The sequence below is a fragment of the Malaclemys terrapin genome, chromosome 3 (assembly GCF_027887155.1).
Source record: "Malaclemys terrapin pileata isolate rMalTer1 chromosome 3, rMalTer1.hap1, whole genome shotgun sequence".
Lineage (NCBI taxonomy): Eukaryota > Metazoa > Chordata > Testudines > Emydidae > Malaclemys > Malaclemys terrapin.
The window spans coordinates 118,598,166-118,740,992 of NC_071507.1; the positions used below are offsets into that span (position 1 = coordinate 118,598,166).

Genomic DNA, 142,827 nt, shown 5'->3' on the forward strand with positions numbered 1-142,827 from the left:
GCAGGGCATTCACAAAATCTGAGGGCATTTCTGAAAACCATGTTTCTTGTTTAAAGAATGGACCTTAAATATTCTTTTGATGATCTGACTGGCAGCCTCTCTGGGACTCCACATGTTGGCTGGTGAGAACATCTACTTCAAAAGTTCCAAACCTGCTAAAAGTGAAGGTTACTTACTGTCGGGGACAAATTTAAAACATTTCAAGCAGAACTGTTAAAATTCATTTAAAACAATATTAAAAAAAAAAAACACACATGTAATCCTGCTTCTTGCCCTCTATTCCTTTACCGAATATCATGATTGCCTCTGCTGGACATCTTGTTCTTCCTTCAATCCCTGACCCGGGTCTCCTCTTCTTATCCCAGCAGGACAGCTCAGATTATTTTTATTTCTGCAACTGTTCAGATTTAAAATTTTTATTTAAGTTAGTTTAAAATTGAATATACACAAGTTAAGAGGGAAGGTACTGTACATCTGGGGTCTGGCTTGAGTTATGAGGGATCAAAGGTATCGGTTGCAAAGATGAAGAGAGAGATACATATCACATAACCAGCACAGAGCAAGATTGGGATGCAAGAGTTTTTAAAGCATCAGTGGATAAGTTGGCTCCGGTACGCCACCCATGGAATGTATAAAGAGTCCAAGTCAATATCAGTGTAGCAAATAAGTACATGAGTGGGTGCTACTACTCTCCCTGCAATCCGAGGAGAGCCTGGCAGCCTGGCTCCTGGTGGTGGGGGAATTAACAGGGGTAAACGACACCGGCTTTAAGATTAGCAGGGGTACCGCGTGGTCACACAGACGGGGGTGGGCAGAGAGAAGCGATGTGCATCGGGGGCTCAGCACTAACTCATCTCGCGGCCCCAGGAAGAGCGCAGGGCCGCCCGAGAGGCCCAGCGCGGCTCCCCCTCCAGCTCCCGGGCTAGTAGCACAAACTGCTCCGTGGCAGAATTTCCTCTCTAGGTTGCAGCTTGTGCCGCTACCCCGACCCCTCACCGCAGCTCCGCGGGCCGCTCCCGGGCTCGCTCTGCTCCGCCTGCTGGGGGAGGCTCTGTCCTTCTCACGCTGCGCCCAGCCACGTTTCCGGCTCGCTGGGCCCCTCTCGCCGGCAGCCGGCCCCGGGCGCGGAGCGGAGGGGGCGGGACGGAGCGGCTTCTCCTGCCGGGTGAGGGTGGCCGCTCAGGGTCGCTGCCTCGGTGCAGCGCGGCGGCTGCTGCGAGAGCCCGGCTCGGGAGGCGGCGGCGGCAGGTAACCCCGGCGGGGTAGGAGAGCGCGGCGGGCGGCCCGCGGGGGCAGGCGCTGGAGCAGGGGCCCTGGGGCTCAGCCCCAGTGAGGGGCATTGCCCGCGCCCCTCCCCCGCCGCGGGAGCTCCGGGGAGAAACTTTGTGGCTGCGAGTTCCCCGTTCCCCTGGGGCTGGCCCGGCGCCACGTGCCCCGCTCCGCGGCCCCAGCCCCCTAGGGGCCAGCGGGATTGGCTGCCCTGGCTCAGGGAGGTGGGGCTGGAAGGTTCCCGCAGCAGCAGCCCTGTGCCCCCTGCCCCTGCCCGCGGCGGGGGAGACGCCTCTCAGGCCTCCCTGCTTCTTGGGCACCTCTCTCTCTCGCTCTCTCTCTCACGTCGAGGTGTGTGTGCCCGCTGGGCGCTGCGCAGACACAAAGGCAGGCCTGGCCCCCGGGAGGGGGGGTGTTGAGGCTGCCTCGCTTCTTCACCCCCTTCTTTTAGACTTCCCTGGTAAAGATAGTCACAACCGGACAGGCCTGAGTGGGCTGGGGCACCTGACTCCCTAGTGATGGAACTAGGGGGTTGCACACTTTGTAGCTTCTGCACATACCAGGGGTTCCGTGTGTCCCTTCATTTCCCCCCTACAAGCTTCATGTGTGCCACCCTTCCATCCCCTGCTATGTCATGGACTCCCTGCTCCACCGCTTCACCCCTCCCCCTTGGCTCTGTGTGGCCCCTATTTCATCTTCCCCATATCAGCATCCCCCATTTTTCTCCCACGCCAGGGTCTCTGTGTGCCCTCTATCCCCTCATTTGCCTCTTCCCCCATGTCAGTGGCTCTGTGTGCCCCCATTCCCTCTCATGCCAGGATGCTTCATTCCTCCTCCCATAGCAGGGGCTCTATGTGCACTCTCTGTTCCCCCATTCTGATTGGATATGGCATTCAAAACTTATCACTTTACACACTAACAGAAAGGCCATCATGCTGAATGGAGGACCTCACTACACTCAGCCAATCAAAGAACACATTTATGTTACATATGTTCTGTCCATTAGGAAGTTTAGAAATAGGAACATCACAGGAACCACAGAGCACCTGGTCTTCACCAAAAAAAGTTTTGATTAGTTGTTAGTTTGTTTGTTGCCCAAAAATCATTTATACTCAAGCAAACAAAAACTCACTGATATTTGTTCCATTCACACTGACTCAGAGGAAAACATTCCAAGCTCTAAACTTCATAGATGGTAAACTTGAGCAAGAGAAGGTTCCTGCTTCTTTGCAAGTTGCTGCTATAACAGGTTTATTATGTAATTATAGTTTATTACTATTTATATGTCAGTAGCACCCAGAATGTGTTAGGCATTATCTACAAATATAGGGAAGACAAATATAGTCGCAGCCCTGAAAAGCTCAATCCTGCAAATGTGCCCATGCTTGACTTTATGCATGTGAACAGTCCCGTTGCAGTTAAGTTTGTAAAAGGCCCAAGGCCTCGTGAGAGGCACTTAATAGCAATTGAAATAAATATCTTAAATGTTTATTGATGTCAATGAGAGTTTTCACTGAGTAAGGTGTGTGAACTAAGACCGTTAGCTAAAGATAATATGCATGCTTACCATATGGTACTTTTCATTCATAATTTTCAAAACACTTAGCAAACTATCTTTATCCCAGTTTAACAAATTTTTGTCAGGGCATATAATGTACTTTACTTTACATTGTTCACTTGTGACCCTAACAAAAATATTCTTTAAAAAAAAATGATTTTTAGTTTTTTGAGATCTTTAATTAAGTTTTTTCCCTTTTACAATTATAGGTTCAATATGCTATTAAATGCTGACCAAGTAAACCTAATCGGACAAGTGTTTGAATCCTATGTTTTGGAACATCACAGGAATGACATCTTGAATATCTTAAGGGAAAGAGATGATGAGGGACATTACCCAGTCATTGTTGATGCCCTCACCCTTTTTGAGACCAACATGGAAATTGGAGAATATTTCAATGCATTTCCAAATGAAGTGCTCCCTATTTTTGATAATGCATTGCGCAGGGCAGCCATGACAGCTCTGCAATCTGCTTCCCAGACTCACGATTTTAGCATTAAGCAGAATCTTCATGCCAGAATATCAGGTGAGTCATTGAGGTGTGTAATTCCATGAGATGTTGTGAATTAATGTTTTATTGACAAAGGGTAGTATTCACAAGAGAATTGGGTGCCGCCTAACCCTGTAGGCACCTAAAGTTCCTAAAGACTGAGCAATCCACTGGTTAGGGCACCTGGGAGGTCAGAGACCCAGGTTCCATTCTCCCTGCTTCCCATCAGGCAGAGCGGGGATTTGAACCTAGGTCCACACATCCTGGATGAGTGCCATAACCAATGGGCCAAAAGATCATAAGGGGGCACCAGCACTACTTGCTGTTCCTCAGTTTTTCACGAAAAAGGATATAGGTGCCTAACTCCAGGAGAGGGTTCCCAGCTCTGGATCCCAAACAAAGATCATGCCTCCCTCTGGCCAAGAGTTAGGCACCTTAATTCCCTTTGAGGGGTGCAACTTAGGCCACATCAATATAACTCTCCCCATATATTACATAAGGAGCCCTTGGCACCTAATTCAGGGTTTTGAATTCCACTGGGCAGCAGAGCAATGTAATGCTTGTACATCCCACCTTAATCTTCCTTGTACATCCCACCTTAAAAGTTCCAGTGTACTCTATTAACCAGGAACTAGTGCAGTGCCTGGTGGGAGAAATTACTGTCCTCTGTGTTTTTATTTTGGCAATTTCGATATGTAAGGAACAATAAGGAGTTTAAGTATATTAGAAACAAAAAAAATCCTAGCAATGAAATAAATCTATACTAGATGCAGATGGCAAAATTGTTAATGATGCAGAAAAGGCAGATATGTTCAATAAATATTTCTGTTCTGTATTTGAAAAGAAGCAGGATGATGTGCTTTGTTTAAAGGAAAATTATAAATACTTTCCAGACCACTGATAAGTATGGAGGATGTTAAACAACATCTTCTAGGGATAAACATTTTTAAAAGAGTAGACCTGGATAGCTTCCACCAAGAGACCTAAAAGATCTGGCTGAGGAGATCTCTTGCCTGCTGATGTTCATTTTTAATAATTCTTGGAATACCAGGGAAATTCCAAAAGACTGGAAGCATACTAATGTTGTGCCAATATTCAAAAAACTTAAGTGGGATGACCTGCAGAACTATAGGCTGGTTAGCCTGACAACAATCCGGGGGAAAATAATGGAAAAGCTGAAATGGGATATTACTAAAAAATTAAAAGCTAGGAATATAATTAATACCAGTTAACATGGTTTTACGGAAAATAGTCTGGTCAAACAAACCTGATTTCATTCTTGGATGAGATTACTAATTTGATTGATAAAGGTAACTACATAGTTGTAATATACTTTATATTTTTGTAAGGTGATTGACTATGCATCCAAAGAAGTGAGGTTTTTACCCACGAAAGCTTATGCCCAAATAAATCTGTTAGTCTTTAAGGTGCCACCAAACTCCTTGTTGTTTTTGTAGATACAGACTAACACGGCTACCCCCTGATACTTAGTATTTATGACATTCTGATTAAAAATTAGCACTATAAAATGTCAATAGAACACAAATTAAATGATTATGAACTGGCTAAGTGACAGATCTCAGTAGTTGTTAATAGGGAAACATCATCGAATGGGGGTGTTTCTAGTGAGCTTCTGTAGGGATCAGTATGAGGCTTGACATGGTTTGACATTTTCATCAATGATCTATAAATAAACATAAAATCATTGCTGATGAAATGTGCAGATGACAGGAAGATTGACAGGATGATGAATAATGGTGGGAACAGGCAGGGCCGGCTCCAGGCACCAGCCGACCAAGCACGTGCTTGTGGCGGCACCTTGGAAGGGGCAGCCAATCTTGGGGTGGTGGGGGGCACTTGGGGTTTTTTGTTTTTTTGGTTCGGTTGGGTGGCACTCAAGATTTTTTGTTTGTGTTTCAGCGATGCGGCACGGGGGGGGCGAGGGCTTCGGCAGCACAGCGCTGGGGGGGTGGAGGTTGGCACGGCACAGCGCTCGGGGTTTGGGCGGCGCGGCGCTCGGGGGGCGGGGGTTTGGTTGGCGTGGCGCGGCACTTGGGGTTTGGGCGGCACGGCGCGGCTTGGCGCTCAGGGAGGAGGGTGGGGGTTTGGTTGGTGCGGCGCTTGGGGGGAAAGGGGTTTGGGCGGCCCGGCGCAGCGCTCGAGGTTTGGGCAGCGCAGGGGGCAGGGGTTTGGGTGGCCTGGCCCAGCGGGGGCACTGGGGGGTTTGGGCGGTGCGGCGCTGGGGAGGGCGGGGGGTTCGGCAGCCCGGCCCGGCGCTCTGGGGAGGGGTGGGGGTTTCAGTGGCCCAGCGCTGCAACTCGGAGGGGGGGCAGGGGGTTCGGCGCTCGGGGGAGGGGGTCTTACGGGGGGGGCGGCACTCTCTTTTTTTGCCTGGGGCAGCAAAAAAGTTAGAGCCGGCCCTGAGAACAGGGCAGTGCAGAGTAATCCGTATGCTGAGCCCATTCAAACAAAATGCATTTTAATACTGCCAAAGGCAAAGTTACACATCTCAGAACAAGGAATACAGGCCATAACTACAGTGTGGGGGATTGTATCCTGGAAAGGAGTGACTCTGAAAAGGATTTAGTGGACTTCCTGAACATGAGCTCCCAGTGTGATGCTGTGGCGAAAAGGACTAATGCAATCCTTGGATGTGTAAACAGAGAAATAGCGAGTAGGAATCGGGAGGTGATTTTACCTCCATATACAAAAATGGTGCAACTGATATTGGAATGCTCTCTACAATTCTAGTGTCTACATTTTAAAAACGATGTTGAAAAACTGGAGAAGGGTGTAGAAAAGAGCCACAAAAATTACATGAGGGCTGGAGAAAATGCCTAGCAGTGAGTAACATAGAGTTCGGTCTGTTTAGTGTAGCTACAAGAAGCTTGAGAGATGGCTTAATTATGGTGTATAAGTTCCTTCACGAGGAGAAAACACTAGGTACTAAAGGGTTCTTTAACAGAGAAAGGAATAACAACAATCAGTAGCTGGAAGCTGAAGCCAGACAAATTCAAATTGGAAATAAATTTTTACCAGTGAGGGTAATTAACCATTGGAGCAAACTACCAATGGAATTGGTGAATTCTCCATCTCCTGATGTCTTCAGATCAAGAGTGGACACCTTTCTGGAAGATATGCCTTAGCCAAACACAAGTTATGCTTTAGTCAAACACAGGTTACACTGCTCTACAGCCAAAATGCTTCTGAAATAAATGTAGTCAAACTTTACTAATTCTGGGTCACTGAGAACGAAAATGATGCTTAAAATTGTTGATTGGCTCTAGTTTTCAAAATATGCTATTGGGTCAGTATATATGACCCTTGACTTGGGAATGGCGGAGGATAAGTGAGTTATAAAGGGAAGGGATCTCAATTTAAACCAGAAATGACTAAAATACGTCTTTGACTGGATCTATGAATAAATCTATGACTGGGTTCGGACAGTACTTGCTTTTTAGGCAAAACAATGAATGATGCAATCTGAAGCTGGTATTGCATCATACATGATATGAATTGCATCATGTTATTCCTAGAAGTCATGGATGATGCAATCAGAATGAAGCTTACATCACTCTGCTGAACAAATTGCCCTATATCAGCTCTAGAAATCATACAGTGTCGTGCTCTCTTATTTGTCAGTGTTTGATTTTGCAAAGGGACACATTTCTGTTTAGCCAAAGTGAGCAGAAATGCTTCGTACTTGTGTGAACAGTGCAGATAACTTCTGCTGTGTTTGTGGTGAAGTGACTTTTGCATCACAAAAGCGCAGTATAACCACTATGGTTAAGAAAGCCTATCACCTTTATTTTGGCTGCAAAATTGGAGATCCGGACAAGAGGTGGACCCCACACATATGCTGCAACACTTGTGCAACAAATCTTCGCCAGTGGTTGAACAGGAAAAGGAAATCTATACCTTTTGCAGTGCCAATGATTTGTAGAGAGCCAACAGATCATACCAGCAATTGTTACTTCTGCATGGTGCCTCCAGTTGGGAAAGGTGTGTCAAAGAAGAAAAAGTGGACTGTGCATTATCCAAACATTCCATCAGCTATACGCCCAGTACCCCACAGAGAAGGACTGCCGGTTCCTGATGCACCAGAATCATTCTCACTTGAGTCAGACGAGGAAGAGGATGAAACTTCTGGTCATGAACCATCAATGTCACAGGACCCACATTTTCTCCCATCCTCCTCCTCTGAACCACACCTCATAACACAAGGTGAACTGAATGACCTTGTCAGGGATTTGGAACTACCCAAGAGTAAGGCAGAGCTGTTGGGCTCCAGACTACAGCAGTGGAATCTACTGGCAGGTGATGTTAGGGTTTCCATGTTCCGTGACCGTCAAAAGGATCTTGTCCCATTCTTCTTCATGGAAGGTGATCTTGTAGCCTGCAACAACATCGATGGTGTGATGGCAGCCCTCAACACTGTTCACAATCCAGATGAGTGGAGACTATTCATTGATTCATCGAAGACGAGTCTTAAAGCTGTTTTACTGCACAATGGCAATGTTTTGCCATCAATTCCAGTTGGTCATGCAGTCCATAGGAAGGAAACCTATGACAACATGAAACAACTTTTGAGGTGCATAAACTGTGACCAACATCAGTGGCAGCTTTGTGGCGATTTGAAGGTTGTTGCTCTCTTGCTTGGTCTGCAGACTGGATACACAAAGTACTGCTGTTTTCTCTGTGAATGGGATAGTTGTGCAAGAGATTCCCACTACATCAAGAAAGATTGGCCACTCCGACAGTCATTGGAGCCTGGGAGGAAAAGTGTTCAGCATCCACCACTTGTTGAATCAAGGAAGATTTTGTTACCACCCTTACACATCAAGCTGGGTCTGATGAAGAACTTTGTCAAGGCCATTGACAAAACACAAGCAGCTTTCAAGTACCTCCGTGGAAAATTTCCAAGGTTAAGTGAAGCTAAGATAAAGGAAGGTGTCTTTGTTGGTCCTCAGATTCGTGAACTTCTTCGAGATGATGCATTTGACCATGCACTGCTTGGCAAGGAAAAGACGGCATGGAAAGCCTTCCAGTTAGTGGCAATAAATTTTCTCGGAAACAACAAGGCAGACAACTACAGGTTGTTGGTGGAAAACCTCCTCAAGGCATACAAAAGCCTTGGTTGTAACATGTCACTAAAGATACATGTTTTGCACTCTCATCTAGATTTTTTTCCACCGAACTGCGGAGCAGTGAGCGACGAGCACGGCGAGCGATTTCACCAGGACATTGCAACAATGGAGAAACACTATCAGGGCAAATGGAGCCCATCAATGCTTGCAGACTATTGCTGGACAGTGACAAGAGATGCTCCATTTAATGAATACAAGAGACAAGCCAAGAAGCGCCGAGTAGACACTGAATAGGACTAAACTATGTACAGAATAGTTTTTTGCCTTTTGTTTCATAATAAATTTTATTTATATAACCCTTTTGGTGATTTTTAAAGTGTTACATAAACAGGAAAGGTGAAATATTATTATGTAAAGCAACCATAAACACATGAAAAGACCTAGGTTTACAATTCATGATGAAAACTCTACTATCTACACAATATACATAGACATAAAATGTAAAAACTTAAATATCTTAGAAACAGTAGCCAATCAGTTGTTTTAATTATCATATTTGAATTCAGCACATCAAAATACATAATAAATATCACATTTTATCTCTGAAGCAGACAACTTCTCAGAAATTGTAGACCAGTGTTATTGGGCTCAATGCAGGGGTAATTGGAGGAAATGTAATGTCCTGTGATCTACAGGAGGTCAGACTAGATGATCTAATAATCCCTTCTGGCCTTAAACTCTGTGACTCTATGAGAGTCCACAGAGAACTGCTATTTGTCTAAGAAAAGCAGAAAATGTAGCCCTCATTAACAAAGCCAAAGAAACCCCCAACACAATTTGTAACAAATCAGTGCTGCCTCTATAAAGCCCTGCATGAGAGAATAGAAAACTTTCATGAGATAAAAGGCTTGGTTACAATTAAAGGAGCATTATTTGAAATTCTCAAGATCAGTTCAGAGAAAGAGTTGTTATAATTACTGTTTTTTATTTGTATTACAATTATAATATTAAATTTGATTTAGGTAAAATTAAAATAATATATATAAAAATATCTTAGAAAAAAATCACATTACTTGAACTACTGTATTGTAAAGACAAATGTACTGCATTAAATCCAATATTTTCTACAACAGCTAGTAAAATGGAGGTGGGGATGGAAACTGAGGAACAGATGAGGGTGTAATGATAATCTAAGGTCTTAATGTGTGAAGCTCATTGCAGGATCAGGGCTTAAACCAAAACGTGTGTATTTATTTGTAGTACTGGGACAGGTGAGTCTAGGCCAACCCATAATTAAAGTCCTGCCCCCTCAATTGAAAGTGAGGAAGCACTAAGTCCAGGCTGAAATTGATTGCTGGGAACAACAAAGGAGAAAACAGATCAAGAATGAGGATAAAGGTTGAAAATCAGAGAGGGACACCAAGCAGAGAACCCTGAACAGCACTCACAACTACTGCTCCGCGAAGGTGTCCGAGGAGTCAGTGGATGCTGCCCAGAGGAGCTGTGCCCAAAGGCATGAGCAGACAAGGGACTAGTAATATACCCTACAGTTGCAGAGCACTCTCCTGTCTAGTAACATCCTCCTGGTATGATGGATGGCCATCTTGGCCAGTGCCAGGAGGAAGTTGACAAGAAGGTCCCACAAGATTGTGGGACCACAGATGAGGTATGCAAACAGCAGGGAGGTGCAGGGGAAAGAGCAACCAAACCTCAGTAGGAGGTTCTGGAGGAGCCAGAAGAGGGGCTGCAACCTGATGCACTCTGTAGATGTGCCCCAGAGTCTCCCTCTTACCACAGAAGGGACAGATAGTTGGGGAGTTTGTGAACTGTGCCAGGTACATGCCCAGGGTCATGGCTCCATGGAAGAGCTTCCAACTAATATCCCCAGCGGGTCGTAGAACCAGAGTGGAGTACAGACTGGCTCGCCAGAGTTCCTCTCCCTCCACAGGCAGCAACAGGTCTTGTCATTTGGTGAGGAGGGAGACACAAGGGTGAGGAAGTGGCTGGTATGAAGAACGAGTGCGTATAGATGTTTTCTGGGCATGTCTTGGAGGCAAACTGACTAAATGTCATTCAGGCAACTCAGGTGGCCTCAGGGGTGACTGGGGAAGCTCGCAAGCCCGATGATGAGTTCTGAAGGGCCAGGAGCAAGGGGTGGGCAGGGAGCACCGTCCTGCAGGACCTTCTTGGGGAAAGTGAGAGAAGCAAGAGGCAAAGCTGTCCTCGCCTACTGCAACATATGACCGCGGACACACAGGGTGGGCAGCCCCACCTGCTGGCCAAGTACCGCAAGGTCCACCCAGTCCTTCAGATCATATTCCAGAAGGTCTCAGATTCTGGTGTTACCAACCAGGACTGTCCTCTGACACCAATCAAGACTCCATCCCCTGCACACTTAGATGGGGGTTATGTAGCAGGGGTTCTGTGAGCAGGTCCTCCACCTCAGTGGCCACTATGGACCTGGTTGCTGACCCTAGCTTCCAGGTCCTGAGGAGATCCTGGTAAAAGACTGGCAGCTCAGAGAGGTCTTAGGGGAGAAAGGTACATGCCAGGATAGAGCAGTGGACCCACACCCCACTAGATGACATGGTGCGTGGGTGAAAGGGAGACTGCCTGCCCCCTGTCCTCAACCATCAGACCAGAGCTCTTAACCCAGTTGTCTCAGGCAGAGGAGACTGCTGAATAGATAGGTTGACAAACCTCCACCCACAACAGGTCTCTCAGGTCCTAGGTCACAAGGAGCACGTTGTCAGCATACGCCAAAAGACCCACCCACAGGTCTGTCTCACAAAGCACCAACCCCGTCATCCTGTTGCAGAGGAGGTAGAGGAAGGGCTCAGTAATGATGGTATAGACCTGGTCAGACAGTGAGCAGCCCTGATGCACCCCTCAACCAAAGGTGACAGGTTCAGTGAAGGCCCAGTTGAGCTTACCCAGACACTCCACAGAGGCCTACAGCACCTGTAGAAACCCCATGAAGTGGGGTTGGAAGCCAAACGCCAGCAGAGTGCCTGTGAGATGTCTGTGATCCATCCTGTCAAACGCATTCTCCTGCTCCAGGGACAGGAGGGTGAGTGACAGACCATCTCTGTGTGCTAGCTGGACTAGGTCCCAGACCAGCTAGTTTGTCAAAAATAGTCCAGCCTGGGATGGTCTAGGTCTGGTAAGGATGGTTCATGTCCGCTAGCATGGACCCCAACTGCAGTGAGATGGCTTTCACTATGACTGTTGTCCGTGCTGAGGAGGGAAACGGGGAGCCAATTCCTGAGGTTGTGGAGGTCCCTTTTTTTAGGCAGCAGGTGAGCACGGCCTGCCTGCACTATAGGGAGAGCACCCCACTCTCCAAGGACTCAGCCCAGATAGTTGCGAGGTCTGGGCTGAGCACCTCCCAGAATGTGTGGTAGAACTCCAGAGTCAGCACATTGATGCCTGGAGATTTTTTGGTGGGTATCAAACAGAGGGCCTCCAAGAACTCAGCCAGAGTGAGAGGTTGCTCTAACCAGACCTAGTCCCCTGAGCTGACTGTAGAGAGTTCATCTCACAGGACTCTACAGGCATCAGCATCAGTTGGATCCAGGGAGAAGAGGCTGACATAAAAGGCCCTGGCTCTTCCCCACATCTCCATTGACTCTCTGAGAGGTGTGCCATCTTCTGCCCGGAGGCTCATGATATGCTTTTTGGGTCCTCTCTTTTTCTCCAGGGCATAGAAAAAGCAGGCGTCACAATCCATTTCCTGAAGGCACTGGATGCAGGATCAAATAAAGGCACGCAGAGCCCTGAGCTCGTCACATTTCTCCTGACGCACTTTGAAGAGGGATGGATTCCTGGGGCGAGAGGCCAGGTGCCTCTCACCTCCAAAACCTCCTGTTCGAACTACTCTATTGCCACATCCCACCTCTGGCTGGCCCCTTGGGTGTAGTCACGGCAGAAGAGCTGGTCACATATCTTCCCCACATCCCACCATTTCTGTGCTGAGAGAATGTCATGCCTCTGGCTCCTCCAGGCCAGCCGGAACTCCTGGAAGGATGCTGCAAAGCCCACGTTCTCCAACAGACTGTTAATTGCAATGCCAGTTAATTGCAATCCCAGCTGCACAGGTGTTAGTTAGGCCATTATGTCCACCAGGTGGTGGTCCAAGAATGGGTCCAGCCTGATGCTGGAGAAATGGGCCCAGCAAGATGTGAAATGAAGAAATGTAAATACGGTCCAACTGGGAGTGGCACAATTGAATGTCCTCCACCCAGACATAAGTGAAAGTGGTGGAGTTGTCTGGGTGGTAGTCTAACCAGGGAGTGATGGTTGACAATCTCCCTGAGAACATCCATGGTGGCCTGGCACTTCTCTATCCCGAGATGGTCCTGTGCTTCCAGGGTAGTGTTAAAATTCATGCCCAGGATCAGGCACTTATGAGGATCGAGAGTGCTGAGGAAGGCAGATGCCTGCTGATAGAACTGCACTGGCTCTGGGCCCATTATGGGGGATAGATGTTAACCAGGAATAACCTGTGTAGGGATCAGGAAATTCCATGAGTATACACTTAGTTCCAGATGCATTCTTTTATTGGTGTGAGGAATCATTGTTTGCACCTCAACCCTTTATGAAAGTAGCAGGGTGTACAGCAGAGAGTGGTTAGCTCTTCATCCCTCTCTAGCCCTTCAGCAGCATGACTGTTGCAGATGCTTTAGTACAATTCTGGGACTTGGTTAAAAGATGGTTGGAGCTAGTATACCCTACAAGACAGAGTTATATTTTAATCAATTTGGGGATAATTTATCTGCATTGTAACTCCTCTTACACTATTGATTTTTGTAGTGCAGGTGGGACCTTATCTAAACTGCTCGCTTTAAAAGCAGAATACATTGTTGGAAGAAATTATCAGTAATGAACATTTCATCCTCTTTGTCACACTGTACTGTCCTTTCTGTTGACACTAAATTTGTTGTCAAGATGTTGATATTGAAAGCAATGCCTTGCATGATTACTTGAAGTTGGTTACTCCTATAAGCCAGGAGTTAGTGGTTTCCTATGTTGGCCAAGTGTAATTGCAGCTTTTCCAAAAGTTACTGACATATTAGTATTGTGCTTGGAGAGAACTCCTGGCCTTTGAACTAAGGGGTTCAGTTTCCCATTACACAGAGTGATATCAGGCCTGAGATGCTTATGATAGTTTCCAAGAAGTTATCACTCTGATATAAATATATACTGTACTAAAATCCATCAATTTTGTAATATAAGATTTTGAATGTTGTCTTTATTTCTTTAGTCAATAAAAAAATTGCTGAAGCATTTATCAGATGTTAGTAGTATCAGACAGAGTTAATGTTTATTAATTAAAATGTTGTTATATAGACCTATGTCCCTGGATTTTGATAGTATATGTTTACTTAATCTTTCAGTAGTATCAAGTTAGAAGAATCAGTTATACAATACACAGTATCTGCTGTTTCACCCCACTAAACCTTGTTTCAAAAAGGTATCATCATTATACATACGTACATTCAGGAATATAATATGAATTGTGATTCTGTCTTTCACAATCCTATTTTGTGAGTTCTACTAGCAAAAAATAAAACAATTTGCCACCCATTTTATAATTTATGCAGACTTTATGCAACTATTAATTTTGTGATATAAAAGGGATGCATGACCTCTTCTTTCTTACCAGTTCAAAATCATGAAATATGATGTAGCTTCCTTTTTCTAAACCAATTTTCTGATTTCATTTGCACACCTCTTTGCTTTATAATGAGCATCTTTTTTTACTCATAATGTTATGGGGTTATAGATTAAGCTACCAAAGAAGTAGCAGAAGCTATAGGAGTCAAATACTTTTTTGATAGACTGTACCTACAGAAAGGCTGATTATTGCTGCAGGAATAAAAAGGATGGGCTACATGGATTAAAAGTTCTTTCAGCCTAATTTCCTAAGGGTGCTATCTTCCATTAAATGGGCATAAGGGACTAGAAACTTTTTGATTTGTGGAGTTTCTCATCATTCTTCCAAAGTGGGTCAGTAGGACATTGCCTTCCTCCCGCTATGGAAGGAGCAGGGGGAACAGTCCTGAACACTGTAGAGAATATAGTCTCTCATTTAACCAAAGAAAAAAATGTTCTTAAATAGGAAAAGGATGTCTAGGAATCCAAAACTGGGTGAAAGCCTCTTTATCCCTTGAGTGGGGGAGGGGGTGAGAGCAACCTTGGCATATGCACTGGTTAGGGTCAGGTGGGGTGAGAGAAGCTGCACTCAGCTGCACAGATCCCCTCTGCTTCAGGGGGAATTAAAAGATAAACTTGTCTACCTGAAGTTTTGTATTATGCAAATATGAATGCATAAGATTTCCTTTCACTGCAAATCTGTTCATGGATGAGGGAGTTTTTGCTTAATTACCATTAGCCTAAACACCAGTGTGTGCTCAGTAGCAAAGCATTTATGTAAAGCTCAACCTATAATGTTATTACTAATGTACTAAAACCTACTCAAGGACACATGTACACCTCAGGCAGAGAGTTTGGGAAACAAAGTAAAATGAGTGGACCGGAGTCTCTGTATTGCTCAAAATACATTAATTTCCGTCCAAATCTAGCCCCTCTCTCTCTCTCTCTCTGATGCTCACTCAGACATTCATGCCACAAAGATGTTCAGTAGCCAATTGAAGTGCTACAAGCTTTCTCCCTGGTGTCAGATGTGCTATGCTTTATGAAGGTCATAGAGTTCATGCCAGTTACAAGAAAAAATTATGCCAAAGGCAAAATTATAAAGGAAATACATTGCTCTCCAGTATCAGAGGGGTAGCCGTGTTAGTCTGGATTTGTAAAAGCAGCAAAGAGTCCTGTGGCACCTTATAGACTAACAGACGTATTGGAGCATGAGCTTTCGTGGGTGAATACCCACTTCGTCGGATGCATGACTCTTTGCTGCTTTTACATTGCACTCCAGTGTGCCAAGGGAGCAGGGAATGGAAATTTTGTCACAGTTGCACAGTTATTACTCACTTTACTATGTAATATTAAAGAAAATAGTAAGTGCCTGGCAGGCAGCTATTCATGTTATCACATATCAAGTATTATAAAGTGCATTTATTTTTGTAAAAGAGTTGTAGGCTGTTGAGGTACATTAATCTTCCTAGCTAAGGGCTTTGTCCTGCATGGTTCTGAATGCCTTATGGCCAATTGAATGGAGGGCTCAGCATTGACTCTTAGGGTAGAACTAGAGCAGGGCAAGTACTGCAAAAAATGTACTATGACTATTCACTTGAACTTATAAGTGAACATGCTTCAGTTGTGTTCATAACTCCTTTGTATTTGTTTTCCGTCAACTTTCCTGAAAGTGAGCTTTACTAGTATTGATCCTAGAGGAAAGAATTTTAAGGTCAGATGCTCATAGAATGTGAATTTTAAATTTGCTTATCTTGAGGATTCACACCAGATTATGAGTTATGCTTGTTTAACCAGGGAAACAATACCATATGATTTATATGGCTGATCACAGATAAACAGCTAATTTTATATTTCAAATAGCAAGTCATAGAAGGTGGTAAATGAAAGTCATAGAGTAAATGAAACTCACTAAAAAGTCATCAAATAATTTCAGTTAATAAATTCATTTGAGAAAAATCCATGAACAGGAGAAGGCAAAAACCCTCAAATCAGTCACAATAAATTACTGCTTAGCTTTTGGTCAGAATAGCATTGTAATGCTGTTATATTTTCTCTCCATGTTAATTCTCTTATATGTTTTGATATTTGTGACTAGTATGTCAGATTAATGAAATGGCCATGGATGCTCTTCACATCTGTCTTTCTCTCCTTTTCCAGTTGAGAAAACATCTTTGTACCATACACTGCTAGTGAAGATACATTTCATGTTTATAAACTTAGACTTGCGGTCTTAATAATGTATGTATTTTCATTTAACAGGTTTGCCTGTTTGCCCTGAGCTAACCAGAGAACGTATGCCTAAAACCAGAGATGTGGGTCACTTTTTGTCTGTTACTGGAACTGTTATTCGTACCAGTCTAGTGAAAGTCCTGGAGTTTGAACGGGATTACATGTGTAACAAGTGCAAGCACGTTTTTGTGGTCAAAGCTGATTTTGAGCAGTACTATGCTTTCTTCCGTCCATCAACCTGCCCTAATGAAGAAGGCTGCAATTCATCTAAATTCACTTGTCTCTCAGGAACATCCTCTGTTCCCACCAGCTGCAGAGACTATCAAGAAATCAAAATTCAGGAACAGGTAAAAAAAAAAAAATAGAGGGAAGAGGAGGAATAAAATAAATGAGTCACGTGGAAAAATAAATTACTCTAGTTAAAGTACTATAGCCTTCGTTGCTAGTATAAGCAAGTGCAACCCCAATAGAGCTATACCTGTTTATGCCAGTGATGAATTGTTCCCTTGTAACTAATAAAAGATTTGTTAACATGCTACTATAAGTGGAAAAGCTGTATAAACCCTTTACAGTTATTTAGAACAATTGCCCGGGTGAAAGGAAAGCTCCAGGATGCCTTTATCCTGCAATTCCAAAACTTCAAGCTAAAGAACTAGAAAAATGAATATCCACAGAAACACCCATGGAAGTTTATTCCATTTGCTATATTATTTGAAGTCATTTTTATGCATTATAAGAAATACTTGCAGCCAATGCATGGATTAAATTGGGGTGTTCATAAATTAAGTACTAAGTGTGTGTAGTCCATCAGTTCGACGATGACGTTTTCATGCTCTCTCTTGTTGTGAATTCTGGAGTGACTCTGAAGTCCAAAGCGTGACACACGTGCTCGTGAGCAGATCGGGCAAACAAAGTCATTGGTAAGCGTCTTGATAGTTGTAGCAGTAGTATGATGCTTTTCCCTTGCAGCTAACAATTGGTTATTTCTGTCCTCTTCAAAGGCTTGGAAAACTCTGAGTGTTGTGTGCTGCCAGGCTGATCTATTTAAAGCAGCCTTCTCAAGATCATCCGGTTTTATTGCACCAAAGTGTATGCTCTTCTTGGTGCTGTCCTTGTAGTGCTTTCTGGGGCAGCCGTGATTCCAATGTCCTTGTGCTGATTCTCCATAGAAAATGTTTCTGGGGAATCGATACTCAGGCATCCTAATGATGTGTCCAACCCAGCGTGTTGGGCTTTTATCAGCATGGCCTCAATGCTTATGGCATTTTACTTTTGTAGAACCTCCAGGTTGGTAATTTTGTCCTTCCAGCGGATCCCCATAATAGCACTCAAACACTGCATATGGAAGGCCTCTAGCTGTTTGATATGCCATTTGTATGGTGTCCAGGTCTCACAGCCGTAGAGGAGAGATGAGAGCACAAAAGCATTATAAAGTTTTATTTTTGTTGAGAGGGTTATGTTGTGGGATTTCAGGACTTTGTTACGTAACTTTCCTAATGACTGAGAAGCTTTCTGAATCCTGTTCATGATCTCTTTGTCAAGAGATCCATCATGGGAGATGTTGCTGCCAAGAGAGGTACAACTGTCAACTTGCTTTAGTTGCATTCCACTAATGGATATGCTAGGGGATATGGCACAGAATGGTGAAGATCATTGGTGCAATACCACATTTTTCTCCAGGTTGATTGCGAGGCCAAACAATTTTGATGCTTCAGCAAAGTAATCTACAATGCACTGGAGATTTCCCCCTGTGTGTGCTAGGAGGGCACAATCATCTGCAAAGCGTGCTTCTCTTATTAGTAGTTCTGTTACTTTTGTTTTTGCTTTAAGCCATGTAAGATTGAAGACTGAGCTGTTATGTTTGTATCTGATGTATATGCCTCTGTTGAGCCCATCTGTAGCATGGTTGAGAACTTGGGTGAAGAAGAGGTTGAACAATACAAGGGCAAGGATACAGTCTTGTTTGACTCCATATGTAATGGGAAAGGAGTCAGTGAGATCTCCATTAAAAAGTACCTGACCTTGCATCCCTTCAGGAAATAAACGAATGATCTGTACCAGTTTTGGTGGGCAACCAAGTTTGCTGAGGATAATACGTAATCCTTCTCTACAGACAGTACCAAATGCTTTTGTCAGATTGGTGAAAACACTGAGCAGATTCATGTTTTGTTCAATACATTTTTCTTGTGTTTGCCTGATACTGAAAATCATGTCTATGGTGCTATGACCAGGTCTGAATCTGCACTGAGTCTCAGGTAGTTTGGCTTCTGAGACAGATGAAATCAGTTAGTTCAGGAGGACATGAGCAAAGAATTTTCCAGCAACAGATAGGAGAGAGATCCCACGGTAGTTATCACAGACCACTTTGCTGCCTTTATTTTTAAATAAAGGAATAATTGTGGCATCTTTGAAGTCTTGTGGCATTTCTTCACTGTCCCAGATGTCAGTAAGGATCTTTTGGAGTGTTGTTACCACTTTGGACCCGCAGATTTATATATTTCTGCCGGTATTCCATCTCCGCCCGAGGACTTTCCTGAGCTCATCAAACTGATGGCCTTTTCTACTTCTTCAAGATGGTATTTGTAATTGTCAGGCTATGTTCTGCACACTTGCTTAGGAGTAGGAGACCATTTTAGTTCATTTTTCCAATGCCATTTTCCCCAATGACACCTTGCCAGTAGTTGTCATCATTACCTACTCTTGCATTGAAATCCCCTAGGATGATTAGCTTGTCACTTTGTGGTGTTGACTTGATGAGAGAGTCAAGATCAGAGTAGAACCATTCCTTAGCATCGTCAGGGCTTGTTAAGGTGGGCGCATACGCACTGATGATGGTAGCAAATCATGATTTATTTAGTGGTAACCGGAGTTTCATGAGTCTTTCGTTAATGCCTATTAGAAAGTCTTCAAGACATTGCAATAGTTTGGTCTTACTGGCAATTCCCACTCCATGGATTCTATCTTTGTTTGGTTCTTTTCCCTTCCAAAAGAAGGTGTAACCCCTAGCCGGTTCTGTAGTAATGCCCTCGTCTGCCAATCTAATTTCACTGAGCACTGCGATGTCAATGTCATACCAGGCTAGCTCTTTGGAAAGGAGAGCTGCTCTTTTTTTCAAACTGAGAGGTATCGTCTTTGTCTGTCACAGTCCTGATGTTCCAAGCAGCAATCCTTAGTGCTTTTTTAGTTATCTTTGGTTTTCGACTACATTGGGGAAGATCTGCCGTTGTGGTAAACTGGCCGGATTTAATTTGGGCAGGCAACTTTTGAGGCACCTTTTCTATTCCCTTCTCTTACAAAGGGAGAGCAGTGCAATCCTAAAAAGGGCTGCTCTGTCACCTGGGCTGTTGCCAAGCTCCCCTGCTGCCCTTGGGTCAGAGATGGACGACCAATGTCCCAGGCCGCCTGCATGCAGGCTTGTGGCTACGACTACCCAGTAATCATTTTCGCCTGTCACTTTGCCACTCCCCCGTCGCCACAGGACTTTTGAAGAGAGATGTGTGTGAATGATGTGTGCATGAAGTTGATTAAAATGGAAGAGTCATTGCACTGGGACAATCCCATTCTCTTGGCTGCTGAAGCTTGGCCCAGTGGCACAAAGACTGTTACAACTGGAGGCTTCTTTAGCTGCAGTGGATAGCCATGACTTCTGTAGTGCCCCATCATGCCTTTCGCCTTCCACAATATGTTGCTGCGTACTACAGTGCTAAGTATATGTTGTCTATTTAAGGGCTTTGCTACACAAGGAGTTATTTCAGAATAGTTAATCCCGATTAACTCTTCTTGATTAACTCAGTATGTGTACCCTCTTATTCTGAATGAGAGTACCTTATTCCAAATTAGCTTAATTCACATGGAGTTAATCTGAAATAGTTAATATACTTTAAATTCCTACCCTACCCTATAGTGGATTAATTTTCCTGTGTCAATAAACTCTAAACCAACTGTACATTTGTTTTATATGTGATCGTGATACTTGAGATGGCTCCCATGGAACCAGTTTAGCCCAGTTATGGAAAATGCCGTCTCTATGGGTGCTGCTGCTTCAAGAGCAAATCTGCAAATATCTACCCCTGCCAGTCTGCAGTCACCTACACAAATGGTCACTGAACATTTTGCTGCCCAAGGCAACATGAGGTCATTTGTATGATAGTCAGCCCTGAGGGAGTGCCCGTGATTGTTGCTTAACTGGGGAAGTTATAACAAAAACTCAGTATAATTGGGGACATACTTGGTCAGTGCCAAGTGGTTTAGAGGTGCTTAACCAAGTGAAAAATAGGTGAAAAATTCTAAGTTCTACAAAATTTGAAAAAAAAAAAAAAAAAAAGAAAGAAATGGTAGTTAATATTTCTATTGTATTTTTGTTGAGTACAGTAACGTATTCAGACTTCTTTTAAGCGGCCTCTTCTCTTAATTGGGATGATATGATGTCCAATTTAAGAGGGCTCCGAGATGTGTGTATGTGTACATCATATATACAAAAATAGAACTGTGTGGAGTGAGAAATGAAAAATATTTTAACAAATTAAGGATAACCAATGACTGAAGAAGATAAAATATTTCTGATAGCATGTTCCCTATGTTGCATATTTTCTTTATGCTTATTCCAGATTTTTAGTTTTTATTAGAACTTCAATTTTTTCTTTTACTGTGTCGGAAATATCTGATCTATGGGACAGTTTCATCAGTAGTATGAACCTATTAACATTAATGGAGTTATGTCATGGATTAATTTGACTCTGTATACGATCTGTCCTGTTCAGTGCTGCCAGTAACTAATGTATCTGCCACCAATACAGACAGAAATGTGAGTTGCCTGTAGAAATCAAGTAATAGACAAAAATGCAGAAACAGTTTCTAGGCACTAGAGAATAAATTAACCTAAAATTCTAATATGGATGAGCATTTGCTACAAAAGAAGAAGGTACTTCAGATTACTATCATGTCTGCAGAGTACAATTTAACAATTACGGCAGGTTTTTGTTAGTAACTAGAAAAAAAGTGCTTTAGATGGAAATCGCCTGTGACAAGATTGCATAGACTTTGCCTTGGAGGAAAAGAAATACAACAATTACTGATGTACGTGTCAATATGTATTCTCCTGGTTGTGTTTGATTTGTTTTTCCCCTGCTGTTGGTTTAGTCTTTGGGATTTAAGTGTAAGCTTCTTTCCATCCCTGTCAAATCTTGATTAAATACATGTAGTGCAGTGGCATCTTCGAATATGTACAGTTAAGAGGAACTGTTTAATTTTTAAGCAGGCATCAGTACCTACAGTAAACTTTGTTTATTGAAATCATGCTTAAAGTAATTCACAATTAATAACAAAGTTCATTTTTTTACAGTTACCTTATTTTTGTAAAGCTTTATCCAACAAGACATTGAAGTTGCTCAACATCTCCCAGAATACGGCCCCTAGAGATAATTTAAGGTCCAGTTCTGTTTCCCTTGATGTCAGTGTCAAGATTCCCCTGACTTAATGAGAGCAGCTGCATGCTCATTGTATGAGTTCTGTGAGAGAAATTAAGAAGAGCTACTACTCCTTTGCAGGGAAAGAAAGATAGGTCTTTAGTGTGCAGAATAATGGTTCTGTTGCAAACCAGACTGGCATGGTTTGGCCAGTTTGTAAACCAGAGCAACAGCATGTGGTTGTTGGATGGCACCTGCTTGTAATGAATGCATACTCTTTTTCTTGCTGTCTACTAGGTTCAAAGGCTATCTGTCGGAAGCATCCCTCGTTCTATGGTGGTTGTCCTGGAAGATGACTTAGTGGACAGTTGCAAGTCAGGTGAGGGCAATGGAGTGTTCCCATGTAAAGTTATATATAGTTTCAGTTACACACCTTTGTACCTTGGGTGTTTTCAAGTTTATATTTCATTTGAAAGAAGGCATCTCCAATAATGCTGTCAGTTTTAAGGGCTTGTCTGAACTGAAACGCTTATGTGTCACTTTGTTATTGTGCTAACTCAGTGTGTTAACATGGCAAATTAATTCTGTTGCAGAAAAGACCATCCCCTTATGTGACATCATAACATTTTGACAGAAAAACATTGCTATGCAATATTTCATGGGCTCCAGAAGTTATTTTGAGACCTGTGAATGTCAGGATACTGAATCCCCATTACCAAACTGGTACAGCCCCAAAGACCTTGAGACTGGTGACAGTACTAACTGTTTAGTGTCCCTTTGGTGGTTTGGGAAACCATGTATCATAGCTTCCTGTTGAAGACGGATTGCAGGTAGAAACATCAGCTTAGTGTGCAGTGACTGTCAAAAAAGCAAACAAACCATTAGAATGTACGAAGAATGAGATAGAAAATAATATTCAGAATATTATAAGTCCATTTTATAAATGGATAGTACCCCCTCCCCAGCAATACTGTGTTCACTACTGATCACCCACTCTCAAAATGATACAGAGGTCAAGGTTTATGTAAGCGGCACTGGCCGCTGTTGTAGAAAGGAAACAAGACTAGATGTTATAATCCAATATAGCAGCTTCTATGTAATTGGCCAAGACTGATCCAATATAGCAGCAAATAAGAATGATGTGGGGAAAGGGAGAGCGCACAGAGCCCCTGGTGTGGGAGAATGGGGAACCCTGGAATGAGGACAAAACACAGACTCCCTAGGATATAGGGAATAGGGCACAATTGTATGGGGGGAGAGGGACATGAGGAACACACGAGTCCCTTGGCATGTGGTGGATAGGAAATGGGAGGCACACAGAAACGCTGGCGGGGGGAAGAATGGAGGACCCTGGTATGGAGGGGAGGCACACAATGTGGCATGGAGGACAAGGGTATGGGAAAAGGAATGCACACACATTGCTGCTGGCATGGAGTAGGGGGTTGGAGGAAGTCCCTGAAATAGAAAGGGATGTGGGAGGGTGGCACACCTGGAGCTTATGTGGGGGAATGGAGGGAATGCATGGAGCCCCTGATGTGTCCAATGCATTCAACCTACAGAAACAGCAAAGTGTTGTATAGAGTTATGGCAACTTCTGAACAAAACAAATCGCATAATGCACAGAGTTCCACTTGTGATTTAGATATCTGTATCAAAACAAAAGAGCAAGTGGAAGTTTTAGTATTTACAACAATAGAGGTTTTTGACTAATTGTATATGCAAATCAAAAGGCATGACAAGAATACAAAAAAAATAGATATGGAATTATTTAGTAAAACTATCAGATGGTCCAGTTTTAGGTGTAATAAGCCCCAGTGAAAAGTTTCTATGAAATATTGCAGCATTTTTATAAATGCATGAAACCTGAAAGTGAAATTGACTATAAACAAACCTTAGACTCTATGTAGTCTTATTTTCATTGACTGAAGCAATAGAGATAAAACAAGTAAATAAAGAGCATTAATAGTAAAAGTAAATAATATACTTTTTAGATGTCTCTGTTGCTTGTTAAATAGTTAAGGAATTTTTAAAGTAAGTTTTTGAACCTGATAGTTTTGCTTTATAACTCTTAAGACAGGTTATATTCATTTCTTTTGTTTGTTTTGGATTCACAATTTAAAAAAAAATTACAAAATATTAGTCCCAGCTTTTATTCATAGATATAAAAAAGGCTACATGATGTTGCCTATTTTAGAGATGCAGTAATTAGAGTAAATTCTTTTTTCTAGCAATATCTGCTCTACAAAGGCCTAAACAGCCCTATTATGTTTAATTTAGCTGTTAATTTATGTATCTGCATATACTGAGCAGGATGTTACGGTGACTAATTTTGTACTTACTCACAGGTGATGACATCACAGTGTATGGAGTGGTAATGCAGAGATGGAAACCCTTCCACCAGGATGTGCGCTGTGACCTAGAGATTGTTTTGAAAGCCAATTACATTCAAGTGAACAATGAACAACTGACAGGGGTTATAGTTGATGAGGAGGTTCAGAAGGAATTTGAAGACTTCTGGGAAAAACATAAGCGTGATCCCGTAGCAGGTTTGTAGATGACAGTGAAAACAGGAACGACGCTAGGATTTTTGCTGGAGACAACACTGAAAATTATATTATTGACAACGTTTTTCCTTCATTCCTTTATCCCACACTCCTCCTTGGAAGCTATTGGCCCAGTTGTAGTGCACCTTCAGATCCCATTCACTTCAGGGATGTTGTGCTGCTCAGGCCATGTCTCAGTCTGTCAGAGCTTATCTCAGGCAAACAGGACAAACCTCCAAGAACTTCATTTTAAAACTGTGTATAGCATTTGTTTGTGTGCTTGTTTGTCCTGTCATGGCAGTTTACGGAATAATTTCTTGCTACACAAAATTTCCAACAAAGGAATATAAAATTCTTACTTGAAACTAACTTAAAAAATAGGACACACTTAGAATCCACACCAAAACTGTACTTTCATGATTTTTCTTTTGAGCCTTATGCAACTGTAGTTGCCAAAATGTTTTATATAGCACTTAACAGGAAGTGAGCCTGAGTCAGAAATGGTAAGAGTATTAGAAAAAACACAATGCTGTTATGTGCAACAAGAAAAAAAACACAATAGGTCAGTCGCAGCACTGTGAAGCAATCATTTGGGTCAGATCTGGTTTAGTCAGCATTGCTCTGTTGACTATGCTAATAGCTTAAAAATATGGCTCTGTGTCTCTGTACCTAATACTTCTGTGAATCAAGATTTATTTATGTATTTATAACAAGTCATACACCTGTGTAATGTTAAAACCAATCTGTTTCTATAACACTTTTACGTATTAAAAACAGCTTTAATACTTAAACTACAGTTCTTTATACAAGGTCTGTCCTGCTGGCATCTTCATAAGAGAAGCAAGATATAACTAGTCTTTGAGGGAAAATTTCATAGTCAAATAAATAAGCACACCAGGTGGCAAACACATTAGGCAATCGTGTGCTGTCTTCTTCATGGCCACACACACATTACCTCACAGGAATGCAAACTCTTTCATAAAATGTTATTTTTTTCTCCCTAGTATTGTGGAGTGGTTTTTGGTTGTTCATTTTTGTTTTAAATTTGAGCAGCTATGGTTAACTGATGTAGGGTTACCATACATCCGTTTTTTCCCGGACATGTCCGGCTTTTTGGCAATCAAACCCCCGTCCGGGGGGAATTGCCAAAAAGCCGAACATGTCCGGGAAAATGCCGGCCGGGCACTTCCCCTCCCGCAGCTGCTCTGCTCCTCCCCAACTCTTCGGCTCTGTTTAAGAGCCGAGGTGCCCGAGCGCTATGGGCTTCAGGCAGCCCCCATGCCTCTGGACCCCAGCCGCCGGCCGGGCACTTCCCCTCCCGGGCTCCGGCGGCGCAGGGTCCGGAGGCACAGGGGCTGCCCGAAGCCGGTAGCACTCGGGCATCTCAGCTATTAAACAGAGCCGAAGAGTGAGGGGAGGAGCAGAGCCTCTGGCCGCGGCGGCTCTGCTCCTCCCTTGATTCTTCGGCTCTGTTTAAGAGCCGAGCGCTACGGGCTTTGGGCAGCCCCCATACCTCCGGACCCTGCGCCGCCGGAGCCCGGGAGGGGAAGTGCCCGGCCGGGGGCGCAGGGTCCGGAGGCAAGGGGGCTGCCCGAAGCCCAAGCGCTACCGGCTTCACGGTTTGCCGGGCAGCCTCCAGACCCTGCGCCCCCGGCTGGGCGCTTCCCCTCCCGGGCTCCAGCTCCACTGGGGAAGCGCTGGCCGGGGGCGCAGGGTCTGGGGGCTGCCCGGCAAACCATGAAGCCGGTAGCACTCGGGCAGCCCTTTTTGCGTGGCTGGGAGTGGGAGGGAGGAGGGGGCGGAGTTGGGGTGGGGAAGGGGCGGAGTTGGGGCGGGGCTGGGGCTGGGAAATGGGCGGGGCCAGAGCCCCGTGGAGGGTCCTCTTTTTTTATTTGTTCAATATGGTAACCCTAACTGATGATCTGTATTGTATAAACTCTAACCAGCTACCAGATGTTTTATATATTCTTTGTTTACACAGAGAGCCTGGTTTGCCATTGTGTTACAGTAACTCCTCACTTAAAGTCATCCCGGTTAATATTGTTTCATTGTTATGTTGCTGATCAGTTAGGGAACATGCTTGTTTAAAGTTGTGTAATGCTCCCTTCTAACATTGTTTGGCAGCTGCCTGCTTTGTCTATTGCTTGCAGGAAGAGCAGCCCATTGCAGCTAGCTGGTGGGGGCTTGGAACCAGGGTGGATTGGCAGCCCCCTATCAGCTCCTCGCTCCCCTAAGTACCCTGTGCAGCAGCTGCCTGCAGTTCAGCTGTGTCCCTCCCCCCACTGCCATGTGCTGCTCCTGCCCTCTGCCTTGGAGCTGCTCCCCGAGACTCCTGCTTGCTGTGCGGGGGGAGGGAAGGAAGAGGGGGGATAATGTCAGGGTGCCCCCCTGCTCCTGCACCCCGCTTACCCCGTCTTCCATAGAGCAGTGGTGACGGACCAGGACTCAGGATGGAGGGAGCTTGCAGCAGCTGCCTATCAGCAAGCTGATCTAATTAACAAGGCAGTGTATTTAAGGGAAATGCACATATCTCCCTCCATTCCTGCTGCCTTGTGTAGAGAGAGAGTTAACCCTTGAGGGCTCAGCCAATTGCTAGTTCATCATTTAGCAGTAAGGGAAATATCCCACCCTCTGACTCCTCCACCTCAACCAAGCTTCACAATCATCATCGCTGTGTACCAGTATTAAATATTAAATTGTTTGTTTAAAACTTTGTGTGTGTGTATGTGTGTGTATATATATGTGTGTGTATATATATATATATATATAGTCTTTTGTCTGGTGAAAAAAAAATTCCCTGGAACCTAACCCCCTCATTTACATTAATTCTTATGGGGAAATTGGATTCGCTTAACATCGTTTCGCTTAAAGTAGCATTTTTCAGGAACGTAACTACAACGTTAAGTGAGGAGTTACTGTACTTTGGATTTACATTGGGGTAATGCTGGCATAAAATTGGAGTAATGCAGTGGTGAATCATGCCCTGCATCTTAACCATGCTGCACAACCCATAGGTATAGCACATCACATCTTACCCAAAGAAGGCCCCACCCCTAGCCTTAATATGCTTACCTTCTACCTTTGTAATGGTAAATCCATTAATCTAACGCACCATGTCTTCACACACTTACTTCCAAGTATAAAACATCCATTTTAGGGATTCACAGCACTTCCTTTTTTTTAAGGTTGGTTGCTCAGCTCTGTGTGCTAACAGTGAAGGGTAATATATAGTCCCAGAATCCTGATCTCTGATGTGCTGCTAGTGTCAGTGCTTCAGAGGGCAGAATTAATTATATTACATCTCTCTTCACTGCCAGCAAAATCAGCTGAACAGATTGGAACATTTCAGTTCTTGAGACATTATATGGATGGTGAGGGAGAGACTGCATAGAAAAGGGTGAGGAGATAGGGAGATTCAGTAAAATAAAAATAGAGGAGAGAGATGAGCCAATTTTCTGCATCATGTACAGTACAGTATATCTTGGCATTAAACACTGGGGTTTTTTTAAGTCAGTGGAGCTATGCCAAATTACACCAGCTGTGTATCTAGCTCTCTGGTTCCTATCTGCACACAATGTACTAGCATTCAAGAGGATAAAATGAGGGGCTATAAGAACTTGGCCTCTGTGGTTTCATCTGTGAACTAAAGTATTCAGTATCAGGGCTTCGTACTGGTGCCCAGCACCCAAGTATCCGAGTGCCTTCCACCTTAAACTGGCATAGCAAGGTCCTTATATTGATTTACATCAACTGAAGATCTGTTCTGATGGCGTTTAGTCTTTCAAGTGAAGGATGGGTCTAACAGCTGCTTTGGGGGTTTGCCTGAGGAGAGTGTGTTAACTTACATCAGATTTGACTTTAAAACAGTACTTAATGCTGCTTTTCACTTCTTTTCTAGGGAGGAATGAAATTTTGGCTAGCTTGTGTCCCCAGGTTTTTGGATTGTATCTGGTGAAGTTGGCTGTAGCCATGGTGCTTGCTGGGGGTGTGCAAAGGGCTGATGCTGCAGGAACTCGAGTGAGAGGTTAGTATTCTTGTTTCTAATAGTACATTTCTTCCCTCCATACATACAAACATTCAAAATGAATATTAGAGCAAATAAAGCTGCAGAAACATCATCGTTCTGAGTGAGAATGTTGTTTAATCAGCATTTGGATTTCCTATTTTTAGTTTTCCTTTTTATTTCATTTTTCCAAAATAACTTGAGTGATAGAAACCAGTTTTCAATGCCCCATTGAATAAAGTATTAAAAGCAATTGTTTTAGGTAAAACAGAGGCTCAGATAAAAAGTAGTTTTATAAATGACATTTTAAAATGATTTTGTAGTAGCACATCCCTAATGGTATTTGGCGTCAGAGTGGAATATTAATATTTCCATAGTGTGAATCTCTATCCTGCATTGAAGGGAAAAAAATAAGATTCACTCCACTTCCTAATGCCAGATTTTTCCATCTGTGATTGTCAGCATGTTTCTCTTAAAACTGTTACTGTAAGCTATTTGCCTGCTGAGTCTCCTTCTGTTGTTATTAGATGGCAAATGTGCCAGGTGGTATGTAGGTCATAGACTATGTAGTCTAAAATAATGTGTGTATATACAAGTATGGAATATATGTTTTTAAAAAATGCTATAGCAGCCAAATCAAGTCATATAGATCCTTAAAGTGAAGTCATTTTGTTTATATAAGATATTTAAATCATTTTAGAACTCTTTGATGAGGTACTTAATAACCAAAATATTTACTTTTGTAATTGCTTTGTATTTGGAAATTACTAAACTTCATGATTATTCGACTTATAACAAAATATTTTCAATTATTATCTAATAAGAAAAAAGGCTGACTTTATTTGTACAATAATTAAAGTACACTTCTACCCCGATATAACACAACCCGATATAACACGAATTTGGATATAACGCGGTAAAGCAGTGCTCCGGGGGCGGCGGGGCTGCGCACTCCGGCGGATCAAAGCAAATTCGATATAACACGGTTTCACCTATAATGCGGTAAGATTTTTTGGCTCCAGAGGACAGCGTTATATCGAGGTAGAGGTGTAGTTAAATATTGGGATCATAACTAAGCAGTGGTTCCGATTCCCTTCATTACTCAAGGTAGGAGTGAAAAATTTACCATAGCTGGCATCTGCAAAACAAATCTATTAAAATATGAAAATTAGTAACTGGATGACCCTATAAGGCTGGCTATGTGATTATTTTAAAGAATCTTTTATGATGGGAATTGAGTTTGAACGCTGCAATATGATTAGGTACTACTTTTGAATTATACAATTTTATCACGTCTGAGTGATGTTAGATATGACATTACACCTGAATTATTTATTGTATCATATGTTAAGAGGTAAATTTTATATGAAGAATTACATTTATTATTTTAGTTAAAAACTTCTCTGTCTTGTCTGTCTTTATAAATGTAGTAGTCAGTATGCCACTCAGGTAATCTCAAGCTCTGGGTATTTATTTTTTCCAAAGGTGAATCACATCTTCTGTTGGTTGGAGATCCTGGCACAGGGAAATCTCAGTTTCTCAAATATGCGGTAAAGATTACACCACGATCTGTGCTTACTGCAGGAATTGGATCTACAAGTGCAGGTATCTGATGTTCCAGGCTGGCCAAGTAGGGTGTGCTCTTAATTTTTATTACACTTTATCTGGGATTCTGCATCTAAGCAGAGAGGGGTTTTATGTGTGAGCAGTGATATAAGCTACTCTTGATTGTATTAATATAGTCCCTAGACTGGGAATACATCAGCCCTGTAGCCATTTCTCCTGTGGTGGGGACAAACTTGCTTTACCCCGGCCCCTCTAGTGGGATGGTGTGGTAGGATCTCTGTCGGGATCCTCATGGAGCCTCCCCCAAAGGATCCTACTGTTGTTGGTTTTTGGTTGTTGTTGTTTTTTCCCCTGCAGAAAATTGTTTGGGCCTATATTTTTTCTTTTTCTGGCTTTTTCGATTCTTCCAGAAGGAGTACACACTGTGTGGCTGTTACATGCAGAAGGATCATTCTCTTTCTGCTTAACAGAGACTCCTTTTTCTCTTCCTCTCCATGTTTTGGGTGGATGGCAGGTTGAGAGTCAGTTCCCTGCTGTAAGGCACTGCCTTGTGCTGCTGAAGCCTTATCTCGACTCTGGCCCATAAAGAAACATCTGAAGACCAAGTTTTTTTCACCTTAGTATGCCAGAGATGTACCAAATGCCAGGGGTTGTTAAGAACTCTTCCTGAGGGACAGTACAAAGCCTCAGGTCCTTCTCCCACCCTTGCAAATTACTCAGTTTGAACAAAGTGCTGTACAATCAATATATGCAGGAATCTGTATATACCTCAGGAGTAAATAGGGTTACCATAAGTCTGGATTTTCCCGGACATGTCCGACTTTTTGGGCCTCTAATCCTCGTCCGGGGGGAAATCCCAAAAAGCCGGACACGTCCGGGAAAATAGGGAGGGAGGGACCGGCGGTGCTTGGCTGGGGGCTGGAGCTGCTGGGGCCGGCGGTGCTCGGCCGGCGGTGCGGAGCCGGGGGCCGGGGCCGGCAGTGCTCGGCCCAGGGGCCGGGGCCGGCAGTGCTCGGCCGGGGGCCGGTGGTGCTGGGCCGGGCGGTTCTCGGCCCGGGGCTATGTGCTGGAGCCGGCGGTGCAGGGCTGGGGTTGGGGGCCGGCGGTGCTCGGCTGGGGGTTGGGGCGGGGGCCGGCGGTGCAGGGCTGGGGGCTGGAGCCAGCGGTGCGGGTCCGGCAGTGCAGGGCCGGGGTCGGGGGCCGGCAGTGCTCGGCCGGGGGGTGGCGGTGCTCGGCCCGGGGCTGCGGGCTGGAGCCAGCGGTGCGGGGCCGGCGGTGCAGGGCTGGGGTCAGGGGCTGGCGGTGCTCAGCTGGGGGGTGGCGGTGCTCGGCCCGGGGCCAGGGCCTGGAGGTGGCGGTGCGGGGCCAGCGGTGCAGGGCTGGGGTCGGGGGCCAGCGGTGCTCGGCCGGGGGTTGGGGCGGGGGCTGGCAGGGCGGGGCTGGTGCCCCATGGCCCGAGCCAAGCTGGGCGGGAGACGCTGGGGCCAGAGCCTCTTGGCCTGGGCCGGCTGGCCGCCGAAGGGAGCCGCTCGGCCGTGGGGGCCAGACTGGGCTGCGCCCCCCCGCCCCAGCTTGCCTGCTGCTTCAGGCTTCCCGCGTATCAAATGTTCGCGGGAAGCAGGGGCGGGGCCGGAGTTGGGGCGGGGCCGGGAAGGGGCGGGGCTGGTGCAGAGGGCAGGGGAGGAGTTGGGGCAGGGCCGGGGCCCGTGGAGTGTCCTCTTTTTGGACACTTAAAATATGGTAACCCTAGGAGTAAAGGACAAAGGATTTCAACTAGTGCATTTAATAGAAATGTGTTTCTCGGATAGTGTTGCTCTTCTTCCGTTTCTATGACTGGGAAACAGCACTGTGTTTAAATGGGAAGAACAAAAGAATATCTTTTCCTAGTCCCTTAGCCCTGTCCATCATGTGTATACAACCTATATACAGAGGATTTGTCATTAAATACTATTACTTCTGACTTTAAAATCAAAATGTTTGCAAGCCTGTCTGCAGAGGAGCCACAAGCATGTTCATGCTCAGGATAACCTTGAATACATCCATCAATATTAAGAACAGAACAAGCTGTACTTTGGGCTCATTCATGTTTCCTCAGGGGATTGGTGTCTCACGGATAGTGACCTGGACTAAAAACCTTGCAATAATTCTTACATTATTGCACCCACCTTCGGCAGTAATGATTAAGGCTGCAATTTAGTCACGGAGGTGACAGAATCCATGACTTCCAAAGACCTCTGTGACTTCAGCCAGCACCAGCTGGGAGCTGCAGGGTCCCTGCCAGGCAGACCCCCCACAGCTCCCGGCCTCCGCGGGTGGCAGGGGGAACCCCTGAAGCTCAGAGCTGCCAGTGGAGGGGGCCCCTGGAGCTCCCAGCCCGCCTGCAGCTGCCCAGGCTCCCCATTTTGCAATGGATGTTTTTAGTAAAAGTCAGGGACAGGTCCCGGGCTTCTGTGAATTTTTTTCTGTGACTTTTACTAAAAATATCTGTGACAAAATCTTAGCCTTAGTAATGATCTCCCTAAGCCAGCCAAGTTCTTGTACCTCTGCTTTGCCTTGATCTTCCAGAGCTCTCACTTTCATTTCCTGCTCCACGAGATGGCTTCCCAAAGGGTACTGAACACATGATCACCAAGGATGGCTGGAGCCGGGAGTCACTTTAGCATAAATGGGGAAACCACACTTGTGATGCAACACAACAAGCTGTCCTAGTGTGTAGCGATGGAGCTCTCTGTGGGTTTCCAGCTCATTCCTTGCAGGGGGGGTCTCCAAAATCCTAAAATTGCCTTTGGCTCTACATCAGTGGGGCTTTTAAAAAGAAAGGAAACCCCATGCCCCCCAAATTCCACTGCAGTTACATCACTTTTCCAACTTTAAACTCTTATGATAAGCCCCATTACCATAAGAGATAATCAGGCTCACATCTGGCTGGCTGTGCAAATTACATCTACATTCACTTCAAAATCCCTTTACACTGCCAGTGTGGTGTAAAGGCTCCTTAGTGTAATTGAGAATAAGACTCTTGTAACACTGCTAAATAATAGAATTACTGAATGAAGTTCCTTCAAACTTTCTTTGGATCTTAGAAGCAATTTACTTAGAAAAATATTATCCTAAAAGCAATTTAATTAAAAAAACCCCACACATTTATTGAGCTGTCCAAGTGTAACTTCCAAATGGAATGTATGAGGTAAAACTTCATTTTACTTTTGGAATTTTTTGTTCAAATAGCTCAACTGATTTTGCTGGAACTTGTCAGGAAAAAAATCACCTTTGTAATAAAATCAAGCATTAAAAATGCTGTTCCTAAAGGACATGTCTGAGAGATGTGTACGGTTAAACTGAGGGAGTATAAAATTGAAATTGGTACTTTCCTTAACCATAATATATGATATGATAATTAAGCAATGTGCAGCCAGTATTTTAAAAATGGATCTCCTCAAAAAAACTTGCCCTCTTTGCCTTGGGTAAACCCTGGGTATTAGAGAGAAAGGGGGGTAAAATGGGGATTCTATTAATTTAAATACAATGCAGATGCTTTCCAGAAGGCAAAGAGAAAGTATTGGAAGAGTGCTTCCTGAATCAGAAAGAGGGGCATGCACCTTTTGCTTTCTCTTGATTAATGGTGAATTCTACAGCGGGCTAAGCAAAATAAGGAAAGATGTTTGCTAAGTGGCTCCTTGGAGAAGGGGCCTCATCTGTGTTTTTCTGGCAGCATATCTATTAAGATATTTAGTGGGCTAACAATGATGTGAAGTCAAGCATGTCATTGAGACCTTCAGTTTGACTGGCTGAGGGCTTGGAATGGGTACTTCTTTTGGCCACAGTGTTTTCTTTTTTTAAGTTCATTGTTTTTAGACTATTTATACTTTTCTCCCTAAAACATTGACTTTATGAACTATTTTTTTATGCAGCCACTCAAACAGATGCTCAGAATGGTAACGTTTTGAGAGTTGTTAAATCATGTTGCTTTCCTTGTTAATTATTTTACATGTTTTAGATTATCCAGTTCCTGTTTTGTATGAAAAAATAATTTCTAATTTGCAGTTTTTTTCCCAAGGTAGAAAGACCTAATCTGTGAATCCTGTATTAAAAAGTAGTTGGTCACAATATCAAAAATGTGAGTCTCAATAAAAATGTATCAATTGCTGACTGTTCATTGTAGGATTGAGAAATACTGCAGGGCAGTTACATAGGTAGCTAAAGGGTTTTCTATATGGTTACCACCTATTGTTGTAGTATTCAAGAGCTGCCCGAGAAAATGGTGAGCTTGCTACTGGAGCAGTCAGTCTTCAGCTCTTTTCCACTCTCTGGGAGAGGATGCTTTGTTTTGGATATCCATGCATTTTGTTTGTTTGTGGTCTCTTCTTCCACCTTTAATCTGGTGGTTGTAGGAAAGCATTGTCATAGAATTGGTCTGACTTCTTCTGGAAACTCGTTCAACAGCTGTTGCCCCATGTGTCAGAATGATAGGTCCCCAGACTCTCTCAGGCTTTATGCAAAAAGAACAGGAGTACTTGTGGCACCTTAGAGACTAACAAATTTATTTGCTACTCTGAAACCTGTCGTCATGCTTTATGGGATTTTGAGGTGTGTTGTTCTAGAGAAGAGTGTTGTCTGAGTGGGTCATGAATGCAGATGTGGTAGCTAATGTAGCTGGTCTTGATCTATTGATGACCTTGAAGATCAGGATTAAGGTCTTGAATTATCAATGGGAAGTGGACTAGGTTGGATCACAACAGCCTGTCACAATGGGGGTGTGAGTAACCATATTACATATGATTTGGGGCCTCTACCTTCCTGCCACCTTCAGACCCAGATACAATGAGTTGCAGAAATTCAGTTCGGAGATGACAAATGTATGGCTCACTGTGACTATATCCTTACTTAGGAGAGAGGGACAAAGCTTCCTAGCAAACAGGAAGGTGAAAGAAGGCATTTTACATCAGTGATGCTACCTTGTCTTCTAAGACAACTCCTCTTAATACAATAATCTCTATCCGGGATATGACATCCTTGTAATGGAGATTTGCTTCATCTGGGAAAGGAAATGCACAGCAAGGTGTCATCAGTTTATTTTTGACAAAGGTCCCATGTGGATATTGAGAAGGGAGGGGATGTAGAATAAATCCCTCTGGGACTCCACAGATGAGCGGTAGTGGTGGGAAGAGTAGCTCATTCCCTTATCACTCTTTTGGTCCTGACATTGTAGTGCTGCATTGTCTACTCAAACTATGTCATGTACAGGCAGTCCTCAGACTTACGACACAACTGGTTCCTGAAAATTGCGTCGTAAGTCGAAATGTTGTAACTCGGAACCGCAATCCACTCCATTGCGCGACCAAGTGTCGTAAGTCGAATCAGGGTGTCAATTCAGAAACGTCGTAAGTCGAACATCATGAAGTCGAGGACTGCCTGTATCAGGTTAGCTGTAATGAAAGTTTCAGAGAGGTCAGGTAGTATGAGCACAGAGAGAGCCTCTATCCATTGCCATATTGTTTAGTGCCACTAGGGATGTCTCTGCACTGTGCCTTGGTCTTGAAAATCAGTTGTGAAGAATCCACGATGTTGGCAAGTGCTATGTGATGTTGGAGTTTGGGTTCTGAATGATTTTGCCTAAGAGTGTGAGGTTGGAGGGGTGACCTGTGTCACATGTTTGTGTCTGGATGATCAGGCAGTCTATTGTATTGTTCAGGAAGAAAGGAAAAGTTACTTCTCTGAAGGAGATTTTGAGAAGCTGTTAGTAGTGGACATAATTTCTCTTCTCTGACTTTCACCGTACATGAATTTGTTTTGCATATGGTGTTCCACTATTCGTAATGGATAGTAGTATGTGATGGGGCCAAATTCTGTCAGGGCAGCGGGGTGATTAGTGCCATCCAGTCCGTCTTCAAGTGTAAGGCCTCAGTGAGTTTCTCCTAAATACAGTTGATCTTTTCTGCAAGTTAGGATAGGAGCCTTTCAGAGCACTCAGTGCTTGGGTCCAGTCTCTGGATGATGCAATCTGGGATGATTAGCTAGGCGGAATAGTTCTGCTGTCACTATATTGTAGCTATGATGGTGGTAGATCCAATTATTTAGTTTGTTTAAAGGCACAAAATGCAGTTAGGCATTGAACTCTGACAGTCTTTCAGTTCAAATGGGGCACCTAATTGTCTGTTGTGCATTTGAAAACCTGAAGGGTTTTTGTTGTTGTTGTGTGTACACTGAGGAAATATTCACAAATTTGGATCAGTTTATTCATTCGATGCACTTTCTGCCCTAGGTGGAAATTTGATCAAAAGTGTTTGTGTTTAAAAATGAAGACAATCTCACAAATGCCCTGAAACAATAGAAATTCTTACTAGTTAGGGCACCTGCATCCTTACTAAACAATGTCAGAAGATAAGAGAAAATGCTCCCTATTTTCTTTTAATGATCAATCATCATGGGTTTTACCTTCCTTTAAGAGAAATAAGTTTTGGAACCTAATAGGTTCACAATGTCAATGGTTATTGCTAAATACTGAACTATGTTCTTACCAGACTGATGGCAAATGTTATATCAGCTATAGGTGTGCATAATCTATCTACCCCTTTGCCTTGACTCACATAAGATTAATGAGCAGATTTGGAAGAACAGCTAAATTGTTAGTCTTATCATTATTAACTGTCTCAAATCTGTGCAATTGCTGCTTGGTCATTATCTTCAAGGATGGTAACAGAATACTTTATGGTAAGATCTTCAGGTCAGGTATTGTGTGTGCGCGTGTGTACAGTGGTATCACAGTGGAGCCTCAATCTTAATTTGTGCTTGTGGGTACTACTACAATACAGAAATAATAAAATTATGTATTGAAATGTCTTAAACCCAAGGTATTTTATGAAGCTAAGGTAGGATGAAGCACTTCAACCTCTTATTAACTATCTAAACAGACTACATGAATAAAGAGGCTTTTTAAAAAGTAAGTGTACCAGGCCATGATACATCATAATCCTATAGGGAGCAATTTTTTTTCTTACTAAGTATTCATGCTATTCCTTTTGAAGTTTAAATTTTGTAACTGCTTGAAACCTTTCAACCAATTGTGCAAGCTATTAGCATGGTTGAAAGAGAGTTCTTTGCTGCGCCCACCTACTACAAATGAAACATTGTTCTTAACAGACTATATAACGTGACTTAATAGCAGCAGGAGATAAAAAAAAATCGAATCCTAAAATCCCAGATAGCAGATGGTAGATCTCAAATTGCATGCTTTAAGTAACAAGTATGTGCCTTGAAATGCATAGACGTTTGAACCTAAAATTATACTGTGCTGTCTGTTTTCACAGTAGAGGACATTTTAGGATTATTTTGTAGAGATCACTTTTTTTCCCCCTTTCTTTGCATTTTATCAAAAGACAGCTTTGTTCCTAAACTATTATTAAAGGGCAATGAAATTATATTCAGCATTATTAATATTAGAGATGAGCCCAAGTCATCACTATTCCATCTGTGCTTAAATATTTTTAACTTTCTGTTCTTTAGGTTTTTAATTATATTTACAGAGAAAGAGAAAAATAATACATATGCTTTAATCAGATTAAATTTAGAGCAAATAAAATAACACAGAGAAAAAACTACTTAAAAATAGTTGTATTTATATTCCACAATTTGCTCAAATACTGTTTTTTTCTTATAAACTTTCTACAGGATGTTTTAAAACAACTTCTTCACGTTGTTTGTTGACTATGTACTTAAGGAATTTCAGGCAAATAGTTCTGGTTGTTTTTACAGCTTAACACATGTACAGTATCAAAATGATGGTAGTCACATGCAGTCCATATGAGATTCTAACATGACATTTAATGAATTTTCTGATGTTGACCACCCCTTTGATGCTGAAGGTAATGCATCTGTAGAAAGAAGTGACTGTAGATTTGGGTTACTGCTCTCTGCATCTTCCAGTTTTTCAGTGTTGTCCTCCCAATTAATGTGGAATCTTGTGACTCTGGGGTTAGATGCCAAAATATTCCTTTGTAGCTGGAGAAGGAGAAAGTATATTAGTTGTGTGTGCATGCAAGATTACTGTATAAATTTATGTACAAACATAACTAATCTCTACAAATTTATGGCACTTGAACTTTAATCTACAGATGCTGCATATGTATCAGGAACAGATGTTTACCATACAGAATCAATCCATCTAGTCCAGCATCCTGCCTCAGTGGCCAAACTTGATTCAGAGGATGACATAGAGCCCTCATCTTGCACCAAGCTAAATGTGCCATGCTCACCCGAAGAGAGTAGATTTCCTTCTTAACATCCCACCCTAAACATGAGATTTGAGTGTGTTTATTTTAGCTTGCATATATAAAAATGTTCAGCACAGAATTAAATTATCCAGTCCTGGTTTAAAAAAAAAAAAAAAAATCTAGGCACAGTCTGAGGCAACTAACCTGCAGCAGTGAATTGCACAAACTGACTGATTATACAATGTGCAAAGTAGTAATACTGTTTATTTGCTCTAATTAAATCGTGTCTCTTTTTTCTTCTCTGATCCTGCAATCCTGCCCTCATGTTAGTAACACTACTCTGCCAGTTGTTTTTCCATATGTGTGCTTTAGATCACATTTTGATCTTGACTTAATTGTATTTAATTTAATTCCTATTTAAAAAAATCTGAAAACGTACTTAGCTTTGGAACAGGAAGGTGACCTGGCCTCATTTAGATAGTATTGTTGGCCCTTATTTTTCTTTTGACAAGATGACAGGTATGTGTTTATGGATATAGCCAAAAAATGTATTCATTTTTCACTGCCTCCTTTCTACTTTTTAATTAAGATACTCTGGAAAGTTTGTTGTTAACTATTGAAAACGTGCATATTACAGCAGGGTTTAAGACACCAGAATCTCCCATGTTGCAGAACCATCTGCCCCCATCATGAAAGCTTAGCTTCCTTAGCAGTATGAGTTCTGTGGCTCTGATTCTTGCGCACACACACACTTGCCAAATGGAAGGCAGTACTCTACACCATCCCTCGAAGTCACTGCATATGGATCACAGTACAATCAATTAATTATTACACTAATCATGGGAAAACTCTGTCCTAGAGCTAAAAACTGACCTTTTTCTCTAAAGAAAGAACAGTCATTGAGTAATTCCTCTTACCCAAATTGACAACCTTTTATTTTCAAACCTGATTTGCTTATTTCCCCTTCAATTATAATTATCTTTTTAACCAACACATCTTCAATTCAAACTAAATGTCTAAATTCTGCACAGAAGAATTCTAATTTAGCCAAGGATTCTGCACTTTCATCGTGTGCCCTGCCACCAGAATTGCTAGATAAAATTAAGAATCTCCTGGAGTATTGGTGAGTGAAAATGGTTCAGAAGAAGTTTGCTGCTTTTTTGTTAAAAGCAGGGTTAACTTTGCATAAACAAATGATACTACATTAAAGTAGTAGTTGAGGTTTTTTTGTTTGTTTGTTTGTTTTGTTCAAGTACTTTTGAAGAAACTTGGATATTTAGAGGCCAAAACGTTAGCATTTACACAATAAAAAATGGCATAAAAGGAAATGATTATGAAGTCAAAAAATGGGGGAAAGAAAGGAACAGATTGGAGATTTAAGGTGAAGATATTCAAAAGTTAATAGCAACTTTCGGTGACCAACTCGAGGCCCCTTCAAGTGGCCTGATTTTCAGGAACTGCTATGCACATGACCCCTGAAAATTAGGCCCCTGTGGGGTGTCTCAGGTTAGGCACACCAAATCACTGGTCATTTCTGAAAATCGTGGCCTTAAGTGTCTTTTAGTGATCCACAATTTAAGTGTAGTTATATCAGGATATCATTTTTTGGGAATGTGTGGCTTTTCTCTGGCCTAATTATTGCAGTACATGCATTATTCTGGTCTACTCTTCAGATTTTAACATCATATCATTTACCTATAATGGAAAAACAATTTTACCTCATTACCCTCCCCCATTAGCCTTCTAACATCAGTTTATATACATTACTTCCTTAAATTTCCATGCAAATAAAGGCCCTGGCCCCGACAAGGTGTTCCATGGAGGCAGACCACTGTGCCCTCATAGAACCCCAATGACTTCCACGGGGGTGTGTCTATGTGGAACACCTTGCAGGTGAACAAACATTTCCCAATGCCTCCCTCTGTGCAGTGTTGTGTTCCAAATAGTTCTTCTTTGACAAGTAATTTTAATGCAAGTCCTAACTCAATTTAACAAAAAACAGACTTTTTTCTAGCTCATGCTCTTAGTTTAGATTTTGTGTTTTGATATTTTTAAGTCAAATATGTGACTTAGCAACTATGTGTGATTATTCAACCCACTCTAATCAGGTCAGTCTCCACAGCCCAAATGTGGCCCATCTCCAGTTTTTGTTAATATGAGTATCAATTATGATATTTGTGATATAGATATTTGTCCATTAGGAAATGGAAAGAGACCAACAACTCATTTCACATAATCCATGTAAGGTGGCAATAGCTTCTGATCACTACTGATCTGGGAAGGATTCTGGATGAAAACCTATATCCCAATCCCCTTCAAAACTATGATAACTATGTGTCACCTTAAATTTGTTTGCTAAATCTTTTGTTTTTGCTTGATTTGATAGCTAGTTTTGTATCGCTTAAGGCAGTGATACTCAGACTGAGGCTCAGAAGCCAAAGTAGTTCTTTAATGTGTCTCCTGTGGTCATTGCAGCACATGATATTAAAAAACTGTGATTTAATTATTAACTGATCTAAGTTATTAACCAACTGTAGTTGATAAAATAATACTCGGTCACTCATTTTGCTGTAAGAATTATATATATATATAATAATAATAATATATAAACTAAATATTTCTGCGGCATACTGTTTAAATATGAATATATAATACTATAGTAAATGAAACAATGAATTCACACTACTGTGGCTCTTCTGGGTAATGCTGATTGCTAATTTGGTTCCTGAACCACCGAGGTCTGAGTATCACTGGCTTAAGGAATTGTTTGGTTTTGTTTTTTAAGAAAGACAGACTATTGAATAGAACATTTCTTACCTTAGAAAAGTCTGGTTTTACTGGAGGATTCTCTCTCAATTCTGTTTCAGTATATTCATTGTTTACATAATAGCCGACTCTAATAAATTCTTGGCCTCGATAGGTACATGTAATTAACACAACTGTTACACCTACTGCATCTGCATCTGGAATAAGTCCTGGATTAGGAGCGTCAGCCTAAAATGTAGAAGGAAAAGGTTATTGAAACAATACAGATTGATCTACCTCATCTCCAATTTTATACCATATGGCTATCTAGCAGGGGGCAGTAGGGTTATATGTCACATCCATCATGTGGATTAAGCAATGGCTGTGCACAAATTTTAAACTGATTCATGCATAGTCGGGAGATAGAGTGCAAGCACATCTACTCTGCTCTCTCAGTAATTGCAACCTTGGATTTAGGGCACTACTCTCTAGAGATACATAGCAATTCAGTCTCCAGGGTTTATTTGTTTGTTTTTTGTTATTTCTGAAACCTAGATGAACAGGCAGCTTTTGCATCTGAAATTGGTTTTTTTGACCAATTACCAGGTAATCTGTAGTTCGGGCAGGTGCACCAATGTCCCTCCAACTCTGCTGTGCCACTGTTCTCCACCCCAACCTTGAAAGATAACCCTTGCTAGTTTATTTTTCATGAGGTCTGTGAGGTTACACTGGGGTGCATATGTTTTCATAGCTGATTGATTAATCTGGTAAAGAAAAAACTGCAAATCATACTTCAGCAAGGAGAGGGGACTGAATTGCAGTGAAGTTTGAGCTATTCCATAGGCTAATGAGAGAAGGAACCAGTATGCCTTTTGTCTCTAGGATGTCCAGGTGCCCGGTTTTCAACTTATTGCGGGGAGGGGGAGGGCAGGGAGGTGCTGGTTCATCACCCACGTCAGCCCCTACTCAGCCAGGGCCACCTCCTACCTGCATTGGGCAGCTGCAGCTCCCAGCCCCAGGGAAAGAGCAGCGAGTAACAGGGGAGAGGGAGAAAGAGGAGCAAACGGAGGGCAGGACCTCAAGGGAAGAGGTGAGGCAGGGAGGGTGGGACCTCGGGGAGAAGGGGCAGGCCAGTTCCAGCATTCTTGCTGGAGTGTCCGGTTTTTAAATATTACAAAGTTGGCAACCCTATTTGCCTTCCTCCCCATAACTTAGTTTGTTACAGTGTGTGTTGTTAAATGCAATTCTCTCTTCACTTGGAGAGTAGGGTTACCATATTTTGAGCCTCCAAAAGGAGGACACTCCACGGGGCCACGGCCCCGCCCCCAGCCCTGCCCCTTCCCCAAAGTCCCCGCCCCAACTCCGCCCCCTCCCCTGCTTCCCACGAACATTTGATTCGCGGGAAGCCTGAAGCAGGTAACGGGGGGTGTGGGGGAGGAGGCGTGGCCCAGGCTGGCCCCCCCGGCGTTTCCAGCCTGGGTCGGCTTGGGCCCCGGGGTGCCGGGCCCGGCCCCTGGCCGAGCACCCCCGGCCCGCCCAGCACTGCCAGTCCCTGGCCCGGCTCCCGGCCGAGCACCCCCTGGCCCCGCTGGCCCCCGGCCGAACACCCCTGGCCCGCTCAGCACCCCCCGGCCCGGCCCCAGCCCCCTGGCCAAGCACCCCCCGGCCCGCTTAGCACCCCCCAGCCCCGCCGGCCCCCCCAGCCCCCGAACCCCCGGCCGAGCACCCCCCCCGGCTCCGCCGGCCCCCGGTCCCTGGCCCTGCCCCCGGTCCCCATCCCCGCCGGCTCCCGGTCCCCGGCCCCCGACCCCACCGGCGCTTGGTGCCCCGGGTCCCCGGCCCAGCACCGCCGCCCGCATGTCCCGATTTTCCCAGACATGTCCGGCTCTTTGGGATTTCCTCCCGGACGGGGATTTGGAGTCCAAAAAGCCGGACATGTCCGGGAAAATCCAGACGTATGGTAACCCTATTGGAGAGAACTTCTGACACATTTTCAACCAGTAACTCAGGCCTAATTAATATGCATTAATCTTTCTAAATGATCTAGCAGTGGCAGTCTCATTGTTAATAAAAAAATATGTATCATAAAATGGGGCTCAACCCCAATCTTTTGAAATGTTTTTTGGCTATAACTTATTGTTGAATTTTTTGTTTCACCCTATACCTAGGACTTGTAACAATGCATGTTTCTTCACGGGATCATTGCATATACTGCTTCATGTTTACAAAACAGCAATTAAGCACTGCACTGCACTATTGCTGGGAAAGTTACAGCCAAACATATTTCTAATAGTTTATTATACAGTCTAGTACTGTGGCCTGTTGAGCTAGTTGATCATATGTCATTGGCTCCTGTTCTCTGTCTCCTTGATTCTACAAGTATCCATAAACCAGCCTAGATACCTTAACTAGGGGCTGTGGCTACTGAGAAGAAGAAAGAGATGTTACACCCCTTGGGGACAACAGCCACCAGTGTGGTGGGAATAGCCAGGCAGTATTATCCAAAATCAGGCAGGGACAAGGCAGCCAGGCAATATATCTAAAATCGAAAGGCTAAGACACAAAATGAGTTACACCCTAGCAAGGGAAATAAAAGGCAATAAGAAAAAATTATAAATACATAAGGAGCAAGAGAAAGATGAAGGAACATGTAGGTCCACTAGTTAGCTGGGAAGGAGAGCTAACGGATCATATCAAGAAGGTTGAGGTCTATAATGCCTGTTTTAAGTCAGTCTTCACTAAAAAGATTAATGGTGACCAGATGCTTAACACAATTATTAACAACAAGAAGGAGGCAGAAACACAAGCCAGAATAGGGAAAGAACAGGTAAAAGAATATTCAGATGAGTTAGATATATTCAAATGGACAAAACCTGATGAAATTCATCCCACAGCACTTAAGGAACTGTCTGAAGCAATATCAGAACTGCTAGCAATTATCTTCAAGAACTCATGGAGGACAGGTAAAGTCGCAGAGGACTGGATAAGGGCAAACATAGCACATATCTTTAAAAGGTATCTTTAAGAGGATCCAGAAATTATAGATCAGTCAACCTAACTTGGATACTTGGAAAGATACCGGAACAAAAATATTAAACAATCAATTTGTAAGCATCTAGAGGACAACAGGGTAATTAGCAATAGCCAACATGGATTTGTCAGAAACAAATCATGCCGAACCAACCTAATTTCCTTCTTGCACGGGGTATTGGCCTAGTGGATCAAAGGGAAGAAGTAGATGTGATAGATCTTGAATTTAGTAAGGCTTTTGACACAGTCAGTCCTACATGATATTCTCATAAGCAAACTAGGGAAATGTGGTCTAGATGAAATTACTATAAGGTGGATGCACAACTGGTTGAAAAACAGTATTCAAAAAGTAGTTATCAATGGTTTTCTGTCAAACTGCAAGGACATATCTAGTGTGGTACTGTAGGCGTCTGTCCTGGGACCAGTGCTATTCAGTATTTTTAAAAATGACTTTGAGAATGGAATGGAGAGTATGCTTTTAAAATCTGCAGATGAAATCAATGGGGGAAGGGCTGCTAGCACTTGGGAGGGCAGGATTAGAATTCAAAATGACCTTAAAATGAAGAGCTGGTCTGAAATCAATAAGATGCAATTCGGTAAAGACAAGTGCAAAGTACTATGCTTAGGAAGGAAAAATCAAATGCACAACTACAAAATGAAGAATAATTGACTAGGCAGTAGCGCTACTGAAAAGGATCTGGGGGTTATTGTGGCATATGAGCAAACAATATGATGCAGTTGTGAAAAAGGCATACATCATTTTGGGCTGTATGAACAAGAGTGTCATATGTAAGACATGGGAGGTAACTCTCCCATTGTACTTGGCATTGGAAAGGCCTCAGCTGGTGAATTGTCCCCAGTCCCTGGCGCCACACAGAAAGACATGGACAAATTTGAGAGAGAGTCCAGAGGGGAGCAACAAAAATGATAAAAGGTTTAGAAAACCTGACCTTGGGGAAAAGGTTAAAAAGATGGGCATGTTTAGTCTTGGGAAAAGATGCCTATGGGGAGACATGAGAACAGTCTTCAAGTATGTTTAGAGCTGTTATAAACAGGATGGTAATCAATTGTTCTCCCTGTCCACTGGTATTGAAGGTGGGATACGAAGTAATGGGCTTAATCTGCAGTAAGGGAGATTTAGGTTAGATATTAGGAAAAACTTTCTAACTAGGAGGATAGTTGAGAGCTGGAATAGGCATCCAAGGGAGTTTGTGGAATCCACGTCACTGGAGGTTCTGGCTGAACTTCACTTACTACAGTTATGCCACCAGAAAATTTGGCCCCATATGAAAATATACATACTCAGGCACATACAATACTTGCTTCTTCACCTGCCAATGAAATGCAGATGCTTCTGGGGAAAGATTTAGCAATTCCATCAATGCACAACAGATTTATACAGAGAGTGAAAACAGTGGTTTGAAACTGCAGGTAGCATTTAAATAGGCAGAATTTAATTAAGAAAATTGTGTTATAGAAAGGCATGACCCTGTCTAAACTAGGAGAATGAAGTATTCAGCAAACATGTTTTAGTCTGTTGCATTGTATATGGGTTCTTATATAGCACTCATCACCGCAGTAGCTGAGTGCCTTCCAGTGGTGCATTAAGTGATGTGACTAAAAACATCTGTCACATGTTGTATGTTCTCTCAGTGTTGGTTAATGTATGTTAACACATTTTTAAAGCCACTTAGCACCTGACATAGACAAAGACTAGCCTTTAAAACATGTTATCTGGTCATGGTCATTAGCTTGTCCCTTACTAATAACCACAACCAGTTAACATCTTTTTTAAATGCCACTGTCTTCATCTATACTAGGTACAAAGTGTTGTTTAACAATGTGTTAGTTAACATATGTAAACTATTTACGTTTGCCAAACTCACCTAATTTTCCTAGTCTAAACAGCACCACCGAGTCACCCTTTTGTGCAGAAAGTGCTGTGAGATCTTTAATGTCCACAAGTGCTCAGAACTTTGATTTTACATCTTATCAAAAGATTGCCCCTACAGCAACACAGCATCCTATGCTGGGGCATTGGTTCAGTTACTGACTCAGAGGGAAGAAAATACTGCCTGTTGAATCACCAACATGACTTCCTGCAGTACTCTGCGCCTTGTTCTTGGTGGCAGAGACGCCGACTTTCTAATGTGGTGGGGGATGCTCCCCTGGGCTCCTCCCTGGCCCTGCCCCCACTCCACCCCTTCCCCCAAAACCCCACCCCTGCCCTGCCTTGCCTCTTCGCACCCCATTCCACCCCCTCCCCTGAGTGTTCTCACTCCTCCCCGCTAGTGCCTCTTGCACGCCGCAGAACAGCTGATCACGGGAGGCGCTGGGGGAAAGGGGAGGTTCTGACCAGCCGGGCCGCCGGCAGGTAGCAGGTGCTGGGGAAAGGGGAGGCACTGATTGGGGGGGTTGCTGGTGGATGCTGAGCACCCATTTTTTTCCATGGGTGCTCCAGCCCTGGAGCACCCACAGAGTCAGCACCTATGCTTGGTGGTCTTCCATTTAAGTATTAACCAGGCCCAATCCCTCTTGTGAAATTTGATGATCAAAGTTTAATATACTTTGGGCTGCAGGTACTTTCCTAAAGAAACAGGTAGGAGAACTTCACTGTGTTACAGGAGAGCTTGTACAGAATCTTGCACGGGATCTATTCCAATATAACCAATGTTCTCTATGTCTAACGCCTAGTTTGGCTGAGGTAAGATAAATATTCATAGTTGAAACATGATAAATGATTCCTTCCTGTGTAAATATCATATCTGGGGGACATGTGAAGTTTGGACAATCAGGGTTACATGTATAACATGTCCAAAAATGTGCCTCTTTAGATAAACAACATCAGCTCTTCCTCCTATCTCTCTCTACCACCAGCAACATTTATAACTTAAAAAATATTAATTGTAATTTTTAGTTTTAAAAATGAATCATAGATTCTTCACCCAAACTAATGTATCTTTAAAATAAAAACAGGCATAAATGCCAGCTCATCTTTTTGAGCAGTGTACCACACTGCAACCCATTTCCAAAGGCATCAGAAGGTTACAGACCACTTCCGTCAATTTACATAGTAAGTTGTTATGACTAAAGGGTTAAAACTTGATAGTGGAAGAAATTCTAATAAGGGAAGTAATTTCTCATACATCTTCTTTATTGTTAGTGGGGAGAAAATAGCCCCAGTATTGAAACCTAATTAATAGTGAAGTGCTTAGAGAATGATTTGTATATAAAAAACTGCTAAATGTATCCACTTTCCTGCTCTTATTGCTGTGCCTTTGACCTGCCCTGTAAAATAAAGTTTTCCTTTATCCGAAAGTTTCAGATGTGCTCTGAAGCATTCGAATAATTGGGATTTACATGTTTATTCAAGATGCCTTAGACATTTTCTACACACACCTGGACACCACCCTTAAAACAATTGTATCAACTGTCAGAAAGATAGACGCTCATTCATGTCTTCAGTTATTTTCTTTAGTTATACACGTGAACTCCAGTGTATCTTTGCCATAAAATCACAGCAAACTGCAGTTTTCACGTGGGGACGGAAGTACAGTTCTTCTGGAAAGAGCTAATTTTAGTTTTAGTCTGACACTTCTGCCAGTGCAGTTTAGTCCTCTTTTACCAGACGAGGCTAGCACTGGATAAAAAGAGGTTGTGCTGAACTGAGGCTATGTCTACACTACAAGCTCTACAGTAGCATACCTATAGTTGTGCTGCCGTAGCGCAGTCACTTGTTTTCTGTCACTGTAGTCAATCCACCTCCTCAAGAGGCAATAACTAGGTCAATGGAAGAATGTTTCGGTCGACCTAGCTGTGTCTCTACTGAGGCCTAGGTCGGTTTAACAGTGTCTCTCAGGGGTGTGTGAATTTTTCACACCCCTGAACGACATAGCTACGTTGACCTAAGTTTGAGGTGTAAACCAGCCCTAAATTTTAGGTGTAGACCAGGCCTGAGTCATGGTTTTGTGATACGGAGAGAGCACCACTAGGAATTAAAGTGAGACTTAAACCAGACCAGTGCATTAAGCCACCTCACTGCCATTCTCTCCCCATTTTCCCTTAGGCACTGCCTTATTTGTAACTCTTTGGCTTTGTCTGTTGATAGCTCTTAGGATTTCCAAACATCTGAACATTTGTGTGTGAGTCCTAATCTTCATGTGTCTCCCTGATGTGCTTCAGTGCTGCACTGAGAATCCCAAACTTATTTCAAGACTTGTGACATTGTGTTGCAATTATAGCATCATGGCATGAAGATTCAAACATCATGATGCAATATTGTCTTGCTGAACAAAGATAAATAGATGGCTGTCCTGTTAAGTTTTACCATGAGCTGGTCACTGGCAGGAGGGGCCTAGACTAACCTTTTATACCCAAAGTTTCCCACAACTGCTACCCCCACCACAACCAGTGGTACAACTGTTGGGAAGTGCTATCATAGACCAGCTAACTGGCATTTTTAACCACTGTGTTGTCTAAACTTGCTTTGAGCAAGGTTAGACAACAGAACAGTTAAAATGCCAGCAGCCACCAGAGCCTTGTCTACACTAGGCCCCTCCCCCCATTCCCCTATTGATACCACAAGGGGAGCTGTAGCAGTAGGAAATTTCAGAAAAAACAAGGGCTTGTGCAGACAAGGCCTTAAAGTCAGGAACAGTAGATTTAAGGAATTGACACAAAATGGTGTATTCTAGGAAAAAATATATTATTGAAATGCTGCTTTGCTTTAGGCTGTCCCCTTTAAACATAGAATTAACTCAATTGTTTTAGCAATATTGAAAATAACAAACTTACCTGAAATACAAACATGTGCCTTCCTGCAGGAACAGGTCCTACTAAAACGGAGTCTAAAACTTGATCATACTCCTCACTTTCTGCTGAACCCACATAAATTATTTTCCATTCCAAATCTACATTAAAACAAAAACAATATTTTAAAAAATGCCCACAATTTGCACATAATTTAATTCTCTCTCTTTGAAAAAGTCAGTCTATAGCCTAATGGTCCCAGGTCTTGCTTATTTAGGACTTTAACCCAAAACTGCCTCCATAGCTGCTGGTCCATAAAGACTAAAGGCTTGTCTACAAGGGGAAATTTACTAGCATAATTATACTGCTTTAGTTATACCAATACACCCTTTGCTGCCAACATTATTCAGAAATGGTATGCCCTCTGGGAAAAGGCCGTGTAATGCCATTTTTGGACATAGGCTCCTCATGGATGGAGAGAGAGGGACACTGGACATAGTGACAGTAGGGAATAGTGATGTGTAGAAAGTGAAGAGCTCATTTACATGAGATAGCCATGGCCTAAACAGCAGCACAACATCCAAGCAGAGTTCTCCCTGCTCCATCCCTCCCCCCCCCCAAAATTTTTTTTTTTGCAGAGCAGGCTAGCTTGTTAATTGAATAGCTAGCCCATTGTATACACACACACGGATATATAATTGATATTGTGATTACAGAATACTCTCAGTAAAGGTTTTGGTGTTTGGATGTAACCTGAATCTTGAGATGGAATTTATAACCATTTTATGTAAAATCAAATGTATTTTACGGTTTCATAATACAATTTAAAGAAACCAAACAATACTAACAGTTCATAGGTTTCCTGGCCCATTTATATTGCTGTGCTTACTCTCTGCCCCCACTCTCTGTTTAAAAACTAAAACTATCAACTAACATCCATTAGCTCTTACGTCTGCTTATTTTTAACTTTCACTTTCCAGTTAAAACACACACACGGCAGAACTAACCCGCCAGAATTCTTGCATTTTAAACAGACAATAAAAGGTCACTATGATGGGTTTTGCTTATTGAAAGATGCTATTTGTGATTATTTCCTTTTTTTAAAATGGAACTTATTTTAAAATCTGTTTCAAAGAGTGCCTTTAAAAAAAACCCTGATGCGACACATTTTCATCTTGTCTTTCAGTATGGAACAATGCCCTGATCATGCATATACTGTCATTAGCACATACTCCTGTGCCATTCCATAGTCTTCAACAAGACACTCTGCACAGGTGCAAACAGGAGTCTATGTTAGGTATTCCTGATGCAGGACAGGAGCCTAAGGGCTTGTCTACACTGGCAACTTGCAGTGCTGCAACTTTCTTGCTCGGGGTGTGAAAAAACACTCCCCCTGAGCGCAGCAAGTTTCAGCGCTGTAAAGCGCCAGTGTAGACAGTGCACCAGTGCTGGGAGCTGTACACCCCTCGTGGGGGCTCTCTCCCAGCGCTCTGCCACGACCACACAAGCCATGTTAAAGCACTGCCAGTATAGACTAGCCCTAAGTAAGGAAGAAAATGCAACATTGTAACACAACTTGGGTGCTTTATGATTCGTGTCAACTGTTTTTCATCATACTTTATTGTATGTTTATTTTTTAAATGGCATAACTCATAGGATTCAGGAAGGCATTTTTCTCCCTTTGTATAGCACAGCATAATTTTCCAGGTGCTGGATGGGAATTATTTGCCTACCTTTGAAGTATCTGGTATTGCCAAGACAAGATATCAGACTAGACAGGTAAATGGTCAGATCCACTATGGCAATTCCTATGTAAATATACCACACACAATTGAGGAGTGTTGTGTAGGCCAGGAAAGTTCATAGCATATCCATTATAAGCCACATTCTGGACTGATAGTTTACCACATTTCAGACTAGGAATAATATTGGGGGGTGGGGGGGTAGTACAGAGAGACTAAAAGCTATTTCATAAATTATATGCCAGGGATCGGCAACCTTTCAGAAGTGGTGTGCCAAGTCTTCATTTATTCACTCTTAATTTAAGGTTTCGCGTGCCAGTAATACATTTTAATGCTTTTAGAAGGTCTCTTTCTATAAATCTATAATATATAAAACTAAACTATTGTTGTATGTAAAGTAAATAAGGTTTTTAAAATGTTTAAGAAGCTTCATTTAAAATTAAATTAAAATGCAAAGCCCCCCGGACCGGTGGCCAGGACCCGGGCAGTGTGAGTGCCACTGAAAATCAGCTTGCGTGCCACCTTTGGCATGCGTGCCATAGGTTGCCTACCCCTGTTATATGCTAAAAAGGTAACTATCAAATCCTACTTGTTTAGGACTGTGTGCCCATCAGTAACTCTTAAAATAGTTTAAATAGATTAAGTTAAAAAATTAATTTGGCAAGGGATTGGTCTGATTTGGAGAGAAAAAAAAACAACAGTAAATGACCAAGATATTAGTGTTTGAAAATTAAAGCAAGGATACACCTTTCTTCATAAAATTTAAGAAGAAAAGAAGATTATCTGTAATAATAATAATTTTAATGACATATCAGGGGTGCTCAAACTTCATTGCACCGTGACCCCCTTCTGACAACAAAGTTACTACATGACCCCAGGGGGAGGGCGAGAGCCAAAACTCCGTCACCCTGGGTGGGGAGAGCAGGGGCCGGAGCCCAAGCCCTGCCACCCTGGGTCGGGGAAGAGGGGGCTACAGCCCAAGCCCCGCTGCCCTGGGTGGGAATGGAGCTTTGGCTTCAGCCCTGAGACCCAGCAAGTCTAATGCTGGCCTTGGCGACCCCATTAGGGGTCCTGACCCACAGTTTGAGAACTGCTGACTTATATGAAAGATCAACATCTGTGGCCATGTGGAGGTACACACATGGTGATTGGTGGTTATGCTATACCTGTACTTCTCATTCTCAGTTGAAAACAGGGATAATAGTGCAAAAAAAAAAAAAAAAAAAAATTGGCGTAAGCCATCTTTATTTCTGCTCATTTAGCCACTAATCAACCTGGCCCAACTTTCATTTAAATCCATCTAGCGTTGAGTGTGATACATACAAATGCACACAGATAGGAAAGGAGGGTTGAAGTCTTTGCAGCACTGGTGTAATCTGTGTCTTGGCTGGAGCACCGCCAATCAAACAGGCTGCTGCATTCTGCACCCGCTCTACCATCCAAATAGTCTGAATGAGTAGCACCATGGCATGGATGCCTTGTTTACACCAGAGAAATCTTTACAAAATTTCTCACCACCTCCGTACAGGTGTTTACCGCATACCTGTACAAACGATGGCAGCTGGCCTAAACTAACACGTCTACCACTGAGAAAACTGGTGAGCTGCAATAATGCTAGAGCAACAGTTAGAGAATTCAAGAAAATGTTGAGTGTAGACAGGGCCTCTATGGAGAATACCAGCAAGTATGATAATTAGACCAAATATTGTGGTGTTTTCTGTGATGTGGACACTTGCCCCTGGAAACTAGTCTGACCAAATGCATTTGGTGTGAGCCTTCAACACCTAATAAAATAGTAGTGACTGAAAGTTACAGATCTGGGCTGGATTTGAACTGGTGACACAAAGGTAGGAAACACTCCATATATCCTATTACCAAAGCTTTGAACTGTTTAGTTCCCCCATAAAATTAAAACAAAAATAAGTATGTTTATTTTCCCCTACCCCTTAAAATGGTGGGATCCCCATGTATCAGATGTCAGCGACAGTGACTAACACTATTGGATCTGTCCTCTTCATGGGGGCACAGAGAGCACAAGCTGTAAGTCAGTTGTAGCCACAGGCACTCCCACTCTTCTCTCCAACGCTTAAGTAACTTTCATACTGGTCACTAATAGCTTGCTTCTGCCAGTGCTCTTGAGGGAAGCTAAAGGAAGCCCTCTCCCAGGCCACAGTGGTGAGACCAGTGGTCCCGGAGAGCTCTTCTGGCCAGAAGAGAAATAGATTTTGCTTTCTGCTGTAAAAATCCTGTTTATTAACCGGCAGCACTGGCCCAATACACGGTAGGGTCACTGCTGTGAACCCTTCTGGGCGCTTCCTGCAGAATTTGGTGAGAGTAACCAGCACTGGAGGAGTCGCTGCTGAGCAATGCAAGAGGTTAATGCCTAGTCCACCCTCTGTACTCGGCAGTGGGTGGGTACATTGCTGACCTCACTCCCTGCACAGCGCACCCCGCTCTGTATAGGCTGGGGAGCAAAAGACTAGGTTTGAAGAGTGAACCGGAGATCCCCAGCTGGCAGGACATGGCATAGTACACCTGGACCCCCTGGCCGCCAACAAACAGCAACTTTCAAGTGAGTTCTAAAAATATTATTTCCTTCCCGCGCCCTCCCTCTCCGGGGGGCTTAGTACCCACAATAATACTAAATCTGTAAAGGGATTCAGTCGGCTACTTTGATTATTTTCAGACATTTTGTAAAATACTAAGTGCTGCAGCTACATTTAAATTTCTCTACTTTAACCAACCCTCCCCCGCCCCCCCCGAAAGATGTTTTCTCCAAAAAAAAAACATTCAAATCGAATATCAAAACAATGAAAATATTTCCTGGGATGTGTTTTCCCCACTTAGTGCAACGTTTCCGCAGCATATCGCTTTGCTCTGCTCAGCAACAGTTCACCCCAGCTACAGGGATGCATGCTGAGATGTGCTCGTTAACCCCTCACACACACACAAACACACACCAACACAAAGCTGGCAACATGGCTACCACCACTCAAACAAGTTCCTGGCAACTTAAGCTTACGTTATAAAATGCAGTGTTTGGATCCGAAATACAGCAGCACTCAACTCTGCAGCTGAGGACACAATAATCAACTTTCCCTTGCCTTTCAACCTAAACGCGCCAGCCTAAGACAGAGCATTTCTAAACAGCATTTAGATGCCTGCCAGCACATCCTTTCATCTAGTCACACCGAGGCAGAGAAGGAGAAACTGTTAAATAGTAGAAGCAGGCCTTTGCAAAGTTTAAACCTTTTAAAACCTGAAACTAGTAGCTCTGGGTTATAAAATCCGTACTGGGAAAAAATCTACTCACCTTCAGACAGATCCTCTATGCACTCAAACGTGATTTCGAATTGAAAAGGATTGTAGAAAGGAGACGGATTATCCAACACCACTACATTGTTCACCTGAACCTTTGCCATATTTTGAAAAAAATACAAACAATAGGAATAGGGTGTTAATGCAGCACAATAAAGTCCAATGTGTTATTTTTTTGTAAAGCACAAACTCCAGTGCTAGTACTTGGTCAAGGTTGTAGAGCTATGACTTGAGAAACTTTTTTTTTTTTCTTTTATTTACAACAGGAACACTCCACACTGTTTTGCAGCTTTCCTATTTCACTAAACTACAGCCCATTCTGCTCTGTTAACTGGCAGCCTTGGCAGTGATTGGCTGCACACTGAGCTATGACCCTCCTCCTGAAGCTTCCTGAAAGAACAAGATGGGCTCCTTTGCTCTGAATAGGCTTGAAAATATTATCTGCTGCTCCACCTGCTGGCCCAGAGTAGGCTAAAGGCTTAGAACAAAGTGGCATGATTGAATCTGGGAGGAACGAAAGAACGAAGGATGAGCTAGTCTGACATTGTTTGAGCACTGGGCTCCCAAAATGTACGGAAGGGCATCAGTGGCTGGAGTTGGCTTTTTTGTTTTTCCTCTCCTTACTTAATTTAACACCTTCCCTTTTTTCTCTTTTCTTTTTTTCCTTCCAAATCCAACGTTTCTGTATGGCCAGAGGAAAACAAAGATGTAGTTGCTGATTTTTTTCTTTTGCTAGTTTTAAATCTGTTAACCCCATTGGCTTTACTCCTGATTTACAATGTTGCATGTTAAATCATGAAACCCTTACATGAGTAGTCCTTACTGAGAGCTTGTCTACTCTTAAAATGCTGCAGCTGTGCAGCTACACCACTGTAGTCCTTCAATGTAGATACTATCTATGCTTGATGGGAGGGCTTCTCCTGTCAGTGTAGGTAATCCACCTCCCCAAGAAGCAGTAGCACACACTAGCCCTGGTCTACATCAGGGGTTAGGTCAGGAGCCATGTCTCTCAGGGGTGTGGATTTTTCACACCCCAGAGAGATGTAGCTATACCAAAGTAAATTCCTACTGTAAACTCATACAATTAAAGCCATTGAAATCAATGGCACTGTTCATTTGACTAGTGAGTACGTGAGGAAGGGCTGTGGGATCAAGCTTATGTTATGTTATGTTTCAGGGCATGCTTTCCATAAATGGCTTTTCAGTAAAAGGGGTGCTAGTTTATGAGGCTGTGGAAGAATAATTGTTATAGGCCCTGATCCTACAGTGAGCTCCACCGTGGGCATAGGGGGCAGCCTGCACAGAGCTCACTGTGGGTTTGGAGCCTTAATGTTTAAATGGAATTGATCCCCATTCAAGTACCTAGAGAAATCTCAGCTTTAGGAAAGCTATTGCACAAGCATGTTCTGCCAGAAGCAACCTTTACATTACCCACAGCTCACCACCATGGCATACTTAGATGTTAGAAAAAAATCAAAATGCTTTAAGGTGAAATCATAAATCAGGAAGTGAGGTACAATGGGCTTGAACATCCCCTCAAGGTCCATTGGGAAGGGGCCTTCTGCATGAAGATCTCACTCTTTGCACATGGAGGATGGGGCAGTGACCCAGATCTGTGGCACCAGGTTTCTTAGCTCCAGCCTCTGAAGAGAGCAACTGGCAAGGTCAGAGATCTGTGGCTGGGGAGGGGACAAGATGGGCAGGGCTGGGTGAAATGCTAATTGTCTCTCTCACCTCTATGGGGAATCTACTCTCAATTAAATACAGGCTCAGGCTGTATTAATTTCTGAAAATTAATTAATTAATTTCTTGAGTGTAATAGAGTGTCTATGTAAGACAGTGTTTTAGGGGCTACTGGCTGCCTGGCAAGCCTGAGTTATGCAGACAAGGAGCCACAGCAGAGCTGTAGAGGGCTGGAGGGCAGTGCTGGGGCACAGAGATTCTGTGTGGAAGCCTGTGGTCTTCAGCAGGTCCCAAAGTCACAGTGAGTTTTCCTCTCGCCTCTCTCCTGTACATTCTTCCAGTGCAGGAGGCAGTCTTGATCTGTATTTATAAAGAAATTATATTGTACTGCAGTGGTTCTCAAAGCCGGTCTGCCGCTTGTTTAGGGAAAGCCCCTGGCGGGCCAAGTCGGTTTGTTTACCTGCTGCATCCGCAGGTTCGGCAGTTCGCGGCTCCCACTGGCCGCGGTTCGCCGCTCCGGGCCAATGGGGGCTGCGGGGAGGCCAGCACATCCCTCAGCCCACACCACTTCCCGCAGCCCCCATTGGCCTGGAGCGGCGAACCATGGCCAGTGGGAGCCGTGATCGGCCGAATCTGCGGACGTGGCAGGTAAACCAGCCTGGCCCGCCAGGGGCTTTCCCTGAACTAGTGGCGGACAGGCTTTGAGAACCACTGCTGTACTGAATATGTGATCAGTGTTCACTAGTACTTTCTATACTGGGGTGGGCAAACTTTTTGACCTGAGGGCCACATCAGGATATGGAAATTGTATGGCGGGCCATGAATGCTCACGAAATTGGAGGTAAGGGTACGGGAGAAGGTGAGGGCTTTGGCTGGGGATGCGGGCTCTGGGGTGGGGCCAGAAATGAGGAGTTCAGGGTGTGAGGGGGGCTGCAGGTTGGGGACAGGGGGGTGAGGGCTCTGATGTGGGGCTGGGGATGAGGGATTTGGGGTACAGGAGGGGGCTCCAGCCTGGGACCGAGGGGTTCTGAGGGCAGGAGGGGCATCAGGGCTGGGGCAGGGGGTTGCGGTATGGGCGAGGGTTGTGAGGGCTCCAGCTGGGGATGTGGGCTCTGGGGTGGGGCCAAGGATGAGGGGCTTGGGGTACAAGAGGGGGCTCTAGGCTGGGATCGAGGGATTTGGAGGGTGGGATTGGGATCAGGGCTATGGCAGGGGATTGGGCGCAGGGGGGCTCAGGGGTGCAGGCTCTGGGCAGCGCTTACCGCAGGCAGCTCCCAGAAGCATGTCCCACCTCCAGCTCCGTGGCGCAGTCAGGCGCCTCTGCATGCTGCCCCGTCCGCAGGCACCGCCCCCGCAGCTCCCATTGGCCACAGTTCCTGGCCAATGGGAGCTGTGGGGGCGGCACCTGCGGACAAGGCAGCGTGCAGAGCTGCCTGGCCACGCGTCCACGTGCTACGTAGCAGCCGGAGGGGGGGTCATGCCGGCTGCTTCCTGGGAGCCATGTGGAGCGGGGCAAGCCCCCGACCCCACTCCCTGGCTGGAGTACCGTAGTGGGGTAAACCCCCGACCCCGCTCCCCATCAGGAGCCGAGGGCCGAATTAAATGATCTGACGAGCCAAATGTGGCCCACAGGCCGTATTTTGCCCACCCCGGTTCTATACCTATCTATCACAGGGCTAGAATTTATTTTGTTTTTTGTAATTCTGCTAATTAAACCGGCAAGGTGATGTACTGCCTACATTGTCCTGCGGTTAGAACGGTGAACTAAAACCCAAGAGAACTAGGGTTCATCATAGCGAATCTCCCTAAAAAACATGCAATATGTCAGTAAGAAATTTCCATTTTCATTGACTCTTCACTGACTATTGGGAGTACAGAATTGCACTGACAAGAACTGTGCACCAGCCAAAAGGTTGTGATTTCTGGTTCCAGTGCTCCATTAAGGTCTTTGGGCCCATTGCAGTCCTAGCGGGAGGATCTTTGGACAGGATGTGGCCCTAGCACTCCATAACATCTTTAGGAGCCTTGGAGTGTGGGTCATAGGACCATTTGTAATTCAAGCAGTAATGGAGTGGAGAAAAAAGAGCTGGAGGGGGAGAAAGCAGGGGAACTAGACAGAAGAGGTAACAGATAGAGATCAGGGAAGGGGAGAAGGGGAGTTGCAGATGTTTAAGGGTGGATGGCCATTCTAGTAGTTGTAGCTGCAATCCTAAATGTTACATAAATACTTACTAGTACCATTGTCCTAAGGTTAACTCCTCTTCAGAACAAACTACTGTATCAGAGAAAAAACTGACTCACTGGAGAAAGTGAAAATTGAATAGTCTTGATATGTAAACAAGAAACAGGTCAGGCAGCAGTTCAAACTCTTCATGCACTCAGAGCTCTGAGCCTTAATTACAGCAGTGTCACAATCAGCAGTTTCCATTTGCAGATGCTTTGGGGAACTTTTTCTTTGGTTTTAGTTCCCATGCATTTCCACTCTCAGGTTTCACTTTAAATGTAATGTTCAAATGAACCCAAAAATCAAAGAGAAACTCTGTCAGAACAAGTTCGAAGTTTAGTCTATCACTTCTGTTTCGTGAACTGGGGAGTGGGTCTCTGTTAAAAGATATGTTAAAATATTTTTATTTTGCAGAGTTTGTTGCATGGCCTTTTGAGGCTTATATATGCTTTAAGTGTTGATAGAGGGTCAGATGTATTCCTGGTATAACTTTGCTAATATCATTGAGTTTGCTTGACTCGACGAATTTAGTTCCTTTTGTAAATTTGTTCATATCATAAAACCATCACCTTAAAATTTGGCATGCTTGGCAGATTTTGCTCCACAGACCATTACCTGGACTATAATAGATGGGATGTCGTACCAGTAGGTCTGAATTGAGGTGCTTTAGCAGACCTCTGCATTGAAGCTTGCACATTGCCTGCATTCTCTCTTCCTGGCACTAGCTAGTGTATTTAATCCGCCCCTCCCCCTTCACTCAAATGCACACACGCATTTTTGAAAAAGACTGAATGTAAATAAATATTCTTCAGGTTTGACGGTAACTGCAGTGAAGGATTCTGGAGAATGGAATTTGGAAGCTGGAGCACTCGTGCTTGCAGATGGAGGTCTTTGTTGTATTGATGAGTTTAATAGCATCAAGGAACATGACAGAACCAGCATACATGAAGCAATGGAGCAACAAACCATCAGTGTAGCTAAGGCAGGGTAAGTGGCATTTAAATGCATGTGATGAAATAACAAAATATCTTTCCCCTGAATTCTGAAATATTAAAATGAATGTTAGATCTAGATTTGCCCCTCTAACCAATTTAAATCTTTCCTATACCGCACTATACATTTTTGTTTTAAAAGATACTCTTAGACTATGAGTCAAAATTTCAAAGGTGGGTGCAATGGACCAATGGATGCATATGAATAAAATACTTTTGGATCCCCTACATCATCTTTGGAAAATCTGGCCATTGCAGATAAAAAGGGCATGTTAAGAAGAGTGTTTTGGAGAGTGGTGAGCTATGGGGTACTGTGGAGAGTGAGGCATTTTTTAAAATGTGAGTTGCAGTTCAGAAGCCAGGACTGAAAACACTTTTTTCTTTTTCCTCCATGAATGGCAAATAATTAGTCAAGCAGCAAAAGAAGAGGGAGCAATTCCCAGGCTGCTTGTTTTTATATGGTGGCCCATCTCATGAAAGAGACTACTGGCCACTAACCTGTGAAGGGAAAATGGTATATGCTACTTCTGAAAACTTGGATTTTTTAATTCTGTGGCAAGTGAAGCTACTGGCCAAATCCTCAGTCTGTCCACAAAGGAGACAGACAGCCTCCCTAATAGAACAGCTGGAGATTTCCCTAAAGTAGCAGAATCTCTGGCTGGCACAGAGCCAGCACAGCCAGTTCTACACCACCCTCTCTCCAGTTCAGATGTGTCAAGGGTGGGAGGAGGTGGGAGGATCACTTTGCATTCCAGTGATCTTGATCCAGCAGAAAGGCTTCAAGGGTGTTGTGGCTGCCTGTGTAAGTTAGAGCAGTCTTGAGGCTGCTCTAAATTACACCAGGGACTGAATTGGCCCATAGCTGTCCTCAGCATTGGGGGGTGGAGGGATACAAAGCTGATTTTAAGCCACCTTTATCCCTGCCTCCTCAGGTCCTGCTATTATCCTATCTTATCCAGAACTTGAGGTTAAGGAGGTAGGTCTTCTTAAAGAGCCTACTCATAAATGAGTTATTTACATAACTAAAATCCATTAGCTGGTTTATTCTTAGCTATGTAGCAAATACCATTGTTTGACAAGACATGCAGACATACTGAAAGAGTGCATTTACCTCAGAATCTGAGGACTGCAGGGTGGTGGAGGAGTTAAATTTGGAGAATGATCTTGCAATTAAGTGACCTTGCTATCTGAGGTGAGGGCACCAATTGATCTCCTTTGTAGATTCTGGTGCCAGCAGACTATGCACACACAAAAAAGTCAAACCTGAATGCCTAAAGTTAGGTTCCTAAACCCTAAATTTAGGTACTTGCGTACAAATGGTCTGGCTTATGAAGACATAGAGCCACTGCACCGGTAATCTGGTCTCCTGTCTTTCATCCAAAACTTTCCTCCCATTCTCTGTCACTGATGAACGTACCACCATTCTCCCTGTCACTGATGCTTGGAACCTGGGAGTCTTTAATTCCTCCCTTTCTCTTTACATCTAGACTGTGTCCAATATCTTGCTGTTTTTTCCTGCATAACATATATTTGAAATCAAACCTTTTCTTCCTGTCTAGTCACACACAACTCTTGTCCAGATTACGGCAATCTCCTCCTCTTTGGTATCCTGATATCCACAGCTTCTTGGCCTTTCAAACCAACTCCCTATTTTGAATATCTCCACTGACGCTCCCTTTTCCACACACATCAAATTCAAGCTATTTGCCTCGCTCCTCCCCCCCCCCCCACACACACACACACAACACAAGGCACTTTACGCTCTGTCCCTCCCTCCTTATTTGCCCCTGTCTTTGTTTAGTTTTTCCTGCACCCCACATCCTCAGCCAATGACAACAACTTTGAGACCCCATTCATCTGTTTCTTCCATAATCATTCCAGGGTTTTTTCCCATATTGCTGTGTGCTGAATGGCCTCTCCTCATTTAAATTCCTCCTCAAGACTTGCTTATTCCACAAATGCTAAGCCAAGTAAGCCACTGATCTCATTCTATTTACAAAAGCAAGCCAACACACCTACTGCACCATCTGGTGCACTAACCTTCTCTGAGTTAATGAATCGCTAAACATATTGCCTTGGTCCTGGTTGTGGATTTCTGCTAACCACCTCCCTTTTGGTTTAACCCAGGGGTAGGCAACCTATGGCACGCGTGTCGATTTTCAGTAGCACTCACACTGCCCGGGTCCTGGCCACCAGTCCAGGGGACTCTGCATTTTAATTTAATATTAAATTAATCTTCTTAAACATTTTAAAAACCTTATTTACTTTACATACAACAATAGTTTAGTTATATATTATAGACTTATAGAAAGAGACCTTCTAAAAACATTAAAATGTATTACTGGTACGTGAAACCTTAAATTAGAGTGAATAAATGAAGACTTGGCACACCACTTCTGAAAGGTTGCCGACCCCTGGTTTAATCTGTACCCATGTTGGAGCTTACAGCTCAGTTCAGAGTTCTTTTCAGCATAACTGCAACTGCCTACTGTGCAGACGGGGAAAATCACCTCAGAAGTGCGCAGGCACAGGTCACTAGGGGCAAGTCCCGCTTTACATTAACCTTACACAGGCACAACTGCCCGTAGCTAATGTAACAAACATAGCAGAGAATAGATCCATATGTTTCTAGCCCAGACTGTTGCCTTCCAAATGTGAATCAAGTATAAAATGATTAATTTCTGTCTAAGCCTGGAAACAGACTGAAAAATATCTGTGAGATAAGGTGGGTGAGGTAGCATCTTTTATTGGACCAGCTTCTGTTGGTGGGAGAGACAAGCTTTTGAGTTACACAGAGCTCTTCTTCAGGTCTGGGAAAGGTCCTGAGAGTGTCACACTAAATACAAGATTGAACAGATAGTTAAGCATAGGTAATTAATACTTTTTCTAAGGGACCATTCAAGGTGAAGTGGCCATCAAGTGGCCTGTAGTCACAGGACAAAAAGGGAGGTTAGTGGGTACAGATTGTTGTAATAAGCCTCCCCCCCAAAAACAAAATCTGTAAATCAAGAACAGACTGCCTCATTCACAAAACTAACCCTCTGAAACCCAATGAACTTAAATTTCAACACTGTTAACCACTTCATTGCAGAAACGTACAGCTAATTACCCTTATCTCACAATCCCAAACTGTGTTCCATGTCTTCTGGGGTCTTCTGACCAAGCTGCCAAGCCTCCAGTGTCCCCTCTGACAACATCTCACAGGTAACTGTGTGTTTGTTGTCAGTGAAAAATCCGCAGCATAATGAACATTACAACTTAGGAGTGGAGTAGAATAGAGTGAAATTCACTTTCAAAATACATAAACCAAGGGTACAGAGTGGCTCATTTCCGTATTTAATTCAATATGGGCAACTCCAACCAGGTACCGTGGCTGCTCCTTTTTGTAATAGTGAAGGTGTGCTGGGGCTCCCTCCCCTGCAGCCCTCTGATCCAAACTGTGGGAGGACTGAAGCGGAGGGGAAACCTGGCTCACCACTGTTGCTTTTTGGGGAGGGGAGGGGGGTGCCCAGTCAACCTAAACAATTACACTCTTCAGAATGGTATTTAACTTAATCCAACGACCTAACACTGAATCTGTTTTCAACTTTTTCTCCATATTTATGTTTTTTATGCTATTTTTATATGAGCAGTTTTAATAAAGTAGGGCCATACAATATCCCCAGTATGCCAAGTATCTGCTCATGAGGATGTTGCCTACAACAAATGTGCAAGTCTGAAAGTCTGCCATTACAAGTCCTCTTGTCCTGATGACCTATTCCAGCAGTATGGATAGGAACTCCCCATGTACTTGAACCATGCTAATGACTTGGACTTGCTATGGTTTGGTTCAATCTATTTTGTAAAATGGATACATGTTTTAACTGGATCCCCTGATATAGTTGATTTTGTTTTGTAGATGGGAACTTAGAACACAGTTTTGCTCTCAGCACACAAAGCTTCAGTCGCTTGCTTTAAAAAGCACCGTATTTACTTAGGAATTTTCAAATAATTATAACATTACATAGAGAAGTTAATGTTGCTTTGTTTATTTAATCTCTTTTTGTACTGGCTGGGAGCCAATGCTCTTTTCTTGTGCTGTATACCGTAAATCGGAAAGCTAAGATTATTGGCTCTAGCCTACATTCAGGTTCTGGACATGAGGTAGCAGCTAGCCTGGAGCCGACTGGAAATAGCTTGGTGATAAACCAAATTTAGAATAACTCTTCTGTTGCCTTCATTGAAAGGATTGTGCTGTGACTACTGGGACAAAAGTGTCCCACTGCAACTAAAAACACAGGAGCCAAGACAACATGATTCAAGGAGAAAATATCTTTTTCAGTGTAGAAAAATATGTAAAACGCTTAGCCATAGGAACAGCATATATATATACACACACATAAGCCCTGAATTGAGATATCTGAGTTATTAGCAATTATCTTTGAAAAGTCATGGAAGATGGGGAGATTCCACAGAACTGGAAAAAGGCATATATAGTACCAATCTATAAAAAGGGGAATAAGGACAACCCAGGGAATTACAGACCAGTCAACTTAACTTCAACACCTGAAAAGATTAATTAAGCAATCAATTTGCAGACACCTAGAAGATAATAAGATGATACGTAACAGTCAGCATGGATTTGTCAAGAACAAATTGTGTCAAACCAACAATTCTATGATTCTATGAATGGTGCTATGTAAACATAAAATATGATTATTTATATTTTACTCAAAAATTATTTTCTTTATCCAATGACATGGAATAGTGATGTACATCATCTTTGTCTTTAGCTTAGTGTGCAAGCTGAACACAAGAACCACTATATTAGCAGCAACAAATCCAAAAGGCCAGTATGACCCTAATGAATCAATCTCCATGAACATAGCCCTTGGCAGTCCTCTATTGAGCAGATTTGACCTGGTCTTAGTATTGCTAGATACAAGAAATGAAGACTGGGATCGCATAATTTCTTCTTTCATATTGGAAAACAAAGGTAAGAATAGACTCTTTGAATGTATATAAAGCTTCTTCTCTGCACTGACCTTTCTCAAATCTTCTACAGCCCAGTTTTGGAGTGACCACTTCAGTGACTGAAAGCGTAGTTCAGTTTATTTTCATTTGATCCTTGATTTCATGCACGGTGCCAGTTGTGTTGGTTGTGATGTGGTTGCCTGTCCATTAGGAATAGGACTGAGACCACCAATCCCTGTCACCTAGATCAGTAGTTCTCAACCAAGGGTCCGGGGCCTTCTGGGGGGGCCGCAGGCAGGTTTCAGGGGGTCCCCCAAGCAGGATCAGTGTTAGACTTGCTGGGGCCCAAGGCAGAAAGCCTGAACCCTGCCACCTGGGGCTTAAGCTGAAGCCTGGGCAACTTACTTTTGCAAGACGCATGGTGCCCAAGGCAGTTGCCCAGCTTGCTACCCCCTAATGCCAATGCTGACTTTTATATGCAGAAAAAGCGTTTTTGTGGCATAGGTGGGTCATGGAGTTTTTGTAGCATGTTGCAGGAGGCCTCAGAATGAAAAAGATTGAGAACTCCTGACCTAGATTACTAAACACCTGTCAGATGGTGACAACTTTCAATCGGCTGCACTCCATGCCTGCCCCTTCTACCGTGTCCTCCACACCCGCTTCCCTTCCCTTTCCATTTAGCTGATCCCCTACTAAGTAACATACTCTACAAAGTAAAAGTGGAACTAACATGGCATTTGCTGCCCTCATATTGTTCACTCAGCTTGTTTGTTGCCCCTCTTCCTCTACCCTACCTTGTCTATTGAGACAATATTGTCTCTGGATTCCTTGTACTCCCCATGTGTCTGTACCATCAGTTGTGTCTCTTGTCTTATACTTAAGACTATAAGCTCTTTGAGGGAAAGACTGTCTTTTTGTTCTGTGTTTGTACAGTGTCTTGGACAATGAGGTCCAGGTCCATGCCTGGAGTTCTGAGGTGCTACAGTAATAATAATAAATAAATAAAAAGGTGAGGAAAATCTTCTTGCAATATCTCCTCCAGTGCACACCTGTGCCACATCTGACACATAGTGACTGGCCCTATAAAATATGTAAGATAGCTAGAGGAGATAATCATATATTTATGTGGCACTTTTCATCTCAAAGATACCTGGATGTTTTACAGACTGAACAAGCTGATAAACAGTGAGCCTGACCTTACTCCCATTTAAATTGATGGGAGTTTTGCTTTTGACTTTACTCGGAGCAGGATTGGATGTTGGAGCCTGGGGTGAAACACAGCAATATTACAAAACAATTCAGGGCAAGAACTTTCAGCAGAACATGAACAGTTTAAACAGTAGGAAAATTAGGTAGGTAGTGTAGGCATAGATCATGCTGGGCATGAGTAAACTTGCATGTAGCTTAATCTGAGTGCAAGGTTAAAATGTAAACAAGGATGTGACAGGTTGTGGACTGGAGATGGTGTTTTGGGGCTAGGTAAGTGTGAACACCTTGAACTGATAAGCTTGAAATGTCTTAAGGTGAGGACATCAGCAATAAGTCCTTACACAATCTGCAAAGCAGTTGGTTTTTACATGAACCCTGTGATGTCCAAATCAATTCAATTAAAGAAGTATAAATGTTAGGAACTAGGAAATAGAACCCGAGTGACGTGCTGGACAAGGTGTTTTGGATAAGCTGAGTGGAAAAGGTCTCGGAGAGATTCCCAACAGATAGAATGTAATAACCCACTCTGGAATTTGGCCAAATCATAGATGAGCTAAGAGAATGATAGTCCCTTTCTGCTCAAAATGTAATAAAACCTCATTTTACATTCATTCACCTATTTAACAGGAATCTTTAGGAAAGCGTTTTATCTCTGTCATTGTTTTGAAGTTACTGACTGAGCACTTGTTATGCAGGATGCCCAAGCAAATCAGAAAACCTCTGGAGCATGGAAAAGATGAAAACCTACTTTTGTCTGATAAAGAATCTACAGCCAAAATTGTCTGATGAGAGCAACCTGATTCTTGTCCGTTATTACCAGATGCAGCGGCAGAGTGATTGCAGAAACGCTGCCCGAACTACCATTCGCTTATTAGAGAGTTTGATACGCTTAGCAGAAGGTGAGCATGTGGCAGTTCTTGTTTTTCTGCCCAACAATTTTTTTTTTAAATGGACACATTAGAAGTGCAACTATAGTTCATAGGTTAAGTAGTGACCTTCCAGCTAAACTAGGGATGGATGAACCTCCTGGAGTTTTAGCATTAGTGAACCTATAGGTTTTGTGAGGTTTTTAGATATACAAAACTAGTTTGAATTTTAATTTATTATATTCCTCCCCCCAAAAATTTAAACTACTGTAAGATGGTAAGTTAGAGGGAAATGAGCAATGATAATTAAGGACCCAATACTGCAAACACTTGGCACATGATGTCAGTTATCCCAATGAGCCCACAATGACTGGCTCCTTTATAAATCTAATAAAGTTGCATATGTCCATTGTAGCTAATTGTGTAAATATATTTCTAGGCAGAGATTTTTAAGCAAGAAATGTGGATTAATTAATTAGTTAATATTTGCACAGCACTCTAAAAAAGTAAAGGATTACATAAATCACATGGTTTTTATTTAATGCCTGTCTCAGGCTTTATTTCTTTAATTTTGGGTCCAATCTTGCACATTTCAATCACACCCCACTCCTTCTCACTCTGAAGCCAGAGGGATTATTGCCTGAGGAAGGCATAAGAAAGGTGTAAGAATTTGGCCCTTACTATCTCATAATGTTACTAAAAATAAACATTTCATTTATTTCATTTTAAATACCAAGAATGCAGTTCACATTGTGTACTAACATGCTATGAAATTTCACTTTAAAATCAAAACTGTATTTGAGTTTTAAGAACAAAAAATAAAGGAAGTGTTAAATATCTAGGATAGTGCTCTTTTATCCTTTAAAATGGCTTAACAGTTTTTAAAAATGAATTTAAAAGAACATACAGTAACTTGGTATAACAAATTTCAGCACAGAGTGATGTTTCATTTTGTCAAAGATGTCTCTTTTATTAGTCAGTTGTTCCTATTTGAATTTCTTTGTATGTGTGTTGGTGGGGGGGGAAGAGGGATTGTTTTTGTTTTGTTTTGTAAACTTTCCTATCATTTAAAGCCTTTATCCTGCAGATACTTTCATGCTATTCGTGTTATAAAGTCTTTTACATAAGTATGCATTTGCATGATTGGGGCCTTAATTAGCACTTTATATTTTCAAAGTGTTATACAAAAGTACAATTTTTCTTGCTTAAAAATAACTGTCCAACAGCATAATTACACAGCCAATCAGAATGGCATAGTATGGAGAATTATTTGTATTATATCCATTCATAAAATTTATTCTATTTTGGGTAATGGTGTTTATGGGAAGCGAAGCAGGAGAAAAAAAATAATATGGAAAAAACACATTTAAATAACATTAAGGCTGTGACACAGACCAACAAAAGGAAGGAAATGCAAAGTGCGGACTATTGCTTAAATCATGTCTTTTGTCACACAGAATGAAAGGTTAGCTTTAATTTAAAATTTCCCTCTTTTTGTTAGTTTGTGTTGCTATCAATACATTTGGATAGATAAATATTATTTTATACCACATTTATCATCATGGTATCTGAACACCTTACAGTTGTTTAAATATAGCCTTTTGCTTTTCTTTCTTCTAATTCCTTCAAATTGTCATTGAATCTCTAATCCAGAAGACACACCTCATTTCTAATAAAGGGAGTTAAGTTTTCCCAATGCTGGAGACACTTATGACAGTGAAGTCAATGGGACTATTTTTATGCTTAAAGTTAAACACGTGCATAAATGTTTTCAGAATCAGGCCTGAATTTGTTAGCATCTGGTTGCTAATACAAACACATGCTTTTCAACTTCAATAACATTTTTTTTTAATGCTCATTTATTTTTGCTAGCCCATGCTCGATTGATGTTTAGGGACACTGTAACTTTGGAAGATGCTATAACAGTGGTCTCAGTGATGGAATCGTCTATGCAGGTAAGCTTTCTTATAGGAAATGACACTACTACAATCCCATGCTATATGATTCAATCCATTTAAGGAGACTACTATGTATAACTGTCTCCATCTCCTTGGAGAACAATCCATTTTGATATTCAGACATTGAAATATAATTGAGTTGAGAAACTGGGTTATTATAGATGGATGGATGAATGACATTTGTATTTTTTAGTTAGACATTAGCTATTATATGTGAGAACCAAAAAAAAATTTAGTTTTGAAAAAGTTTTAGAAAGATTAACAGGTGCCAGAGCAGTGTAAAGGGACTTAGCATAAATGAGAATCAGGCCCAGAACATTTAGTCATCTTCATAGTTTGTCACTCCAAAATTGTAGCCAAAAGGTGGTGGTGTTGCTTATATCAAATAGTTCTTTGGGAGAACAAGGTATTGAGAGGTAGCACTGCATCGGGCAGTATTCAAGTATTTGCCTAGGCTCTCCACATTCATATTTGTAGCATTCCTCATCTTCCATTTTGTCATATTGTCACCATCTTTGCCATCCCAGCTCTCACTCCATTTTGAGTACATCATTGGTTTTGTTTGAAGTCAGTCCGTGCGGGTGGAGTTGTTCTAAAGGAACCAGGTTCTTCCAGAGCATCAGCATTTCCTGCCATTTTGTTACTCTGTAGCCTTCCACACTGGGATTTTGGGGTAAGGCATTTTCAGGAGCGAAGCTCTTTTTGGACTTCAGTCTCATGTGTGGTTGAATGGGTCCAAACAGTGGATGTCTTGACACATGCACCTGTTTTTGTTTCTCCTTTTTACTGAAGACATCCCATCTTACAAATATTGGTGCAATTCATGTAAGGCAATATAGTGACAGCATGGGAGTTGGTTTCAAAGTGCCTGTGATGATCCTATACGATTGACTGAGTTCAATATCAGTTTTGTGTGCATGACCCATACGGATGTACAGTATTCTGCAGTCTAGTGACACAGACTGAGATGGAGTGTTTTTGGAACATCTCCCCATTTTGTGCTGGCGAGTTTCTGGAGTATACAGTATTAAGAGTTCACTTTCTTTTTCAGCTTCTTTACATTCTCTTTGAATGTCAATATTCAGTCTAATGTGACCCAAGATACACCAGATATTCATAGTGCTCAAGGATTGTACCATCCCACAATATCTGGAAGTTTTACTTGACCTGATGATATTTCAGGTGGAAGGTGCACACTTGTGTCTTGCTGGAGTTGGCATTTAGGAACCATGTGCAATAGTACTTTCAAGGCACACTCAGGGAGCCAGTTAAAATGCGCTCAGTATCCTCAAATCTTTCTGATTGAGTGGCAATTCAAAGAGCATCAGCATAAATGAATCTTTGCACATGAGGGGATTCTGCTTGGTCATTTGTGTAGACATTAAACAGCAAGGGTGATAGCACTGAATTGTGGTGTAATCCACTCTGCTGAGTACATCATCAGCTCTTCTGACCACCCATCTCGACAAAGAAACACTGATTTTCAAGCAGGGAGAAGATGATGTGAACCCTCTTGCTATTTCTCAAAATTCTTGCCTATTTCACTAAAAGTGCATAATAGTTCACAGTGTTTAGTTCGGATAGGAGATGAATGAGAAGGGAACACAATAAAATTTTGCAAAATAATGAATGGTATAGAGAATGTAACTGGGCACTCCTATTTATCATTTCTCATAATACAAAATCAAGGGGACATTCAATTAAAATGAAAGGCAACAGACTTAAAACCAATAAAAGGAAATATTTTTTACACAATGCATAACTAACCCCTGGAACTCATTGTCAAAAGATATCATTCAGGCCAACAACTTACACTAGATAGGATATTTGCTGAAGGAATATGAATCCTTAGGGTTCAGGGCATAATCTAGCTACTAACAGAAGCTAGGAAGAAACATCCCCTAGGAGCAGGTTATCCACAAATTATCCATGAGGGGTTTTTAGCACCTTCATCTGAAGTATGTGATACTGGCTCTATCAGAGACTGTCTCTTGCACCATTGGTCTGATCTAATATTACATTTCCCATTTTCTTGTACAGGTTGGTATCTCATGACTATGAGAAACCATATATGCAAATGATGATACATTTTATATAGCACATTTCAAGCAGAAGGACCTCAAAGTATTTTCATAGAATCATAGGACTGGAAGGAACCTCCCGAGGTCTTCTAGTCTAGTTCCCTGCACTCAAGGCAGGACTAAGTATTACCTAGACCAGGGGTCGGCAACGTTTGGCACGCGGCTCACCAGGGTAAGCAGCCTGGCGGGCCGGGCCAGTTTATTTACCTGCTGACGTGGCAGGTTTGGCCGATCGCGGCCCCCACTCGCCACGGTTCACCGTCCCGGGCCAATGGGGGCGGCGAGAAGTGGCGCAGGCGAGGGATGTGCTGGCTGCGGCTTCCTGCCGCGTGCCAAACGTTGCCGACCCCTGACCTAGACCATCCCTGACAGCTCTTTATCTAACCTGCTCTTAAAAAAATCTCCAATGACAGAGATTCCACAACCTGCCTAGGCAATTTATTCCAGTGCTTAGGAAATTAGGAAGTTTTTCCTAATGTCCAACCTAAATTGTCCTTGCTGCAATTTAAACTCATTGCTTCTTGTCCTATCCTCAGTAGTTAAGGAGAACAATTTTTCTCCTTCCTCCTTGTAACAACCTTTTATGTTATTGAAGACTGCTATCATGTCACCCCTCAGTCTTCTCCTGACTAAACAAACTGAGTTTTATCAATCTTCCCTCATAGGTCATGTTTGCTAGACCTTTAATCATTTTTGTTGCTCTTCTCTGGACTTTCTCCAATTTGTCCACATCTTTCCTGAAATGTGGCATACAAAACTGGATGCAGTACTCCAGCTGAGGCTAAATTAGCGTGGATTAGAATTACTTCTTGTGTATTGCTTACAACACTCCTGCTAATACAACCCAGAATGATGTTCGCTTTTTTTGCAACAGTGTTACACTGTTGACTCATATTTAGCTTGTGATCCACTATGACCCCTAGATCTTTTTCCGTTGTACTCCTTCCTAGGCAGTCGTTTCCTAATTTGTATGTGTGCAACTGATTGTTGCTTCCTAAATGGAGTTCTTTACATTTGTCCGTATTGAACTTCATCCTATTTTCTTCAGACCATTTCTCCCGTGTGTCCAGATCATTTTGAATTTTATTCCCATCCTCCAAAGCACTTGCAACCTCTCCCAGCTTAATATCATCTGCAAACTTTATTAGTGTACTCTCTATGCCATTATCTAAATCATTGATGAAGATATTGAACAGAACCAGACCCAGAACTGATCCCATTTTATAGACTATGGCTGTGATCCTGCTGTCTTTTCTCAGACAAACCTCAAAGAAGTAGATATCCAAAGGCATAAATGGCAGTTAGGTATCTGCCTCTGACTTTTAATGTGAGTTAGGTGAGTAATTGCCACTTGTGCCTTTGAAAATGTACCCCACAATTGCTTCAAATGGAATTTTGCTTCTTCAAGAACTACAGAATCTGACCCTATACAGCGTAGAAAAATTACTACAGTCTCTGCTGAAATGCAGCCACTAGTAGGGTTGGAACAGGTCAGATTTTTAGCAGCATGCAGCAACATTACACAAAAGGTAAGTTAAGAAGTGATGTAGAATAACATTTTCAAATGAAACTGCAGTGGGAAGTTAAGGAGACAGGATATAATTAACCAGATTAGAATCTGACAGGATACTGGTTTTAAATCAGTACTGTTAAAAATCCTGCACACGGTTTTGTATATACAAGACCATCTTTAATTACCTCCTTTTTTTTTTTTTTTTTTTTGCAATTTGATGAAATAACAGACTCAAATTAATATACACATTACACTCAAATTTTCATCCAGTGCAGAAAGGAAGTAAAGTTATTGTTTCATAATTGTATATTACTCTTTTATTTATGCATAGCCTTACAGTGTGATTGACTGAGGGGTTCTGAAATGCATAGTTAGCATCTGTCTAGTGGGTGTCAGTGGGAGTTTTGCCTGAAGGATAGAAGGATTGGGCGTGACATTAGCTGGTACGCTCTTCATAATTATCCCAATATGCCGACTATCCACGTACCTCAGGACCACTATGGGGGCCATGTGTTTTCAACCACCTGTGACGTGTGAATTTTCCCTTGTAACAGCTTTTTCTTGAAGGGGATCGTTTATTTATTTTTATTAAAAGATTTTAAAAAACAAACAAGAAAAAGTTTATTTTAAGAAAAAATATCCTTCTTGGGGAAAAAAGTAATAAAGAATATACATTGTTTTTTCATTCAGTACTTGAGATGGTTTAAATCTCTCACTCTGTCTCTCTCAGAACTTAGATAGCCCACAGCACCGTAATACTGAACATCTCTCTCTGTATGCTAATCACTGGAAATGATTAGGGTTGCTTATAATTATAGTAGTATCTTGTTCCCTGCTCCCCTCTTTTGTTTCCCCTTGGTTGACAACAGCATTTGCTACTTACTTTTTCAACCTGTTTTGTTGGGATTTCCTTTAGTTTCTTCACTTTTGTCCATTGAATTTGGTGAGAGACATATAATTTCTCTCAAAAGCCTTCTTATTTTCTCTCCAACTGTCAATTTTTAGAGTGTGGGAGGGTGATGGAAACAAGCAGGTGTTTGAATAATTCTAGAAGGGCTGACGGCTGCCACCTTTCAGCTTTGCAAAGAAGGAATCAAGCCTTGCATTTGTAACTCCTACAATATTATACCCACTCAGTGCGAAACCAAGGGTCATGGTGTTTAGCTCAGTAGTCATGTATTTCTTCTGGTCCTCTTGAGCAGTTGACTGGCTGGTTGGCCTCTCTTGTTCTCATCTCTTTTTATTTCCTTGTCCTTATCCTTTCTTCCACCTTTATTTTTCCCTGTCTGTCTGCCTTCTTGTCCACCTCCTCTTACCTCTCCTTCTTGTTTCATTCTGTTCCCTTGCTCTGTGTCCTCCTGTTGTCTTGCCTGTCCGTCTTTCCATCCCACATTTTACTCTCAGCCTTGATTTATTCCAAAGTTTGCTCTCTGCCCTTCATACTTCTATCTTTCATTCCATGATTTCCACTCTTTATCCAGCTCCTTCTCCTTTCCCTTGTTTCCGATTTTCCCCTTGTACTTCTCATTTTCAGTCTCCTTTCCCAGCTCCTCAACCCTCACGTGCACATCACTGTTCTCCAGTTGTTCGAAGCACTGCTCACTCCTTTGAGTGATTGAGAACCTCTGGTGCTCTGCTTCTTGTTCTGCCTACGTGTGTATCAAGCAAAGAGATAAATGCCAATCAGAAGTGTTGAACGTATGGACTGGCCATGTGGCAGCTGGATGGGCAGCATTCCTTACCCTGCAGATGGCACTCTAGAAAACCAAATATCTTGGAGGCTTGAGCACAAGACCAAGGGATGAAAATTAGCAGGAAGTTACCTTATATTCTGTGACATTCTATTTACTGTTATACAAAAACAAAAAATAACACCCATTCTCACACACACACACACACACACCCCAACACTACATTAAAAGAACACTTTAAGGTTGCAAAATCAAACACTCAGAAGTTAGGCCTGTGCTGTCTTAACTTGGCCCCCTTGTGCATATGCGTTAGGATACCATCTTTAATTATATGAGTACATGCTATTTTTTCCACAGCACCCATGCCTCATTCAGTATGCAGGCTGGACAGTGCTCACTTAATGAGCAGCTATTCAATATGTTGTTGTAGTGTCATTGTTCAGTCTGTGGCCCTAACCCTTATTTACTGCACACTATTCAAACCCTGCTCTGAAGACAAAATTATTAATTTCCTCTTGGGATTTTCCAGGGCATTCATCACTTTAGTATGTTCTGAATGTTTCACAAACATTAATTAATTTTCACAGCACTCCTGTGAGGTGAGAGGGTGGTATTATCCCCATTTTACAGATAGAGAGCTGAGGCACAGAAAGAGTAAAGTCAAAAGTATCCACTATTTTGGGTGCCTAATTTGAGACATCTAAGAGCTGAGTTTTCAGAGTACATGGCATTATTTGGCACTTTATATGTTCAAAGCACAACTCCCAGTGACTTTATTTGCAGCTGTGAGTGCTCAGCACTTCTACAAATCAAACCCCAAACTCTAAAGTTGGACAACTTGAAAATGAGGAACACAAAATTAGTGGCCACCTATGAAAAGTATGGTTTAAATGACTTGCCATGCATCGCACAGGAAAGGACAGAATACAGTTCTCCAGGGCAGCATTCAATTGTCTTAACCATGACACCCGCCTTTCTCTTACACGCCTTCGAACTTCTGCAACAAATGAGGCAGAGGTCCTTCAAACAACCGCCTCCTTTACTGCACAACCCTGATTCATCCCGAGAGCAGGTCCATCTTGTGCACGCAGCAAGCAGAGTAATTATTCCAAATAAAGTCACTTTTATTCAAGAGTAGAGTGTCCACATGGGGGAGTTATTATGGAATAGCTAAATTATACTGGAATAGTTATTCGGAATAGCTATGCAGGTCAATTTTCCTCATATAAACAAGCCCTAAACCACAAATCTTCGAACTCCCATTCCTGTGTTTTAACCATTCAACCAGGGTTCCTCTCCTCCTTTAAGGGTACATTTACTCAGGGATAAAAGCCCCATGGCATGGCTGCAGCTGGCCTGTGTTAGTTGACTTGGGCTCAGGGGCTCAGGATACGGGGCTAAAAATTGCTGTGTAGATTTTCAGGTTCAGGCTGGAGCTGGAGCTCTGGGACCCTCCACCCTCACAGGGTCTCAGAGCTCAGGCTCCAGCCTGAGCCCAAAGATCTACACAGCAATTTTTCAGCCCTGTACCCCGAGCCTCGCGAGCCTGAGTCAGCTCACCTGGGCCAGCTGTGGATTTTTTATTCCTGTGTAGACATAACCTAAGTGAAAAAGTTACAATCTCTTCAGTTATAAATGTTACTCACTTAGAATTTTTATAAGGAATTCAGAGGACTTCTTTCCTAATATCCATTTTTATCAACTAAAAATCCCTAATAATAAACTGTCTCTTCAGGCCTCAGATAGATGCTCTTTATATTTTTTGTGTAAACCCCAGTAATAATAATAATAAACGAAGAGTCTGATCTTGCAAACATTTATGCATGTACATAACTTTATCCATGTGAGTTTGTCCCATTGACTTCTATGGAATTACTTGTGTGAGTAAAATTGTTGGGTAAGTATTTGCCACATCAAGTGCTAAAATAGCCAATGGCAGGTTGTAGATAAAACTGTCCTTGGTGTTAAAATCTGATGCTGAGTAACCAAGATGTTTCCATTCTTCTGGTGGCACAGGGAGGTGCACTTCTTGGAGGCATCAATGCACTGCATACCTCATTTCCAGAAAACCCAATGGAGCAGTATCGAATGCAATGTGAACTCATCCTGGAGCGACTGGAGCTGCAGGATCTTCTGCATGAAGAATTCAAAAGACTTGACAGGTGATAATATGAAGATTAGCAAAGAATTAAATAGAGTAAAAGGATTGCTGACAATAACTGTACTAAGAGATTCTAAAAATAGAACCTGACTTAGGAAAGAGACCTTCAGTGGAGTTGAAAAAGCAGGGGATTTTTAAAGTAGCATACTGAGATCATTACAAGATCATTTTTCATTCTGGGATTATTGAATTTATGGAAGGTTAAATAACATTTTAATGATTTTTCAACATACGTCCAGATAAATTTAATCTAATTCCAGTAAGGTCAGAAAGTTGCTCTTTGTGGCTAAATGATTAATTTTATTAACTTTTTGATTCCTGTTTGTTAAAGTACAGCAAGCTTTGCTTTATTTTTTAAAAAAAGATTATTTTATGTTTGTCTGGTTGGGATCCCTTTCTTTGTGATAACAGGGGATAAGTCTGGATCAAAATTATTTTTTTGGGTGATATATTTTTCTTGATACTGAAAATATTTTAGATTCTCACTGGATGGTCAGGAGCTTTTAGCTCATTGGTATAATCTTTGGAGAGTCTATTTGTTCTTAATAATAGAAAACTCCTTTTAACTTATTGAGGTGAGGCAGTAATAATCTAAAGAAAAATAACTTTTGTCTCCTGAACTGACAGCAAGCTCCATAAGAAACACATACTTGTTTTTATTAAAGGAAGATAAAAGAATAATGTTATTAAAGGAATAAAAGCAGCTGTGAAAATATGAATTTCCCTTGAAAAATGTTCAGCTCTGTTTTATAACACAGAGTAAGTCACGTTCCCAATATGCATTCAGAGCAATAAAAGCAACTGAAATGAAGATGAATGTGATCTGGCTCCAAGAGACCATAGCAAGTTTTAAAGTAGAAAAAAGTTCACATCATTTTGCTACTGCACTTTTTGTTTTTTGGTTGTTGTTTTTTTTTTAAGATCCTTTCTACCTTGGAGAAACCACATAATAATTAATAAATGTCTTACACTTATATAGCATCTTCTGTCTCACAGGATACACAAGCCATATGTGGTACATAGGATTTATTTTATCCACCACTGAAATGCAGTAACTTCTGAGATGGAACATGGCTGTTTATTAGTGCATAAAAATACTGATTTAGGACATGAAGCGAAGAAAAATAGTATCTCCTGTTAAAATGGGGGAGTTTAGGCAGAATACAATTAACCAGATTGATATTTGGCCAGAACACTCCTATTGTTTCGAAATGAGCTATGGGAATGAAAACAACCACCACAAATGGTGAGAACCTGGTTTTACAGAGCATCCAGAAAGCTTCACCCCGAGCACTATAGAGCTTCTTAACATATTTGTTCCATAGTGACTCTGAGGGAAGTGAATCATTTACTGAATCATCAACAACCACTTCTTCGTGCAGCATCTCAATTTTCCGTACCCATCTCTCATCTAAGATTTCACCCTGTTTAGCATGAGATCTGATGAGATCACAGTTCTAAGAAGTGTCACTGCAGGGTGCATCGCTCATAAACACTACAGGCATTTGTGATTCTGTAAACCCATTTTTTAAAAATTGAAATCAAAGACCATCACTCTGGTTAACTTCTAGAACTTGTTGGTATATCGTGATGCAGGGTAATAATCAGGATACGTTATGTGTCTACTCTTTAAAACAGTAACCTTTTTGCCTAAATCTAACTGTGTGCGTCACATTGTGAATAACCCAGAAAGAGAATATGCACATGCAGAAAAACAGACTTAAGTAAATAATACTAAATATAAATTACATTGTCAAATGGAATAATCTACATTTTCATACTAAAAATCCACTTTTTGTTTGAGCAAAGTACACAGGCAATTTGCAAGAGTGAACCAAATATGGTTGTAAATGCTAGTATTTAATAAGTATGGACCAAATTCTGCCACCCTTACTCTTGCTAAGTAATGCATTACTCCATAAATAGTTCTCCTTACGGAGAAAAGCACTCCTTACCATGAATAAGAAGGCCAGATTCTGCTACTTAATGCAGGAATCTGCTGCAGGAGCAAAAGGAGATCAGACATTGCTGCACTAAGGCCAGTGTTATATATGGGACACAGTGATTCTATTCTGCTGCTGCTATATATTAGGAGCAGCAAAGGAGAGAAAGGAAGAAAAATGAAAAATTAACCTACTTGTAAAAATATTTTTTCCTCCTCATCCGACAGATTACAGAATGAAAATTCATGCCAGTTGCAGTCTGGAGAGACCAGCAAAAATACTACCTATGGATCCTTAAGCGATGATACCTTTGGGCAGTCAGAGCAAATGTCCCAGACAGAACTGTCAGACCAACAAGGGGATAACTGCAAACAGCAAAATTCTTTGGTCAAAGGGAGAAGTAAAACTGATACACCTCTAGAGCCCCCAGCTAGCCAGGGAGCTGGTAAAAACAGAGATACAAATAACCTGAGTAAACACAATGAGAGCAGAGCTGATGGCAGCTTGACCTGGTTTGACAGCATGGTAGATGGCAACATGGATGCTGAAGAAAGTGTTCAGCAATCCCTAATCCCCAAGAGACCTGTAGATAATTTGGCTTTGAAAACACTCAATGACAAATCCTGTTCTAAAGAAAAAAATGGTTCAAGACAAAGCAGAGAAACTGGGATGGGACAGTCACTGGCAACTGTGGACCTCAATGCTACTTTTAGACAGGATGTAGTTTCTGGTATTGATGAGAAAAGGACAAAAGGACATAAAAATCTTTATTCTGAAGCAAATATTAAAGATCCAGCCTCAGAAAATGCTAGTGTGCCTGATTCAGTGGTGACACAACATGTCTCTAAGAAGTGGCAGAGATTGCGCACAGAGAGAGCTCACAATTTTTGTGCAAGTACACAAGACCCCAAAGCAGACACCTTTCCTTCTCCACTGTCTTTCCAGTCAGCAGCTGACCCACGAGTTCCTTCAGGTGACATGAATAATGTTTGTGCAATAGGAAAGAGTAGGAATAATGTGACAGTAGTAGCTGAGAAGCAGATAACTTCCATGAGAAAAAGAAATAAAGACCAAACGGTAAAGGAAGCAATCACAGCAGGTTCCAATGAGCCGGAAATCATTGAGACTGAAGGACCTCCAGTGGCTAAACTAGCTAAATTTTCATTCAGACAAAGGACAAAATTTGTTCATTCTTCTGAAAATAAGAGCAATGCAGAATTGCCTCCCTCACAATCAGAGGCTGTTTTTAAGCCTCACAGGATTTTGAGAACTGTAGCAGAAGAAGAGCAGCCAGAGGAAGAACGTTATCCCCCTGCGAAACACCAGAAAAAGCTAACAATGAGTTTAGGAAACAATAGTTTGGAGAAGAAACCCCTTGATAATAAAAGAAAGGAGCAGCAGCAAAATGAAACCTTACAAAGAGAAATCAAAGAAGCTACAACTGGACACTCAGAGACCAAACAGATCTCAGATATTAGACACCATGCTGTGTTAACGCCAACTGCCGAGAAAAGCAGGAAAGGAGAGGAAATGCCTGGTGGCCTGAGCACAAAGAAGGTGTGCTCCAGCACGTTAGCAAAACTAGCCAGGTTTTCCTTCATGTCACCTCCTGAATCAAAATCGGAAAATCCACCGTCACTTAATGTCACCAGCAACAGCAAGGAAAGCCAGGGACTGCCTCTGAAGACCCATTCTGAGAGCACCAGCATCAAAAGAAAGTGTTTTGGACTGGGAAATGCCAGCAATAAAAATGTGGTCACAGGAAAATCTCTCTTCTCAATAACAGATTTAGACGATGCCACATTAGATTTTGATTGGGATGAAGAGATTAGGAAAAACCCAAGGTCATAAACCATACTACCTTTCTCCAGCCCCGATCCACCTGTCATTATCAACATATTACTGGGAAACAATATCACTCATACTAATTATTTTTAACGCTCTCAGGCAGCACCTCAGCTGGCATAAATCAAAATATTTCTTTTAAGTCATTGAAGCTATGTCAATTTACAGCAGCTGAGGATTTGACATACACCATAGTTCAGATGCTAGTTTACCTCTCTAATTGTTTACAAGACTGTTTATAATATCTGTTGACTGTTTCAGTTGACCTGATGTAACTTGAAAACTCATGTGATTTGTGATCCTATTCAGAGTATAGTGGTACCTGCAAATGAAGCAGGGTTAATTGACATTTTTTTCTTAATTCATAAACCACACACAATTCTAATTGATCTTGCATCCCATGTACCATTTATTCAAATCTTTTGAGGACAGTGTTAGCAAGATGGCGAAGCAAAAGCTAACCGTGCAGTTATATTTTGTTCCTCCTTTACATGCCTTCTCCCTTGATGCATTTAGTGATATTGTGATATACCATTATGTTGTGATATGTATTCCTGTGTTATCAATATCAAGAGAATTTTGCTCTGTCTGTGGTTACTGTGGTCCATTGTCCTTTTGATGTGTGGTGTATGCCTGCTTTATTTATTTATTTTGTAAACTAGTAGTATCCACTGGTCCAGGCACTTGTTAATAGGATCTTGCAGCATGCATCTGTCCATGACACAGTGATGACTTGTGCTGAGTACTGGGGTTCTGTATGCATTCTGGGGTCACCAATGTCTATTTTTACCTCAGAATTACACCTCTCTTCTAGAAAATCCCCCTCAAGATAGAGCAGTGGTTTTCAAACTTTTTTTCTGGCGACCCAGTTGAAGAAAATTGTTGATGCCTGCGACCCAACAGAGCTGGGGACGAGGGGTTTGGGATGTGGGAGGGGCTCGGGGCTGGGGCAGAGGATTGGGGTGGGGGGATGAGGGCTGTGGGGTGGGGCTGGGAATGAGGGATTCAGGGTGTGGGAAGGGGCTCTGGGCTGGGGCAGGGTTTGGGGTGCAGGAGGAGATCAGGGTTCTGGGCTGGGGATGCAGGCTCGGGGCTGGGGATGAGGGTTTGAGGTACAGGAGGGGGCTCTGGGTTTGGGGGGGCTCAGGGCTGGGGCATGGGATTGGGGTGCAGGAGAGGGGCAGGGCTCTGGGATGGGGCCAGGGATGAGGGGTTTGGGGGGCAGAGGCTCAGGACTGGGGCTGGGGTATGGGCTTACCTCAGGCAGCTCTCGGTCAGCAGCGCAGAGGGGGTGCTAAGGCAGGCTGCCTGCCTGTCCTGGCACTGCGGACCACACTGTGCCCCAGAAGCAGCCAGCAGCAGGTCTGGCTCCTATGTGGAGGTGCGCAAGCGGGTCCACGTGGCTCTCGCCCCCAGGCACCGCCCCTCCCAGCTTCCATTGGCTGGAGTGCTTTGCTTTCTGTATAGCTGTGGCTAGGGTTAAGTCTATTTTCAGTTGTAGCTGTTGTGAAAGATTTTTATCTGTTAACCCAATAAACTGCTTATCTCTGATATTTTCATGTTTTGCAGTCCCAGAATCACAGTTTTCAGCCAATACATGGAGAGCTCTTATAAAACATTCAGCATTTCCCCCAATTTCTTGAATTCTCTGGTGGAAACATGCTCTTTCACAAACCACATTTCTACTAAGTATAAAGTGTGCATCAAACATAGCCAGAGCCCTTTCATAGTTATCTTTGTGACTGTCTTCAGTAAAGTCAAAGGATTTAAAGATATGCTCTGCCTGCTTTCCCATAGAATAAATTAAAGAAGACACCTGTATATCTCCAGTTTTTTGTGGAGTTTGTTTGCAATGTGAAATCTTGCAAACTACGGCTTCCAGTGTGTCCATTCTGAAGATTTGTCAAAGCTGACGTTCTCTGGAGCATTGAAGATGGCATGTTGATGAGATCCTGTTACCTTTTTGCTTTGTTCCTTCTGTTTGCAACCTTTGTTGCTGTTTTCCTTCTGTTTCTGTTCTTAGTTTACTTCTGGCACCATGTCATGTTCCTGTACCAGAAATGGACTGGCTAGAGAGCTTCCTTCTTAGCAAGATACACACTAGATGTGTTCATCATAAGATCCTTTGAGCTCTATTATAGTGGACCTATATAAAAACTTCATATAATTGGGGTCCTTTAAACAGTCTAAAATCTATGTAATCCATGGGGCAGTGTGTTATGCTGTCAACAGACTTCCAGGCCCACTATATTTCTATTTTTATTTTTTTCTTTAACTAATTCTTTGTTTTGTTATCTCATAGTATCTCCATAATTTTTCGGTACCCAGAGTTCATTCTATATATGCAACCAATTTTTCTATGCTAAATGCAGTCAGGTTTTCATTATGGGAGGAATATAGCACATTGGTTACCTTAAAGATGTTTAAAAGAAAGTCCTAGGGCACTACATTTGTTTGTAGCAGCAAATGTAGACACCGATCCTGTGAACACTTATGCACATGTGTAATATTACGTGTGTGTATGTTTGCAGTATCAGAACCTAAATGTGAAAGCTACAGCAGAAGTAGAAAAGAGCAGGTATAACAGAGGTCGGCAACCTCTGGTGCCAAAGACAGCACGCGAGCTGATTTTTAATGGCATGCTGCTGCCTGTCGGGGTCCCGCTCAGACCGCTGCCAAATCCCGGCAGCAGGCTGAGACGGACCCCAGCAGGCAGCAGCGTGCCATTAAAAATCCTGCCCGACCCAGCCCACTCTTCTCCACCTCCCACCTACCGCTCTCCTTGGCGGGGGCAGGGGGTAGAATCAAGCTTGGTCCTGCTGGCTGCTGCTGTACGGCAGGCTCTGCCGGCCGCCAAGCTTCCCCCTCCCCCGCCTCTTCCCCCAGTGTGCTGCGTCGAGCCCCGCCTGCTCTCCCTCCCTGCAGCCGATGGCCCTTGCGAGGGAGGGGGGAAGAGCAGCCCCAACGCTCTCGCTGCTCAGACCAGTAAGGAGGCAGAGAAGAGGCAGGGGGAAGGAGGGTAGGAGCTGGGCGTATCCCTCCAGCCCCCTGCCGTGAGCCGCTCAGGGGCAGGGGGCTGGGAGCACCCCCCTGATCCCAGCCCACCCCCCCAGGCCTCTGCCATGACCCCTGCACGTCCTTTGCACCCCAGCCCCCTGCATCCTCCCCCATGACCCCATCCCTGATTCCTGCACTCCACACATACCCAGCCCCCCACACCTCCTGCCCTGACTCCTGCACTCCCCACACATACCCAGCCCCCCCACACTCCATGCCCTGATGCTTGCACCCCCCACACCCCCACCTCCCACCCCGAGCACCAGGTTGGCAGCGGGCTGAGCTGGGCCGGTGGCTGAGACCCCAGCTGGCAAGGGGCCAGCAGACGGAACCCCAGACCGACAGCGGGCTGAGCCGCTTGGCCCGCTGCCTTTCTGGGGTCCCGGCCCCAGGCCCTGCTCAGCCCGCTGCTGGTCTGGGGTTCTGGCTGCCGGCCCGGTTCTGGCTGTCGGCCCCTTGCCAGCTGGGGTCCCAGCCGCTGGCCCTGCTCAGGCCGCTGCCAACCTGGGGTTCTGGCTGCCGGCCCCTTGCCAGACAGGGTTCTGGCCGCAGGCCCCGCTCAGCCCGCTGCCAGCCTAGGGGAACGGAATCCCAGGCTGGCAGCAGGCTGAGCAGGTCGGCGGCTTAAGGTCAGCATTTTAATTTAATTTTAAATGAAGCTTCTTAAACATTTTGAAAACCTTGTTTACTTTACATACAACAGTAGTTTAGTTATCTATAGACTTATAGAGAGAGGCCTTGTAAAAAAACGTTAAAATGTATTACCGGCGCACAAAACCTTAAATTAGAGTGAATAAATGAAGACTCGGCACACCACTTCTGAAAGGTTGCCGACTCCTGAGGTATAGCAAAGCTTTCTGGCCCTGTAAAGTACATCTACCCTGCATGCTTCTTTCCGCAGAGTGTAGTGTACATACACATGTAGCCCTCCTAGCATGAGTATCAATAGCAGCATGAATCATGAGTCATGGCTTAGGCAAGTAAAGACATGCCTGAGGGGTGAGGGTACATACTAGAGCATGTACCCTACATAGCTCTCTACTTGCCCAAGTCACGTCTCCCCGTCTACCTTCTGTTTTTAGCAGTGTGGTATCCCGCTGCTGGAGCCTTTCCCTGCCACAGGAAAAGACTCAGGTAGTGGGGGAAGGCTCCAGCAGCGGGGAAAGGCTCTGCTAGTTCCCCAGTGCTGCAGCCTTTCCCTGCGGCTCCCCAGTGCTGGAGCCCTTCTCTGCTGCATTTCCCCTGCCAGAGCCTTTCCTCATCACAGTAACCACTTAACCTTCTCTTTGTTAAGCTAAACAGATTGAGCTCTTTCAGTCTAGCACTATAAGGCACGTTACTTAGGGTTACCATATTTTGTGCCTCCAAAAGGAGGACACTCCACGGGGCCCTGGCCCCGCCCCCAGCCCCGCCCCCAGCCCCGCCCCAACTCCGCCCCCTCCCCAAAGTCTCCGCCCCCTCCCCTGCTTCCCGCGAACATTTAATTCGCGGGAAGCCTGGGCAGGTAAGGGGCGGTGTGGGGGGAGGAGGTGCGGCCCAGGCTGGCCCCCCGGCGGCTCCAGCCTGGGTCGGCTGCGGCCCTGGGGTGCCGGCCCCCGGCCGACCACCCCCGGCCCGCCCAGCACTGCCAGCCGGCCCCTGGCGGCCCAGCACACCCCCCGGCTCCCGGCCCCGGCGGCCCAGCGCACCCCCCGGCTCCCGGCCCCGGCGGCCCAGCGCACCCCCCGGATCCCGGCCCCGGCGGCCCAGCGCACCCCCCCGGCGGCCCGGCTCCCGGCCCGACCCCCCGGCTCCCGGCCCCGCAGCCCAACGCACCCCCCCGGCGGCCCGGCTCCCGGCCCGACTCCCCGGCTCCCGGCCCCGCGGCCCAACGCACCCCCTGGCGGCCCGGCTCCCGGCCCGACCTCCCGGCCCCGCTGCCCCGCGCACCCCCCCGGCGGCCCGGCTCCTGGCCCGACCCCCCGGCTCCCGGCCCCGCGGCCCAGCGCACCCCCCCGGCGGCCCGGCTCCCGGCCCGACCCCCCGGCCCCGCGCACCCCCTCGGCGGCCCGACCCCGCGGCCCCGGCCCGGCTCCCGGCCCGGCCCCGCGCGCCCGGCCCCGCGACCCCGGCCCAGCCCTCCCTCCCGATTTTCCCGGACATGCCCGGCTTTTGGGGGATTTCCCCCTGGACGGGGATTTGAGCCCCCAAAAGCCGGACATGTCCGGGAAAATCCGGACGTATGGTAACCCTAACGTTACTAATCCTTTAATCATGCTCATGGCTCTTCTCTGTTGCTGCTGTTCTTGCAGGAGCTCTTGCTAGAGATCAAATTACGTAATGGGTATAAAATGCTGCTGGGGCGGGGCCTTCCAGCTTCTCCACCAACCCCCAAATGCCAATCAACTCTGTGCCCCCCCAACCCCTCAATTAATTATGCATTGCCCTCCATCCCCATATCAGTTCTGTGCCCCCTCATCCCCACATCCGCTCATTTTGTGTCCCCAGACCTCAAAACTGCCCTTACCCCCATTGCAACTCAGCCCATCCTGCAGCTGTGGAGAGTCAAGGTGTGGGGTGGAGGGGTAGAGAGAGAGGGCAGCTCCAGACCTGAGAGGCGAGAGAAGCAGGGAGGCAGCCCTGAGTTATTGGACTGTTTCCCGTCCCTCCTATACCTACCCTTCCTGTGAAAATGATATTGCTGCACCTTGTCCCCCCTCCTTTACCCAAACACTTCTGGGTTCCGCGGGGGATTGGGAGAGGAAAGAGCTCTGCCTGCCTCCTAAAGCAGCTCTGATCAGCTGTTCTTCCCCAGGAGGTGGGAAGCCAGCCAGTGAGGGCTGCTGGGCAAGGCTAGAAATCTCATGAAGGCTGGAGCTTCTCTCACCATTGCCCGACTGGCTCCAGCAGGAACCAAAATTATGCCACTGCTGATGAAATTGTGATAGTTGGCCACACTGTGTCCTTGGGAACCCAGTAAGTGGCCTTGGGAGGGGGAAATGGGGAAGCTGACATTTGGGGGGCAAACAGCTCATAGGATAGAGGCCTGTAGAAGAAAGAGCACAGGCTGCAAATGTGGTGCAAAGCTGCTATAATGCAGCCCAGTATTTGGCACATGTGTTTACCTAAGTACTTTACATGATAATTAGTGTATTGTTAAATATGACACACAATTCAGTGTCTGTGTTTATCCTGTGTTTGCTTGTCCAGTGGGAAATTAATTTACTAATGCATTACATGTTTACAGGTAAATGTGAATCCTAAATTACCTTCAGTGACTTGTTTGTTACAGTCCTCCTTGTAGCTGGATTCTCTGTAGAATTTTGTCTTTGTTATCTACACAATAAGCTGAGAATAGAGCTATTACAGAAGGCACAGCAAGTCCTTGGAGAGGCTCCATTGCACATAGAAGGCCTGATTCTCTTTTCACTTGCTTAAATTAGGAGTAACTCCAATGAAACCAAGAGAGTTATTTTGGTGTAAATCTAGTGTGAGGAGAATCAGACCCACATGCTCTCACTGGGAACTAATAAAGGCAGAACAGCACTAATTATAGTATTCAACTAATAGGAGATGGGGACGGTAACAGCCAGAAACCGCTGACAAGACTCTTTTCTGCAAGCATGTAAACATGAGGTAAGATTCACTGCCCTGCTTCACTCCCTGTGCACTGTTCAGGCCGTTCAAAGGGAGTGGAAAACACACACATTTCCAGCAAAGTGCTGAGCCAGCATATACTCACAACCCTGTCCTACCTCCCTATTGCCCTGGTGTAAGGGGTGTGGCGAGAGCACACTCTGCTCCTGTTATCCTCAGCATGCTGGATGGTTCCTAGAAGCTGCTGTAACTTACACCACTGCTATATCAGGGAGCTAGAACCACCTCCCATCCCTGCCATGCCAGGAGGACTTCACTGGCAACAGAATCTGCCCCATGTTGTCAATATCATCTGGCAAATGGTATGTCACTGACTGAAATAAAATCAAAGCACTGGCCTTGATTCTCCATTGCCTTGCACCTTGTTAATCATTTATATCTGTGCAAAGTGGATGCAAAGCTCTACCAAATCCGAGTTCTACATTCATGCTGGAGCTAGGGTGATCAGATGTCCCAGTATTATGGGCTTTGTCTTATATAGGCAACTGTACACACACACACACACACACACACACACACACACACCCAGGTAATAGTGAATTACTAAACTAGCTAATCAAAACAGAACTAGGACCAGGAGCCAGATTGTCCGCTAGTTTAAACTGATCTTGTTCCACTGAAATCAATGGAGTTATATCCATTTGCGCCAAATGAGGATCTGGTTCCAGGAGCTTTAGGAATTTTCCTAAATCTAGTCGCTAAGGAGTCTGGTTGATTTTCCCCTCGCACCACTGGAAATCAGAAGCACCTTGCTGGAAATCAGTGGAATTGCAATGGTATAAAATCAGCAGGGGATCAATATCGGACCCAAATTTCCTACATATTCTACATATTGCTCTGAAATTCAGAAAGTTCTATTTCTACTATTTTATTTGTAGTAAGGGTGTTGCAAGATAAATTCTGTTAGGGTAAGAGGACTATAAAGTGAAATAGAGCAGTTGTATTTCAGGAAAGGTGATACACTGCAATACAGAGAGCACTGTATTCAGCATGACTGTGATTTGCCTCCGAAAGGATTTGGCATCCCAATCCTTTAGGTGGCTTTAAAAATATTAACCTGCATGTACAGCACTGAAATAAAGTAAACAGCACAATAACAAAACCCAGTTATTTTTCACAAGTGAGGAATGTTCTCTTTTGGTGAAATTTTAAATGGAATTCATAATTAATTAAATACAGTTTGTGCCACAGCAGGAGGCCTTTTCTGTCCAAGAATTTCAGGTTAATCATCTTGGTGGACCAACTCAGCAATCTCATTGACTAAACATCCCCAGACGCTTTATTATGTAATCAAGAATTCTCTTTCAAATGGTTAAAGCCTTCACTTGGTAGTTCTTTGCATGGCAAGTCTGCAGTTCTCTGGAGACACCACACAGATCTGTTGGTCAAGGCAGGCTGGGCTTGGCCACAGCTCTGAAGGTCTAGCACAGGGGTTCTCAAACTTCATTGCACCGAGACCCCCTTCTGACAACAAAAATTACTTTATGACCCCCAGAGGGGTGAACGAAACCTGAGCCCGTCCGAACCCCACTGGCCCGGGTGGGGTGGGGGGGCAAAGCCTGAGCCCCACCACTCCAGGCAGGGGAGGCAAAGCTGAAGCTCAAGGGCTTCTGACTCAGGCAGGGGGCCGGTAACCTGAGCCCGGCCACCAAGGGCTGAAGGCTTTGGCTTCGGCCCTGGGCAGTGCGGCTCAGGCTTCAACCCCAGGCCCCAGCAAGTCTAAGCCAGCCCTGGCGACCCCATTCAAAGGGAGTTGCAACCCACTTTGGGGTCCCGGTCTACAGTTTGAGAACCGCTGGTCTAGCAGAACAGCTAGTTCAATCTGCTTTCAGCTGCTGCAGGCTCTACCAGTCCTTTCTGTGAGCAACAACACAACCAAAAGAGATGTCTCTATTCTGAAACTTCAGCCAGTTACACTGTAAGTTTGTGGTACCTCTTCTCATGCGGAGGCAGCTCGCTGCAGCAGCCCAGTACAGCTCGCCTGGGAAGGCCTCTCAGCAGAGGTGAAAGTGACCGGTACGGTATACCGGTAAGAAGTGGCTGCTGGTTCCGGCCCGTACACAACTAACAGCGCTTTAACGTCACTGCCCCTTTTGCTCCCCACCCCCAGAGCTGCCAACGGGGGAGGGCAAAGGGGACAGCTGCCCCAGGGCCCAGCAATTTAAAAGGGCCTGGGGCTCCCAGCCACCAACACCACTACCGTGGCAGCAGCTGGAGCCCCGGGCCCTTTAAATCACCACCAGGGCCGCATATGGCCAGGGCTGGGCAGTGTGGAAGGGCTGGCTGGGGAAGGCTACCCCCCAGCCCCACCCCTTCCACTCAAGGCCCCGCCCCTTCCAGGGGCCCAGAGCCGGGCCTCTGCACCGGTAAGTCTTTTACATTACCTTTACCCCTGCCTCTCAGGCACCCATCAAGCAGCAGAGGGAAAGAGAAGGACACAGAGGAAGGTGCAAAAATGCTCAGGCTCCCTCTCACCTGCTCCCCAAGTGGCCTACCTGACCCCCATATTCTACATATTCTCCCCACCGCTTTCTCACCTTCCCCTAAGCCTCTGGCTGTGTAGGGAGGACGGGAGAGCATTCCACACATGGAGTAACAGGCAGGTGGTTAAGGGGCCATTGGTCACTGTTTACATTTATCCTTTTTCTCTGCACCCTCTATGAAAGTGGGAGTCAGCCCATGGGTGGCAGGTGGAGCCCCCACTTTAGGGACGCTAGCCCCGGGCTCCGTCCCTTCTGCCTATGCCCTCCCCACTGCCAGAGGCCCAAGGCCACAAGCCCCCCCCCCATGAGTTAGGTCCTAAAATCAAAAGATTGGCTTAATAAATCTCATTTTTAAAAATATGTCTCTTTCATTGCCTCTGGCCTGTTGTACCTACGGGGTTCACATTTTCAAGCTTTTCTCTGCCACTTCATTTTCCGCATGAAAATGAGAATTTTCAGGTAATCACATGCCTCCAGGAGTTGGGATTTTAAGAAAAATACCAAATATTGTGAGATTTTCAGTAAAACTGTGCCAGTTGCTCTCTGGGCTTTCATGAGACAAAATGGCTGCTGCTATGTGCACGCCTTGCCTGCCACTTCACATTATAAGACCCTGTTTTCAGTTGCTTATAACTTTGACAAATTTTCCCTGTGTGGACTGAAATTTTCCAGCCAGGTGTCTGCCTCAGGCTGGACTTTTTTGGAAACTTTCATCCATAATAGTTCAGCTGTTTCCAAGAATGAGGCTAGGGAAAAAATATATTATTTTGTTCCTATTGCGTTCTGGTGACCTTTTCGGTGGGAAGCTCTAGTGCCTCAATACATTGAAGGTGGGAGTTGAAATTTGATTGGGGATGGCCTTTGTGTCAGAGATGTGGCTTTTGTGATCCCCATGAAAATCCACCCAAATTTGGCCAAGTTACAAGCCTTTGAAAAATTGCAGTTAGCACATGCTCAGTAGAGACTTTGATTTTTAGCAGCTAATTTCCTCAAAGATCCTATCTGTCTGAGGCATGCTCCAGCATGGGGCTGAGCAGGACTTTCTCTGCAAATGCAGCTCTAGGCTGCTGTGAGCCAGGCACCAGAACGGAGATCAGAGAGCCTCTCTTCTGTATTCCCAATGGTCCTCTACTGGTGCCCAGCAGCCTAGGAAGTGTGGAGGTGGAAGTTGCCTGATTTGAAAGCGGAGGACCTGTGGAAGGAGTGAGATGGAGACAGGAACTGAAGGCTTGGGGGGACAGGAAGACACTGGGACTGGCTGGGCAAAGAGTCTGGGACTGGAAGCTTGGGATGGAAACAGAAGTCAGTGGAACTGGGATCCAGTGGGTGGAGCAGTGACTGAGATCAGATGAGGAACTGGGGGGGTGACTGAATAAAGAGACCAGGATTGGAATTCAGATGGAGATAAAGGGGAAGCAGATCTGATAAGGACCCATGTGGGTGGAGGACTGGGACAAGGAGCTGGGGCGAGGGGCACTGACATTGGACAAGGAATGTGGGGTGAAAGGAATCTGGGACTGGGAGCCAATAGGGATGGGAAACGTGTGGGGGGATGATTGGAGGCTGGGGCAGGATGGATAGAAACGGAGCAGATGAGGAGCCAGGACAGGGGACGTAAAACAGTGCTCTCTCAAAATGACTGTAGACCATTATGCAGTAGTGTTGTAGCCATGTTGGTCCCAGGATATAGAAGTTGGTCCAATAAAAATAATGACCTCACCCAACTTGTCTCTAAATAAATATTATACATGTTAAAAGTGAATAAGATCATTTTAAAGACAACATTAAATAAAGATATTATGCTAATAGTATATATTGTATGAATTTGGTTCATCAAAACCAAATGTTTGCTACCATAAAAAAAAAACAAAAAAACAATAGCAGTTGAGTTGAACCTTAGGAATCACTGACCTTAGCAACACCTATCTGTTGAAGGTCCTATTGTGCATAGGAATGAACCAGTGTTATTGGACACTTATTGACCCAGACACCATTTCAGCATAAGGTTGTCTTATTACTTTGGCTAGGGCCTGATCATGTGGCCGTTGAATGGTGCAGGATCAGACCCTTACTGAGCCACATACCCATTATCGTAGAGAAACCATTCTACAGGATGACAAGATGCACCATGGGCTAATGAAGTTACTAGCGCAGAGAGAGTCCCTGGGGACCTGATTTTGAGAGGAAGAGCATACCTACAGCTCCCATTGATATCAGTAAGAATTTCAGGTACACTGCATCTTCCAGGATTAGGCCCTATGAGATGAAAGTCTGTGGTGTTTGTTATCCCATGGGACTATTAATAACATGAACCCTATTATATTGTGATAGTAATCCTGCACTTACTTGTTTTAGCCTCAGCACCAAACTCCCTTTCCCAGCTCTTGGCATAAGGAATAATACCAAGGTCTTGTATTATCTACAAGATATTAAAGCAATGCACTATTTCCCCCAAAGTAGCAACAATGATCACTGGAATTATGCCTTAAAATTCACTTCAACATATTTTTATGAGCTAGAGTAGGGAGATAATTCGGAATAGCATTTAGCCTCATTTTTGAAATAAATTAATAAGATTTTACCTATTTTTCTTATGAATTTGGCCCCTTAACTTGTAACTGAGGACTCTGGCTCTGATCCTGAAAGATAACGAGTATCTAAAATTGTGGCTGGGGGCAGTAGGATTGGTGGGTACTTAATACTTTTCAGGATCAGTACTTTTTAATGGCAGTTCACTCTAATTGATCCAGAGAGACAAGCTGGGTGAGATATTATAGGTATTACCTCATCCTTGTCTCTCTAATATCCTGGAACCAACACAGCCACAGCAACACTCTAATTGATCAATACAATTACACTATATACACATATATATATATATAATTCTATATAAATATTTTATATTACTGATAACATGAATGATATACTATAAAAAAGATAAAACAAGCAAACATAGGACTAAATTATGGTATGTACCTGGATGCAAGCATACTATTTCTCTCCTACCAATCAAATGACTTTGTATATATGTTTCATGTATACCTATATTGTATTGCAGATGTAATCACCACCACTCATAGTCCCATGTACCTACTACAAGTATGAGACATTCAGAGAATGTACTTACATTAACAGCAATACCACTTTCATCCCTTGATCGACCCCAGTAACATCCTTTAATGGTTCCTGTGTTGCAGTTTTTCTGCCGAGCAGCCTCTTGTGTATTTGAGAGGGCAGGAGCCAGGGTTGTGGTGGCCATTCTATGCCATGTACTCCACCAATAGTTCGGGAACATATGCTGTTTTGCTGACATGGACATATGTGCACCTCCAGCTAGAATCTTGTTATATTTTAATTAGACTTTAGGTGCTTCTTTCAGTACTAAATAACTGCATAATTTAAAACTCTTTTAAATGGCTGAGGGTTTTTTTCTGGTCTTCTGTTACCATCAGAACATCAGTCTGAATTTCATGATTATTGTGAAGTAACAAAGTATTAAGTATTGCAATGTAATCCCTACAATTATTGTAACAATAAATTAACTAAAAACCAAAGAAAGAAAGACAAAGTCTATAAAAGCAGAACTAGAACTGTTAATTAATGGATTAAACATTAAAAAGATCTCCCAAGTGAGGCTAAGTAGCATTCTATGCTATAGGGAATACAGTTATTGATGGGCAGATGAGGTAAACGGAATATTAAGTGCTCAGCATTTCTTGTGAATGAGGTAATAGTTTCATTAATAATAAATGCTAACTGCTTCATGTCCCCTGGGTACCTGGTATTACCTGCATTATCAGTATTTAGAATAGTGCCTTCTTGTTATACAGAAGACTTAAATGCTCCTGTGAATAATATTATTCTTTACTAAAAGGAAAGCACATTCCTTTCATAGAAGAACATGTATACAGATGAGTTTTTTCCAGCTTTGGTTTTGTCCCTGCACATTATTACAAAATGGGCTAAGAAAATGGATCATTCCGAGTAATGAAATTAGGCCATTGATATTTACTGACTGGAACTTGATAGCCACATGTTATTTACAATGAGCTTATGAAAAAGAAATACATAGCAGGAAAAAATTAGGATTTTTCAGTTCTTTTAAATAAGTGTATTTAATTAAAAAAAATCTGACTGTACTATAATTTCACTGTATGATCTCAAGGTCTTTAGTAGATCTCTTGATAATGACACTTTAAATAATTTTTATGAATCAATTTGCTTGTTTTTAAGAATCAATTTAAACCCCCATCCAGTCCCAAGTTTGTACCTTGGGACAGTTTAGCTCCAGATCAAGATATGAATTTCATAATACATATCCATTTTTATCCTGTTTTTTTTTTTTGCTCAGACAGGCTAGGGTTTAGGTCTATCAGACATAAGAGTGTCTGTGACAGTACTACTGCCAGTGCTTCTGTGCTGGCAGATGTAACAAAGACCTGCCTAGTTACTGACAATGAAAAATACCACCAACAGGAATCACAGATGTCGAACCCTCAGTGACTAAATAGGCCACTACAGAAAGAACCGTTTTGAGAACAATGTCCACATCATCTGAAAGATGTCAAGGCTCAGAGACACTAGTTATTGCCAGGGTGGATTGATTTAAATCAAGGCAATTTAAATGACTAAGTGGAAAGCCACAATTTTAAATGATCAATTTTAATTAACTTTTCCATTTGTACTTCAGCTATTTTCTAAAGAAAGGTGCATTCTCATTGGTTGATACGGTTAACCTAGTGAGGAGAGATTTAAACTAGGTTCTACGAGGTAGGTGACAAAAGCCCAAAGGTAAGTCAAAAACATGGTGACGTGGGAGAAGGGTCGGAATCGGGGAGGAAGGGATGAGCCATTATAGCAGGGATAAGAGAGCGACAAGAGAACATGGGAGGGGAAATCAAATCAGTTTCTCAGATATCTGTATACTAATGAGAGAAGTATGGGGAATAAGCAGGAGAACTAGAAATGATAATTAATAAACACAACTATGACATAGTTGGCATCACAGAGATTTGGTGGGATAATATGCATGACTGGAATATTGGTATAGAAGGGTACAGCTTGCTCAGGGAGGACAGGCAGGGAAAAAGGGGAGGAGATGTTGCCTCATATACTAAAAATGTATATACTTGGACTGAAGTTGAGATGGAAATAGGAGACAGACTTGTTGAAAGTCTCTGGGTAAGGCTAAAAGGGGTAAAAAACAAGAGTGGTGTCTACTACAGACCACCTAACCGGGAAGAAGAGGTGGATGAGGCTTTTTTTAAACAACCAACAAAATCATCCAAAGCACAGGACTTGGTGGTGATGGGGGACTTCAACTACCTAGACATCTGTTGGGAAAATAGCACAGCAGGGCACAGTTATCCAACAAGTTCTTAGAAGTATGGCAAGAGACCACCATGGCTTAATCAGGAGATCTTCATGCAACAGTGGATCACAAGCTAAATATGAGTCAACAGTGTAACACTGTTGCAAAAAAAGCAAACATCATTCTGGGATGTATTAACAGGAGTGGTGTAAGCAGGACACAAGAAGTAATTCTTCCACTCTAGTCTGTGCTAATTAGGCCTCAATTGGAATATTGTGTCCAGTTCTGGGCACTACATTTCAGGAAACATGAACAAGTAGGAGAAAATCCAGAGAAGACCAACAAAAATGATTAAAGGTCTAGAAAGCATGACCTATGAGGGAAGATTGAAAAAACTGTGTGCGTTTAGTCTAGAGAAGGGAAGACCAAGAGGGGACATGATAACAGTTTTCAAGTACAGTACATAAAATCTCTGAGGATAAGACAAGAAGCAATGGGCTTAAACTGTAGCAAGGGTGGTTTAGGTTGGACATTAGGAAAAGCTTCCTAACTGTCAGGGTAGTTAAGCACTGGAATAAATTACCTAGGGAGGTTGTGGAATTTCCATCATTGGAGATTTGTAAGAGCAGATTAGACAAACAGCCATCAGGGATGGTCTAGATAATACTTAGTCTTGCCATCAGAGAGTCTTGAAATATTTGATACTTTTTCTAAAAACCAAAGCTGCTGGGGTCATGTGAGCATGTGAGAATCTCGGGGTTTTTTTGTTTTTTGTTTTGGGTGGGGGGTTGAAAGTACAAATGATTTTGTGTGTGTGTGTGTCTGATGCATGGTTTTTGAATGCTTGGGATTGGCAGTCATGCTATTACACACTGACGGTGAGTAAATATAGTCAAGAAAAGCAAAGCCGCCAACTGAACTAATTTCAAATAAACCACCAAATTTTAGTGAAATGATGATTTTGAGGTCACCAAGAGCCCAATCCAGCTCCTATGGGAATCAGAAGGAATTTTTCCATTGACTACAGTGGGAGTTGGACATGACACTAAAGGCCTTGATTAGATTCAAATTAGTGGCTTATGGGTGAAGGCTGCTTATCCTATAATCAGTCCTCTGAATAAATTAATTTCCTACTTTAAAAAACAAACGTTTATTCTGACAAATTTGAAAGTAAAGTTCTGTAGGGGAAGAGAGGTAAATTCAAGGGAATGTTTTTTAAACAATTCAGTGGAATAGTCATTTGATTTTCAGTTTCTGAACAATTTAATGTTCCATCTTTAATCTTTAAATGATATCACTGAAATAATATTGTAATCCCAGCTAGTTTAATGTAATCATTAGCATTTAACAGAACAACATTCCTCATCTATCTTGATTGAATCAGCAATCTCTGCAACTACATCGGTGATACTTCCATTACTGTTATATCAGCCTACTGATACTTTTATAAGGGGTTTATAATTTAGCTGTGCATGGTTTTTTTCTAAACTAAAATTTTGCATACAAGTTTTTGGGGTGGTTGCAATTTATTTCAACTGAATTTAATAAAAGGTAGGCTTGGCTTTATATGATGTAAGGAAATGTTCAGTAGTGTAGCTTCAGACACCTATTGTCCATCTAGAAAAGAAATTTTACCACTATGAAATTCTGCATTTTTAAACCCTGTGTATTCTAATTAATATTACATATTATAATTAGTTTAGTATTAAATTTAGAATCATCCAAAAACACTGTATCATTACTTTAGTTTTCATATGGGGAGATTGTCAAAATGGTTTTGCTGTGTGTGGTAATCTGCATGTTAAGGTCCCCATTGTGATCAAGGATGCATTGGTGTATAATGCTTCATGTCCTTCCTATAAAACTAGTTATTATGATGCACAGTAGGTTTGGAGCAAAGCAACAAGCCCTGATCCAAAACCCGCTTAAGTTAGTGGAAAGAATCCCTTTGATTCCATTGGTCTCTGGATCAAGCCCTAAAGGGGGAATTAGAACAGGGTCTATCTATATTATACAAATTTAAAAATGTAGCAAGTATCTAATACAACTCAAGCAATATCTTGAACCTACATGGTTTCTATTGTTTGTCTAGATAAGTAATTTGAGCTATGTACAATATTGAGCTTGTAGGATATGAGTTACTCTCCAGAACCCCAAAATCCATGGGGCAAGAAATTTTTTTAACTGTATCGTGCAATGTATATACATAGTACTAAGTAAATTTCCAGACCACGCAATACTTAAATGCTGAAGTACACAGATATGTATAACAAACTGATATCTATTTATTTGGTGTTATAGAAACATAAGATTTGGGCAGTGTTTTCAAAATGTATCTCTTTAATATTTTACTTTCTTTAGACTTGGTGGGTCAGATGTTCAGAGGGAGGGGTTGTGGGTATGATGGGGTGTCTTCCCCACATTGGCAGAGAAGAGGTTAATAGAGCCCTGGGGAGGCTGTGCTAGAAGCAGCCCATTGGAGAGGGGCTGCAAGGAAAAGCCAGTGGGGGCCCAGCAGGCCCATATAAAAAGAGCCATGGGCAGAGAAGGGCCCCTTACTGCTGGGAGCCCAGAGAGTAAGGACTGCATCCTTGGAGGGCTGAGAAAACTGTAAGCACCTTGGACAGAGCAGTGCTGGCTCCTGGAACTGAGCAACTGAGGCCCTGAGATAAGGGCAAAGTTGGTTTTGGGGCTATGGGGAAGTGGCCTAAGGAAACAGAGCAGTGTTGATGGACAGAGGAGCAGCAGGAGGCTGCTATTTACAGGTTCCTAGATTGGAGCCTGGAGTAGTGGGTGGGTCTGGGTCCCCCCACACTTGCCACTGGAGAAATGGCTGGACTGTTGGACAGAGATACCTACCCCTGGAAGGGGGAAACACAGATTACAACCTAGCCAGAGAGCTGAATTGAGAAGAGTTCTGAAGTTCTGGGAGCTGAGAGGTGAGCTGTAGGCGGGAGCAGAGACAGAGTGCTGGTGTGCAGATTGTGGACATGGGTGTCAGCCTCGAGCTAATGACCAGCATGAGGCGCCAGTCTAGCAGTGAGGGCTGTATCTTGTGACAACTTGTTGGAGAATGTGGGCATTCAGTTGCCCCTGAGGTAATGGGTCGGTGTGAAGGACTGAGCACCAGGTGAAGGATTGCTTGAGATAACTGGCCCTGAGGAGAGGGACCTGAAAGAGACTATATACCACAGTCACCACCATTACAAGAGAGGAGTGTGGCTCAGTGCAAAACAGACACCTCTGAGGTGGACAGGGAGGGAGAAAGGGGGGAAGAGCAAAGACTATGGAGTCATCTTGGGCAGAGGCACTCTTTGCAGAAGGCAGCAAAACCCTCTCAGGCTGGGGCCTGGACTTGCTACCCACAATGAAGGGGATAGACAAGCAGTTAGGGTGGATCCATGCCCTACTGATACAGCTCTGGGGAAATCAGCAAAGACTGTAGGAGGCAACCGGTACCTGCAGGAGTACTTGCTTGAGATTATGAAGCAGCAGCGGTACTTATTTAGGTGCCGGAGAGAGAAAGAAGGGAGAGGCCATAAGGGCTGGGAGCAAGGGCAAAGGCCTAATGCTTGGAGGCCAGAAGCCTGGCCTGCTAGCCAGTGCATTGCTATAGGTAGGAAAGAAGCAGAACCTCAGCATAGGACTCCAATCAAGAAATCTGATTGGCAGAATGCTGAGGGTCCTGATTGGTTCACAGCTTCTATATAAACCCAGCCCAGGAACAGGAAGTTGTTTATGCAACTGGGATCTATCTTGTGCTTCCTGCTCGATGTGGTTACCAGTTTGTGGTTCTGCTATAATAACATATGGAGGTATATCTATCTCCTAGAGCTGGAAGGGACCCTGAAAGGTCATTGAGCCCAGTCCCCTGCCTTCACTAGTAGGACCAAGTACTGATTTTTGTTTGTTTTTGTTTTGCCCCAGATCCCTTAGTGGCCCCCTCAAGGATTGAACTCCCAATCCTGGGTTTAGCAGGCCAATGCTCAAACCACTGAGGTAGCCCTCCTATTGTCTCCTGCTTCTAATCTTCTGGTAACCTGACCCTGCCTGCCTCCTGACACTCAGATTTTGGTTTCCCCTCTGGGCTGTCTTGGACTCTGACCTTTTGATGTCTGACCTGGTCTGACTCTACTCCTGCTCTGACTGCAAGGTCAGACTGCCCATGTCCTGGTCATGACAAGAGGAATAGAGAACAAATTTAAAGCTATGCAGATATCTGAGAGAGCCATCACAAGGCTTATTCAGCAGAAACCTGCTTCAAGTGATTGTAAAAGGAAGACAATAGTCATTTGGTGCTTCAGAAGAAGGATGCAATTCCATGCATAAAGGATGGCTTGGGAAAAGGTGTGGTGTGAGTAGAAATATATAAAAGGCTTGGCTAGGAAGGAGGCTTAGGAAGATCACTGGAAGGAAGAGGGAAGCTGGTTAAAATAGTCGTAATACAAAATAAAAGTAGCCTGATTCCAGGAGAAGCCCTAGTTACAAAGCTGATTCAGGAATGCACTTAAGCATGTGCTTAAGTCCTTCGATGCTCCTAAGGGCTGTCTGTAGTGGAGTTATTCCAGAATAGCTATTTCAGAATAACTCCATGTATTCCAGAATAAGGTCAAGTCTAGCCTACAAGACTTTGCTGGCATAACTATGTCAGGAGTGTGGAAAAACTTGCCCCCTCCCCTCCCTCCACAATGACACCGCTGTGCCAGGAAAATCTTCCATGTAGATATGGTTTATACAGGTAAAAGTCTTTTTGTTGGTATCGCTTGCCTCATTTGAGGAGGTGGCTTAATTCTCCCAGAAAATAACTTTTTGCCAGTATAAAATGATTCTGTATGATGGGGCTTTGCCCATATAGTCATATTGGCAAATTCTTTGTAATGTAGACTAACCCTGACAATGTCAACACATGGAGTTACTCAAGAATAGCTATTGTGCTTTAAATTCACACCCTGCTTTAATCCAGATCAACTTCCAAGTGTAGAGTAAGCCCTAAACCCATTGCACCTATTAGCAGCTTTAAGTAGCATCAAAACTAGGGCTGGTCCGAAGAAGCAGGAACAGAATTAGGCCAGCACTGAGTACTTTTGAAAAGCCTACTTGTGGTTTGGTACTTATTTAGCACAGACAATATGCTAGGTACAAATCACAAATATAAACAAGATATTGTACATGGTAAACTAGTGGCCAAAATTGGCAAACAGGCCTAAAGCACAGCTCCTAAATCCATATGTAGACGCTACAGCGGCCTGATTTTCTAAGGCTCAGAAGTCAGCAGCTCCCACTGAAGTCAGGTGCTCAGCACTTTTGAAAATCAGGCCACTTTAGCATCTACATAGGGATTTAGGAGCTGTGCTTTAGGCACGGGTTTTGATAAATCTTGACCATTGTGTGTGCATTAAAAATATCTGAGCAATATTTGTTAACCTGAATTTTTGTATCTGTAATGAGTGTTTGGTGAACATTTAGTCTAGTTCATATATTGTCCTGGTAGTTTGAATGACTTCATTGTGTTTATGAATTTTTTTCTCCAAAATTGCAGCTTCTAAACATTTGCTGAAATGTATTTTTAATGCTTAATAAAATTACTGATGACTTGACAGATCAGCTGTCATGATAGTCTAGTATATTTCTTAAAACAGTAGGTTGCACTTCTTGTTGTCATTGGTTTATCTTCCAATGTTATGCAGTGTTGTAGCTGTGTTCATTCCAGGATATTAGCCGCAAGGTGCATGAGGTAATATCTTTTATTGGACTAACTTCTGTGACATGAAGAGCTCTATAGCTTGAAGTTTCTCTCTCACCAACAGAAGTTGGTCCAATAAAAGATATTACCTCTCCCACTTTGCCAAATTGATCTTATCAGCTGGGACCTGGCTTACAGAGAAGCAGACACATCCCTTTCTTTCTGTTTCTGTGATACCCATCTCTGTAAAGTGGTTTGGGGGGAGGGAGGGTGTATGTATACACACACACACACACACACACACACACACAAAAAAAAACCCCTATAAAAAGCTTATTTTCTCTCAATGTCATGCCTACATTAGGATAATTATATTTGGACTTTCCTTACTGGCTGTGTGTGGCAAATCAATGCAATACCTACAGGATTTCATTCATTTTTTTTTTTAATGGTAAGGCATACTTTATCTTTGCAGATCTGTTTTCACATGCCATGGATAGAGCCAGGGGGAGGGGGAATGCAATATTAGTTGCTCTGAAAGAGTTTATAGTGCTAGCATCATCTTCCATAGGAATGTTTTTGTGTGTGTGTGTGAGAAGGAAAGAAACAGAACTATAGTTAAATGAGACTTATCAAACTTCTAATTGTTCAGAAAACTTTGCTGCTGTTCATAAAAATTCTAAATTCATTTTTTATGGAAAGTGTAAGTTACATGATTGTAATCAATATTTTCAGCTGAAGCAAAACAATGCACCCAGTTAATCTTGGTCCAGTTGGGCGCCCAAAACTCTGATATGAGGGCCCCAGATTAGTCTGGGGATGTGCAGTAGGGTAGGAGGAAAACTGCATCAATCTGGATGTGCCCTGTCCTACTGCAAAAATGTCTAAACCCACTTTTGCAAGAATGGGGATGTGGTCAAATTAAATGAGTTAATTGAATGCTACTTAAGTTTTTGCTGTCTTTGTTGTGGGATCAGTAGTTATACCATTTTAGGAGAGGAAATGGTTATTTTGTTGATGCAGAATGGCATTTGAATGCCACCACAGATCTCTCTAAATGGAGTCTATAACCAAACTTTTGGATACTTTGCTTCAGGAATTACTATATAAATGTTGAACAGTAGCTGTTTGTGTTGTAGTATCTCCCAAAGACACTAGCCTGTATGGACCCAAATGCTCTCCCTGATCTAAGCTACTGATCTGTAAAACCTTTATCCAGACTTCCTTTAAACACCTTCTTAAGAAGCCCATGTAGGATGATGCCTAGGGGAAATTGATAATAGCAAGGTAGATAACTATTGATAATTACAGACTGTGATTGGTAGTTAAATTCAAGCTGTTGTTACTCCTGTGGGAATTCTGTGCCAAAAAATTAAAAATTCTGTGCATAATTTTAAATTATGCATATTTTATTTGTCAAAATAATACAATATAATCTCAACAGTTTCAATTATTTTGGTAATTTATTTCAAAATACCTGTCAACAAGTATGTCTGGAACAATACAGACAACAAAGAAGTTTCAGGAAATATTTTTTTGGCAAACGGATTCCTTACTTGGCATATTAATACAGAACTTTGAGTAATACATTTCTGTATTTTAGTTTAAATGAATTTCACCTCACCCCTAAGAAGCAGTGCAATGGTTTGGGAGTCAGGGGGAACTGAGGGAGAGGGAAGTAATTGCTAGGAAGGATCCTGGGAGTGAACTTGGAGTGTTGTTGGATGTGGGTGGGAGAAGTATGGAACGGGGGAAGAGGGGATTGTTGGTCAGCCAGGTCTGCATGTGGGAGGCTCCCCCCTAGCCTCTTCCATTCAGTCAGACACATCTGCCCTTGTTCTCATGTGACCCTGTACCTGTACTAAGCCACCCCCACTCTCCCTGTCCCTGTGTCACCCTGCACTGCCACCACTGGCTCAGTGTTGTTACCCCACTAGCACCTGTCCTCCTGCCCCAGTCTGTCACACCCTGTATCCCTTCTGAACCCCAATCTGTGATATACCCCAGCAGCTCCATGTGCCCTGCTCTGTCCCCCCCCCTCCCCCATATCCCATGCCACCTCACTTGGCCCTGTGAGGACGCAGCCTCTGCCCTCTCCCTCTCTGTCTGGCTGCTCTGGCCTGTGAACCTAACCCTAACCCAGCCAACTTCTCTTCTGGTGCCACATCAGCCCCTGCTGGGTGAAAGGTCTAATTGCAGCATGACCCCTCTGTTTCCCTTCTCCTCCCCATCAGAATCAATTATTTTGTGGGGGGCATTAATTCTGCACTTGCCCAATGGCGTAGACTTCCCCCAGGAGTAAACTGTGTATGGGCCTGTTGTTACAGGCCCAAGGACTTGTTTTATTTTTTTAGGGGGGGTTATGGGAAGGCAGATTAGCATTTTATGTTGCTATTGTGGTTGTAAGCATTGCAAGACATTTTGTGGGGAGGGAAGGAAAGATTAAAGGTGTAAATGTAAAATAAATTTTTTTTTTACAGCTAGCAAAAGGCCAAAAAGGGGTGGGGGGGAAGGGAGCAGTAAACGGGTTAACTTAACACTGTAGCTAGCTAGCTTAGTTTAATAATAAAACACTATGCTGGTCCCAGTTTAAGATTATGAAAATCTGCAGCGGTGTTTATTTTTTACTTAGCCACAAACAGCCATAAAAAAAGCAAGTACGCTAAACCAGGGCTGCAAAAATAAAAAAACATAGGCAAAACGACAAGGGGGGTGGGAGGGTGGAGCAAAGCTGCATCCCTGAAGCTGGTGTGTTTTGGAAAAAAGCTAAAAAGCCACAAAAAGCCAGTTCAAATTGGCACAAAGAGCACCAGGAACAGAGGGACCTGAACAAAAATACCCCCCAAAAAGCCAACATTTAAAAACCCTCCCAAAACCAAAGCAAGTCAGATTACAGCGGACCCCAGACAACCTGGGCCCAGAACAGAACTCCTGTCCACCCTGCCCCCTCTTCTTACGTTACACCCAGGCTTGGCCAGCTGTGGGTAGAGCGTGTGTGAGTATGAAAGTGGGTTAGGGCATGGGGCACTAACGCTTTCTTCCTTCCTCTGAGTAACACCCATCACTCTCCGCTGTTATTTTATTATTTTATTAATAAAGCTTTAAAATGTAAACCCTTGGTGTGTTTCGTCATCTCCTCCCCAAACAATCCTGTGGCCTCTGCCTGATCACCTGACACCTCAGGCAGATTGGTAACTGAAATCTGCCACACTGTCACTGCCACCCTTATCCTCCCCTTCATATCATTTCATACCCACATGTTACTACTTATTTTAAATTAGATTGTAAACTCTTCAATCCAAGGATGTCTTATGTGTAAGCACAGCACCTGCTTGGGGCCTCTGGGTGCAACTACAATGGAAATAGTAAGGGCTAGAAATGAGGCTGACAGCAATGGACTATGCATTAGATTAATCAATCCACTCCAGATAGCTTTTCTCAGATAAGCAGCTCGATCTATTTAGTTTGTCTCTCATTGTAAGGCAAGTCTACAAAAGTCATTCTTGTATTTCTTTTCTGAATCCTTTCCAGTTTGTCAATATCTTTGTACACTGGGGACAAAATAGTCCAGTAAGGGTTTCACTAATACCAAAGACGGAGGTAATACCAACTCCCACTTGAAATTCCCCAGTTTATACTTCTGAGGATCACACTGGCTCTTGTAGCCGCTGCTCAAGAGACAAAAACCAACTAACTTCAGTTACAACTTTGAAGTGCTACAGCTAGGCAAGAATAACTAAAACTGTTTGTCTCCTGCACTAAACCAAGGGATTTATTTTTCTAGAGACAAAAATGTCCATCCTTTCAAATTTAGGAGGCAGTATGCAATTCTCATCCCTGAATTTAAGAAACCATAAATACAGTAATGAAACATATTTGGGGACCTGAAGAAAAGATAGCTGGCTGTATACATTGGTTTGGGTCTTGGAAACTAGAAATTTTTAAAATCACATGTACAAAGATATATGTAGTCAAAATGAGAAGAAGATAGCAACAGCAGTGACTGGTATAAGCTAGAAGCTCTGTCCAGTATATCTGCATTTCCGGTGGATATTCTGTAGGTTGCTTTCCCTCCAAATCATGTTAAAATATGGAGCCACTTTATTTGTAGCTTGTATTCAATTCAAAAGTCTCCTGTCAAAAAATCAGCTGCTTGAAAGACCTATGTTTCACTGAGCCTTTCCATATAATCCACCAGATCAGTCTGTCAATACTAGGAATGTTCCTTTCCTTGGCAACAGGACTGCCAGTTTGTCTTCCGCTTTTTTTGCAGATGTAAACACAAACAGACCTTCTAATTGAGTCTTGCATGTATTTATCTGGCTGTGCTGCTAGTGATAGAAGCCCAAGATCCCAAAGGTGTTTTAGTTATGATGTATTTACTACTTGTAAAAACTGTGGGAATGCGAGACAGGATCTATTTATCTTCTGCTTTATGCTTGTGAATCATCACTTAGATTTTATGTATCATCAAGGAGATGAATATCAACTTGGACAAACAATGAGAAAAATAAAAGGATTTTAGTATATTCATATACATGTGATCGCCTAAGCCTATGATTTTAACTTGTCATAGTGAGTGGCACAGATGTTATAAGGAACAAATTGTGTTAACTATGTGCCCATTTCCTAACTCAAATAAAAGAACAATGGTTCATAATCTAGACCCTTCAATAGTCAAATTAACATTGTCCCTTTTGAAAATGGGACTTAGGCTCCTTAGTCACTTAAGATAATTTTTGAGCGATGTAGTCCTTTTAAGTACATTCCCCAGATTAGTTTAGTTAGAAATATATTGGATAAGTAAAACAATATCCATTATGGTTATGTCAACTTAATTTATAATTCTTTCAGTTCAAGCCTTTAACTAATCTTAAAAGATGAAGTCTAGAAATAGCTTATCTGATTTAGTAATGGATTTCAGAACTGTAATCTAAATGCTACAAAACTGTATTTTTTTTTAACCCTGGCATATATAAAAAACATTATTCCTAACATTTAAAACCCTTTTTTAACATTTTGTTCCACAATAACTTGTATTTAAAAGTCTTTCATTTAGTAAGACAACAAAATTAAATTCTCTACCTTATGTACAAACCTGCCAAACTGATACTGCTAAGAGACTATCTCTGTACAATTTTCTACTGTTTTATCCAAACTACCACTGTCAATGTTTCATTTATTATATCTGAGACTTGTGGGTTTGTTGTTTTTGTTTTTTTTTTTAAACTGGTTCTTATTACTGCCACAGAAAAGCCATTACCCCTGGGCAGGTGTGTGATTCTGGTTCCAAAACTCTTAATTAGTTCAGTGTGTTGCTTTGACTTGTATATTAGTGTTGAACATGTACTAAATGCAACTGTCAGTTTCTAGAACTGGGTATGTTTTGGTTATTCAGGGTGAGGTTTTTCAAGTGTGTCTACGGGCTAGACTATCCTAAAAGGATTTAGGTGCCAGAACAGACAAGTGCCTAAATCCACCATGTGGTGCCACTGACATTTTCAAGCTACAGCACAGGAACTGCCTAACCTCCCTGGGTGCCTGCACTTTCAAAGCACTCTAAGTGCTGCTGTTGCCCGCACTGCTCAAAGCTCTAGTTTAGGCTGAAGACCCAAAGTGAGATTTTTAAACTAGATACATTTGGATGACCTATCTTGCCATCTGGGACTGATTGTGTAAGTGTGCTTTGACAGGTATCAGGCCTTGGGTGTGTCCAGTCCCTGTGGCAGGAGGGCTGAATGCAGGCCACTGATAGGATGGAGGGGCAGCACCTTGCCCACACAAAATATGTCCTGGGGCACTGTGTGTGTGTGTGTGTGTGTCTAGAGGATGGGCTACTTAAGCAGCTGACTTGCCTTAGGTGCCTAACTCCAAAAGTGGGATTGTGACTGAGGATCCGAAGGGGCGAGAGGCATCTTTCTCTGGCCTGTCAACCAAGTGCAACAGGTCAGTTGCTTAAGTGCCTAAGCCCCTCTTCTCAGCACTTCAGTGCTGGCTAACTTAGGTTGCTCTCTGCTTGGCTGGCTGTCCTCTTAAAATCCCATTCTTAGGTGCTTAACTATCGTCATGCACACTAAAGAGCCTAAATGGAATAGAGTGGCCTAACTTGGGGCTAAAAATTCTACTAGGCAGTGGGCTCACATGGGGTTAGGTTGTTCAGCTGAGCAACGCTTAAATCCCTTTACAAATCTGGCCCCACGTGACTTAGGAAAAGTTCCATTGAAAGTTAACAGAATTTTGCTCCTAAATTACTTAACTTGAAAATACTAGCCTTAATTACTAACTTGTCTAGAGCCCATTGATAGAGCAAATACAGAAAAGAGCATTATAATCTAGACTGACTTTCTGCAAAATGCAGTCTGTGGATTCATGCAGTGATTCCTGTATCTAGTCCAAAACTTGTGGTTGGACAAGAGCATCTTTTAGGAAAACATAATCTTGATTTTTGGAGACCTCGTGCTAGGGTATTCCCTTGGTAATCTGTTCCAATGGTTCGTTACTTTTCCTGTTTAAATTTTTACCTTTCTTCCAGTTTGAACATTACTTACCTCAGTTTCCAGTCATTGGTTTTTGCTTCTTCCACCATTAGGGAAAGAGCCAAGATCTACAAAAAAGGAAAAATGAGTTTCCTGTGTTAATGCAGATGGCAAAGATGCCTATAGTGTCTTCCAAACCCAAAAAACCCCAAAACTCCACATGCTTCAAACAGTCAGAAAGAGGAGCAAATGCAGAAAATCTGATCACTTCTGTTTTCTGCCTTGACAGAGATTACATGTTATGCTTTAACAAGTTACTAAAGGACTGCAGCCATTTTTGAGGTGGTATTTTGAATTCTACTGTGGATTTCCCCTCCTCCCCCCCCCAAGGATACCAGGGAATCTTTGATTCACTCGTCAACTAATTTGGATGCAAAAGAATGAAGGAAATATTAGTGAAAAATTTCAGTAATAGCTGAATGTCCGTTCCAGAACCTCCAGAAGTTAAAAATGTTTTCCACTTAAATAAGGGTTTGTGCTTTTCTTCACAGTGATTACACAAGCAAGTACATAATATTGTGACACTAATGAAGATTTTAAAAACTCCACTTTTGTGGGGTGGGGAGGCCACTAGGGAAGAAAAGGAATATCCTCTTGCTTGGCAAGGAGACTGCCACTTTCAGTCTTCAGCTTTACTGTGTCCTAACAAATAATGTAATGGCTACAGCCAGCTTGGCTTCCAGTATGTCTCTGGATGCATTTCAGAATGTTGGCTTTGATCAACAAAGACCTATCTGCTTTGCGTTATCTTGATTATCTCAAAGCCCAACATCTCTTCTCCTGCTCTATCCCAACAGTTGATATCCGCTTGGGAGCTCTGACAAGCAGTCCCAAGCTTTAAACATGGGGAGCCTAGTTTGTAGGCCAGGCAGAGCAAAACCTTCTCCATGTAGTTCTGTTAATGTATTCTGTATAATCCCTAGCACCTGACTGAAAATAAAAATGTTTGTGGAAAAACCACTAGCCTAGTATCCAAAGAAACTAAGAGCTTGAAAACCTTGCAACAGACTTCATTTTGTGCCTTTTAGAGCACTTCCTAGAGAAATCCCCTGAATCGCTCTTCAGAAGGTGGAGATTGGGAGGGTTGTGTGCACACATGCTTTATGTGTACTCCTGTTGGGATAATTAGAGGGATCTGAACACCTGAGACCTCTTTCTTATGCCTCCCTTTTGATTCTCAGAAGGAAAGAGAAATTTCAGACTGATGGTTCCCTGGGGAGGGACCTTTGTGGTTGCTCTTCTGAGCAATTTTCTTGACCTGCTGGACTGAGGTCTACAGTGGGGCATCCCAGGTTCCACACTTTAAGGCTGATTCCTAGATAGGGCCTGGAGACAAGCTGACCCCACCCCAGGGGCACCAGGCTCCAACCCTGGACACTCAGAGGGAGTCCTTCCAATGCCTCACATGGGCCAACACAGTGATGGGCTGATACAGCTACTCCCAGCCAGCAGTGAGCTACTGCATGTAGGAAGAGACTGGGCCCAAGGGTGCCTTACCAGGCTCTCCTTTCTCTAGATCCCTGCCACCGCAGCAGTAACAGAGGAGGGGCTCAGCAGCTGCTCTGCAGTCAAGCAGGAAGCTTCCCTGGCTCTTTGATACTGTGCTTCAATGTACCTGGCTTCCTGAGAATGCTCCTGCTTAGGGAGGCTGCTAGAAACCCTGCCCCTGTCTGAGCACTTGAGAGCAGCCTGGGTGTCCACAAAACAGGCACAGATCCCTCTGGATCCCTAGTTTTGAACCTGGGATCTTCACTCCTAATCCTGTTGTTCCTTAATTGTCCCCCAAATTCAGTTGGTTCCTGGGTCCAGTGACCCTCCCACAAGGCACAAGCCACCCATCTCCCAGGACTTCCAATAAGGCCTCACTCCAGTGACTGGGCAGTCAGCTCTGGCTGTCCTGCCAACTGGAGCTCTGCCCCTGGCTGTTGCTGCTGTGCCGGGTGGCCCTGCCGACTTGCCCGTCCTCCCGAGAGGAGTGACTGACCCCACCACCACCATCCCTGGGTCTCGGCTGGCTGGCTGGCCGCTGCTGCTTTGGAGCCTCCTGCTGCTGTCGAGGAGGATGCCTGCAGGACATTGTGGAGGGGTTTGTTCTTGAACTGAGGGACTCTTAACATCTTCATTCCTGGGGTAGTGGTAACTCCTTTACTTGTGTGGAGCAAGGGAGAGAGGCATGGAGCCCTCCCTCATCTGCTCCCCCCTGCCGCCACCACCACCATCACTGCCCCCTTCACCACCCCCACTTACCATCAGACCTACTCTTTGCCCCTCAACATGGCTGTTTGCTTCCCCCCCGTTAGTCACCTGGGACTGTTTGCAGACGCAAGCAAAAAGACTGAGCTATACAAGTGCATGTGGGCACATGTGCCTCCCCTTGGACTTGCCTTCCCATCCCCAGCTACATTTGGCTTCAGGACAAAAGAAGAAATAAGGGGGGAAAAAAACAGGCACAGATCTCCATGCAGGCACCTAATCAGTGGCGAGGTGCAGGAGACAAGGTCTGCTTTTCCTTCTCTGTCATGCTGAACTCCGCATGGGGCATAGCGATTCCTAGCAACTCAAGAGAAATGGAACCCTCTCTACTGACAGAGGCAGACCCTGACAGTCTGGAGATTTTAAGCCTTTTTCCTAAATCTTGTGATTCCTCAGAGATGGAGCCATGCCTCCCTGCCTCTCTGGACAGGTTTGGTCTGCCTCCAAAGCTGAACAGAGCAGAGTACTCCAGTGTCAAAGATCTGTGGCCCTCGTTATGCCAAGAAAGCAAATGTTCAGGTATGACACGGAGAAACTTTCCTAATCAGGCCCATTTTGAATTACGAGGCTATTAATTTAACAAGTTTTGCAGAAGTGGCTTGTGTTTAAAAGAACTAGAATTCAGTATGCTGCCTATAAAATAAGGATTAGAAAACCATCTAGCCTGGACTAGAAAAGCCCTCAGCAAAAGGGAAAGCCATAAGAAAAATAAAAGGATTTGTGTATTCATAACACATAAGATAATGCATAGCTGAAGAGTTGGGATCACTTATGTTAAGGGTGACAGAACACAGATGTAGTGGGGCAAGGAACTGCAGCTTCTGATTATGTTAAAGTTCAACCTCTCTTCTCCTGCTTCATCTTAACTGTTGAGATCAGCATGGATGCTCTTGCTGGCAGTCCTTCGCTTTGAATGCTGGGAGGCTGGTGGGAAAATAGGGTTTTCAATTGGAATGGGGACCCCTTCACCTTGAATTTGTTTCTACTGTTGCTGCAACAGAGCTCAGGCTTGTGGACTCCCTGAAAGCACAGACACTCCTGCTTTCCTACAACATTCAAATAGGTGTTGAAAGATGCTTTTGTTCATGAGAACTATAAGAACTGAATGAAGACCACCAAGCAGCAGTGGGATGATGCCTTTCAGTCAGTCCGGTCCAATCTAGTTTGTATGGAAGTCAATGGAAAAATTTCTGCTGAGTTCAGTGGGAGTTGGATCATATTGTTATCAAGGTCGTTAGAGTCAAGCAAGTGGGCTGGAGGTGAAAAGCTCCTTATTGTATTATCAGTCCCCTGAGTTAACCAGTCTCCTAACTTTTATCAAACTTTTTTATTCAAATCATCTGGAAGTAAAACTTCACTCTTCTGTAGGTGAAGAGGGAAATGTAAGGGAACATTTTTTAATTAGTGCAATATTAATTTAAGGCTGTCAAGTGATTAAAAAATTAATCACACTGTTAGAATAATAAAATACAATTTATTTAAATTTTTGGATGTTTTCTCTATTTTCAAATATATTGATTTCAATTATCACACAGAATACAAAGTGTACAGTGCTCACTTTATATTTTTATTACAAATATTTGCACAATAAAAACAAAATAAATACTATTTTTCAATTCACCTACAACAAATAATGTTGTGCAATCTCTTTATCCTGAAAGTTGAACTTACAAATGTAGAATTATGTAAAAAACAACAACTCTGCATTCAAAAATAGAACAATCAAATTTTAGAGCCTGCATGTCCACTCAGTTCTACTTTTTGTTCAGCCAATCGCTCAGACAAACAAGTTTGTTTACATTTGCAGGAGATAATGCTGCCCACTTCTTAATTACAATGTCACCTGAAAGTGAGAACAGGTGTTTGCATGGCACTGTTGTAGCTGGCGTCACAATATATTTATGCGCCAGATGCGTTAAGGAGTCATATGTCCCTTCATGCTTCAACCACCATTCCAGTGGACATGCATCCATGGCGATGACAGGTTCTGTTCAATAATGATCCAAAGCAGTGCAGACCAACACATTCATTTTCATCATCTGAGTCAGATACCACCAGCAGACAGTAGATTCTTATTTTTTGGTGGTTCAGTTTGGTAGTTTCCGCATCAGAGTGTTGCTCTTTTAAGGCTTCTGAAAGCATACTCCACACCTCATCCCTCTCTGATTTTAGAAGGCACTTCAGATTCATAAACCTTGGGTCGAGTGCTGTAGCTATCTTTAGAAATCTCACATTGGTACCTTCTTTGTATTTTGTCAAATCTGCAGTGAAAGTGCTCTTAAAACAAATGTGCTGGGTCATCATCTGAGACTGCTATAACATTAAATATATGGCAGAATGCGGGTAAAACACAGAGCCAGAGACATACAATGCTCCCCCAAGGAGTACAGTCACAAATGTAATTAATACTTTATTTTTTAATGAGCATCATCAGCATGGAAGCATGTCCTCTGGAATGGTGGCCAACACAGGAAGGGGCATACGAATGTTTAGCATATCTGGCACATAAATACCTTGCCATGCCAGCTACAAAAGTGCCATGCGAATACCTGTTCTTACTTTCAGGTGACGTAAATAAGAAGCAGGCAGCATTATGTCCCGTTAATGTAAACAAACTTGTTTCTCTTGGCGACTGGCTGAACAAGATGTAGGACTGAGTTGACTTGTAGGCTCTGAAGTTTTACATTGTTTTGTTTGAGTGCAGTTATGTAACAAATCTACATTTATAAATTGCACTTACATGATAAAGAGATTGTAAATACAGTACTCGTATGAGATGATTGAAAAATACTATTGTCTCATTTTTACAGTGCAAATATTTGTAATAAAAAATAGTGAACACTGTATATTTTGTATTCTGTCATTGAAATCAATATATTTGAAAATGTAGAAAAACATCCAAAAATATTCAATAAATTTAAATTGTTAATCGCACTGTTAAACAATCTATTACAAGCACAATTAATTGATATTTTTTTGTTAATCGCATGAGTTAACTGCGATTAATTGACAGCCCTAATTTAAATCACCCCCTTAGAAACGGTTATCTCCCATCTCTAAGTTTTTGTGATGTCACTGAAATAACATTGTAATCCCATTAGTTTAATGTAATCATTAGAAGCAGAATGTTGGTCTGTTAAGCATTATCTTGATTTAAACCACCATCTCTAAATGCATTGGTACTACTGTACTACCATTAATGTTTATATCAGCCCTGCTAATGCAATCATTGCTTGCAACTGAGCAGTTTTTCTCTAGGCCAATAGTTTTCAAACTGGGGTATGAATACCCCTAGAGTACACAAGTTCTTGTCGGGGGTATGCAAGGAAAACTCCTGTAATGGCAGACAACGCATTTTATTTAGTAAGATTTGGCAATCTAATCATAGATATATTTTGACCCAATCTCAGATGCGGGGTATATGGTAGACTACCTTTGGGAAGAGGTATGCAGCCTAAAGTTTGAAAACCACTGCTCTAGGCTAAAACTTTCCATATGGGGTTGAAATCTAAATACTAGTGGGCTTGCCCTTATATGATGAAAAGGAATCAGAAGTTCTGTATCAGAGTAACAGCCGTGTTAGTCTGTATCCGCAAAAAGAAGAACAGGAGTACTTGTGGCACCTTAGAGACTAACAAATTTATTAGAGCATAAGCTTTCGTGGACTACAGCCCACTTCTTCGGATGCATATAGAATGGAACATATAATGAGGAGATATATATACACACATACAGAGAGCATAAACAGGTGGGAGTTGTCTTACTAACTCTGAGAGGCCAATTAATTAAGAGAAAAAAAAAAAAAAACTTTTGAAGTGATAATCAAGCTAGCCGAGTACAGACAATGTGATAAGAAGTGTGAGAGTACTTACAAGGGGAGATAGTCAACGTTTGTAATGGCTCAGCCATTCCCAGTCCTTATTCAAACCGGAGTTGATTGTGTCTAGTTTGCATATCAATTCTAGCTCTGCAGTCTCTCTTTGGAGTCTGTTTTTGAAGTTTTTCTGTTGTAATATAGCCACCCGCAGGTCTGTCACTGAATGACCAGACAGGTTAAAGTGTTCTCCCACTGGTTTTTGAGTATTTTGATTCCTGATGTCAGATTTGTGTCCATTAATTCTTTTGCGTAGAGACTGTCCGGTTTGGCCAATGTACATGGCAGAGGGGCATTGCTGGCACATGATGGCATAGATCACATTGGTAGATGTGCAGGTGAACGAGCCCCTGATGGTATGGCTGATGTGATTAGGTCCTATGATGATGTCACTTGAATAGATATGTGGACAGAGTTGGCATCGGGGTTTGTTACAAGGTTAGGTTCCTGGGTTAGTGGTTTTGTTCAGTGATGTGTGGTTGCTGGTGAGTATTTGCTTTAGGTTGGGGGGTTGTCTGTAAGCGAGGACAGGTCTGTCTCCCAAGATCTGTGAGAGTAAAGGATCATCTTTCAGGATAGGTTGTAGATCTCTGATGATGCGCTGGAGAGGTTTTAGTTGGGGGCTGAAGGTGACAGCTAGTGGTGTTCTGTTATTTTCTTTGTTGGGCCTGTCTTGTAGGAGGTGACTTCTGGGTACTCGTCTGGCTCTGTCAATCTGTTTTTTCACTTCAGCAGGTGGGTATTGTAGTTTTAAGAATGCTTGATAGAGATCTTGTAGGTGCTTGTCTCTATCCGAGGGATTGGAGCAAATGCGGTTATATCTTAGAGCTTGGCTGTAGACAATGGATCGTGTGGTGTGTCCTGGATGGAAGCTGGAGGCATGTAGGTAAGTGTAGCGGTCAGTAGGTTTCCGGTATAGGGTGGTATTGATGTGACCATCGCTTATTAGCACAGTAGTGTCCAGGAAATGGACCGCTTGTGTGGATTGATCTAGGCTGAGGTTGATGGTGGGATGGAAATTATTGAAATCATGGTGAAATTCCTCAAGGGCTTCTTTTCCATGGGTCCAGATGATGAAGATGTCATCAATGTAGCGCAAGTAGAGTAGGGGCGTTAGGGGACGAGAGCTAAGGAAGCGTTGTTCTAAGTCAGCCATAAAAATGTTGGCATATTGTGGGGCCATGCGGGTACCCATAGCAGTGCCGCTGACTTGAAGGTATATATTGTCCCCAAATGTGAAATAGTTGTGGGTGAGGACAAAATCACAAAGTTCAGCCACCAGGTTAGCTGTGACATTATCAGGGATACTGTTCCTGATAGCTTGTAGTCCATCTTTGTGTGGAATATTGGTGTAGAGGGCTTCTACGTCCATAGTGGCCAGGATGGTGTTTTCTGGAAGATCACCGATGGATTGTAGTTTCCTCAGGAAGTCAGTGGTGTCTCGAAGATAGCTGGGAGTGCTGGTAGCGTAGGGTCTTAGGACAGAGTCTACATAACCAGACAAGCCTGATGTTAGGGTGCCAATGCCTGAGATGATGGGGCGTCCAGGATATCCAGGTTTATGGATCTTGGGTAGCAAATAGAATACCCCTGGTCGGGGTTCTAGGCATGTGTCTGTACGGATTTGTTCCTGTGCTTTGTCAGGGAGTTTTTTTAGCAGATGGTGTAGTTTCTTTAGGTAATCCTCAGTGGGATCAGAGGATAATGGCCTGTAGAATGTGGTGTTAGAGAGCTGTCTAGCAGCCTCCTGGTCATATTCCAATTTATTCATGATGACGACAGCACCTCCTTTGTCAGCCTTTTTGATTATGATGTCAGGGTTGTTTCTGAGGCTGTAGATGGCGTTGTGTTCAGCATGGCTGAGGTTATGTGGCAAGTGATGTTGCTTTTCCACAATTTCAGCCTTTGCTTCCGTCGACGTGCAAAGGCTGAAATTGTGGAAAAGCAACATCACTTGCCACATGGCGTTGTGTTCAGCATGGCTGAGGTTATGTGGCAAGTGATGTTGCTTTTCCACAATTTCAGCCTTTGCACGTCGACGGAAGCAAAGGCTGAAATTGTGGAAAAGCAACATCACTTGCCACATAACCTCAGCCATGCTGAACACAACGCCATCTACAGCCTCAGAAACAACCCTGACATCATAATCAAAAAGGCTGACAAAGGAGGTGCTGTCGTCATCATGAATAAATTGGAATATGACCAGGAGGCTGCTAGACAGCTCTCTAACACCACATTCTACAGGCCATTATCCTCTGATCCCACTGAGGATTACCTAAAGAAACTACACCATCTGCTAAAAAAACTCCCTGACAAAGCACAGGAACAAATCCGTACAGACACATGCCTAGAACCCCGACCAGGGGTATTCTATTTGCTACCCATGATCCATAAACCTGGATATCCTGGACGCCCCATCATCTCAGGCATTGGCACCCTAACATCAGGCTTGTCTGGTTATGTAGACTCTGTCCTAAGACCCTACGCTACCAGCACTCCCAGCTATCTTCGAGACACCACTGACTTCCTGAGGAAACTACAATCCATCGGTGATCTTCCAGAAAACACCATCCTGGCCACTATGGACGTAGAAGCCCTCTACACCAATATTCCACACAAAGATGGACTACAAGCTATCAGGAACAGTATCCCTGATAATGTCACAGCTAACCTGGTGGCTGAACTTTGTGATTTTGTCCTCACCCACAACTATTTCACATTTGGGGACAATATATACCGTCAAGTCAGCGGCACTGCTATGGGTACCCGCATGGCCCCACAATATGCCAACATTTTTATGGCTGACTTAGAACAACGCTTCCTTAGCTCTCGTCCCCTAACGCCCCTACTCTACTTGCGCTACATTGATGACATCTTCATCATCTGGACCCATGGAAAAGAAGCCCTTGAGGAATTTCACCATGATTTCAATAATTTCCATCCCACCATCAACCTCAGCCTAGATCAATCCACACAAGCGGTCCATTTCCTGGACACTACTGTGCTAATAAGCGATGGTCACATCAATACCACCCTATACCGGAGACCTACTGACCGCTACACTTACCTACATGCCTCCAGCTTCCATCCAGGACACACCACACGATCCATTGTCTACAGCCAAGCTCTAAGATATAACCGCATTTGCTCCAATCCCTCGGATAGAGACAAGCACCTACAAGATCTCTATCAAGCATTCTTAAAACTACAATACCCACCTGCTGAAGTGAAAAAACAGATTGACAGAGCCAGACGAGTACCCAGAAGTCACCTCCTACAAGACAGGCCCAACAAAGAAAATAACAGAACACCACTAGCTGTCACCTTCAGCCCCCAACTAAAACCTCTCCAGTGCATCATCAGAGATCTACAACCTATCCTGAAAGATGATCCTTTACTCTCACAGATCTTGGGAGACAGACCTGTCCTCGCTTACAGACAACCCCCCAACCTAAAGCAAATACTCACCAGCAACCACACATCACTGAACAAAACCACTAACCCAGGAACCTATCCTTGTAACAAACCCCGATGCCAACTCTGTCCACATATCTATTCAAGTGACATCATCATAGGACCTAATCACATCAGCCATACCATCAGGGGCTCGTTCACCTGCACATCTACCAATGTGATCTATGCCATCATGTGCCAGCAATGCCCCTCTGCCATGTACATTGGCCAAACCGGACAGTCTCTACGCAAAAGAATTAATGGACACAAATCTGACATCAGGAATCAAAATACTCAAAAACCAGTGGGAGAACACTTTAACCTGTCTGGTCATTCAGTGACAGACCTGCGGGTGGCTATATTACAACAGAAAAACTTCAAAAACAGACTCCAAAGAGAGACTGCAGAGCTAGAATTGATATGCAAACTAGACACAATCAACTCCGGTTTGAATAAGGACTGGGAATGGCTGAGCCATTACAAACGTTGACTATCTCCCCTTGTAAGTACTCTCACACTTCTTATCACACTGTCTGTACTCGGCTAGCTTGATTATCACTTCAAAAGTTTTTTTTTTTTTTTTCTCTTAATTAATTGGCCTCTCAGAGTTAGTAAGACAACTCCCACCTGTTTATGCTCTCTGTATGTGTGTATATATATCTCCTCATTATATGTTCCATTCTATATGCATCCGAAGAAGTGGGCTGTAGTCCACGAAAGCTTATGCTCTAAGAAGTTCTGTAGTTTGACACTTGTCCATCTAGAAAACAAGAATTTTAAAAAAATCCTTTCCATGCAGGCTTATGCTGGCTTTTTCAAAAAACATCCCTACAGAGCATTGAAGGCCTGACCTATGGCAGCAGCTTCTGCTATAAGTGTCCATATCTTTCGATACCTCCAGCATGGTCTATAACGCTTCCCGAATATTTGGCAGTTGCCACCTGCTCACTGTCCAATCCAAACAGATTACTATTATGCTGGCCCTCCAGCGTTAGCATGTTCCTGTTGTGAGGGTGTTTAAACTGAAGCTGACCACCTGTGATAATCTGGTCAATTGGCCTTGTAGCTGAAATGTCCAAGAGTTTCTCTGCCACTGAGGCAAGAACTTTCAGTGAAACCTTGGGGAAGAGCCATTCCTCCTTGTCCACTCTGCTTGGATTAGTTTAGCCTATCAACATTTCATGTCTTGACTATTGTATCCTTGCTCTCCTCAAATCTATTCAGAATACTGCTACTAAAATCATCTTAATTCGTTACTCTGACTACATTAAAACCTTTGAGTCTCCCCTGGCTCCCTCTTCATCTCCACATCTACAGGGCCGGCTCCAGCTTTTTTGCCGCCCTAAGCGTCGAAGGGAAAAAAAAAAAGCCGCGATCGGCAGCACTTTGGCAGCTGCTTCATTCTTCGGCGGCAATTCGGACTGAGGGACCTGCCGCCGAATTGCTGCCTAAAGACCCGGATGTGCCGCCCCCTTCCATGGGCCGCCCCAAGCACCAGCTTGCTGCACTGGTGCCTGGAGCCGGCCTGGCACATCTAATACAAACTTCTTTTCTTTACCTTTAAGGATCTGCTTAACTTTAGCCTCATCCTACCGAGATGCCCTAATAACCTGCTACATTAGCCCCCCCACTTTTGCTCTGCCAGCATTCCTGGCCTTTGCCACACATCAATCAGCTTCCCTTGAACACCACTGTTTCTCCCATGCTGCCTTGTCTGTATGGTGAAAAACTCTGATAAAGTGGTGGGTTTTGGGTTTTATCTTCTTTCAGATTCCTCCTTAAGCATCACCTCTGACATAATGCCTACAGAACCCAACCTGCTGATCATTGTTAGATGCGTGATGAGTTGTAACTCAATAAAAAACAAAAATACAATCCATATAATAAAGCTGTGCTAATTCTTCACCAGATGCATTTGCTTGTCTGTTGTATCCTCATCCCCCTACTCTTCACTTATTTGTTTTCTTTAGATTGTGAGCTCTTCAGGGCAAGGAATTATGTTCCACAACACCCAGCAAAATGGGGCCCTAATCCTGATTGGGCCTTTGGGGGCTACCATAATAAATTAATTAAAATCTGTACTGTATAATTGACCTTGTTTTTCTAACCAATATTAAACATTATTTTAATATTAAAAAAAAATAAAGAAAGAATTGCCATTACTTTTTCCCGATGTATTTCGTTAAGCTTTTGCTGTGTGTGGCAATTTGCCATCTAAAGGACCAATTCTGATCAAGGGTTGTTGGGGTATACTGCTTCCAGGGCCGGCGCAACCCATTAGCCGACCTAGGCGGTTGCCTGGGGCATTAACATTTGGGGGGTGGCGACCGCGGCGGCCGGGTCATTGGCCACCCTGGTCGTCGTCGGTATTTCGGGAGCAGGACCTTCCGCCGCCTCTGTCAAGGGGTGGCATTTCAGGGGGCGGGACCTTCCGCTGCCAAAAAAGCTGGTGGCGCTCCTGACTGCTTCATGTCTATCGGGGGGTAAGGCCCTCCAGCTGTCTCTGCTCAGTACTCCTGATGCCCTAAAGAGCCACTAGGCTTCCTGATAGATCACCATGCCTGACTGGCTGAGGAAGCTAGCAGGACTGTTCTTAAACTCAACAGACATGCCAATGGACTCTGTCCTCTTGTGCTTGTCTCTTGCCAAGCCCTGCACCTCCACAGCTTCAGCCCAGATCCTGCCCTGCACTTAGCCTTCTTCCCAGCCTTGCTCCTGTCTCAAACCAGCCCTGATCCTACCTTCCCTGAATCCAGGTAATCTGGTTCTGTCCCTTGGCTTTGATTCCTGATTCCAGCTCTGTCTTGACCTATGGCTCTGGCATTCAGACTCCAGTTCTGACCTTCGGCCCTGGTTCTGGGCCTGACTGCCTACGAGCCATTCTCCTGACAATGTTATTGTAATAGCTATTGTAATACACACCAAAAAGGGCTCAAAGCAATGAAGAACTGATCCAGGAACCACAGAAATCAAAGGAGTCCCCTGGGCTTTGGGTTAGACCCTCAAGGAGGAGACAGAACTGGGCTTGTATGTTCTTAGGAAAGGTTACTTTACAATTCAGGGCTGTAATTTAATTTGAGCAATGCTTTGTGTTGATTTCCTATATCACTGTGTGAGTGAGACTATATATGTGGAATGTATATAAATATTTTGAAGTGTATAGCATGTCAGATACCAGTTACTCTCCAGAACTATAAGCTCCATGGGGCAGATGTATATGCTAGGCACAATGCAGGAAAATACAAGCTACTAATTTAAATTAATTTACATGTTTGTAATACATTCCTAAGCCCTTAACACCTAAAACAAGCAAGTACAGACCTGTATAGCAGACAACTTAAACCTATTTTTCCTCAGTTTTACACACCTTTTTGGAACACAGTATGTTCAAAAGGTGTCCCCTTAATGTTTTGTTTTTTCTTTACTTTGTGGGACAGATTTTTCACATGTGCCTATGCATGAACAAAATTATACATGCTTAATTTATATCTGCAAATGCCATGACTGCATATTCAAATGAGCTAAGTGGCAATGAGTAGGTTCATTAGCAAGGAAAGGTAAAAATGAAGTTCCTAAGTCAAATCACTTCAAATTGCTTTCTTCAGGTGTCATTTTATCACCAACTGAAAGATCCAAAAACCGAACAAGGCAACTCACTCATCCACCTCTCAGGGTATTGTCTCAGTCCTCACTTCTCCTATAGTGAGTTTAGGCTATTCATTGGTGCCCCACAGGCTGACTGACAGGATTCCCTGATCACATGACTTGTGGCTTCTCAGCCCCTCCTGGGGGAACTTTCCCTGAATGCCTGCTCTCATAGAGCCCAAGAGTTGTAACAAGCACCCACTGTCTATATCCCAAGGCCCTGTACCCTCGTACAATGGCTGTCTGTGTATAGGTAACGTGTGTGTACCAGTATTGCCAAATCTCATTTTATCATAACTTTTAATATTTGGTGTTTCTATTAAAGCCCCAGCTTTTGGAGTCATGTTACTAGGTGAGAATGTTAAAAAAAATGGTAAGTGTCCATTTCTGGTCCTTATAGCTTAAAGAAAGCTTGAAAATGTGAAACCCCCAAAGACTCAAACTAAGTAAAATAAAAATCCAACATGTATATTTTAATCTTAATGATTTTTAAGCTAGATTCATGATTTTTCAGTTGTTGGGTTTAGCAATACTGTATTTGTGTGCATGCGCTAGCCTTAGTCATAGGTGTGAATCTTAAGGAAGATGTCTTTCCTAGAGGAACACCAGAGGAGTCCTCCCTGTAATCACACACACATGCAACTGAACTTTTTTTTTTAAATCATGTGCCAATACCTGGAATTAGTTTTGTTGTGTGCTTAGGCATTAAAGGGGGACGAGTAAAGTAAAGATTAATTTCAGGCCAGCAGAGGGAGCTCCAAAGTGGGAATTCTTTTGTACATTTCACTGTTGAAATTCCTCCTTGAGATGTTCTCTGGGAGAATGCTATTTATTAACATCAGTGTCTTTCATTCCCTTCTGTCAGTATTCCCCTTCTTTTAACTCAAAATCTAGCAGCTGTGGTGGGTGCAGAAAGATGTTTAGGAGGTTGGTGGGGTCAGTCTGGGGTGGGAAGCAGGCACAGCTAGGTCTCCTAGACTAGAGAGAAAGGGGTATGTTTGGGGCAGAGGAGGTGTGGCAGATAGGAACTGAACCAAACAGCCTTGCACTGCCAGAGAGTCACAAGGACCCTCTGCTAGTTGCACAATTTAAGGCTGCCTGGCAGAAGCTTCAGATTGTGTTAGGGCTAGAGATGCCTCTGGTAATCAGGTAACTGAATATGGCTTTTTGACATGATTTTTTTTTTCTTCCCCCACCTTCTCCTTTTGATTTTCAGAGGGGGTGAACACCCAACAGCTCACACTGAAGTCACTGGGATCAACTGCATGCCTAGTGCTTTTGAAAATCCAGACACTACATTCGATGCCTAAATATGGATTTAAGAGCCTAACTTCAGGCTTTTTTTTTTTTTAAATCTCTGCCATTGCATTCTAAACAATATCCGATAAAACTAGGGCTGTCAAGCAATTAAAAAAATAAATCATGGGATTAAAAAGATTACTAGAATACCATTTATTTAAATATTTTTGAATGTTTTCTACATTTTTCAAATATATTGATTTCAGTTACAACACAGAATACAAGATGTACAGTGCTCACTTTATATTTATTTTTGATTACATGTATTTGCATTGTAAAAAAAATAGTATTTTTCAATTTACTGTAAAAGTACTGTAGTGCAATCTCTTTATCACGAAAGTTGAACCTACAAATGTAGAATTATGTACAAAAAACTGCATTCAAAAATAAAGGTAAAATTTTAGAGCCTGCAAGTCCACTCAGTCCTATTTCTTGTTCAGCCAATTGCTCAGATAAACAAGTTTGTTTACAGTTGCAGGAGATAATGCTGCCCACTTGTTTGTAATGTCACCTGAAAGTGAGAATAGGCATTCACATGGCACTGTTGTAGCTGGCGTCACAAGATATTTACGTGCCAAATGCGCTAAAGATTCATATGTCCCTTCATGCTTCAACCACCATTCCAGGGGACATGCGTCCATGCTGATGACTGGTTCTGCTTGATAACAATTCAAAGCTGCGCAGACCGACGCATGTTGATTTTCATAATCTGAGTCAGGCCACCGGTAGAAGTTTGATTTTCTTTTTGGGTGGTTCGGGTTCTGTAGTGTCTGCATCAAAGTGTTGCCCTTTTAAGACTTCTGAAAGCGTGCTCCACACCTCATCCCTCTCAGATTTTGTGGACCAGTGGTCAAAGTGCTTTCCTTGGACTCAGGGGAGCTGGGCTCTATTCTCTGCTGCACTATAGGCTTCCTGTGTGACCTTAATCCACGTGTGCCTCAGTTCCCTATTTGTAAAGATTGACGTGCTCAAATATCAGTCACCGGGCCATACAAGTACCAAAGATAGGGAGGAGGCTTCTCCTGGAGTTCCCCCTTGCTGCACGGGGCGGGGGGGGAAGGGAGACAGGGGGAGGCTGCTGCTCCCTAAGCTGAGCAGGGGGGCAGCTTTGCCCTACTCATCCCAAGAAGCACAGCAGTCTCTAGTGACCAAAAAGGGACACTGCAGGTGACTCAGGCAAAATTCCTAAATTGTCTGTTTGAACATGAAATTACAAGAGCCCCCAGCCCCAAATCACAATACAGTATACGCCTGTTTATCTGAAACCCTAATATCCAAGCCTCTGCATTATCTGAATCTCTTCCTTGTCCTTCACCATAGAGAGCTGAAAGTGCACTTTTCATATTTCACATGTATGTCACTTGTTCTATCTTGAAGCGTGCTGAGGTTATACTAACACAGTAAGTAAGAGAACACCAAACTTGTAACAGTTTATAGTACTTTTTTCCCTCAAAACATAAATAGCATCTGGTCTCATGTTAAAACAGAGGATTTTGGGTCAGGCAAGATCCAGGTTCCATTCCTTCTCCACTGACTGTGTATAGTTTAGGAAAGTCACTTAACTTCTTTGCCTCAGGTTTCACATCTGTAAACTGAGGAAAAATAAATCTCTCTAAGATTGGCAACCTCCCAGGAGAACAGTGAGGCTTCACTAAATAATATTAGTAAAGTGCTTTGGAATCCCCAGGCTAAAGCAAAGTATTAGCACACTCATCAAGGAAGATGCCACCCTTCTGTTCTGAAAGCAAGGGATGGATTAATTGGTTTGTTCTTGTTGCTTCCTGTGACTTTCCCAAAACAGCTTAATAATTAATACTGGTCAAAACATTAACTCATCCTCCCTGTCTTCTGCACTGATGCGGGAGGATGACTAATGGTACCCAGCTCCTAGAGAAGCCAGGCTGCCACATGGAGGGGTAGCTGTCATCACAACATGTCTACATCACAGAACATTTTTCAGAGTAGTAGCTGTGTTAGTCTGTATCCGCAAAAAGAATGAGGAATACTTGTGGCACCTTAGAGACTAACACATTTACTTGGGCATAAGCTTTCGTGGGCTAAAACCCACTTCATCGGATGCATGCAGTGGAAAATATAGTAGGAAGATATATATACACCGAGAATATGAAAAAAGGGGTGTTGCCATACCAACTCTAATGAGACTAATCAATTAAGGTGGGTTATTATCAGCAGGAGGAAAAAAAGCTTTTGTAGTGATAATCGGGATGGCCCATTTCAAACAGTTGACAAGAAGGTGTGAGTAACAGTAGGGGAAAAATTACATGGGGATTGCCGCCTTTCCTAGCATGACCTCTTGGGCACAAGCTGGGTCCCAGCTGAAAGTTTCTCCTTCCATTTCATTTTAATCTCCTCCCATTTTGAGACCAACTTCCTCAACAGGAGGGTTGGGGAAACCAATTCTGAGGTGAGCTTACTTTACAATGTCCTTATATCGTGTCTCTGAATCTGCCTCTCTCTGGTCCCCCAATTCAGCAATTCTTGCCTCAAGACATTTTACTGTAGCTTCAAGGGTCATGAGCTGCTTGCACACCGATGGTACTTGGCCCTGAGGTAAGCAGTCTTATTTTGTGTTTTAAGCAGGGTGGGGACTATCCACTTTAAATCTACTACTGGTTTTCTGCCTCCATAGTTAAACTGAGGTTTTTATTCTGAGTACGTGCTGGCTTCTGCTAGGTCTTTGCTTTATTGTTAATTTAGAAACTAAGGATTTTTAGTTTGTTTAAATGTAGTCCACTAACAAGTAATTAAGGAGCTTACTTCCCCTATGTGCTGAACTCCCATTCAGTCCAATCTCCCTTCTGTGCCTTGTCAGTGACTCCCTCAGCTTCAGAAGGGACTCTTGCTTGCTAGCTAGCACTGTATTTCTATCTAACCAGCACAGTGCACAAGGAAGGTACCCCTTCCACTCACTCAGTTACAAACCAGTCAACTAACTTGTGTTATCTGTGACTCACTCACTTCAGTCACTCAGTCTTCAGAGATTCCAAGGTCAAAAGGGACCATTGTGATCTAGTCCAGTGGTTTTCAACCTTTTTTCATTTGCAGACCCCTAAAAAACTTCAAGTGGAGCTATGGACCCCATTGGAAATCTTAGTCTGCAGACCTCCAGGGGTCCACAGGTTGAAAACAACTGATCCAGTCAAACCTGTAGAACACTGGCCATAGACCTTCCCCAAAATAACTCCTAGAGTATAGATTAGAAAAACATCCCATCTTGATTTAAAAATTGCCAGTGATGGAGGATTCACCACAACCTTAAATTTGTTCTAGCTTCAACTTTCAGCCATTGGATTGTTATACCTTTCTCTGATAGATTGAAGAGCCCATTATCAAATATTCCCCATGTAGGTACTTATGGACTGTAATCAAGTCACTTCTTAACCTGCTCTTTTTGTTAAAATGAATAGATTGCACTCCTGGCATCTGTCACTGTAAAGCATGTTTTCTATCCCTTGAATCATTCTTGTGGCTCTTCTCTGAACCCTCTATCAACATCCGTCTTGATTTGTGGACATCAGAACAGGACACTATTCCAGCAGCACTTGCACCATTGCCAAACACAGAGGTAAATTAACTTCTCTACTCTTACTTAAGATTTCCCTGTTTATGCATCCAAGGATCTCATTAGCCCTTTTGGCAGAGTGTCACACTGGGAGCTCATGTATAGCTGATTATCCATGATGACCCCCAATCTTTTTCAGAGTCCCTGCTTCCCTGGATACAGTCCCAATCCTATTAGTATGACTTGTATTCTTTCAAGATGTATATGTTTACATTTAGCCAAATTAAAATGCATAGTGTTTGCTTGTGCCCAGCTTACCAAGTGACCCAAATTGTTTTGTTTCCGTGATTTGTCTTCATTATTAACTATGCCAATTTTTGTGTTGTGTGTAACCTTTATCAGTGATTATTTTATATTTTCTTCCAGGTCATTGATAAAAATGTTAATGTAGGGCAAAAACTGATCCTGGAGGACCCTACTAGAAACACACAATGGTTCCCCGTTTACAATTTCATTTTGAAACGTATTGGTTAGCCAACTTTAATCCATTTAATATGTGCCATGTTAATTTTTCATTCTAATTTTTAATCAAAATAGCATGCAGTACCAAGTCTCACACCTTACAGAAGTCTCTTTATCAACTGAATTTATAATCTCATCTAGAAAAAATACCAACTTAGTTTGACAGGATCTATTTCCCATAAACTTATGTTGATTGGCATTAATTATACTCCCCTTCCTTAATCTTTATTAATACAGTCCCATATCAGCAACTCCATTATCTTGTCCAGGATCAATGTCTAACTGACAGGCCTATAATTACATGGGTCATCCCATTTACCCTTTTTAGAAATATTGTCACAACAGTAGCTTTCTTCCAGTTTTCTAGAACTTCTCCAGTGTTCCAAAACTTATTGAAAATCAATATTATCAGGCTAGCAACCTCCTCCAACAGCTCTTTTGAAACTGTTGGATGCAAGTTATCTGGACTTGCTGGTCTAACTTTAGTAGCTGCTGTTTAACATTTTCCTGAGATAGTACTGGAATGGAAAGAGTGTGGTCACTCTAGACATCTGTTTTTCCCCAAATACAGAACAGAAATATGTATTGAACACTTCTGCCTCTTCTACATTATTATTGATAATTCTACCATTTCCATCTAATAATGAACCAATACCATTGTTAATTTTTTTGTTCCTAATATACTTAAGTATCTTACTGTCTTTAACTCTACTGGCCCTAGATTTCTCCTTGTGTCCCTTTCTTTCCCTTATCAATTTTCTACAATTCGAAGCTTCTGATTTGTATTCATTATCAACTTCTTGTTATCTTTCCCTCTAAACGAGGTTGTGGGTGTTTTGTTTTGTTTTTTTTTAAACCAGTACTTTCTTCTTACTTGATTGTGGGTTTTGGGCATAGAGATGAAGAGCTGAAAGGGACCTTGAGAGTTCATCTAGTCCACCCCCCTGCACTGAAGCAGGACCAAGTTTATCTACACCATCTTTGGCATGTGTTTGCCTAACCTGTTCTTAACCCCCAAGGATGAAGATTCCACAACATCCCTTTAAAGCCTATTCCAGTGCTAACTATTTTTATAGTTAGAAGGTTTTTTCTAACATCTGATCTAAATCTCCCTTGCTGCAGATTAAGCTGATTACTTCTTGTCTCGCCTTCAATGGACATGGAGAACATTTATCATTGTCCTCGTTATAACAGCCTGTAACATATTTGAAGACTATTGTCAGGTCCCCTCCTCAGTTGTCTTTTCTCAAGACTGAACATACCCAGTTTTTTTTTTAACCTTTCCCTCATAGGTCAGGTTTTCTAATGCTTTTATTGCTTTTGTTGCTCTGCACTGGACACTACTCCATCTGAGATGGCCTTGCCAATGCTGAGTATAATGGGACAATTACTTCCCACATCTTACATATGATACTCTTGTTAATACACCCCAGAATACACTGGTCTACAATTTTTGAGAAGTCGTCTGCTTCAGAGATAAAATGTGCTATTTATTATGTATTTTGATGTGCTGAATTCAAATATGACAATTAAAACAACTGATTGGCTACTGTTTCTAAGATATTTAAGTTTTTACATTTTATGTCTATGTATATTGTGTAGATTGTAGTAGAGTTTTAATCATAAATTGTAAACCTAGGTTTTTTCATGTGTTTATGGTTGCTTTACATGATATTTCACCTGTCCTGTTTATGTAACACTTTAAAAATCAGCAAAAGGGTTATATCAATAAAATTTATTATGAAACAAAAGGCAAAAAACTATTATGTACATAGTTTAGTCCTATTCAGTGTCTACTAACTGAAAGGCTTCCCATGCCGTCTTTTCCTTGCCACGCAGTGCATGGTCAAATGCATCATCTCGAAGAAGTTCACGAATCTGAGGACCAACAAAGACACCTTCCTTTATCTTAGCTTCACTTAACCTTAGAAATTTTCCATGGATGTACTTGAAAGCTGCTTGTGTTTTGTCAATGGCCTTGACAAAGTTCATCAGACCCAGCTTCATGTGTAAGGGTGGTAACAAAATCTTCCTTGATTCAACAAGTGGTGGATGCTGAACACTTTTCCTCCCAGGCTCCAATGACTGTCGGAGTGGCCAATCTTTCTTGATGTAGTGGGAATCTCTTGCACGACTATCCCATTCGCAGAGAAAACAGCAGTACTTTGTGTATCCAGTCTGCAGACCAAGCAAGAGAGCAACAACCTTCAAGTCACTGATGTTGGTCATAGTTTATGCACCTCAAAAGTTGTTTCATGGTGTCATAGGTTTCCTTCATATGGACTGCATGACCAACTGGAATTGATGGCAAAACATTGCCATTATGCAGTAAAACAGCTTTAAGACTCGTCTTCGATGAATCAATGAACAGTCTCCACTCATCTGGATCGTGAACGAGGTTGAGGGCTGCCATCACACCATCGATGTTGTTGCAGGCTACAAGATCACCTTCCATGAAGAAGAATGGGACAAGATCCTTCTGACGGTCACGGAACGTGGAAACCCTAATATCACCTGCCAGGAGATTCCACTGCCATAGTCTGGAGCCCAACAGCTCTGCCTTACTCTTGGGTAGTTCCAAATCCCTGACAAGGTCATTCAGTTCACCTTGTGTTATGAGGTGTGGTTCAGAGGAGGACGATGGGAGAAAATGTGGGTCCTGTGACATTGATGGTTCAGGATCAGAAGTTTCATCCTCTTCCTCATCTGACTCAAGTGAGAATGATTCTGGGGCATCAGGAACCGGCAGTCCTTCTCCGTGGGGTACTGGGCATATAGCTGATGGAATGTTTGGATAATGCACAGTCCACTTTTTCTTCTTTGACACACCTTTCCCAAATGGAGGCACCATGCAGAAGTAACAATTGCTGGTATGATCTGTTGGCTCTCTCCAAATCATTGGCACTGCAAAAGGCATAGATTTCCTTTTCTTGTTCAACTACTGGCGAAGATTTGTTGCACAAGTGTTGCAGCATATGTGTGGGGCCCACCTCTTGTCCTGATCTCCAATTTTGCAGCCAAAATAAAGGTGATAGGCTTTCTTAACCATAGTGGTTATACTGTGCTTTTGTGATGCAAAAGTCACTTCACCACAAACATAGCAGAAGTTATCTGCACTGTTCACACAAGTACGAGGCATCTCTGCTCACTTTGGCTAAACAGAAATGTGTCCCCTTGCAAAATCAAACACTGACAAATAAGAGAGCATGACACTGTATTATTTCTAGAGCTGATACAGGCCAATTTGTTCAGCAGAGTGATGTAAGCTTTGTTATGATTGCATCATCCATGATTTCTAGGAATAACATGATGCAATTCATATCATGTATGATGCAATACCAGCTTCAGATTGCATCATTCATTGTTTTGCCTAAAAAGCAAGTACTGTCCAAACCCAGTCATAGATTTATTCATAGATCCAGTCAAATATGTATTTTAGTCATTTCTGGTTTAAATTGAGATCCATTGCCTTTATAACTTACTTATCCTCCGCCATTCCCAAGTCAAGAGTCGTATATACTGACCCAATAGCATATCTTGAAAACTAGAGCCAATCAACAATTTTAAGCATCATTTTCGTTCTCAGTGACCCAGAATTAGTAAAGTTTGACTACATTTATTTCAGAAGCATTTTGGCTATAGAGCAGTGATATTAGTCTTTTGCAACTGTATTACATTGTTGGCTCATATTTTATTTGATTCACTGTAACCCCAGATCCTTTTCAGCAGTACTACTGCCTGGACAATTACTTCCCATTTTGTAGTTGTATATTTAATTTTTCTTAAGAGTAGTACTTTATTGAATTTCATTTTGTTGATTTCAGACTAGTTCACAATTTGTCAGTGAGTGTCACAACTAGGACATGGGCAATCTGATCTAGTGGTCTGGTCAGGAATCAGTTTTGCCCTCTGACCTCCTAAGGGTCAGGTTACCTGGAGATCAGTAGCCAGGAGCAGGTATTGCAGAGGAAGCAGTCCTAAGCAGGGAGATTCCAGTTCCTTTGGTTCACGGCTTCTATATAAACCCAGCAATTAGACTGCAGGACTGGAGTCCTCTGTTGGGTTTCACAATCCATTCTGACATCTGTTACTATGTCAGTGGGTGGTAGGCTAGAACTTATTAGCTGCTAAAAGCTCTGTGGAGCAGGGTTCAAGACCTAAAGCCCCTGACAGTCATGCTGAATTCTAATCTTGTCCTCTAAAGTGCTAGCAACCCCTCCCAGTTTGATGTCATCCACAAATTTTATAAGCAGGTGCTCGACTCCATTATCCAAGTCATTTAATGAAAATATTTACTATCAGACTCTGCAGGATGACTAGACACATTTCCCCCCTCCCCCCCCCCCCCAGTTTGACAGCAAACCATCTATAATAAAGTGGCTTTTAAACAATTCCAAAGCTCATCCCAAGAGAGATTAATTGGGGAGTTAGCTTTGTTACTTACAAAGAGGCTCGTTTGTGCCTGGTGCTATGACTGCAAATCCTTTCCCCCAGCACAGGAGTCCAAACTTATACATGTGCTATTGTGCCATTTTATGAGCCCAGCTATCATCCTTGTCCCTTTTAAAGATCTTTCTCAGAAGCACAGACCGACCTTGTTCACGCTAGACTTTTCCCCACCATTGCTATTGTTGGTAGCGCCACTGGGACAGCAATAGTAGGAACATTAACAGAGACACAATGCAGGTAACTGATGGCATTTTAAACAGTGTGTCATCTAGACTTGCTCTAAAGTGGTTAAAATGCTGGCAGCCAGTTTACACCAGTGTTCCCACCATGGCTCCCATGAGCAGAGCTGAGCAGCAGTTCTAACATACAGCCCTGGCATAAGATCCCTCAGTGACCTCAGGCCAGAGGAGAACTGGGCATAGCAGAGATAAGGTCCCTAGCCTGCCTCCAGTAGGCCCCTCTCCTCTTCCACCAAGGTGGGTAGGGTGGCTAGTGTGCTCCAGCTTTCTACCCGTGGAGGGGAATTCTCTTCCGCTGAGTTTTTACTCCTCTTTATGCTGCTTGTGGATTTAGTAGACTAGGGAATCCAACCACACAAGTGTAGCTATAGCCATATTTTCTGAAAAAGTAAATTAGAAACATAAGGAGGGAATAGTGTTTGTGACCTCCAGGGCTGCTGTATTATATAGCTGCTGCTACTTTTTTCATATGAATAAATTTAACTCTTTCCTTCATACTCACCCCACCCCCCATCACACACTTCCTAGCTCACACCTGCCAATTCAGTAGCACTCTGCATGGTGAGAGACTGTGCTCTACAAGGGATTGCAGTGTATGGCAATTGTTAACAGTGATATGTCATCTTAAAATCCACTTCTAAATCGGTGACTCAGATCATTCAGACCAAATGTTAGAATGTTTTGCTGCAGGAGTCACTTTTCAATAAGATCTGTCTGCAATGACTTTTCAAACTGATGCATGTAAATTACTAGGGGAACATTTTGGGCTATTGCTCCTTCTCTTTTTCTTTCCAATGGATTCCATTTGTAAGAATTAAGGGTATGTAACACTGAACTGTGCTCCTCTCAGTGAGCAGGTGGAAGGAAGGAAGTAGAGCAGAGGGAGATTCATTTTTGTAAAATCACATTACTTCCCTTAAGTACTCAGAGGCTGATGTATTTTTCTAGCATCACACTGCACATGTGATATTTCCTGACTTGTACTGTTAAATTGGAGAGGGGAAACACAGTCAATATTACAAGGTGATAGGAAAATTACATTGTTACCTGGTTATGTCTTTAATGGAAAGTTTCAATATATTTTGTACTTCCATAGCACCTTCTGCTGATCCCTTTTGGGGTGGGGGAGTTAAAATGTATTCTAGTTTCTTTTGATTACAGTAAAGAATGCTCACAAAAGAACATTCAGACAATAGAGCAAATTCTGGTCTGCTGTAAATGTGTGTGACTATCTCTGAAGTTGATGGGGGATGGATGGGCTCACATACAGACAGGCTGAATTTGGCTCAAAGGCTGCAGATTTCTCATCTCATTAGTTCAGGTTGCACAAAAGCCTTTTAGAGAATAACTCCAATGATCTGTGAGTAGCAGCAGCCATTTCAAATGCTGCTGTCTTAAACAGACACCTAAAGCAGCAGGGGAGGCAAAGCTGAGAGGTCACACTTACTGACACTTCAGTGACAAGATTAATATTAATGGATTAGAAATCAAATTAGCCACCCACTCTTCTTTTAGTAGAAGTTGGTATGTCAAGGGTTATTGCATCTCCAGGGAATACTAGGGCTCAGGTGGCTGAAAAATCTGTCATGCCTTAATGCAAAATAAAATGTTGGCCCTATTTTTTTCCGGATTTTATAAATCCTAAAGAAAAAAATCCTGTCACTTAGTACCAGTCCTCTCCTTATCCTAGCCAATTCCATCTGTAGAGATCCTTCCACTTTAATTGAACAGATTTCTTATCCAGATTGGTAGCCATCTGACAGATACTGTTATGTCACTGTCAGGAAATGGACTGCAAATCACTATTATATTTATTTAAATGAACCTTTTTCTCCATTCAATTTTCATTCATCTTCGAAAGCTCACATGCCTCCTGGGGATATGGCTCAAGGTCAGCATTTGGACATAAAAAGTTTTGGCTTTTTTTGGTTTTGTTTTTGGTTTTTATTAGTGTGTATTTGTGAAGGTTTATTTTTTGAGGTTGGGGTTTTTTGGTGGATTTTTTTAATGCATTTTTTTTTCTTATTTGGCCATGTTGCTTATTCATCTTTGTAGGGATTTATATACTTTTGGGAGGTACTCAGGAGTCTTTGGATTTTTGAGAGCCACAGTTATTTGTTAGATCAATAATGATCAGAAGGAATGTTAAGACCTACATCCTGCCTCTGTTCTCCTATGCAGCACTGCATATGATTTGTCATACTGGATTAGACCATAAATTCATTAAGTCTAATATCCTGACTCTGGCAGTGTAGCCAACAACTGGTGTTCCAGAGGAAGATGGATGTTTCCTAGAATGCCCATCATATAGGCTCCCTCCTGCTCTACAACACAACCAGCTCACACAATTGTAATGGTGTGAAACTGTGCCTACACAACTGTTAACGGGTTTTCCAATTTTGTTTAGCTAAATTGATTGGAAAGATGCATCTTTTTCCATCACATACATGAAGCCTAAGAGCTATGTGGATTCTGGGGACCTTGCAGAGGCAAAGGACATCTGTACAGAAGGGGCTTTGGCAGCAATTGCCACACAACAATGGATCTTTAGATTGTATTAACTTGGTATGAGTTGAGGGAAGAGGAAGAATCTAGAGGAGCCTAGTTGTCTCCTCTGTGTTTTCCTTCTTCTACTCCACAGCAGGAAATCCAGGAAGGGATTTCCAGGATGTTGAGGGAGAAGTGGGAAGTGTTTCTCTCTTCTCCAGAGACCAGCCTACCTCCATGTGTGGACATAGAGTGGAGTACGGGTAGATTCTTGTCTCAACTTTTTCCTCGTTCTCCAGCTTTTCAGGTGTTTTGGAGATGAACCGAATTGGTGACTTCAATGGTGCTATCTCTGTAGGGAAAGAATTTGAACTGGAGTCTTCAGAAGTGTCGCACTTGACAAATGCTGTTAGACAGCAAGGTCATGGAGGAGCCCAGCAATGAAATATTCTATAACTAACCATTATCCATATAGGCCCAGAGCCACACAAGGGCTTAGTCATTCCAGTGATCAGCATTGCAATGCCTAATTTTCAGGCACCTTGAAAATCACAAACAACACTAGGATTCACAAAGCCTGTGTTATGTACCTAGGCTCCCTATACCAGGGGTTCTCAAACTGGAGGTTGGGAGGTTATTACATGGGGGATCGTGAGCTGTCAGCCTCCGCCCCAAACCCTGCTTTACCTCCAGCATTTATAATGGTGTTCTCAATTAAAAACACGTTTTTATATATTTAAGGGGGGGCGTCGCACTCATAGGCTTGCTATTTGAAAGGGGTCACCAGTACAAAAGTTTGAGAACCACTGCCCTATTCAATGAATGGTGAGAAAGAGAGTTGCCTTAGACTGGGAACCACAAAAGCCAGCACACTTGGCTAGGAGCTGTGTAAGCTAGCCTATAATGGATGCAGACAAGAGGAGTGTGTACTAAGCTCTGCCCCTCTGAGGGTTAGGCACCTAAGTTCTGGCTGCAGGGAAGCACCTGGTTTTACTTGTGATCCACAGCTGGGAACCCTTCTCTTTGAGTCAGGTGGCTTAAATGCCTAAACTGTTCTTGTGAGAAGGAGTTAAGCACCTGCCTCGCTCATCCAAAATGGCCAGAGGAGGAGAAGGAGGAGGTGGGGGTCTGCGTGTGTGTAACTTTTAGCCCAGTGGTTAGAGCACTCATTCAGGATGAGGGAAACCCAGGCCGGATGCAGGGAGAGGATTTAAACAGGGGTCCTCTCGCCTCTCCGGAGAGTGCCTTCACCCCTGGATTATGGGACATTCTGATGTGAGGTTTCTTTCAATCTCTCCTGTGAGAAGTTGTTTCACTTTGTATAATACTTAGATGGGGGTCAACTAATATCATAATGAACCCTTGAGCAGAGTCCTTGCCTTTTCCCCTTCATGAAGGCAGCTTTAGTAACCAATCAATTCTAAGTTTGTGAGCAATTTATGGTGACTCCCAAAGTGTCACTGAAGGAATTCTAGGTGGAAAGCTTAAGCAAATGAAGCTTTTGCTGGAGCTGTACTCCACCCTCTGGTTCCCCCTGTTGATCATTAGATGAGGCAGAGAGCACCTTCCACTGTAGAACTTCTGTACAGTTGAAGTTTTCGGTAAGTAGCTTATGCAGAGGAAGCATATCTGTTAAGCATATTCTTATCCCTGTTCATCCAAGGATGGAAGCAGAGCATTCCTTACCCTCTAGACAAGAGTCAGGCAACCAGTCTTATATCTCAAGTACAGCTAATGTTTAGGTATTTCATAGGAGTGCTCTGAGGATTAATTCATTAACTTTTGACAAGTATATAAGGGATGGGGTCAATCTATTTGGATTAAATAAGAAACAAAACACAAAACCAAGAAACAAGTAAAAATAGAGCAAACCTTTTGGGGGTTTGAGAATTTTGTTATCAACTTTCTCATGCCATTTGCTGGGTTCAGTCTCATTTCAGCAGCATTTCATAGACTCTGATGGTTCTGGTTGTTTGAATAAGGCCTCAATAAGTATCCATAGTTTTTGAATGCTTATCAGTATCAAACTTCTGAAACTTTGGAGGTTTGACCCTCTGAAGTTTTTTTTTTTTTTTTTTTTTTAAGCTGGATTCAGGAGCACAGAGATACATTTTAAGAAAAGTATGAGGATGTCAAATTTTTGAGCTGTTATTTAAAAAAAAAAAGAAAAAAGGCAAGGCAACTCTGTATAATACTTTCAGAAAGAGGCACTGCCACGTGGCACCATCCTCAATAATACTTAAAGTTTCTTTTATTCTTTTTCCTTTTGCTCACACTCCAACTACTCAAAGCAAAGCACAGAAGACTGAAAGCTGCAAGTTTGGAGTTTGACATTTTCTGAGTTTTGGCCATCAAAAAAAAAGCTTAAGGGATTTGTTTTATGTTTGCCTGAGATTTACACCACACATCCAGTACTTCTCCCGCTGCAGTTAAGGGAGTATTGCCATTGATTTCAATGGGAGCAGGAGATGTCCTTTACTGGTTTTCCTCAAACTTTATAAATTAGAAGCCAGTCAAAAGAAAGCTGTTATGTTATTTACAAATACGTATGCTAGAAACAAACCAGGTACCCAGGGCATGAAAGATTTTGAATTTTTTAAAATTTATATTGATGGATCTGTAAGGTTAAATTTTCCTTTTCATAATTTCTCTAACCTGGATTTAAAAATACTATTCAAACTGTTAATTATATATACATGTTTGGAACACAAGGTAATGTTGGGTTATAAAAACCATGCTGATTCATTAAACATGAGTCTGGGGCTTCATTGTATTAGGCATTGTGCACACGCATTATGGGAATGAGTACACTTTCAGCTGGGAGTGTAAATTCCCAGCTCAAGGAGATGTACCCATGCTAGCTCTGATCAAACTAACATGATAAAAATAGAGTGTAGCAGTGTCGGTGGAAGTGGTGGGAGGGGGCTAGCCACCCCAAGTACATGCCTAGTTTCTCAGATGGGCACATACTCAGGGGTGGCTACTACTCCTGCAGTTTATGCTGCTGAGGCTCTGTTCTGTTTTTAGTGCACTAGCTCGATCAGAGCTAGCACAAATATGTCTCCTTGAGCTCTAAAAATACCCTAAAAGAGACAGTCTTTGCACCAAACGGCTTATGTTCAAAACAGGCAAAAGGTGTGAGGGGAAAGATAATTGAAGTAACGTGCCCACTGTGACGGAGGTCAGTGTAAAACACTGGGAATAGACCCAGTCTGCTGCTGCCCAGCCCAGTTGTCCTGTCTACTCTCTCACATTGCCTCCCATGAACTAAATGATTTATTGCTGGAGTTATTTACTTGTGTACCAGTTATACTCACTTTGGGAATCTGATTAATAAATATTTAGTGCTCCCTATTTGATAATGAATTTATGTTAATATTTTTGCTCCCTATTAAAACCCCTGGAAAAGGATTGATATGTTAAACGTCTTTGGTGAGTTCTATTTGTGTACTTCAATGCACCATAAACAGTGTAACACTGGTAACTGGATACTTCATTTTTGTTTTCATTAGGATTAATGGGGAGCTACACTTAAAATAAACCATTTTTACAGAATGGCATAGAACCAGAGACCCTGATTCAGCATAGACCTAAAGCACATGCTTAAAGTCAAGTATAGGGTTAAGTTCCACTGACTTAAAGTTAAGCACATGTTTTAAATGCTTTGCTGAAATGGGATGGACTTAAGCATATCCTTCAGTACTCTGCTGAATCAGGGCTTTGCTTTGCTAAATTGAGGCCAAAGAATTGTTAGATGAAGTGGACGGAAGGAATTAAAGCCTTCACCATGGAGTGAAATTCACCCTGCGCGGTTTAAAAAAAAATATCCACCATAAGATCTAGGCACTATTTAAACCCTAAAGATAGGGCTTGTGCTGGCTCTCTGGACAGCAATGAATTTCACCCCATCTGAACAACAAGACATGACATTATTTGTCTCATCCTGCTCCCAGTAAAATCAATGGTAATATTTTCATTGACTTTGATGGAAGCAGGAGCAGGCCCTTTATAGGGCTTTAGCATTCATCATGACATTTACACTGATCACTATAAAAATATAGGCAGAATGTATACCCAAGAATGAAATACTCTCTATGCCCATGTCAGTTTTCAGACAGCAATATTCCAGGAAACCTTATTAAATATATCACTAGAACCCATCAGTTATATTTCTCTTGTCTGTAATGTTTCTGAATGTTCAGACAACATAATAAAAGAATAGCTATACAGCTTAATACTGATGTGACCCCAAACAGTCACACACATACTGATATGATCAACAGTACTGTCCAATACTAATCTGACTCTTTTGGAATATATAAATTGCTTCAAACATGCTAACTGTATAATATGGAAAATAATAATAAATATTAGGTGCCACAAAATAATTCAAGAAACCTTTCTCCAGAGACTGTGGTAACAAACTGTCCCAATTCTGCTCTTGTGACTAATACTGTCACTATAAAGGGCTTTGATGTGCATATTTTATATCCTAGATATTTAGGAATAGAAAAGGGGTAGGGTGAAATTCATCAAAGTGCAAAGGGCCTATGCAGGTTCTATGCTCCCAATCCTCCCCATATTCGCATAGGAGCATCTCATTGCAGTCAATGGGAGTTGTGAACATGTTTGAGGGCAGAATTCAGCTTTTGCAGGAGTGATGCATCCCACACGTTTCAAAGGAGAGATTTATCAAAATCATATGTACTGTAAACTGAAATGAGAAAGGAATGAAAGAAATCAAGGAAGCTCAGCCACTGCAAATCATATCTCCCAAAGCAGAAAACTGGAGCCAGATAAGAAAGCAACCAGGAAGATAAGCTGGGAGCCAAATGCTGTGCTTGTTAAAAGGGAAAAAAAAAAATCAATCTAGAGCTTGGTGTCTGTGTATGCAAGTGCCAGACTTCGCCCTTGAGCTGCCACTGCTCTATTGCAGAAGCATATGGAGACAGCATGTCACCAACTGGCAGGGTTAGATGTCAGACTTAGCAGCAATTCTGAATGGGCTAAATTCTGCCCTTACTCAGAGAGGCAACATGAGGCCTAGGCAATACTTAAATTCCACTTGAGCCCTCAGGGAGGAGTTCTAGCGAAGCCATTGGGACTACATTCAGGAATAAGGGTGGCACAATTTAGTCCAAACTGTCTGGGAACTTCAGAACAGCATTTTGTTTTGGTTTCTCAAATGCACTTGGTTTCTTCTATTCCAGGAATATGAGTGTCATGGTAAAGAGCTACCTGATGATGCTGACTGAACCAGTGTTAATTTCATTTAATCACAGACTACTTGATGATGGTCTTGAAATATACATTATATATTCCTTGCCCATGTCTTCCAAAGATAGTGTAACATGCTGATGGATATTGAAAAAGAACAGCTTGCGTTATGGTTGCAATTAAACACAATTATGTCAGACTGTTGCTGTCTGTGCAGAAGGATACCTTTACTTGTGAACATACCAATTTGTCAAATTTATGGCATGATATGTTTACTAAAACAGTGGGATTAACTAATAGAAGATGCTGTAAATGATACTTGTTATCCTAACCTGAATGTTGTACTAATGCCATTGCCCTTTTTAAATTTCTTGGAAAAGCTATTGGTAAAATGTGTTTTCAAGCCCCATGAATGTCTGTTGTTCCCATGTTTGTTTAACGTGAGTTTTAGTGCTAATGAAAAGTGGTTAATACACACTCCTAACTATAATCTTGAGTCATGAATAACTGGTTATGCAAGCGTCACTGTAGGTAATTTGGCTCGTATGTTCAATCCAGCAGTTTTCCAGCTATTGCAGTCTTGGGTCTTTCCTGCGCAACATGGATGTCTTTATTTATAGGAAGGATTCTGATGTAGGGAAATGGTCAGTGGGTTGAAACCTCCAAACTCTTCACCTGTGACTGAAGCTAAGGCTTGCATATTTGCCTCAGGATTTCCTAGCTCATTCTCAGCTGCTGTGCAGAGTTGGATTGGCTTCCATGGGACACCATACATATGAGTGACCTGGAAGCTAGTCTGTGACCAGGCCCATAGCGGCTGCCGTGCTGGACACCTCCTTGCAGAACCCCTGTTACACATCCTCTATCTACATATGGTGGTGGAGTCCACTGCCAGAGGACAGTCTTGGCTGATGCCATCAGAATTGGAGACCTCCTAGACCAGGGGTCAGCAACCTTCAGCACATAGCGCATCAAGGTAATCCACTGGCGGGCTGGGAGACATTTTGTTTACATTGACGGTCCACAGGCACGGCCCCCTGCAGCTCCCAGTGACCATGGTTCGCCGTTCATGGCCAATGGGAGTTGTGGGAAGCAGCAGCCCGCCACTTTCTGTAGCTCCCATTGGATGGGAATGGTGAACCACAGCCACGGGGAGCTCAGGGGGCCGTGCCTGTGGACAGTCAACGTAAACAAAATGTCTCGCGGCCCGCCGGTGGATTACCCTGATGGCCGTGTGATGAAGGTTGCTGACCCCTGTCATAGATTATGATTGGAGGGAGTGGGTGGACCACATGACTCTCCACCAGTACATGGGGCTGCCCACCCTGCACATTCCCTGTCTTGTGCTTCAGGAGGTGAGGGTTGCCTTGCCTCCTGCTTTTATTGCTTTATTGGTCCTGTGGGCTGGTGCTCCCCACTCACCCCTGCACTCTAGAACTTGTCATTGGACCCCTGCCCTGTGAACCTCCCCGTCTGCCCCAATACGCCACTTGAGTCACTGCAGGACATCCAGCTGTTCTGTCTCCAAACTACAGGCAGAAACATCCATATGTGCTCATGCTTCATCCCATCCACTTCCTCGCATTCGTGTCTCATACTGACACCAAGTGGCAGGAGCTGCTGCCGTCTGAGGAGGGCGAGGAACCCCAGTGGCTCAGCATGTACTCCACTCTGATTCCACAGCCCAGTGGAACATCAGTTTGTAGCTCCTCCATGGAGCAGTACGCACAGGTGTGTACCTGGAGCTGTTCACATGCTCCCCTGACACCTGTTCTTTCTGCATCAAGAGGGAGACCCTGGCATACATCTACATAGTGTGTCAGGTTGCAGCCCATCCTCTGGCTCTTCCAGACCCTCTCACTGAGATCTTCTTGTCAACCTCCTGGTGCTGGCCAACATAGTCATCCACTATACCAGGAAGAAGCTGGATGAGGGATGTGCTCTGTGACCATGGGGCCTCTTTTTGGGCCCTCATCCAATCACGCCTCCAAGCAGAGTTCCTCTGGGTGCTGTCCACTGGCTCCTTAGACACCTTTTGAGGAGGAGACGGCACTGTCGGGGGTTCTCAGCTTGCTGTCCCCCTCTGGATCTCTCTGATTTTTTTTTAACCTTTAACCTTCACTCCCTTACCTGTATTATCATTTGTTGTCTGCAGCACTCACTTGGGGCCTGGGTCCAATGGCTCCTCCCCCATTGGAGGGAGCAGGCCTCTAGCTTTGGGTGGGCCTAGATCCACCTGTCCCAATACCTGCAAATAGTACACACTAGCAGATTACATTACTGGATTGAGGGCCTTTATTTGAACTCAGATGTTAGAAATTAAAGATGAGTGCATCAATGATTATCTAAGGGTTAGCTGCAATTCATTTTTGTGGTCTCGTCCAGCCTAATATGCACTATATAAATATATGGGTCTCTGCTTGCAGGTGCTGAAAAATGCATACTAGTAATGTGCTCCTAATAAAAAAGGGGGGGGGGGGAAATCTCCATTTTAATAGAGAGTTGCTGAAAATATTGCAATTTCCTTTTGAGTCTAAAAGCCTTAGCTAGGCCAATAGGGCTTTAATTGCCAAATTTTAGGCAGTATTACTGAATTGTGGCTTACAGCCATGCTATGCACAGTTTTGATTGTTGTTTTCATGCCCTAATCTTTCTGGGTTTTAACCTCTCGTGCCTCATTGCTCAGCAATGGATTTTGATTCCAACAGAGGATTTTACTACCCTCCATAAATAGAAGTTTGGGAATAACATTTTAAATTAAACAATTGATTATTGCACTGCTCAATTTATTGGTATTCCCACTCATTTGATCAATAGGCTACAATTTGGTACAAAATACAGCGGCTGAAGTCTGAGTGATTGTGACCCCAATTTTTCTCTTTTTGCACTGGTTACTAGTTAATTTTATAACTACAGTACTAGTAAACTTGAACATAAACCCTATAACAAAACAGGAACTCTGAATCAGTGGCTTTTTATACTTTGTGCTGGATCAACTCATACAAGGAGACCTGTATTTTTATTCCCAAAATGTGTTAACTTGGGTGGTCCCTCATTTATCTATTTGCACCTATACCATGGAAGTCATTACCTATTGCATTAGATGTGCCTTTACTTTTCATTGGTTTATTAACAATAAATGACACCTGGTCTCTATAATGCCACTATCCTTGAAGCATTTCAAAGTACTCAGGCCTGGTCTACACTAGGCGTTTATGTCGAAGTTAGCGCCGTTACATCGAATTAACCCTGCACCCGTCCACACCGCGAAGCTATTTAGTTCGACATAGAGGTCTCTTTAATTCAACTTCTGTACTCCTCCCCGACGAGGGGAGTAGCGCTAAATTCGACATGGCCATGTCGAATTAGGCTAGGTGTGGATGGAAATCGACGCTAATAGCTCCAGGAGCTATCCCACAGTGCACCACTCTGTTGACGCTCTGGACAGCAGTCCGAGCTCGGATGCTCTGACCAGCCACACAGGAAAAGCCCCGGGAAAATTTGAATTTGAATTCCTTTTCCTGTCTGGCCAGTTTGAATCTCATTTCCTGTCTGGACATCGTGGCGAGCTCAGCAGCAGTGGCAACGATGCAGAGCTCTCCAGCAGTGATGGCCGTGCAATCTCAGAATAGAAAGAGGGCCCCAGCATGGACTGATCGGGAAGTCTTGGATCTGATCGTTGTGTGGGGCAATGAGTCCATGCTTTCCGAGCTGCGCTCCAAGAAACGGAATGCAAAGATCTACGAGAAGATCTCTAAAGACATGTCAGAGAGAGGATACAGCCGGGATGTAACGCAGTGCCGCGTGAAAATCAAGGAGCTGAGACAAGGCTACCAGAAGACCAAAGAGGCAAATGGACGCTCCGGATCCCATCCCCAGACATCCCGTTTCTACGAGGCACTGCATTCCATCCTAGGTGCGGCCGCCACCACTACCCCACCACTGACCGTGGACTCTGAGGATGGGATATTGTCCACGGCCGGTTCCTCGGACATGTTAGCGGACGGGGAAGATGAGGAAGGAGATGAGGAGGATGAGGCAGTCGACAGCACTTACAACGCTGATTTCCCCGACAGCCAGGATCTCTTCATCACCCTTACAGAGATCCCCTACCAAGCGTCCCCAGCCGTTAACCCGGACACAGAATCTGGGGAAGGATCAGCCAGTAAGTGTTGTAAACATCTAAACATTTATTTGTAACAGAACAGGAATATTAACCAAAACAACAATGGGTTTCTCATGATTAGTTTGCCCTAGGCGCTTAACGTTTCAGTCCTGGGCAGTGCAACTATTGAAAAAAAATCTAACAATGTCTGGTTTTGCATGATTGTCCTGCCCAAGCTGCTCTACTGTTTAGTCACTGCCAGTGCAGCTAGAGTAAAATGCGGTCTATATGTCCGGGGATAGAGCAGAAATCCTCCTGGGACATCTCGATGAAGCTCTCCTGGAGGTAATTGGAAAGTCGTTGCATCAGGTTCCTGGGGAGAGCGGCCTTTTTGGGTCCTCCGTAGTATGACACGTTGCCGCACCACGAGACAATCAAGTACCCGGGAATCATTGCTCTGCACAGCAGGGCAGCATACGGCCTTGGTCTTTGGAGGCTTTCCCGAAGCATTCTTTCTTTCTCGCTGTCTGAGATCCTCATGAGGGTGATGTCGCTCATGGTGACCTGCTTTGAATTAGGTAGGGGAATGTTAGTGTTGGGACTGCTTGCCCGTTCCTTTACAGAACTGTAACCGCTGGTTTGCGGCCACGCGGTGGAGGCGGGAGAGGGGCAGCCTACAGGGATCGTTCCCGGGGACAGCCGCGAGGGGGTGGGACAGGGGCAGAGTTCCTGCTTGCCGGATTGCTGGCAGCAGGGACTGACATTGCTTTCAATGTGAAATGAGGCCATTGCTAATATTAAAGTTTTAAGCTGCTACAAGTCTACGGCTTACCATGTCTGCCTGCTACAGAAATTCCAGTGTCCTGCCCCGCTTCTCAAATCTGCTGTGCAAGACCCCAGGCACTGAATGCGAAGGCCGAGAATTCGACCTTGTGCTGAGTGCGCATGTGATAGGTGCTGTGCATGGTCTTGTTCACAGAGAAAGACTATGTTCTTTGTTCACAACTACATTTATCTTTCTGAGGAATTCACTCCCTTTTTCCCATTCCCACAGCCACATCTGCGACTGTCTCACAACCTAGCCTGGCATCACACTCCCAGAGGCTAGCGCAGATTAGGCATAGGAAGAAGAGGACACGGGAGGACATGTTCTTGGAGCTTATGGCCTGCTCCCAAGCCCAGGCAGCACAGCAGACCCAGCGGCGGGAGAACTTGTCCCAAATGCACCAAGCAAACATGGATCGGGAGGAGAGGTGGCGGCAGGAAGACCAGCAGGCGACTCAAACGCTGCTTGGACTACTGAGGGAGCAAACGGACACGCTCCGGCGCCTTGTGGATGTTCTGCAGGAACAGAGGCAGGAGGACAGAGCCCCGCTGCAGTCTCTCTCTAACCGCCCTCCCCCGCCACCAAGTCCCATACCCCCCTCACCGAAAGTGCAAAGAAGGAGGGGCGGCAGAGTCCGTGCTAACTCTCACTCCACCCCTGCAGAGAGCTCTAGTAGTAGAAGGCTCTCATTCCCCAAAATTTGACAAGTTCTTTCCTTCCCGCCTCACACAAGCCCCCGTCCAAGTTTCACCTACCAGTTCCATGTGTAGTTGATAATAAAAAATAAGTTTCTGTTAATTACTGTTTCCATCATGTTCTTTTGAAGGAGGGGGGGAAGGGGGTTGGTAATTGGACAGGACAGTCACCTTTGGCAGGGTACATAGGCGGGGGCAGGTCCAGCAGCAGGGCACATACACAGTGCAGTGACTAGTTACCCTGGTCAGTCTGGGAGGTGGTTTTATGTTCTGTGGTGGGGGGGTGGGTTGCTCTGTGAATTTGTGGCGGGGGAGGGCAGTTACAGATCTTAAGCGGCGGTCCTTATCCTGGATCACAGAGCCACGCAGCAGGGGATCTGTAACCGTCCTCCCCCCGCCACAAAGTCACATCGCCCCCCCATACACACAGTCCCGATCAGGAGGGGTGACAGGCTCCGTTGAAACAACCAGTCCACCACAGCGGAGCCTGTCAATCCTGGAGTTTAGAAGCGTCATTTGCATCAGTACACTACACCCGCTCCCCACCACAGTCTACGTCCCAGTTTTAAAACATTCCCGCGAAAACAGTAATAAAGACAACGGTGTTCATTAACAAAATAGAAGTGATTTTATTTCTAAACGTGTGTTGGAAGGGGGTGAAGGGGGTATGTAACTGGAGAGGATAGTCAACATTAACTGGGTAAAGAAACGGGGGCAGGTTCAGCTTCTCTGTACACTAACTTAAAAGTCACCGGTTACCCTGCTCAGTCAGGAACCTAGCTTTCAAAGCCTCCCGGATGCATAGCGCGTCCC

General features: G+C 43.2%; 2 protein-coding genes across 2 annotated transcripts; one reads left to right on the top strand and one right to left on the bottom strand.

The window, feature by feature from the left end:
- Window positions 1-674: 674 nt before the first annotated feature.
- Window positions 675-79,318, top strand: MCM9 (minichromosome maintenance 9 homologous recombination repair factor). Its single transcript, XM_054022646.1, has 13 exons — window positions 675-1,248; window positions 3,037-3,353; window positions 16,322-16,638; window positions 21,994-22,075; window positions 24,042-24,242; window positions 28,138-28,263; window positions 29,728-29,847; window positions 58,322-58,496; window positions 63,274-63,476; window positions 65,359-65,562; window positions 67,402-67,484; window positions 74,789-74,934; window positions 77,104-79,318. The coding sequence occupies exons 2-13, from the start codon at window positions 3,044-3,046 to the stop codon at window positions 78,725-78,727; spliced, it is 3,591 nt and encodes a 1,196-aa protein (XP_053878621.1). The 5' UTR covers window positions 675-1,248; window positions 3,037-3,043; the 3' UTR covers window positions 78,728-79,318.
- ASF1A (anti-silencing function 1A histone chaperone) lies at window positions 37,405-53,908 on the bottom strand. The gene is made up of 4 exons (XM_054022648.1): window positions 53,598-53,908; window positions 48,588-48,703; window positions 40,836-41,012; window positions 37,405-37,806 (listed from the first exon to the last, which is right to left on the bottom strand). Exons 1-4 carry the CDS (start codon window positions 53,704-53,706, stop codon window positions 37,594-37,596), a joined length of 615 nt encoding a protein of 204 aa, XP_053878623.1. The 5' UTR covers window positions 53,707-53,908; the 3' UTR covers window positions 37,405-37,593.
- Window positions 79,319-142,827: the final 63,509 nt, after the last annotated feature.

What these genes read in the sequence shown, in the direction of transcription:
- MCM9 (XM_054022646.1), top strand. Translation starts at nt 3,044, where the DNA reads ATGCTATTAAATGCTGACCAAGTAAACCTAATCGGACAAGTGTTTGAA. An exon ending in AGTGGACAGTTGCAAGTCAG is followed by an intron (nt 22,076 to 24,041) that starts GTGAGGGCAATG and finishes ACTTACTCACAG; the next exon opens with GTGATGACATCACAGTGTAT. An exon ending in GAATTCAAAAGACTTGACAG is followed by an intron (nt 74,935 to 77,103) that starts GTGATAATATGA and finishes CTCATCCGACAG; the next exon opens with ATTACAGAATGAAAATTCAT.
- ASF1A (XM_054022648.1), bottom strand. Translation starts at nt 53,706, where the DNA reads ATGGCAAAGGTTCAGGTGAACAATGTAGTGGTGTTGGATAATCCGTCT. An exon ending in CATAGAGGATCTGTCTGAAG is followed by an intron (nt 48,704 to 53,597) that starts GTGAGTAGATTT and finishes GTTTTAATGTAG; the next exon opens with ATTTGGAATGGAAAATAATT. An exon ending in GGCACATGTTTGTATTTCAG is followed by an intron (nt 41,013 to 48,587) that starts GTAAGTTTGTTA and finishes TCTACATTTTAG; the next exon opens with GCTGACGCTCCTAATCCAGG.